This window comes from Hirundo rustica, chromosome 26 (genome assembly GCF_015227805.2).
Source record: "Hirundo rustica isolate bHirRus1 chromosome 26, bHirRus1.pri.v3, whole genome shotgun sequence".
Lineage (NCBI taxonomy): Eukaryota > Metazoa > Chordata > Aves > Passeriformes > Hirundinidae > Hirundo > Hirundo rustica.
Genome location: NC_053475.1, coordinates 4,220,878 through 4,360,627, shown reverse-complemented (window position 1 = coordinate 4,360,627; position 139,750 = coordinate 4,220,878). Strand labels below are relative to the sequence as shown.

The following is a 139,750-nucleotide window of genomic DNA, read 5'->3' as shown; positions in this document are numbered from 1 at the left end:
GGCCTGACACCGCTTCAAGCCATTTTTGGCAGGAGGGTTTGCACCTATTGAGGAGAAAAGCTTCTCCTCCAGGAACAGACACAAAAAATCCAAGTCTGAGCTTGAGACATTCCCCCCCCTTCACTTCCTAAAATATTTAACGTAGTAAGTTGAAACAACTAAAAACTGTGGGGTTTCCAAAACTTGAGATCGAAGGGTAGAACCCCTCCTGTCTGAGCTCCTTTTGCTCCCAGGTGATGGAGCAAACTCAGGCATGACCAACACTGGCTGTGGTAACTCCACTAAGCGACCCTGAGCAACCCAAGAGCGCTGCACAGGTCCCTGCACAGTTCCACAGGGATGTCCTTGCTGCACTTCCAACACCAAACATGCTCCTGGCCACCACATCACCGGCTCTGAAGCCACTGACAAGTCCTGTAGGTGGGCTTTCAAAGCCCCCTCAGGAACTGCACACTCCCAACACTGCCATTTTTGTCTCTCTGCTCTCTCATTCCTTTTGGGAAATTTCTACATCAAGTCCAACAACACCCAGGGAAACTGCCAGTTATTTTAAGCACTTTGGCAAACCTGGTTTGTAGATGTTGTGCCTCTGATCTGTTCCATTTTCAGCAGAACTAGCTCACACTTTCTTCAGAATCTTAATTCCACACATGACACCAAGTGGCCTTTGGGGTTTTTTTAACCTGAGCAATTAGCAGTTCTTAAAGAGGCTTGTGTCTCCCATTAACAGGAAATGAGTCTACAAACCAGGGAAGTTGGTCAGTACAACTCTATTTCTTTACCATAACATGACCATGCAGAAGAACCAACTTCACCAAACAAAAAGAGGAAAGAGGAGGAACTTGCTGCTCCCAAGGCCGTCTGTCCAGGTGCTTCCCCACTCCCCAGCAGAAATCATTCCCAAATGTTTGCCCCACCTGTAACCACTTGGTGTCTGATCATTAAAGCTGTGGCTGCAGTGTCCAAAGCCAGGCTGGACAGGGGCTGGAGCAACCTGGGATAGGGGAATGTTGGCCTATCCCAAGGCAGGGGTAGAACTGGATGGGCTTTGAGGTCCTTTCCAAGCCAAACCATTCTGGGATGCTGTAATCTACAGAATAAAGATGTCCCCAAAAAGAACAATAGAATCCAACGGACAGGCAGGGAATTCAGAACACTGGATTAAAGCACACCAGGGGCCACAGCCCTTGTTCCCTGTGCAGAGAAAAAGCAACAGAAGTTCAGCAGAGCATCAGAGCCACCACAGCTCCCTCAGGAACAACTCTGCAACTGCTGCTTATTCCAGGTCAGGTGTGCAATGGCAGAAGTGACAATATCTGAGCTGGAATATTTATTCTGCAATAGAGACCATCCTTTGTAGCTCCACCCCTAAAGATGGGATTAGTCAATGCAGACAGGGGAACCCTCCTGTTCCCCCACCAAATAAACCCATATTTCTCAGAATCATCTCAGACTGTCTGGGGTCAGAAGGGATGCCAAAGGTCATCCACTTCCACCCCTGCCATGCCCAGGGACACCTCCCACTGTCCCAGGCTGCTCCAAGCCCCCTCCAGCCTGGCCTTGGGCACTGCCAGGGATCCAGGGGCACCCTGTGCCAGGGCCTCAACACCCTCACAGCCAACAATTCCTGCCCAATCTCCCATCCAGCCCTGCCCTCTGGCACTGGGAGCCATTCCCTGTGTCCTGTCCCTCCAGCCCTTGGCCCCAGCCCCTCTGCAGCTCTCCTGGAGCCCCTTCAGGCCCTGCCAGGGGCTCGCAGCTCTCCCTGGAGCCTTCTCCTCTCCAGCTGAGCACCCCCAGCTCTCCCAGCCTGGCCCCAGAGCAGAGGGGCTCCAGCCCTTGCAGCAGCTCTGTGCCTCCTCTGCCCTGGCTCCAGCAGCTCCACGTGCTCCTGCTGTTGTTCCCCAGGGCTGGGGCAGCTCTGCAGCTGGGGTCTCACCTGGGTGGGCAGAGGGGCAGAATCCCCCCTCCCCTGCTGCCCACGCTGGGGGCTCAGCCCAGCACAGGGGGTTTCTGGGGTCAGTGCCCATGGCCGGGGCAGCCTGAGCCTCTCCCCACCAACACCCCCAGTCCCTCTCCCAGGGCTGCTCTATTTTTTACCACTTGTCTGAATCTCAGCACATTAACCAAATTCTATAAAATGGGATCCAAAAGTTAGAGGAAATAATACTTTTAAAGAACAATTATAGCTGCTCTTCTCCTCTTTAGGAGATCAAGCTCTACTTTCTGCAGCTCTCCAAGCACATGCAAATACCATGCAGAAAGCACAGGCTCAGAGCACAGCACACAAGAGGTGCTGCAGCTCCCAGCAGAATCACAAAAAAGCCCTTACTCTGTGTGGGAAGGCTTAAGGGAATATTTCAGCACATCAGGAGCTGAATCACTGCATGTGGGTGGAGCCAGACAGATTGACAAGATCTGGAACTTGAAAGATGACCTCAGCCTGAGATCAATCATCCCACAAAGTCGCTGACTGAGGGAACAGCGTAAGGGGACAGCTGAAGGTGATGAGGCTCAGTGTCACCGTGTGTGCCACAACTGCAGGAGAGCTGAGGTCACCTAAAGCCTGGCCCACTGTGACCCCTCAGTGCCACCAGGCCAAGCTGCCTTCTCTCTGTTACTTTTGGCATCCCCATCACGGCACCTTCAGAGTCCCTCCCTACAGCAGGACATGAAAGAGGCACCTTGGGGGGAGCCATTAGCAAAGGGCTTTTTCATGCATTAGATGAATGAAGAATTGAGCTGTCACGTAATGACTTTGGAGTTGTGGAGAAACCAACTTGATGGGAAGCTAAGAATTAATTGCAGATCAGACAAAACCATGAAAAAATAAAAGCTGGTGCACAATGCTTTCAGGTTTTACAGCCCTTCAGATCACTAAACCCCACAAAATGTGCACAGGAGGCTAATCCAGGACATGGAATTGGATTCATCTTGCAAACAAAAACACATTAGGAACTTTTTAGGATTCAACTTTTTCCAAAAGATCAAGCTTGCGGGTCTATACCCCACCTGGAGCAGCATGTCCAGCCCTGGGGAACAACAGCAGGAGCACGGGGAGCTGCTGGAGCCAGGGCAGAGGAGGCACAGAGCTGCTGCAAGGGCTGGAGCCCCTCTGCTCTGGGGCCAGCCTGGGAGAGCTGGGGGTGCTCAGCTGGAGAGGAGAAGGCTCCAGGGAGAGCTCCGAGCCCCTGGCAGGGCCTGAAGGGGCTCCAGGAGAGCTGCAGAGGGACTGGGGACAAGGGCTGGAGGGACAGGACACAGGGAATGGCTCCCAGTGCCAGAGGGCAGGCCTGGATGGGAGATTGGGCAGGAATTGTTGGCTGTGAGGGTGTTGAGGCCCTGGCACAGGGTGCCCAGAGCAGCTGTGGCTGCCCCTGGATCCCTGGCAGTGCCCAAGTCCAGGCTGGGCAGGGCTTGGAGCAGCCTGGGACAGTGGAAGATGTCCCTGCCATGGCAGGGGTGGCACTGGGAGGACTTTAAGGTCCTTCCCAACCCAAATCTTCCTGGGATTCCATGTATCAGAAAACTTGCCATTTGTAATTGCAGAGGAAAGTAGATTTCATTAGCAAAGCATTTCTGAATTTTGCCCCTGAAGACAAACCAGTTCAGGTGACTCACTGTCCAGTTCTGTGCAGTCTCCAATTACCGCTGCTTGTGACTCTGCAAGGTAAAAAGAATCCATTGAGACTTATTTAATGAATTGACTAAAAGCTTTCCCATTGGAGGTCAATACTATTTCTTACTGGTAGTTAGTGTTATTAGCTAGTTTGCACCAGTTATGGATATTGGTAAGGAATTAGCAATACTCAATGAGATCTAAGCAATGCCCTGACAATTCCAAGCGCATTTTGTGGGGGGTCATTCTGGAGTTCAAAATGCTTTTCTCTCCCCACCCTCCCAAATGTTCTGTCACTGTAAATACCATTTAGCACACACTGTTCTGTGCTGTTCTCTCCTACACTCCAGCTACTCACGGGATCAGCCTAGGGAGGAGGGGGAGAAAGGTTTTCCCTCATTAATTCAAGTTGATCCCTGCTAATCTGAGAACAAATCCAAATTTTTAGCTCACTACAGCCCATAGAGGACATTATTTTCTGTGCTGCAGAATTAGGACACCACCTTCCTGTGGCTGTTTCATTAAAGCAGGAAGGTAAAATAGGCAACACCGGGATCCTCAACCGACCCCAAAGGCTGGAGCAATTCCAGCAGATGCAGAAATTCCTGTTCAGAGTGACAACAGTGAGGAATATGCATTTTTTCTAACAGGGAAGAAGTGGTATTATCCAAGTATTTGCATGGGCATCTGGACTCTTGGAGATTGTTCTTATGCACATAATCCCAAAAAACTAGGATTTCCTGACTGGAGAGTTATTACCAAAAATTTTACTTTTTCTCCATTAAGCATTCTTCTGCTTCCTCCCCCTTTAAACACATTATCCCACACTCTTTCCAAGGACCAGGACGATCAGTCCAGACAGAATGGTCCCTCCTTAAAGCAAGACAAAAGCACATGACTCAGGAGTCCTTCCAGGTGTCCTGCTTCATTCATATCCCACAGAGCTGCACAGAGCAGAGTATTTAGATGGGAGACTGGGCAGGAATTGTTGGCTGTGAGGGTGTTGAGGCCCTGGCACAGGGTGCCCAGAGCAGCTGTGGCTGCCCCTGGATCCCTGGCAGTGCCCAAGGCCAGGCTGGACAGGGCTGAGAGCAGCCTGGGACAGTGGGAGGTGTCCCTGCCATGGCAGGGGTGGCACTGGATGGGCTTTGAGGTCCTTTCCAACCCAGACTCCTGGCCATGACATCAGAGCCGCCCCAGGCAGCGTTTAACAGGCCTGCATTCCCAGAGTCCAGCCATGTCATCCCTCTCTTCTCTTCCTGGTGTGCTCAGTTTACGGGAGAAAGCTCCTCCCTTTCCTTGCTCAACAGCCAGTTCAGCAAGTTCAATTTCAGATGTGAACCCAGCCAACTTTTCCTGGGCAGAACCATCTCCGAGAGCTCTGCTGGCCAAATCCAGAGTGCACCAATATCCATTCCAATTCGTTCTATGGTTTGCACAAAATTGACTCCAACTAGAACTCGGTAAAAGTAACACTCCCCAAACAGCAGGATAATGACATTAGCCTTTAAATCTTTAAGTTTTCTAAAACAAAGTGGAGAGGAAAAAGCTGTAGCCATCAACACCCTATGCAGAAGAGAATATTAATTAATGAAATACAAGCTTTGCCCCAGTTCCACTCAATTGCTTTTAAGTACATTATTTACTAATCATGAGCTTTACCAGTCATATCTCAAACAAGCTGCTTTCTCCACCCTGGGGATAGATTTGATGACAGCAGACACTTTATGCCCATCAGTCACGTCCAGGGCTGAGATAAGACAAACTAATCCAGTTGTTATTGCAGCAACATGAAAAAGACATCATGGTCAGTGAAAAGAAACACTTCATTTCCTTACCTTGGCAAGCAGGTAACGTTATTTCACTTTCTCTGCCTGTGAGAGGAGTCCTGGGTCCCTTTTTGGCACTTTGCACAAGCAACTCCCCCACATCAACGAAAACATAATAAACTTTGTGAACTGAAGGGAAGAGAGCTGAACTGGGAAAAGCAGCAGGGGGGAGGGAACAAGAGAGTTGGCAGCAATTTAAACCTGATATTCAGCGCATCAAAATACGAGTATCAGCATCTCAATCACCTGTGCGATGGCATCTCGATGGTATGTTCAGATTCAAGTAAAAGTAGATAAAACATCACCAGATATTAAAAAGTTTTCACAAACACAGTGTTGGAGTAAGACTGCTCTGGTCACAAGGTGTGCTGGTTTTACAGACCTCTGGCGTGGGATGTGAACTGCTGGAGTTGAGATCCAAAGGCCATATGGGAATAGACTTAAGCTGAGCCAGGAGAGGTTTAGATTGGATATTAGGGATTTCTTTTTTAAACAGAAGGGGTTGTCCAGCCCTGGCACAGGCTGACCAAGGCAGAGGTGGAGTGATCATCCCTGGGACCAAAGCAGTGCGGATGTGGCACCTGGGGACGTGGTTTAGTGGTGAATGCAGTGGTGCTGGGCTGATGGTTGGATTTTATTATCTTAAAGCTCTTTTCCCACCTTGTGACTCTCTATTACCAACCTGCCCAAGAGATGGGGCACCCTGGCAGCCTCTCCCTTGGTGAGGACACAAGAGAGGATTCTGCAGCAACAATGAACTGCTTTCCACGAATTTTCCTCCAGATTCCCCTCTGCCAGGCCCCAGATGTCAAGATCCAAATCTCAGAGTGGAGCCCACAACAGAACTCCCAGAGCATCTCCACTGGGAGAAGTGGAAATGGCAGAGCACAAAACTCCAGGTAAGGGCTTGAGGCAGACGAGAAGAACCTCTCCTTTGTGAGAAACATTTAATTCAACACCATGACTTACAAGAGGACAGATTTACAGAGTAGTAACTGTAACAGACTGTTCAGAAAGGAAAATAATGGCTGCTGCCTGCAGTGCCAGGTAAAGCTCCCCAAAGCAGCACCTGGCAGAGCAGCAGCAAAGTACAATTCAGTCTCCTTGCAGTACTCAAATGAGCAACATCAACCAATTTTGTGTTTTCAAACCTTTAAGAAAAGGGTGAATAAAGGATCAATCACTTTGGCATGGGATATTTTTCAGGGATCACTAAGCTGCACTACTCCCAAAGGCAATTCCGTGGCCCCTGGCTGTCAACGCTAATCTTTCTCACACAATAAAGGCTCTGGGAGCTACTTTCTTCCCCAAGTTTTGGGATACCAACAACTGGTACAATTGCTTGGTGGCACAATATTTAATCCACCACTCTGTAGTGTTCTCTCAGCTGAGACGTCCACGCACGGATTATGCAATGGATACCCTAAGACTAAAATAATTTTGCAACCCAGTCAACACATTCCCCAAGCTATCAACTCTCATCTTCCTCCCCTCTCCTTGTCTCCCTTCCCAGAGAAATCTGTTTTTAGCCACAAGTTGCCCCAATATGCTCAAAGATGTACTGGAAGAGACTGAGGAATCAATCAAGGTACCCATGGTGAAGCTCAATACTTATAAACACATTAAGGCAGGTTTCACATCAGTCCAATTTTTGACACAAAATGCTGGTCACTTCACTGCACATGCAAATAAGAAAGATTCAATACTTAATAAAAAGCTTTAAATTCCTTTTAAAGATATCAATTATAGAAAAATCAACCTTTTTCCTTTCTTTTTTTTTTCTTTTTTTTTTTTAAAGAAGTCAGAACATTACTGCACACAAAAGCAGGTGTGTAGCCACACCTGTTGGAATGGATCCCCTTCCCTCCACACTGAGAAACAGAGGGCAGGTTCTTGGCACCAGAAGAGAAAAAGGATTAAATTTTCCTCATTATCAGTCATAAATGAGTCATCTTTCCATCCCCAGTTGAGAAAGTCCTTCTGACTGGACTTAAACCAAAGTAAAATATACCTCAGGCTGGGTATATCTGCCTCCAAGACTCTGTTCAGAATGTCTGGACACAAAGAGCTCTGTATCCAAACTGTGGTGTGGAATAACCAAAAGCCCCAATTCCCAGAGCTGGCAGCCCAAGTCCTCGAGTGCAGCTTCCCCTTCTCAGCCAAGCTCAGGGGGGAGAGGCACAGGCAGCTCAGCTCTGAGATTACACTTCCAAGACCAATGTGGTCTTGTGAGGAAATGGCAATTCAGTGACTGGGATTCACACACGGAATGAACCATTCACAACATGAAACGACCTCCCTACAGTCAGGTACAAACAGGTAGCCCACAGCAGAGTAGCCAAGGAGTGAAACAGCATCTCCCTCCCTCGGGTTACAGAGAAAATTGGTTCTGTGGGTCATTAAAAGTACTTTGATAGAAAAGCTTAAAAATGTATCACCCAGCACTGACCCACAAAAAGTAATACAAAAAAAAAAAACCTAAAAAACCAAACAAACCCAAAACAAAACCCCAAACAATAGAGCCTAGGATTTTCCCTCCCACCATGTAGTATTCCTTTATCCCCTCCCACTTTTGCATTCCCAATCACCCTACCCCGTTAGAAAAAGGAAGGGGAGTAGAGTTTAGTCGAGTTCCATCTGCGAAAGTCCCCAGCAATGAATGAACCATCAGCTTCCACATTTTCTGAAGTCCATCCAAAGGCTCTGGGGGACAGCTGGACTGGTGGTGCACTCTTGGCTCTGTGAATGGTTGTGCTGACCCTGCTGAATGGGTTTATACTGGGAATTCTTAGATGGAACTCCCTGAAAGAGGAAAACAAACAACAAAAAAAAAGACCTCGTAAGTAAAAAAAGAATTTTTGTATCTTTTCTTGAAAGGAGAAATCCCACTGCCACAACACATCCATGTCTTTATCTCCTGGATTTCAAATGCAGCAGTCAGTTTGTTCTGGCTCCTACCTGATTCCAGACCTCTACAGCAGAAAGGAATTCAAGGTATTCACTGTCCAAATAAAGCTACTGTTGGTGATTCAGGAAAATGGGAAGAAAGAGCCCAGACAAAAGATGGGATGTCCCAAAGGCCAAGCAGATTGCACATTATAATCAATCCTCAAGCTTCACGGATTGCTTAACAAAATCAATCTTCCTCCTACCTGAAATCCCCATCCCCCCCAAAGGAGCTTTTCTGCTATTCATCCTAAAAAGTCCCTTTTTTCCCCCACCACATTCTTGATTCTTGTCCCAGGGGCTCCAGAGGAGGCCACTGAGTTATCTCAGGGCTGGAGAACCTTTGCTATGGAGACAGCCTGAGACAAATGGGGCTGAACCCTGAGCCTCCTTTTCCTTTTCTCCAGGTTGAGCCCCTCCAGCTCCCTCAGCCACTCCTGGTGTGCCAGAGCCTTCTCCAGCCCCGTCCAAAGGGGCCTGGAACACTGCCAGGGATCCAGGGGCAGCCACAGCTGCTCTGGGCACCCTGTGCCAGGGCCTCAACACCCTCACAGCCAACAATTCCTGCCCAATCTCCCATCCAGCCCTGCCCTCTGGCACTGGGAGCCATTCCCTGTGTCCTGTCCCTCCAGCCCTTGTCCCCAGCCCCTCTGCAGCTCTCCTGGAGCCCCTTCAGGCCCTGCCAGGGGCTCGCAGCTCTCCCTGGAGCCTTCTCCTCTCCAGCTGAGCACCCCCAGCTCTCCCAGCCTGGCCCCAGAGCAGAGGGGCTCCAGCCCTTGCAGCAGCTCTGTGCCTCCTCTGCCCTGGCTCCAGCAGCTCCCCGTGCTCCTGCTGTTGTTCCCCAGGGCTGGGGCAGCTCTGCAGCTGGGGTCTCATGCCCACCTCCCCCATTCCAGACCCAAGGCCACCACACCTTTCAAAGCACAGGTTAAAAAGCAAAGATTCATCAATATTTAAGATTCCTCCTGAATACCTTCCTGTTCCCCACGTTTAAGGTGAGGCACAGCATTACCACCTTACCTGGACTATACATTTTCCATCTCCTGGTCATGGTCCTGTTCCTCCTCCTCCTCTTCTTCTTCTCCTTCCTCCTCTGCTCCTTCTTTCTCCGAGGGAGGCTCCCCATCCCTGGCGATCTCCTCCACGTGGGCCAGCATGTCAGCCATCAGAGCTTCCTCCAGCCTCTTCCTCACCTGCTGCACCAGCTCCTCCTGCTTCCTGCCAACACCAGGGACACCCAGCATCAGCCCCCAGGCTGCCCTGGCCAAGGGAAAAGAATCTCCAATCCCTCCAACATGAGACAAGCGTGGACTGGAAAAGCCCTCTAAGAACTCCATTGTGTAACAATAAAAAAAAGCCCCCCGAAAAACCCCACCTGGCATTGTTTTGTAAGTGAAGATGAAAAACACTTGAAAAACTGTCCAGTATTTGTATTATGAGTCCTGCACCTCTTGATTTCTGGCTGAAATTTAGCTAATCTCGCAGCTTTTTTTTTTTTTTTTTTTAGCCTAATGATAATTTTAAACTCCTACTACTAATATCTAACAAGCCAGCCTACCCTGCACAGGCTTTCAAAAATGAGACTGGAGAAAATTAAGTTTCAGGCCATTTCTTCCTGCTTATTTTCCTTTTGAGTCCCAACCCTAAGAAGTCAAAGACACAGCAAAGAAGTGATCAACAATCAGTGGCTCATGGGGCTCCTATTTCAGCTCAGTCACAGGACATCAAAGTTACAAACACTGTTTTTCCTGGTCATTTATGTCTCAATCAAGCCCAGAAAATTCATCCTGCAATTCCAAAAGATTTATCAAGGAGTCAAAGCAAGGACTGCCTTTAAACACTTAATGAATGCAAATTGCATGCTGCAGGCCTTTGGTATATTCAGTTCTCCAGTAAAAGCTTAAAGCTGAGTTTTACCAATCTTGATTTAACAGTATTTCATTACTAAAGCAACCTATAGCAGCATAAACTGCATCCTTGTTCCCTGCCAAACACAGCAGGCACAGCTTGGATTTGGTCAATCCATACATTTTATTTTAATTCATTTACTGACACAGATGAAGGTGAAGAGAATCCAATCCCACTGTTCAAGATTTCTCCAACCCCACCTCTGCTCAGAAGTGCCTCAGTCAAGGATCCCCCAACTCAGACACTTTTGTAATAAAAGGAAACTTGACATGAGAAACAAGCAGGAGCCTGAAACTCCAGAGCAACTGAGCATAGCCAAACTAAAAAACAGTGGGCTTTAAGCACATGGCAGAGTTTAATGTAACTATTTTTGTTTACACTATTGCTAGAGAGCCATTCAAATGAATTCCCAAGCCACAGGGCTCCATCAGACATTCAGAAAGTAAAGAAGGACAGTTTGAGCACAAGGAACCTCGTTCCAGGACAGCAAGTCCATACCTGATATCTTCATCTGTCACCATGAAGGCTTTGCAGAGAGGCTGGGAGGTGTTCAGCCAGACCCCAGGGTTCTTCTCCACGGCTGCAGAGAGCTGGCCAGTGATGGGCATGGTGCTGGTGTGCAGGGCACTGGCGATGGCAGACAGCAGAGTCTCGTCTGTGCAGCCGGGGCCAACCCCTGCAAGGGGGAGGGAAATCCATAACCAGCACTGCCCCAGGCAGGGAGCACGAAATCAGGACAATGGGAATGAAATTTTAATGGCCAAGCAGAGGCTGTCAGTTGGAAAGCTCACACGATACAAATCTCACACCTAAATGCTTCTAACAGCACCCGTGCAGCTCTCCAAGGGTATTTAAACTTAAAGCCATTCCTCATCCTGTTACAACCAAAAACATAATAAAAGCCACCAAACTGCAAAGGGAAGATGTCTCCATTCTGCTTGAACAAGGCTCAGAGAGCTGTGGCTGTTTACCTGGAGAGGAGAAGGCTCCAGGGAGAGCTCCGAGCCCCTGGCAGGGCCTGAAGGGGCTCCAGGAGAGCTGCAGAGGGACTGGGGACAAGGGCTGGAGGGACAGGACACAGGGAATGGCTCCCAGTGCCAGAGGGCAGGGCTGGATGGGAGATTGGGCAGGAATTGTTGGCTGTGAGGGTGTTGAGGCCCTGGCACAGGGTGCCCAGAGCAGCTGTGGCTGCCCCTGGATCCCTGGCAGTGCCCAAGGCCAGGCTGGACAGGGCTGGGAGCAGCCTGGGACAGTGGAAGGTGTCCCTGCCATGGCAGAGTGGCACTGGATGGGCTTTGAGGTCCCTTCCAACCCAAACTCAAACAGCATTCTGGGATGCTCTGCTGTTTCTGGAAAATGAACCCCCCAAAAGGCTGAGAAGCTTTGCTTCAGTGACTCCTCAGAACAAAGGGCACTGGGACCCCCAGGCAAAGCAGAGCTCCTGCAGCAGCAGGAATGGCCACGGCCCTGCCAGGCCCTGGGAACAGGGAGCTCACCCTCATTCACCGCTGCCAGGTGCCAAAATGCCAGCCCTGAGTGAAGGGCACCCTCTGATTACCTTGCAACCCCTTGGGAAGGTCCATTGTCTTCACCAGCTCCTCTGCAATGTCAAAGGCGTTCAGTCCACTCAACTTCTTCTCCCAGAAGAGCTGCAGCCAAAGCAGGTGGTTACTGGTGGTTATTGGCACAACCAGAAATGGAACTGACAACTCCACAGAACCCCTGCTTCCTGCACAGAGAGGGAACAGCAGTGCTGGGGACAGTTTAGTGTGGATTTACCACAGAAGGGATCTGTCACCTCCAGCAGCAGAACAATCCTCATTGCCCATCAGCCCCACAACTCCTTTCTCCCAGTTTGCTGCCATGGAATAAAACTCTTTTCTTCCAGGGGCTGGGACTTTCACTGCTCTGAGCTGCAGCAGCAAGGCCAGGCTTGCTGACTTCCAGCTACAAGCCCAGAGTGTGAGACAGCCTTTTTTACACCCTATTTCTCTCCTACACATCCCACAGACAGAATGGAAGAACTGTATTCAAGGTATTTTTTTCTTCCTGTCCAGCAGTTTGGTCCTTTACCTGATCTTGAGTCACAGACTTTCCCCAGGCTTAAAAACACCTGCATGTCTGGTGCAGTAGAAAGTCAAATACATCACCTTGATACACCTTTAACTTTGCACCTGGGTACAGGAGGGGTCAGGAGGAGCAATGCATAGCTGGAGGATCAACTATCTTGCAAAAACCCCACATTTTTATTGAGATTTTTGAGAAATCAAGAATTCACCTCTGACAGTCCTTGGATATCCCACACCTAATTTCCTGCCTGTCAAAATCCAAGTGCAACTGACCCCACATTACTTTATCCAAAAAGGGGAATGAGGGTAGTCACAGCCCAGACACAGGCTGGATATTCTCTAGCCTTTCAAACAGGTGAGTTTTTCATTTTTTTCTTTTTCTTTTGTTGTTATCCAGAAAAGCTGTGGCTGCCCCAGTCCTGGAATTGTCCAAGGCCAGGTTGAATGGGGCTTGGAGCAGCCTGGGATAGTGCAAGGTGTCCCTACCCATGGTAGGAAGGTGGAATGGGATCATCTTTAAGATCCCTTCCAGCCCCCAAGAATTCTGGGATTCTGTTATTTTTTAAGCCAGTGCATGATGAGCAAAAGTTGAAATATTCTGCAGTCCAGTAAAATACCTTAAAGAGGAACACAAATCCAGCTTAGAACTGGGAGAGGGCATTTTATCTTTAGTGTTCTCTTTCATTGCCTTAACTACAAAAACTGCAGCAATAGCAACAACACTTTGAACACACAGGATCTATTTCCCCAGAAAATCATGGAAAAACCCTGGCAACGTGCTTAAAAAACAGAAACAACCCACCCCAACCACCAAAATCTTCACCCAATTCAGGTAAGTTCTAGCTCACATCTGGAGGTTCTAGCTCGACTAGGTTGATGTAATTCTTAAAAACTGCCTTCAAAATGTATTTTTGAAGTTTTCAGAAAAGGTTTTTAGTGTTCCAAGAGGTATAGCTTATTTTACCAAGGCTCTCCCCTGTCCTGAGCACTCTTTCTCCTAATTTTGGTGCATTCTTTTGCTTGCAAATACACATTATGATAAGAAAAACATTCTGATTTTTGTATTAATAATAACATTTTAAGTGAATTTATGATCTTAGACTGGCAGAGTTTACTCCCACTAATGTACAATCCCTTGCACTGCAACAAACACCACATTGGGTGTGATCTGTGCAGGAACATGGATTTAATGGAACATGGAACTCTTACACAATTGCAACATTTTGACAGTGATTCTAAACCTAAGCATCCTCTGAAATGATTACAATGTCTGAATAATTTTGTAGATAATACTTAATTTCAGTATTAAGGAAATTCAGGTTTGGCTACACCAGACTTGTGATGTAACCAAAGGCTGGAGTTTGTAAATCCCAGCGCACAGAGTCCATAACCAGAGATTGGGAATGGGATTTGCTCTGATTTTCAGAGCTGGGAGCACTGCAATCCACTGCTTCTGAAAGATTTTTCTGAATTCTGAAGGGTCAGAGATCAGGAATTGCCAGGGATTATTTGTTCAGCATCACAACATTAAAGCAGATTATTTTGGGATCCTCCCAGCAGCAAATCCAGGAGTTTCTCATCCTTACCTGCCTGGGCTGGTCCACAGCTTTCTGGGGGTCACTCTTCACCTTGTTGCTGGGGTGGTTTGTGATCTTTGTGACGGGCTGTTTGAAGATAGAGGCTGTCTGTCTCACAGGCAGGGCCGTGTTCAAATCAGGCTTGCCCTGTTTCAAACAAAAAGAAAAGGAAAAACCCACAAAAATAGTTTCAATTTGCCAAAATGCTACTACAGCCATAAAGAAGTGCAGCAGGGAACAGTTCCTGGGCTTGAAATCTTGTCTAATCTCAAGTTATACAAGTTAGGCTGCTAAAAATACATAACTAAATTCAAATCTTGCCTTAGACCTATCAAAGTTTTCCACTCATTCTGTTTAACATAGCAGCCTCCTCCCATGTTAGTTCACACACATCAATTTTACTCCCATTTTTAATGACTTTAGGAGCCAGAGCAAACCACGTGCAATCACTAAAAGAGAGGATTACAACACAATATTTGTAGTAAGTAAAAAAAAAAAAATTGCAAACAGGGATTTAGAGGCTGGTTTCTGAATCCAGAGACCACTCCAAACCATTCCTTCTAAATCCAGTTGTGACCAATAAACAAACCAACACGGCTGGAATCCGAATCCCTTTTTTACCTTTGGTTCTGAACGAAGCTCAGCTCTTAAATGAAGCTCATAGCCAATTTTGCACTACATGACTGCATCTTCTGCTAGGAGAAGCATAGGGAGACTGTTCCTCATCCCCAAAATCTAACACAAAACTCTTGGAATGGCTGCAGGACACGCTTTGTTCTCAGGGATGCAAACACGGTGTCTGCTTCACAGATTTATTCATGAGATGTAGAAAAGATGTATTCAGGACAAATATAATTCTGAACCATCTGGGTGCTAATCCATTCAGAAGCCAGTGACAACATTTGTACATTTATTGAGAGTTTTGGGCAGAATTTTTAGCCTGAGGTGTGTGAGCTGCTGGTCTCTGCCTCAAGGCAAGTCTCAAAATACCACTGCAGCACCCAGGACTGCAAAAAATGTTCCCAGCACTCTCGTGATGATGATCCTTGACTGGCTGATGTATTTAAAAAATGATCATTGTGCCTTTTCCATGTTCAGTGTTTAGGTGCATAACAGCAGCTTTTGGGTGCTGGGAAAGATTTTAGCACCTGATGAAAATCCTTAGGAATGACCTGGGACAATCAATGCAGACAGGGAACCTGTCACTGCCATCCTGACACCTCAACAATCTGAATTACAATCTGAATTTTATTTTGTTCTACAAACAGGCCTTGGGCACTGCCAGGGATCCAGGGGCAGCCACAGCTGCTCTGGGCACCCTGTGCCAGGGCCTCAACACCCTCATGGGGATAAATTTGTTCCCAATCTCCCATCCAGCCCTGCCCTCTGGCACTGGGAGCCATTCCCTGTGTCCTGTCCCTCCAGCCCTTGTCCCCAGTCCCTCTGCAGCTCTCCTGGAGCCCCTTCAGGCCCTGCCAGGGGCTCGCAGCTCTCCCTGGAGCCTTCTCCTCTCCAGCTGAGCACCCCCAGCTCTCCCAGCCTGGCCCCAGAGCAGAGGGGCTCCTCTGCACTCATTCCCACCGGTCAGTGCCTCTCTTGTGTTGGGAACTGAGGAAGGTGACAGTCTCTCCCCTGCTCCCCTCCACAGAAGGCTGAGCAGTGACACAATTCTCCTGCACGGCACCAACCCCCCGGGAGCAGCGTTTGTCCAACCCCCACCAAGAGAGATGCTGTGACGCAGCTCCAAGTTCACACCTCAGTTATAAAACGCTGCATTTTCCCTCTCTCCCAGACGCTGCTGTGGCAGCTCCAGAGCGGGGAGGGGAAGCGCCAGGGCCGCTCAGTCTTACTTTGGCTTGGTTGGAGCAGTCGTAGCGCATCCTCTGCCTGTTCTTGTTCATTTTGTTCATCAGCATCTTCCCCGTGCGGAAGTCAAAGGTGCCCAGGTCCATGGAGCTGCCCAAGTAACGCGCCAGCTGCGGCTTGCTCCGGAACTTCTTCCCACTGGGGCTGGAAAACACACACCACAGAGACATGGAGGGAAACTTAAACCCTCTGGACTTCCACAGTGGCACGTCTGCAACTCAGGAGAGAGAATTTTTATTTCCTTCCTGAAAAACGCACTCTGGACTTTCAAGAATGAAGCTCACGTCCAACTCTAAAATGCGCATTTTTGCTTTCACATTGACTCCGTCTCGTGTGGAACAGACAAATTAAGTTTTAATGTTTTTATATGTCAAGAGGAAGATTCAGAACAGGTAAACAAATGTAGCAGAATGCACACAATAACCATCAAGGGAGATCTGAGCACAGAAGCACTTTTCATTCAGTTGTCTCTTGTAGTAAATGCCCATTTTCAAGTATAATTTCTTCTCCCAGGACTGCTGCATTTGACCAGCACCACAAATGCTCCTTGTCTCCTCTCCCTGCCCCTTGAACAGCACACATTCAGGTTTGCTGAAAAGACAGAAGTCTTTTGTAGCATCCTGAAGACTTCAGGAGAAAACCAGAAGTTAACTACTGACAAGCTGCAAAACAATGAATCAGAAAGTGATGCAAAGAAAAATGTCAAAACCTCAAAGAACTTTCCATTAATGGCAAAAGGGAAGCGAGATTCTTCTGTAACATCTGGGTTTCCACAAAGACTCTACCTGGAGAGCAGGCACAAATTATTCCAAATCTTTACTGATGTTTTCTTTGGGCTTTTTGTTTGTTTGTTTTGGTTTTTTGTTTGTTTGTTTTGTTTTAATAATCCAACATCATGAGCTATTTTTTTATTCATAAAGCCAAAAGAAGCCAGTGTGTTATGGCTGCAGTGTAGGACTGTAAAGGCAATAAGCACCAAGTATTCTTCACCTCACTGAGCATCATAACAGCACCTCTTTATTACCTCAATTACTCTCACTTCTGGATTTCTCCACCCTGCAACTTGCATATTCAATCCTAGTTCCCATCCAGGAGAAGCTCATTCCTTGTGTATCCATCCCACTATCATAGGTTAATGGGCTGGAAGGTTTTTAAGACCAAAAATGCCAGTTATGACCTCACCTCACACTGGTGAGATACTGACAACCTTAGCAGGGTCTTAACAACAACAAAATAAAAAATTAAAAAAAAAGGAAAAGTCTAATTTCACATATTGTCTGCTGCCCTGAAGCTTTATTAGGGGAAAATCAGCAAAATCAGAGAATTCCTGGTATAGGACAGTGACAAAGCAATTATGCTAAGTCAAACTGTGCATGAAAAACAATAGATTAAAAAAAAAAAACAACAAAAACCAAACCCAGAAAGTACCAAAGCATTAAAAGCTCTCCAAAAACTGAGATAAATTTTATATAAATTACACTAAAACTGAAATTAGAAAAAGTCTCACGAAGGAGTTAAGACTGAAAGGTTGTGGCGATCCCACACAGCATCTGCTCTGGAAGCTCCTGGCTCCAACTGCTCCCAAGCTGCTTATCCTGCCTGGATCTTCTCCCTGCCACCACTCCTGCTCACACAGCCCAGTGTTCATGCAAATGAACCAGCTGAGGAAAATAATCCATCTTGGGAGGGCAGGGAGGGGAGGAGGAAACTCTCCCTCGCTGGTTATTCCTCAGCTGGACCAGCTCCCTGTGGAGCTGCGCTTGGGCCAGGACACAGCACAGGACCAAGCAGCCAGGAACAGAGCCCGTGTCCAGCCTCTAATTTGTGAATCACTTTTTCAGACTATAAAGGGAGTTATTTGTCTCAGTCCAGAGAGAGGAATAACCAACTCCAGCAGCTTTAGGGCAGAGCTCTTGCTGCCAGCGAAGCCAGGAGGAGAAACTCCTGCTACATGAAGAACATGGCACTGCTTCCTCTTTCAAGATCTGCTGCTCCAATTTGGGGTTTAGTGTTTTAGCAGGTTTAAAAATAATGCATTAAAGTGCAGAGTAGCTTCCAGAACAGTCAGTACAGTCAAGGACAGGATTTTAAGTGAACAGAGCCCTTCATCTCTGTGTGTTTTCTTCATTTTGCAAGAACTGAAAAGCTGCTCAGAGTCTCAAAAAACCCACCTGAAATGACTGAGAGTCCTGTCTCTTCCTGGGGAAGCTTGGCCCAAAGGAAAAGCACTGAAATGTTCAGAAGAAAAACTTTTATTCTGATTAGGTCTTACAAAAGTCAGGATCATCCCCAGGCTCCCTGGGACAGCAGCAGAGCAGGGAGCAAAGCTATGACCAAAGGTGACAGTGAGCTGAGAAGGGAAGGGGTGGAGTGCCCTGGAGCTCCTGGGGACCCTCTGGCAGGACCATGCAGGACATTGGGACATCAACACACACCTGGGAGGGTCAGAGGTGTGGGGTGGAGCCAGAGGAACCCAAAACTCGAGCGGGATTCCTGCCGCATACCAGCACACACAGAAACTCCCCCACCACCACGGAACTCCGAGCCCCGTTAAAGTGCCCTTTAAACGTCACAAAATACTGAATTTGCATCCTTTCGCTCCCCCTGCACTCCTGGTTTTGCACAAAGATTTTAAAGAGGCCCAGAAATGAGACATTTTGGTACAAAGCTGCAAACCCCAACCTCTGCTCTGTAACATCCCCCCAGGCAGCAACGCTAAGAGCCTGGATTGATCCTGGGCTCCCAAATCAGGCTCTGTCACAGCTGCCTGCGTGTGAAAGGCAAGGGCACGGCCAAGTTGCAAAGGAGTTTACAAGTTGCAAAGGATTTTCCATGCTCGTCCATCACCAGCTCCGGGGCTTTATTCGCTCGGGCCGTCTGGCTCCCTCGAACAAAACAGACCTGGCTGCTGGGACCCACCCCGAGCCACCCCCAGCTCCCATTCCCAGCCTTTTCCGGGCGGATTAAGCCGCGTTCGGAGCAGCCTATTGAAGGGCCAGGCCTGCCAGGTGCCCCTGCTCTCCATGTGCCGCTCACCCTTTGTTTCCTGCTTTACATCCTTAAGGAGAGAGCGGCTGCCCGGGCCCTCTCCCCTCCTCCCCCAGCAGTCTCCTCCCCTCCGCTCCCCATTTAGCCTGCACAGGATCTGCACAACTTGGGAAGCAAGGGACAAAAGACAAATCCCTGAGCAAACCCAGCCACAGCCTGCCTCTGGAAGAAATGGAGGCAGGAATAACCCGGGGAAAATGGGTCACTGAAAGCAGACACTCAGAGCCTCGTTTCCTCGCCGGATGGGGCAAGGGAAGAACACAAAATGATTCGCCCTCTTGCTTTCCATCGTGCTCCCTCCACTCGCTTCTCTCCCCAGCTCTGCTCCAGGCAAATCCCGGCAGCAGGGGCTCCTGGAGGGCTGCAGGACCTCCCGACGGTGCTCCCAGGGAGATGGGGACCCCAGGACACCGCACAACCCACCACCGTCAGCATCTCCCTCACAGCATCCTCACGTTATCCCACACCCAGCCCTGCTTCGGCATCCCACACTCCAGCTGGGTTATGTCGGGATGGGCTGGCACAGCCGTAAAAACCATGCCAGACCAGGTGGGCGACACCTCCAGGTGCCACAGCCCGCCCCACACCCTCACAGATAGACAGCCCCGTCCCACAGCTCCACACGGAGCAGCCTCGGGGACCCGACCTGTCCCAGACCTGGAAGGGATGACATTCCCAAGGGATGATGCTCCCTGCCTTGCAGGGCAACAGGGGGGTCCTCATTCAGCAACTTGGACTCCAACCATACCAAAAATAAACCCCCCAAAAAACCCCAAAACCTCCAAAGCACTTGGAGACACACAAAACCTCCTGAATTTCCAGAAGCATCGCATCCCTAAAGAACAGCCCAAGTGGCAGCTCCCTAACACCGGGACAAACACAAATACAACCAGATGATTTTGCAAGGCTCAACTCAGGCACCACGAATTGTTAAGGATGGGAAAGACCTTGAAGATCATCAGATCCAACCGTCACCCCAGCATCACCATCATGTTCACCACTAAACCATGACCCAGGTGCCACAACCTCATGTTTTTGAACATTTCCAGGGATGAGGATGCCACCACTGGCCTGGGCAGCATGTTCTAATCCTTTACAACCCTTTCCATGAAAAAAATCTCCCTAATACCCAACCTAAGTGTCCCCTGGTGCAGCTTGAGGCCGTTTCCGTCTCACGTGAGACATCATGAGCATCCCTGCAGGCAAGCCAGAGCAACAGAGGAAAAGCAAAGCACAGACTCAGTAAAAGCATTCTGCTCCACAGCTGTTTTTTGGAAAAGATTGTACTGATTAAAATATCCTTGGAGGAGTGTTAAAAACATTCCCTTCCAACTTCTTACATTTGTGCTGCAAAGGTAAGGAATTCTCAACAAAGTAAGTTTCACTCAGGAGTGTGAAGCTTCCCAGCACAGTGATGTTAACAACCTGAGGCAGAGATGAGAAGTGATCCCAAATTTCTGACACTTGGTCATCAAACCTTCAGGAGAAAAACACTCTGAAGGAAAAAACCCCACAATGCAGCACTAAATTCTCCTTCCCCCGTGTGAGAACCCTGAGTTTGAAGGGAGCCAAAACTCTCTGAAAGACACTTTGGCAAAACCCCTGATACAGTTTTCTTCCTGAAATCCTCCATCCCTGCACTTTTCCTGTTCACTCCAAACCCACAAGTCCCAATGCATCAGCCAGAAGCCCTCCAAAAGATGAGGTTCGAGGACTGGCTTTAAAAACACGCCCAGGTACTCGCACCTCGAGGAAGATGCAATTTCCAGCCAGAGACTGGCTCACACACACCTCTCACAGGGGGCTTTCCACAAACCCGTCCTGCATCTGTACATTCCTGGGAACTGGACAGAACAATCCCCCAGATAAACAAGCAGAACTCACACAGGTATTACTGAACTGCCACACCTGTATTTGCCACTCTGAGGTAATGCAAAATGCAACAGAAACCAAAAATTAGCGCAACAAAGCTCTATTCTACCTTTGATCTCTGTCCAAATTGATACAAAGGGAAAACCCATAATAATTTGGGAATAAAAACATGCTACTTATCCTCTCTCCCTTTTTTTTTTTTTTTTTTTTTTTTAAAGTTCAGCTCCGACAGTGCAACTTAACAAACAAGTTCTGGGAAAACCAAGATCTTTGAAGCTTTCAGCTGCTGCTGGTGGTCTCATCCTGCCCTCAGCCTCTGAGTTGCAGCAGCAGAATCGGCTTCACACTCTCGAGGATGGCACTTTCTGGTTCACTCACCCTTTTCTCATAGGCATAATCTGGTTCTAAAAATGAAACCTGACGCTAAAGCTGCGGCTGCCTCATCCCTGGAAGTGTTCAAGGCCAGGTTGGACGGGGCTGGAAGCCACCTGGTCCAGTGGAAGATGTCCCTGCTCCATGCACGGCAGAGGGTGGAATGAGATGGGCTTTAAGCTCCCTCCCAAGGCAAACCACCCTGTGAGGATTCTGTGACAGATGCAGAAGTTGACGGTACGGATTTTCCCGACAAGCAGGGCCAGGTGAGGACACAGGGACAGCTCCTGCTGCGTTCCCAGCTCCCGCTGGACCCGAGTTTCACACCTCAGCCCGCGGGTGCCTCGTGGGTGCGGGGAGGATCCATATGGCCACCTACAGCCATATGAGCCATGCAGGGCTATAAATAGAAACCCTCCAGCTCCCGGGCCATGTGCTCCCCCCACAGCCACACTCCCGGGAAGGCGCATCCCGAGCCCGCCCTGAGGCCACCACCGCGAGCAGCCGACGCTCCCTCCCCAGAATTCCTAAGTACACCCAAAAAGCAGCAGAGCAAGCCCCAAGAAAGGAGAAACGACACCCCAGCTGCTCATCTGAGACTAAAGAACCCCGGGTGCTCGCAGGGTACGAGCCGCTCTGAGGGGACGCGGGGGCTCCTCACGGCGCTCCCCCGTCCCTGAGGGGTGCCGAGCATCCCCGCTCCCCCCGCGGCTGCCCCGGGCCGGGTCTCCGCTCCCTTCCCCTCCACCTGTGGCTGCGGCCCCGGCCCGGCCTCCCGCGGCCCCCCCGCGCCCGGGGCGGCCCCGCCGAGCGCTCCCACCTCTTCCGCTCCATGGCGGCTCCTCCCGGCCCGCTCCCGCCTGGCTCCGGCCGCCTCCCGCCGGCTCTTCCCGGCCGCCGCGCTCTCTTCTCGCCGCCGGCCCTTCCGCGCTCCCGCTGCCCCCGGGAGGCGGCGCCGCGGCCCCGGCTCGTCCCGCTCCCGGTCCCGCTCCCGCTCCGTTCCCGGTCCCGTTCCCGCGGGCGCCGCCGGGCCCTGGCCCCGCTCCCGCCGGCCGGTGCGCGCCGTTCCCTCCGCCCGCCCCTTCCACCCACCGAGCCGCCTCCCACCGCCCGCCGCGCCCGGATCCCTCCGCCCGCATATAGTCCCTCCCCCCGCCGCCCCCACGTGGGACCCCCCCAGCCCAGCCCCGCGAACCCCCGCGAACCCCCGGCCTTACCCCAGCGCCGAGCGCCGCGGGCCCCCACGATGTCCCGGCAGCGCCGCTTTGGGCATCTTCCCCCGCGCCCGCCCCGGCCGCACTGGAGGCCCCGCGACCCCCGGCCCCGCCCCGCGCCCCCGGCCGCGGACCCGCCCGGACCCCCGGGGGAGAAGCGGCCCCTCGCGATGGGGCTGCTCCCGGGGGCGGTTCGCGGGGTTCGCTCCGTGCAACAGCAGCGTACCAAAGGAAAAAAAAACACCAAAAAAAAAAAACCCCAAAAGAAGGGGAAATCTGCACATGAGGAACTGGAGTGAAGACAAAGCAATGAAAGTTTCCCAGGAAAGCGTGTAAACCAACACCTACTGCAGCTGCAGTGAAAAATCCCCTACTGTGGTGCCGCCAGGAGAGGTGTTTGCCTGCCGCTGCCAAGGAACATCCACCTGTGAACCCCAGTTTTGGGAATGAGGTACCACCTCAGCACCTGAGTTCTGGCAGCTCGTCTTCCTCGCCATTCCAGTATCCACATGCTGGGAAACACCACAGGGCAGCCTCTTTCCCGAAGCAAGTCAGAGGAATCAATTTTCCTTTAATGAATGATGTATTAGATTTTTGTTAAGAATCCTGCTTGGAGCAGCAGTCAGAAGGGATCAGTGTCAGACACTACAGCAGCGATATCCATAGGGGTGTGTCCACTCTCTCCAGCCACCGCTCTAGTCTGACATCAAACTCTGTCAGTAGCCAGTGCTTCCTCCAGCCCTCAGCTGGCAGTAACGTAGGATCCTGGAATATCCTGAGCTGGAAGAGATCCCCACGGATCATCCAGTCCAGCCCCTGTCCCTGCACAGACACCCCAACAATCCCACCCTGAGCACCCCTGAGAGCGGTGTCCAAACGCTCCTGCAGCTCTGGCAGCCTCAGGGCTGGGACCATTCCCTGGGGAGCCTGGGCAGTGCCCAGCACCCTCGGGGGGAAGAACCTTTCCCTGAGCTCCATCCCAAGGCCTGGCACAGCTCCAGCCCTTGCTGGGCTCCTGTCCCTGTCCCAGAGCAGAGCTCAGCCCCTGCCCCTCCGCCTCCCCTCGGGAGGAGCTGCAGCCCCCGAGGAGCCTCCCCTCAGTCTCCTCTGCTCCAGCTGAACGAGCCAAGTGCCCTCAGCCCCTCCTCAGACCCTTCCCCAGCTCCGTGTCCCTCCTTTGGATGCTCTCCAACAGCTTTGGATCCTTCTGACCTTGTGGTGCCCAAAGTGCCCCCAGCACTGGAGGTGAGGCTGCCCCAGTCCAGAGCACAGGACAATCCCTCCCTGGGCCTGGTGCCCCCAGGACACGGTGGCCCTTTGGGCCGCCAGGACTCAGCAATGGCTCAGACCCAACTTGCCATGGAGCAGGAGCCCCAGGTCCCTTCCCACAGCGCTGCTCTGCAGCCTCTCATTCCCAGCCTGTCCCTGCATCCAGGGCTGCCCCATCCCAGGGCAGGAACCAGCACTGGCCATCGTTAAACATCACACGGTTGGGTATTACTTAGTACCTTTTTTTCAATTCAGGGCTCACTCATTCGTTTCAAACTCCCTCGTTTGAAAAGCAGCAGGAGACTGAGGGAGGATGTGAGACACGTCATGGATGAGAGGGAAGCCCACACCCCCACGATGGGCTGCAAATTGTCCAGACTGGGACGTAGGAACTGGAAACAATTTCCTAGAGCCAGGTGCGCCTGTAGGTGCTAAGGTTACATTTGCTTTGTTTAAAAAGTTCTAAGATCAGTGAGGGCGGAGGTTGCGTCTTCGATTTGATCAATGCTGAGCTTTGCCCCGAAGGCATCCCAGCTCCACGGGGACTGGTGTGTGGTAGTTTATGTTGCCTCCTCACAGGTAGGAAATGTCTTGCTCGACCCCTGCTGTTATTTCCTGAAATCTTGCACAAAAGAGATGGAAAACTTCTAATTCCCACTATATACCCCAAACCTCACAATCCAGCTCAGTTCATAGTGCTATAACCTAAAGTATTGACATGGAGCTTTGGAGTGCAAAAGAGAAACTGAAGCACGTTGAGACCTTCAGTGGTATTTTTTAAGAATGAACGGGGAGAGCTGGGAGCAAGCGGAACTTTGAGTTTGGATGTGGAAGAGGATCCCTGAAATGTCCTCTGGACCTCGAGCTGAGGTTATCAGGAGGTAGAAAATCAGTTTTCACTGGCAGCTGGCACCGGTTTGTGGAAGGGAAACATTTACTCTCTCTTAGGACTGCGTGAAATGTTTGGGTAGAAACGAACTTGAGCTGAAGGGAAAATATTCCAGTGTTCCTCTGGGAACACTGCCAAGGTGAGGTATTTGCAGGTATAACCACCAGCTGAAAGTGGATTCAGCTGCCAGAGACTGTGTTGCCCCAGGATGAGAGGATAATCCAAAAAATCACCACTGTCAGGCATGGAAGGAGGCAGCAGGATATCCCAACAGAAAAACTTGATTTCACTCTGCAGGTATCCCTGGTTTCCAGCTTCCTACTCGGCATTCCCAGAGCCAATCGAGGAGCTTATTCCAGAGCAGGATTAGCCACGGAATTTCCATCCCAGGAGCTCCAGCAGAGGCTCTTCCAGGAGAAGAGACCCACAAGGGCTGTTCCAGGCTCACAGTGCCGAGGTGGCTGCAGTAAAAACCTCCTGTCCCATCTCCACCTGCACATTCCACCAGGGAAGTGAAGTGCAGGTACCACAACAAGGACAAACACCTGAAGAGGCAGGAATGCAGAGCCTCCCTTTCCTTAGGGGCTGTTTCAAAGTTACATCACCAACCCAGAGCTCGTTTGATGCCCATAAATCCATAGCTACCTCTGTGTCCCCTGCAGCATTGGAAAGGAAAGCTTTTTACCCCACTGTCAGGTCATTGTTTTTTAATTTGTTGCTCTAGCATATGTGGCACTCATAGCTCATTATGAAAATAATTAACTGTTAGAAGAGAGGCAATGCTAGGATATTAAAAATCAGAAAGATAGCCCATGCCACTTGAACAGTAATTATTTGAATTTTAACAGACTTGCCCAAGAATGTGAAGGTATTTTCAAGAGTGTTTCTTGCTCTTGTAGCAAGAGAAATATAGCAATTAAATCAGTTATACACTAATCCTAGGGTTAATTAGCAATACGTCCATCACTAGAAATGCTGCACAAAGAACAAGGAGCCGAACAATCCTCAAACAAATCCAAGCTCTGTACACTCCTTGCCGTGCTGCCTGTGCACACAGCTGAGATTTTAGACATGTTTTTCTCCTTTCAGTGTCCCATCTCACCTGCTGGGCACACCTCTACCACTGGGGCTGTGTAAAAGTGACTGTCACCACTGACTGCCTACAAGGACAGCCTGACAGAATATCCTCTCTCCAACAATATCCACTTCCCAGGCAGAATTTGGCTGGAAATGGATCAATATCAACACCGCTACACACGGCAGAGGGCTGCTGTTGTCAAACCTACACTCAGTATCCCGAGGTTAAGGTGAGGCTTTGGCCTCCTGCGGGTCAGTCAGGAGCACTGCTGGAGCAGGGATGGGACAGCCTGAGGGATCAGCAGCATTATCCCATTATTCCAGAAGCTTCTGTTCCCAGGGAAGCTGCCTCAAGGCTGTCCAGGGGTGTTTGGACAACACTCTCAGGGATGCTCAGGGTGGGATTGTTGGGGTGTCTGTGCAGGGACAGGAGCTGGACTGATGATCCCTGTGAATCCTTTCTCACTCAGGAGATTCCAGGATTATGGAATTGCATCTCACTGGACACAGCAGAGCAGCAAAGGCAGTTTTTGCATGTGAAAATTATATTCTTTGCCCCTAATTAATTAACCATGATGCTGCTGAAGCAACATGGAGAAATTTTACTGTTAATTAAGTAATCCAAGTGTCCTGCATAGTGCCACTGTTTGGGCAGGCTTTCCAACAGTTTTCCATAGAAACATCCCTGAGGGTGACACAGCCCTGACAGTGACACACAGGCAGCACAACTACAACTGGGATTTTCCCCTACAGAGATTCAACCCTTTCATTCCAGCCAAACACTTTAGTAAGATTAAACTGGGCACTAAGCAGAGAGAAAACAGCGACCCTGTTCTCACACAGAGGAAGTTTGTTTGTAAATTCTGGTCTTTGTGAAAAGGGATGAACTCTTCCCCCGAGTCTGAGTCATCTGTGGCTAAGTGGCAGAGACCAGAGCAAAATAATCCTCCTTCTTCCTTTTCCAAACAGCTAAAAACTCTCATCTAAAGCGTTGTGTTTGGGGGTTGTTTCCTCACCGATTTAAGTTCACAAATAGATCTATGAATTGAGGATATAGATTCTTTTTCTGCTCAAACCTCAAATGAAGAACTGAGCAGATCTCTGAACCCCTGGTGTTCATCCTGGTACAAAGACACTCAGAATTTGGGGTCTGCCTTCTTCAAGCCCCTAGATTAAGCCAGAAAAGCTTTAAAAATAGACCATTTAAGGAGTCCATGAACTGATGTTAAAAACCCCAAATCCTTCCTTTAAACAAAATTTCAGGAATCTGTTATCACGAAACTCTGCAATATTGGCTGTGAAAACTGAACTGTATCCATGAGGCGACAGTGATCTGGGAATGATGAGCCTAAAATCAACACACATCCCTAAGAGCAGCTCAAGAACTGTAATCGACATAAATTATCAGTATCCTAGTATCCCAGTATCCTAGAAGCCAGTGGTTGATTCCCAAGGAAAAGAGGCAAACACATGGCACACCTGCCTTAGGACACGTGGGTTGTTCCAGAATTGCAACAAGGATACACAGTCCAACAAACTGAAGACATAACCTGGTGCCCAGAGCAGCTGTGGCTGCCCCTGGATCCCTGGAAGTGTCCAAGGCCAGGATGGACAAGGCTTGGAGCAACCTGGGATAGTGCCAGGTGTCCCAACCCAAACCAGTCTGTGATTCCATGATTCTATAACCCCAAACCAAACCAGGAGTCTGGTCCTAAGAATGGTCTAAGGAGGTAACACACACACGCTCACAAACCCAAAAACCCAACACCCCCTCCCCCCCCCAAAATCATTCACTTGGTTTATTTTGTACACCAGGTTTATAAATTACTCCCATCAAGGCAAGATGTGCTGGGAACGTGCTCAGAGGAAGTGGTGAGTGAAGGCAAATTTGCTCACAGCTGTTCACTGGAGAGAGACAGACAGATCACAGCTTGTTGCAGAATCTGTATTGGGCATTTCAGGGTCACCCCAAGCAGGGGCTCAGCGGACGGATGGCTCCAAACACTCTCCAGCAGTAACAACCCTACGACAAACACAGAGCAGTCGTTAAGCAGAGCTTCCTGCACAGCGCCACAGCAGCTAACTCGTGAGATCCCAGAAGCCTCCAGTATCCAGGCAGGAAGTTTCTGGTACAGGAGCTGATCCAGGTGCGGGTGTGCAGGCCTGGAGTCCCCTTGGAAGGGGACACATCCCCTCAACAACCCCTTTTTCTGCTCCTCTTTCCAGAGGACTGACACACAAAGTTCTTACTTCAAAATGGGAAGGACAGACATTGTTGGCTCGGGAATAGAGCTGTGTTCCTACTACCGACAATTCTTAAGGAAGGAAAGCCCTTAGAAGGTAATTTAATTGCCTCCACATACCTTGAGCTTTTCCACTTGAAAACTTTTTCTCCATCCAGGTTGGACGGGGTTTGGAGCACCCTCGGATGGTGGAAGGTGTCCCTGCCCATGGAAGGGGTGGAACTGGATGGGCTGCAAGGACCCTTCCCACCCAAACCCTTCTGTGATTTTATGGTTCTATGACTTGTCTGTAAACATCCCACTGACACAAAATGCCTCCAGTTCAGCTAACTTCCAAGACAAGTTTCATTCCTCTCTTGCCTACAGAAGGATCTCTGCAATACCAAGTTTTTGTTTAAACTGCAACAACTACTGCTAAAAAAGCTTAAAAAGTACTTTCTGTGCTTCCCAAACTGACTTCCCTACAAAATACTGTGTAGCTGGAACACAAATAGCTCACTTTCATTAATCCACACTTAGATGTAACCATTATTCTGACCAGAAGAAACAAGCGCTGAGGTGGACAGAGTTTCCTCTGGACTCAGAGTTTCCTCATTAGCATTATTTAATGAATTGAAAAATCTCCCTGACTCCCTTCTGTCTGCAGCAAGGAATAAAGAAATCCAAAGCCTGCCTACTAGAAAGAACACGCAGTTAGAGTCCCAACAGAAGGATGTCCAATTGCTGCTCCAGCTTTAGGAATTTAGGAATTGCTGCTCCAGTTTCAGAACATTCATTCAGAACAGCGCTTCTGATATGCATTTAAAGGAAAATAACCAAAACTTTGAGAAAGCAGATCTTCCAAGGAATTTCTGGAATAAAATAACCAGCTCTGAAAACTCAATTTACTTTTAATACCAGTTACAAGGAGCAGAAAGGAGTTCAAATTTGCCTAGTCACAAAACTGGTCATGAGCTTGTATCCCTTCTGCTCAGGAACAGAAGTAAACAAATAGATCAAAAGTTCCAAATTAGCTTGATTTGACCTCTTGAGAACTGCATTATGTTGTGGAAAACCCGCTGCTTGCACTTGAACCACTTGAAAAACATATTCTAATGAATGTTTCATCCTTCTGGTGATCTGTGAAGCTCCATTTAAAAAAAAAAAAAAAAAAAAAAAAAAAAAAAAGAAAAAAAAAAAAGAAAAAAAAAAAGAAAAAAATATGATTGTGCCCCAGGCTAAGAGGAAACATGCCCTGTCACACCAGCAGAGGGATAACTGTCTTCAAGTGTTCCAGGCCAGGTTCTCCTGGACAGGGCTTGGAGCAACCTGGGATAGTGGAAGGTGTCCCTGCCCATGGCAGGGGGTGAGCAGGATGAGCTTTAAGGTCCTTCCAACCCAAACCTGTCTGGGACTCTGTAATTCTATTGATTAAGCCAAAAGATGCACAAACAAAACTCACCATTAGAGGGAAGCTCAGTCTTCAGTTTTGTACTTGCCGCCGATGTAGGGAACATATTGCAAGACCAGCTTCCAGTCTGTGGCCCAGATCACACCGACACCAGCCACACCACCCCATGTCACAAGGGTGGGCATCCTAAAGAAGAGACACACCCAGGTACACAACAAATTACTACTGTGAAAGGCCTGGCAGATGCTCATGGCTGAGGTGCCTGAGAAAGTCACTTCAATCAGGAAAAGAGCTTAGAATTCCAGAATATCCTGAGCTGGAAAGGACTCACAAGGATCATCCAGTCCAGCCCCTGTCCCTGCACAGACATCCCAACAATCCCACCCTGAGCACCCCTGAGAGCGCTGTCCAAACGCTCCTGCAGCTCTGGCAGCCTCGGGGCTGGGACCATTCCCTGGGGAGCCTGGGCAGTGCCCAGCACCCTCGGGGGGAAGAACCTTGCCCTGAGCTCCATCCCAAGGCCTGGCACAGCTCCAGCCCTTGCTGGGCTCCTGTCCCTGTCCCAGAGCAGAGCTCAGCCCCTGCCCCTCCGCCTCCCCTCGGGAGGAGCTGCAGCCCCCGAGGAGCCTCCCCTCAGTCTCCTCTGCTCCAGCTGAACGAGCCAAGTGCCCTCAGCCCCTCCTCAGACCCTTCCCCAGCTCCATGTCCCTCCTTTGGACGCTCTCCAACAGCTTTGGATCCTTCTGATCTTGTGGTGCCAAACTGGACACAGAAATCTAAAACAACCTCACAGACCCGGAACAGCATTAGTCCTCAGAGCTATCAGCCACGAGATATGACAGGGAAAAGGTCGTAGTCTTTTACTCAAAAACACTACTACTCAGCAAAGAGAAGACACAGCGCCATACACTGCTGCAGCCATATCCCGTTGGTTCTGCCCTGCCGAACATTTCGTTTTGCCTCCCACAGCCCTGCAAAGGGCACCCACGGGCCCTGCTATATTTATATATGTGAAGTACAGCCAGCGCCGGGTGGGCCGCAAGCCCTTTCCCCGGCTCCCTCAGCCCCGGCCCGAGCGCTGCTCCGCACCCCAGGACCGTCCCCAGCGACCTCACAGGGGGCAGAGCGCGGAGGGAACGGGGAGGCCTCGGGCACGGCTTCGGGAAGGGGTCGGGATGCCCTTCAGGCTCCCACAGTGCGCGCTGAGTGCGCGGCCGTGCCCGGAGGGCGCGGTGAGAGGAGCGCGGAGCCCCGGGCCGGGCAGACAGACCCGGGCGGGACGAGCAGAGCCCGGGTCGGAGCGGGGAAACCCGGGGTCAGGGCGCGCAGAGCCTGGGTCGGAGCGGACAGACAGCCCCAGGGCAGCTCACCAGGTCCGCAGCAGTTCCGCGTAGCGCGGCCCCAGCAGCTGCCTCAACATGGCGATGGCGCCGCCTCAAAGTGACCCCGAACGCCGGCGCGGCGGCGGCGCCGCTCCGAGCACGCGCGGCTGGAGCGGGGCGGGGCTGCGGGAAAGGGCGCGGGCGCTGAGGGGGCGCGGGTCCTGAGGGGACGCGGGCGCTGAGGAGATCTGGACTGAGGAGATCTGGACTGAGGGGACGCGGGCGCTGAGGGGGCGCGGGCGCTGAGGGGCGCGGGCGCTGAGGGGCACCAGTCCTGATGAGAAATGATGGGACACGAGCCCTGAGAGGACGGGCTTGTGTCTGTACTGGAGGGGGACCGCAAGCCCTGAGGGGACACGAGCCGAGGGCACGGGCTGTCCCCACACCGGAGAGGGGACGCGAGCCCTGAAAAGACACCCTGTCCCCATGTTGGGGAGGGACAGGAGCCCTGACACCAGCCCGGAGGACAAGAGCCCTGAGGGGACACGGGCCGCGGGGACGGGCTGTCCCCACACCGGAGAGGACAGCAGCTGCCTTGGGGGAACAGGCTGCCCCTGCACTGGAGAGGGGACATGAGGCCTGTCTTCGCACCAGAGGGGGAACAGGAACCCTGACATGAGCCCTGACGGGACAGGATGTCCCCGGGCTGGAGAGGGGACACTGAGGGGTGGCAGTGTTCCCGCACTGAGCTGGGACAGCTTCTCAGCCTCCTGTGCTGGAGGAAGTGCCCCCTTCCCAAAGTGGCTTCTCCAGAGCCCATCAGCGCCTCTGCAAACCCTCCTGTCATGGCCACTCCATCTGCCCCAACAGGAGAGGGAGTTTCCAGCCAGGTTTTTCAGGAGAGGATCGTAAAATCACCATCAATTCAATGATGTTCCCCAGGCTCTGCTCGGAGCCTGCTCAGCCTCTTGTGAACTGATACCCCAGAGCAGCTGTGGCTGCCCCATCTCCAGAAGTGTCCAAGGCCAGGCTGGACCAGGCTTGGAGCAACCTGGGATAGTGGAAGGGGTCCCTGCCCATGGGATGAGCTTTAAGGTCCCTTAAAACACAAACCATTCTGTGATTGTCTGACATGATGTTTGCCCACAGGATGTGGTAGTCTCATCCCAGCTGGTCTCCAGCTGATAGTGATTCATCTCCAGGGAGGGAGTGCTGGCCAGAACTTCCAGCTCTGTCTCACTTGGTGGCCCCTGCTCAGGTCTTGGGAAGCTGTATGCTCTCAGCAACTCCTCTGTGCTGCTCCTTGTTCCTGTTCTCACCGGCTCTCCCAGCCCAAGCCTGCTCTGGACACTGGCACTCGCCTGCATTATGCTCCGCCTTTGTGCATTTGTTGAGCATCCATCTTCCAGGCTGCTCCAAGCACACACTTCGCCCTCGTCTAGATCTGAGCTGTAAACCACTGGCACAGGCTGCCCAGGGCAGTGGTGGAGTCACCATCCCTAGAAGCATTCAAAAAATGTGTGGATGTGGCTCTTGAGAACATTTTTAGTGAACATGGCAGTGCTGCTGGGTTAATGGTTGGACTGGGTGACCTTCAAAGTCTTTCCCATCTTGATTCTGTGATTTTATGATGGAGTCTAAGGGAGGACTGTCATTCCATGCCCCCAGAGCAGCTTGGGAAGGGCAGAGCTGCCTCACTGCTCAGGGAAGGCACCCAAAGCTAAGGGAGATTTAACCAACCACTGCTGGAGTCATTTCTCAGATGGTCTGGACAAGCCTTGAGCCGGAGCAGCACAGTGAAAGCACAGGCAGCAAACCTGGGAAGGAAAGCTGCTTCCAGGCAGATGCTTCCAGGCTTTGTCTCTGGAACTGTCCCAGGCCAGGATGGATGGAGCTTGTGGTCCAGTGGAAGTTGTCTCTACTTGTGGCAGGGAGTGGAACGAGATTGGCTTTATGGTCCTTTCTAACCCAAACCAATCTGTAATCCTGTGAAAGTCCTGGGGAACGTTGGGGCCCAAAGGGCAGGAGGATGCAGCCAGGTGGGGGTCAGGCTCTGTTCCCAGGGAACAAGGGACAGGACGAGAGGAAACGGCCCCAAGTTGTGCCAGGAAAAGTTTGGGTTGGATATTAGGAAAAATTTCTTCACCAAGAGGGCTGTCAGGTACTGGAACTGGCTGCCTGGGCAGAAGGGTGAAGTCACCGTCCCTGGAAGTGTTCAGAAAATGAATGTGGGGCTTGGGGTTAGTGGTGAACTGACAGCTGGACTTGATGATCTTAAAGGTCTTTTTCAACCTTAATGATTCTGATTTGATGAATTTCTTCCATCACCTGTCTGTGCTGGGCTCCTGGATGGGCTATGGGCATTTAACTGGATTTCCCACTTGTGGGTGCTCCCCAGGAGCAGAGGTTAGGAAACAACAGTGAAGCAGGGGGCAGGATCCACACTCAGAGCAAGTGTCTGAAAACCTCTCTGGTGTTTTCTTTCATTTTTTGATTTTTAGTACAAGGCAGAGCCTTTATTCCAACTTTTAATTCCTAGGGATACAATATCTGAAGGACACACATGGGGATAAAAAAAGTAATATTGTTATAAAATGTCACATTTATTGCTACATTACTGTTATATACAGGACAGTTCTCAAAATCTACTTTAAAAAAGTTAGGATTATTTAAAAATTCCAAATAATCCAGCCAGCTGTTTTGACACTTGTATAAAATTATTTAAAAAAATGAAAACAATTCATATCTTGAGGCACTCAGAAACACAATTTCATCCCCCAATTGTGATTCATTTCAAAGAGCAATGCATTTCCCACCCCCAAATACTTTATTTTATTTTTTTTTTTTTTTGCTGGGTTAGGCATATATATATATATATTTACTATATATATAGTTCAAAACTATAATGTGTATCTGATTTAAGAACAAGGATTTCAGCCACTTAAGTACATCTGGATTTACAGGTAGGCAGCATAAACATCAAAAGCAAGGACAATTTTTTATTTTAAAGGCCAAAAACCAAAAAACAACCCGAAACTTTCTACAGGGTTAAAAATAAACAACTTCCGCAGGCATCTCCCGTCTGCTCTCCCACCCCCCCATTCCTACAAAAATATAGAGAAAGAACATCCCAGGAATGCTTTGTTTCCCCAGAGAGCTGGAGCCCTCCACACCCAACGGGTCATTCCCACGCGCGGGGTTGGGATCCTCCCTGTCCTGCCTCACCAGTGCCTCTTTCCCCTCTCCCGGCAAGGGAGCGGTGCCTGGTGCGCGGCTCCCCGCGGCTCCTTCCCTCCCGAGTGCCTCCATGTGTCACCCGCCGGGTCCCAGTGATTTGGGAAGACGTGGTCCCGGGAAAGGGGATTCATGGCGTCCCCAGCTCGCTGCCTCCAGGAGCTCCACGGCTCCCCCGGGCACAGCCCAGGGGTGTAGGGCACGGGGATGCTCTTTGGCAAAAGGCCTTGGTGCCAGCACCCCCCCTTGGGAAGCAGAAACCCCTCTGCAGCCACGCTGAGCTGAGGCGTCCCGGGCTGAGTGCTACAGCCTCGCCCTCCACCACGGAGGGGCTTGGCTGGGCCAGGTGGGAGTGGAGAGCCCTGAGGAGCAGGAGGGGTACAAAACCAGGGGAACAGAGATACCAGTGTGGAGAGCCACGACAGGACTGCCCTTGGCCCTCAGCTGGGCTGCAGATGGACACACAAGGTTTGGCAGAAGGTCGCGTGGAGCCTGCACCACCCTCCTAAGGAGAGCTCACCTCCCCGTGGGAGTCCTGCAGGCCAAGGCACAGCAGTGCTGGCTCCCCAAAAGGGCTGAATTGTCCTGGAAATCAAAGTACAGAGCACCAGGGCCTCTGACACCTGCCCCAAGGGCAGGGAGAGGCAGCTGTGCTGTGGGACATCGGCAGCACCCAGCTCCCAGCTCTCCTGCCGGCACCCCAGCCGATGGGCAGCTGCTGGCAGGGGCTGCCCCTCTGCACAGGGAAACAGCTTTGAGATGCTGGCTGGAGAGACTGGGGAGCATGGGAGGAAGGGAAACACCCGTTCAGGCTTGGGACAGCTGAAGGAGGAGCAGCCCCAGCCAAGCCCGATGCTCAGGTGCTAGAACAGGGCAGTCTGGGAAGCAACACGGTGTAACAGAGCTTCTCCTTTCAGGGGGCTGGGGGGATGAAGGATGCTGGCAGTGCCCCACCAGCTTTGAGCAGAAGGCACAGGAGGGTGAAGGGTGCGTGGACCAGGACCAGGCTTTGCCCCCTCCAATTCAGTGCTCAGTATGAGTGGGGTGTTCCTACAATCTCATCTGTCCTCTCCCAGCTCCAGGGCACAGGTCTCAAAATGCTTTTAGAGCTGCCAGGAATGAAGCCGGACCCTGAGGGCAGCAGGGAGCAGAAACTCAGGAGCAATCAGGGACAAGAGCAGAGAGAACTGGGCTGGGATCTGCAGAGCCCCGAGAGGGGGAAGAGGGATAAGATTTGCATAGGATTTTTAACAGGGCAAAGACTTTGTGCAAGCTCGGGGTACAGAAAACAGGCCTTGCTGCTGCTGGTGTCGGGCAGGAATGGGGGAGCCCAGGGGCCAGGGCTGGCTCTGGGTTAGCCAGCACTGCAGGCAGGGGCTGAAGGTTTGTTCTGGCCCAGCTCCATCCCCAGCTTTGCTTCACCTCCCAAAGCCAGGGATGGAACTAGAGCTGGCCCAGGCTCCCCACTACAGCACAGCAGGGCCTGCAAGAGGAACTCGGGTTCTACTGGTCCCAAAGTTGGCAGCAAAGCTCAAGGGGTGCAGGGGATTGGGGGTTCCAAAGCCTCCTGTTTCTCAAGCCCCCGCAACTGGAACCACCCAGCAAGGGCCCAAAGGCTCTGCTGGCTTCAGTGGGGACACAAAGGACCTTGGAGAGCACTCTGGAATTACAGCCTCCCGAGGAAAGCACAGCTCGATTCCATCCTTCCTGCCAACACACCTCTGTGGGATAGCTGTGAAAGCAGGGGAGCAGAGAGCCCCGAGAGATGCTGGCTGGGGCTGTGAGTAGATCTGATGGGGGTCACGGGCATGGGTCACTGCCAAACACTCGAATTCTGCTCCCTGGGCTGTGAGCAGGAGCAGCCAGACTGCCACCACTGCCTGAGCACCAACACACAAGTGGCTGCAGCTGCTTTGCTCTGGGGAAGAAGCAGGTGAAAAGAGATAAAACAAAAATCCGCAATTACACTGTTCACAGACCGGATTCCAGACACTCTCCAGTACTCTGGCACACACAGCTTGTGTGCAGGGAGGCAGGGGGCTGGCTGAGCGGGGCAAGGGGAGCCCCCTGGGCTGGGGACACAAGAAATGTCCCATGGCAGTGTCCCAGTTCTGCAGCTTGGGGAAAGAGGAACTAGAAGCTGCCCAGAAGGGAAGGCAGCCCCCCTGTCTGACGAAGGAAGCTTTGGGGGGGCTCAGTGACCCCAAAGAGGAGGGCACATGTCCCCAGGGGCAGCCACGCAAGCAAAGGCTGAGAGAGGAAGGAGAAAATGGAATAAATGGCACCGTACAGCACGTCACCCACCCGTGACACCTCTCCTGGCAACACCCCTGCTGTGGGGACACGCAGACAGGCAGAGGAGCAGGTCAGGGATCTGTAAGATCCCAAGTGGGATGGAGCAGAGCTGTGGGCTGGGGAGGGTGCAAACCTGGCCTTCACTGACCACAGCACTTAAAGACAAGAGTTTCATCGCTACAGGGTGACATTTCAGGGCTGGGCTGGTGGTATTTTGGGGACAGCACCTGGCAGTGGCTGTTTTTAGAAAAGCCACTTCCCCTGGCAGGTTGGAGGCACCATGTTCACAATAAGCCAAACACACTGGCAAGACAAGGGAATTATTCCTTGTTGCACTTCTCAATTGTTCCCTCAGCACTTGGAAAGCAGAGATGTCACTGAGGCCAAACTGGGCTGGGACACAAAGCTGTCACCCTGTGCCATCGAGGCAACTCCAGAGACAGCGCTGCCACCCCCTACATTGTGCTTTTGAGATGATCTCTCCAAACCTTGGCTCTGAGGGCTTATGCTCAAGGATCTTCACCCAAGCCTTGCCATGGAAGGAAGTTGGTTGGATTTGCTGTCGAAGTAACATCTTAAACCACCTAAATGCAGCTGAAAAGCCCCATTTCTGTTGCAAGGCCTGGGGATTCAGGGATGGTGAGAAAGGCTCTGGCTCATCAGGATTCCTCCCTGGTCTGCAGGACTTGGAGGGGATGAAGAAGTTCAGCAAACTGGTGAACAACTCATAAATCTTCTCAGATTTCCAATTTTGTTGAATTTATGTTTTTTCTTGACTAGTCCCTTTAAGTCCGGTTGTCCGTGACTGCCACCTCCAACTCTTGGGGCAAAATCAAAGGGTTTGTGAACTTTTAAATATTTTTGCAGAGTTTCAAGCTTTCCAGGGCTGGGACACTGCTCCATCCCTCCTGGCCCTGGGACAGGGCCCAAAGCCCTGAGCAGCCCCAGCACTGTCTCACCAAGGAGCAGGAACTCTCATGGGTGAAACAAAAAGCAGCAGCTGAGCCCTCCAACTTGCACTCCAGAGCATGAATGGGAGTCAAGGCTGTCACCCGTGGAGGAAAACCTCATCCAGCTCCTTGCCCACTGCTTCAGCAGCCAGAAGAACCCAAGGGAGGGAAGTGTCGGAACCTGATGAGCTGATTAGGCTAAAATGTGTCTGTTGACACAGGCAAGAAGAATCTGGGTTACTGGAACCACTGAGCTTTCCTGGCCTTCCCAGGGACAGAGCTGGGGCTGCTGAGGTCTCACCATGCAGAAGGAACAATGGGAGCAGCAAGCTGGGGAGAGCCAGGAGCATCCAAAAGCTTCAGAGTGATGGTTGGATGTCGGGGAGCCCCAGGGCAGGGGCAGCAGGGACAGTCCCACCCTGCCCTGGCACTTGGAGTGGCTCAGCTTGGAGCTGCCACAGGGCTGAGGCCACAGTGCCCAGGTGTGGGTGGGAAATAAGCACTGCCCTGGGCACTTCCAGCAGGGTTTGCTGCAGCACAAAGCACAGCCGTGAGCACGGAGGAGCACCAGGTTATGCCAAAGCCTGGGGTTGCTGGGAAGTGCCACAGGACCTAATCCTGTTTGCCAGTTCCTCCCTTTCCCTGTGCCAAAGCAACACAGCTTCCCCAGGAGCCCAGGCTGGAGCAGCCCAGGGGAGATGGAGCCTGCAGGGGCTGGGGGAGTTCCCCACATCCCCCCAGACCAGCACCCATGTCCCGTGCACCATCCTGCCTGACTGGGCTCTGCAGAGCTGGGAAGAACCAGGCACAAAATGTTTCAGAAGGGGAAGGAGAGGGAAAAAACAAGAGTGAATTCCTGGTGGATGTTTTTCCGTGGCCATTTCCAGACCGGCTGCTGCAGCTCAGCACTGCCCAGCACCTCTTTGTTTGCTCCACAGCTCCCAGAGGGGCTGCCAGGGATCCTCCTCCTGCTGAGCACACCAGAGTGGTCTGGAGTGACTGGGAACCCCTTGGAGTGAAGGGATGGCTGGCCCAGCCTGGCTGCTGGAGCGCTCCTGCTGCCCTCCTTCCCAGTGCCCGGAGAGGAGCCCACGTGCGGGTGACGGTGCCCACTCACATCCCACGGCACAGCGCTGAGCTCAGTTTGCCTCCAAGGACGCCCAGGAGATGTGACAGCAGGTGACAGCGGCGTGCGAAGCCACCCCTCTCCCCGAGCCAGCATTTTGCGTTTCCGATGCAAAATTTCTCCGCTGCAAGAAGGGATCCTGCTGCTGGTCGTGGCTTTGCCATGAGCGAGCCAGGTCGCTGCTCCTTTCCTGCCTCCAGCATCCTCAGGTCTGCAGCTGCCCAGCTTCCTGGCCCTGCATCCCACCGCTGCCGCCGTGCCCCGGCTGCCTCCGCCTCTTCCCAGCGCTCCAGCTTTGTTCAGTTGGTCTTTGTTCAGTGCTGCTCCTGGAGCCGCCTCCGGCAGCTCCGGCATGTGGGAAGAGGCGCTTCCCTCGTGCATCCCTTGCTGCTCTGCTCACCTGGAAGCACCTCAGTCCCTTGGATTTCCTCCACCCTGCTCTCTCCCAGCGCTCCCGATGCTCGGGATCAGCCGTGGGCCTCCGGGAACAAAGCAAAGCTCGCCGAGCAGCGCGGCCACCGCCGGGGGGAGCGGGAGCACCGCTGCCACTCGCTTCGCTGCTCAGCTTCCTTCTCCCACATCAGAAGTGGCCGAAGCAAGGAGATGGTGAAGTCAGCACATGAGTTTGTTTTTTGTCATGGAAGGTACAAGCCAGGCGAGGAAGAACATTCCCTCACTGTGGCTACATTCGCTTTTAGTGGCTTTCTGAGCCGAATCTGAGAATTCCTCTCTTTATATCCAGTCTCTCTTAATACAATTTTAATATTCTGGTTGATCCTAAAGATGCAACGTTAACTATAGAAACAGCAGCAGAAAAGCGGAGGGTACAAGACATGTTTTTATACAAAAAAAAAAATTTTTTTCGTTGCTTACAAAACATATGCAAAAGAAGCTAAAAAAACCAAAAGGCATCGCTATTTGTTCTACATAAAAAAATCTCATAACTAATGTTCTTTTTTTTTAAAAAAAGAAATATCAAGCTTAGGCACAATTTTGCTGCTGGCTGCTTGTGAACAAGCCAAGAGAACACGCCACCCCCTCCTAACTGAGTGATATGTATTGACTGTTCTGCACTTTATACTTAAGGCAATTTTTGTTTCCATTTTGTTTCTGACAAAGTGTTTTTTCCACCCCTTACGTCACGCCAGGATCCGTCTGCGTGTGTCAGTATGAGCAGTACTACAGTTTATGGTTCAACAGGGTTGCAGGTCACACTGAGGGTTTTCTTCCTACAGATCTCCGTATCCAGAGGAACAAAAAGATCTACAAATAAAATTTAAAAAAAAAAAAAAAAAAAAAAAGTCTGAAGTGATAGAAACCCAAATGAGAATAAAACTGTGCTCCTTGCACAAGGGGCCCCAGGGCTCCTGCTGCACTTGTCCCCGCAGGGCTGGGCAGGGCTGGGCAGGGCTGGAGCTGAGCTTTGCCTTTGTTTGGCTCAGGCCATCCCCAGGCAGCCCTGGGGCAGGGACACCGAGGAACTGTGTCCTCTCCACGCACTCCATGGCAGCAGCTCCTGATCTACCACTCCTGGAGCTGCTCAATCCCCCCACCACCTCTGCACCGCTCAGATGCTCCAAGGTTCCCTTAAAATTGGGAACAGCCCATGGGAGCCTGTTCCTGCCCCAGCCTCACCAGGGGTTTTTCACCTTCCCTGACTCTCTTGGCATTTCTGGGACCTGCCCATTCCCTTTCATAGAGCCACAAGGAAAAGGAATTGCTCTTTCCAACTGGGTCAGGACTGGGAGGTGCAGAGCAGAGCTGAGCCCACCCAGAGAGCTCCAACCCCCCCATCCCAGCCATGGGCCCTCTCCTGTGGGCCAGGGGCTTTGGGTGTCCACGGGGCACACAGAGAATCATGGAATGGGTTGGGCTGGAAGAGACTTAAAGTTCATCTTATTCCACCTCCTGTCATGCCCAGGGACACCTTCCCATTGTCCCAGGCTGCTCCAAGCCCCTCCCAGGCCTGGCCTTGGGCACTGCCAGGGACTCAGGGGCAGCCACAGCTGCTCTGGGCACCCTGTGCCAGGCCTTGCACACGTGCAAGTCATCGATTTCAGGGGAATGAAGCAGGGACACGGCTGGTGCTGACCAGCCAGAGCAGAGCGTGGGCACAGGGCTGGACCCACACCGGGATGTGGGATCAAAGGAGGGGAGCGGTACCTTTACATGTGTCCGACAGGGTTGTGACCGTCTCCTAGACCAGGATGTGAAGCTGACAGTGTCATCTGGGGGTCTCCTACCACTCCGGACACTTTCTCCTCTTCCCGACGCTTCAAGCAGGCCGCTTTTGGGTTCAGATTGCGCTCTGTGCCCAAAACAGCAAGGGAGGGGAGCAACCTCAGTCTGGGCAACAGTGTCACCCCTGGCAGCAGCATCCCAGAGGGACAGCGGGGACAGTGCCAGGCAGGCACTGTGAGGAGAGGAGCTCCGTGCAGCGCTCGCTGCTGCCCGCAGTCCCTGCAGGAACCTGCCGGGCCTCACTTAAACATGGGATCATGGAGTGCTTTGGGTTGGAAGGAACGTTAAAGCCCATCTTGTTCCAACCCCCTGCCACGGGCAGCAACACCTCCCACTGTCCCAGGCTGCTCCAAGCCCCGTCCAACCTGGCCTTGGGCACTGCCAGGGATCCAGGGGCAGCCACAGCTGCTCTGGGCACCCTGTGCCAGGGCATCTCAATGTGCTTGTTACAGGAACCCCCAAGTGTCTCAGCCAGCACTCAGAGTTGAGGACTGAATTTTCCAAAGCTGCTTAATGGGATCCAGGTGCCAAATTATATTTAAGCATGAGCGGAGAGAGAGATGAGCCTCAATCCACCCCGAGCTGGGGAGTGCTCAGCACCCAGAGGTGCTGCTGGCGCTGCAAACACACACCTCACACCGAAAGCACGAGTCAGGACAGAGAAGCACGAGCATGCAGAGACAGGGGGAGAGACAGGCCCCAAAATGCACCTGCCGGTGGTACCATACCTCGTACTTGCTGCTCCAGGCCCAGAATGACCTGCACCGCTTGCTGTAGGATGATCAGTTTGGTCTGTGCTTTGTCCGTTTTTAAGTGCATCTGGCACATGCGTCCCAGTTCTTTAAAGGCCTCGTTAATGTCCCGCACACGCACCCTTTCCCTGGCGTTATTGGCCATTCTCCTCTCCCGGTCCCTCAGATCTTTGTCCTCCAGTGACAAGGCCTCGTCTGTACTGCTGGGTTCATAGCACCACAGGGGTTAGTCAGGGGGTGCCACCGAGGGGGGCTCTACGTTGCCGTGCTGGAAGTGCTGCGGGTGTCCACTGCAAATGGCCCAATCGGCCTCGCTTTGCCAAGCCAATTCCTGCGGGTGCTTTCCAGAGCAGCCCAGGCTGTGTCACCTCTGCGAGCCCAGGGAAGGTGCTGCCAGCACAGGGCCAGGTGCCCGGGGGGCTGGAGGGGCCACTGGGGGCAAGGGTGGGCAGTGATGCAGCATCACCCACCGACATCTTCTACCCGCTGCAAAATTTTGCCCTCCTGTTTGTTTTCAACCAAAAACTCAAAGACTGGGGGAGGGTCTCTGCCAAAAACCATCAGGTTTGTCTCCCAAGGAAAGATTTTGGCAGGAAGCAAATCCTTCTTTGTAAGATTTCCTTCCCAAATTCCACCTGCAGCTCCCAGTGCTGGTGTTTGGAGCCGTGGTGCTGCAGCAGCAGCCTGGCACCCTCTGAGGGGCCAGGGCAGCACTGGGAGCAGGAGCCAGGGTGGCTCTGAGGATCAGACCCAGCTGCAGACACTGAATCCCGATCCTTTTCCACACAGCCTGCCAGAAGGGGTGATTTTCTTTGTCACACACAGCCAGAAGCTCTGGGAGAGGCCCCACTGCTGACAGCACCCCAGGGATGCCTGACACAGGGATGGGGGAAGCAAAGTCGTGCTGGCAGCACCTTGAGCCGTGGGTTGCCCATCCCCTGGAAAGCCCCAATTTCAGCCCAGACGACCTTCTCCCCCAGAGCAAAACGTGTGCAGGAAGACCTAGCTGAGGAGGGTCCTTGGGTGAGCCCTGACACTGGGACAGCCTGGGAGCCACATGGGGAGGAGCCTTTAGCGAAGAGGGGCCGCAGGGTCAGAGCCTCCAGCCAGTGCACGGCCGTGGGAAGGGGGAGCAGGGGCTCTGCCTGTGTGGGACAGAGGGCTGCCCACTGTCCCTGTGTGTCCCCTCCTCGCTGCCCCAGCTGGCACTGCCACCTTCTCCCCACGCAGCCAGGACAGGTGGGGGACGGGGCCATGCTGGCACCTGTGTCCCCCACGCAGGATCCCAAATCCTTCCTGCAGCACAGGCTGCTGGCTGCAGGTCCTTGCTGGTGGCCAGTCCTGGCTGGTGACTCCCCTGGCAGGGACAAGGCTTGGATGTCACACCTGGGGGCAGGACAGAGCCGTGTCCCCACCACCAGCACGTGCCACTGGCAGCTTGCACCGTGTGAGGATTTGGCTGCTTTGTGCCCCTGGGGGTCACCAACCAGCCTAAAACTCCCCATCCTCCTCCTCTCCCTTCCTGCAGCTGCCGTGGCAGTGGGAGGATCCTGGCAGCCCCCCTGGGCACACAGGGACCTGATGGCCCCGTGCCCACGGCAGTGCTGCCAGAGGGGGTGTGACAGAGGGATTCTCTCCTGGAATGCAGCACAAACCCACAGAGGGGACGCTGCCTGTCTGCACTAACTGCTGAGGGAGGCTGCAGGGCTCAGCCACCTCCCTGGCTGCCTCCAGGAAGGGTTTAAAAAGGGACAAGCGTGGGAGACCAAAGTGAACATGGTGCCAACTCTGCCTAAGCCCTGCCCCACCCTCGGTCCTGCCTGGGATCCTTGAGCAGCAAGTACAAGGTAGAGTGGGACCACCGAGAGGTCACGGCTGGGGCATGTCTGTAGGAGATTGGAAAGAACAGAACCAAAAAATAAAAACTTGAAATTAAAAAAAAAAAATCAAAAGGAAGGGGAAATTAAAAAAGAAGACAGGAAAAAATATACATGTTATGAAAGGCAAAAAATTACAAACTGAAGAGAGGCACAAAGGACTCCAACATCAAGGCACAGCAAGGCCAGCAGAGAGGAGCACAGCCAGGCACAGCCCCCGACGCGTGTTACGACAGCTCTGCAGAGAGAAAGGGGTTATCCTGCCCGAGGAAGGGGTTATCCTGCCCGAGAAAGGGGTTATCCTGCCCGAGAAAGGAGTTATCCTGCCTGGCACCCCGCACTGCGGGCAGAGCAGGAGCGGAGCATGCACTGCGGGATGCGGGACGAAGCAGCCACCCCTCGCTGCCCTCCCTGCGATGGGTGCGCACACGCTGCGTGGAAGGGAGCGAGGGTGCCCTGAGGGTGTCCCATGAGGGGCAGAGCCTGCGGGCACCCGCTGGCAGCTCCAGGCTCAGAATGCACGGCGCTCCCGGGCTGTGTCGGACACCAGCCGGTGCAGGCAGCGAGCGCTGCCCAGCCCGGGCATCCTGCTGCCCTCACACAGCTCCCCTGGCCCCGAGGCTTTGCCAGGCGTCACACCGCAGGGACAGGAGCACAGAGCCCCATCAGGCACAGAGCAGACAGGAACGGGCTCTGTGCTCACAGCAGCTCTTGGAGACGGCAGAGCTGGACCCCTCCGGGAGATTTTCTAGTGGGGTTTCTGTCACTTTGCTGGCCAAGCACTGAGCGCTCCTGGCTGCGGGGAAGCAGGGCGGCACAGGCGTCCCCACAGGGACCGGCATGCAGCACACGCAGTGGCAGCGGGGGGCAAAGGAGAGAACAGCAGGGATGGATGCAAAAAAGGCAAAAAAATAAAAATAAAAAAGGACACTGACAGCCTTGGGTTGGTCCCCAAGGCCACAGGGGAGAGAGACAGTGCGAGGCACCACAGCACGTCACAGGAGACAGACAGACAGACAGCCCCGTGCCGATCAGATACGTAAAATATCACCACTCCGGGACCCTCACTGACCTCTAACTTGTTGCTCCAGGTTCAGTATGACTGATACGGCCTGGTGTAGGATTAGCAGTTTGGTCTGCGGTTTTTCGCTGTTTAGGTGCAGTTGGCACATGCGTCCGAGCTCTTTAAAGGCCTCGTTGATGTCACGAACCCGCAGGCGCTCACGGGCATTATTGGCGACCCTCCTTTCTCTCTCTCTCTCGGCTTTTTGCTCTGGGGGAAGAAGATCGTCCTCCTCATCCTCATCTTGACTAATGGTTTAAAATAAGAACGAGACAGGGACATTCCTCGTGTGCACTCTCAGCACTGGTCAACTCACAGACAAGAAACACACGGTGACGCACCAGGATGCCGAGCCCCCCGTGTGCCCCGCCGGGACCTGCTGGCTGCACAGGGACACACAGGGGCTTCAGGGAGAAGCAGTTAAGGCTCTTCTTCTGCCTCTTTTTTGTTTTGTTTTGTTTTTAAACAAAGAAAGAAACCACAATGTGATTAAGGCCTGAGCTTGTTGCTGGAAGAGTGCAGGGTGGCCCAGACAAAGCGAAGGCCAGCACTGGAATCCCCAGCTGGAATTTGGGGAGGTGCAGCCCTCTGCCTCGAGGGCAGGAGTAGGGCTGGTGCTGCCTCTCCAGGCACCATCACCCTGGTGAGGTCTCCAAGCTGGTGGAAAGGCAGCAGAGCAGCCAACAAGCTGGAGGACTCTACCTGAGCCACTGCCACTCCTCTGGCTGGATGTGACAGAGGATACAGGAGCCCAAAGCAGAGAGCAGAGACGCCCCAAGGCAGGGCAGGGGTTGAACCGTGTCTGACTGGGGCTGAGCACTTGCTCCTTCCCGGCACGGCCCCAGTGCCCACACAGGCAGGTGGGGGATAAGGTGCAATCCCTCTGCTTTAGGAGCATGAGGACACCCTGAGGCCACAGGAGCCAGCAGGAGGGTGGCAGGGACCCTTCCCCCTGGGGCAGGAGCCCAGGCTGTGTGACACCACACCAGGCTCCGGGTGGGCAGGGGCTGGGGGGTCTGTGCTGCAGGATGGCCACAGGCCAAACCGGGCCAAGCCCAGCGCCTGGCGGGTCCTGGCAGCCAGACCCCAGCCCGAACACCCCTGGCCTGGGAACAGAGAAAGTGAAGGGAGAGACCTGTTCAAAGAGCACCTTGTTCTGTTCCGGGAGGGTTTCAGCTCCTTCTTCTCCTCTTCTGAGTTATCTGCCACTGACGTGTTCTCTTCATCCTCCTTCTCTTCCCTCTTTATTTCGCTCGTTCCTGAGGAGACGCTGCTCCGCCCCAGCCCCCCGGACAAGCCTGCAGAGAGAGCAGAGCCACATGCAGAGCTCGAGGGGCCTGACCCACACAGGAGGCTGGGGTCCTGCTCCTGCAGCGGCATCCCAAACTCATCCTGCATTGCTGCTCCACACTCAGGGAAGATGGGAGGTGCTGACTCTGCCCTGCTGACGCTTCCCGTTCGTTCTCCCTCTTACTTCCCAGACCCTCCAGTTTGGGAACCCAACTTACACAGCAGAACGCTGTGAACTGTGCACCCACACCTAGCAGGATGGGAAAATACAGGTCAAATCATGGGATATTGGGCAGGAATTGTTGGCTGTGAGGGTGGGGAGGCCGTGGCACAGGGTGCCCAGAGAAGCTGTGGCTGCCCCTGGTTCCCTGGAAGTATCCAAGGCCAGGCTGGACAGGGCTTGGAGCAGCCTGGATAGTGGAAGGTGTCTCTGCCATGGGAGGGGGTGGTAGTGAATGAACTTTGAGGTCCCTTCCAAGCCAGACCATTCTGGGACTCTGTGAAACCTCTGGAAAAGGCTCCAAGTAGAAACCGCCCTGTGAATGCTGCAAGGAAGCACCAGCCTTGCAGAGACATCCATCTCCTCCCAGGCTGCTGCTGCACAGGCCTGGACCCCGGCCCCACAGTGACCCCCCACACTCCCCAGCAGGTGAGCCCTGGCACAGGGGAGCCCTGGCACAGGGGAGCCCTGGCACAGGGGAGCCCATCCTGCACCCCTGCAGAGCTGCCTTACCACTGTATGTGTCCTGCTGCCTGCTGAGGTCCGGGAGTGAGCTGGGCTGGGATGGAAGTGTGACGTGGTTGTGGAGCAAGCTGGAGTTGCTGGACAGCCCATCTTCGGGGTGGCCTCCTCCCACCTGCAGCACAAGGAGCAGAGAGAGCTGCAGGGGGGATGTGTCACGGCCAGTGGGCAGTGGGGACACTCACCTGGGCGGTCACCCAAGGACAGCCCCGGGGCTCCATGGACCGGGCTGGGGCACAGCCCTGTGCTCCCCTCACACTCCACCTGAACCCCGGAATGCTCCAGCACCAGCTGGGGCCGTGCTGGGGACACTGCAGCTCCCTGCTGTGAGCAGGAGCTGGACCCAGCCCAGAGCCCCTGTCACTGCTGTCCCCTGCCCTGAGGAAAGCCCCTCTGTGCCTGGTGCGAGGCCAGCACAGCAGGGAGGACACGTCCTGTGTCCACTGAGCACCGCTGTTTATGTCACCTCCCCAGTGCCACCGGAGCAAGGGACATCCCAGAAACATGAACTTGGCTCCAAACGGGCTGGAGGCAAAGAGTGAGGGCCCCTTGTGAGCCCAGGGCCCCGAGGCTGTGCCACACAGGCTGGGACAGGACAGAGCCAGCCCCGCTGGCTCCCCATGGCAGCAGCCTGCAGAGGACACGTCTCATCCCCAGAAGCCAGGGAGCCTGGAAGGGGATCACTGCTGGTTCTCTGGAGACTGTGTCACTGTTTGCTGCAGCAGGCAAGCAGCTCTGCCAAAAATGTGCTGCTGTGGTCACCAGCCTCTAGACAAAGGGGGGACCCAGGTGACCCTGCATGGGATCCCAGCATCCACGTGCCCAGGGCACCCTGGATCCATCACAGTCCCTGGAGCTGGACCCAGCCCTCACACAGCAGCACTCCCCACGTGCACAGAGGGACATGGTGCCTGCCCAAACCATTCAGAGCAGGGAGTTCCTGGTGACACCTGGCACTCCTGTACCCACTGGATCCCTCTTCTCCTCCCTGCATATCCCAGGGATGCCCTGAAGTTGTTTTGAGGGATTTCCAATCATGCTGCAGGGAAAGAAGAGCAGCTCTCTCACCACCTCTGCCTGCCACGAGAAGGGGCACAAGGGAAGGGCACAAAGAGCTCGTGCCAAGGGAGGACTCAATGTCCCCAGAGCAGCTGTGGCTGCCCCTGGATGCCTGGAAGTGTCCAAGGCCAGGCTGGACTGGCTTGGAGCACCCTGGGATAGTGGCAGGTGTCCCTGCCTGTGGCAGGAGGTGGAACAAGATGAACTTTGAGGTCCCTCCAACCCAAACCACGCTGGGATTCTGTGACTCAACTCCCCCTTGCAGGAACATGGGCAGTGACTTCTGTGCATGTCACCCCTTCAACACTGCCAACACCTGACCCAAGCCGGACCACACTGAGCTATTCTTACACCAAAGGCAACGTCCCCCTGCGTGCCAGGGCACACCACACACCACACGTGTCTCCAGCACGTCCCTGCCAGCTGCCACAACGCTCCCACACTCACCAGACTCGGGTGCCTGCTCCCCAGGGCCATGACCGAGGCGGGGAAGGCCTGGCCCAGGCTGCCCACGGCGGCACTGTGTGGTGGTGCTGAGCCCAGCAGCCCGTGCATGTCCCCGTGGTTGCTGGGCATGGCAGAGGTCTGGCCCACGGCGTGGTTCCTCAGCACATGGATGGCTTCATCCAACCTGTCTTCCATTTTGTTTTGCTGGAAGGGCAGGACAGAGACAGGTCTGTGTTAAGTGCCCCATCCCTGCAAGTGTCTGAGGTTGGATGGGGCTTGGAGCACCCTGGTGTAGCAGAAGGTATCTCTGCCCATGGCAGGGGGTGGAACTTAGGAGCTTTAAGATCCCTTCCAACCCAAACTTTCCCATGATTCCAATCCAATTCCACGACTGCAATCCCATAAAGCCAGCAGCCCCCTGCTGCTCTGCACTACAGAATGGCAGGTGGCAATCCTGGACTCAGGTGCTGCAGGGCAGGGATGAGGAGAAATAACCCCCCATCCAGAGGCATTCCCCGCAGGCACGACGGGTCACAGGAGTGCAACTGCTCAGGGCAGGGAGGCAGAAACCTGCCAGGAATCCCTTGGCCTGGGCCAGGGGGAGGCTGCCAGGGGACACCAGGTCAGGGATGCAGCACTCGGCTCTGCTCAGCTGCTGCCACCCAAATATCCATCCCTGACCAACCAGCCGATTCCAGGCGTCACCCAAAAACCCTCCACCACCAAGCCCTGAGGGATGAGAGAGAAAAGGAGAAGCTGGAATTTTCGGTGCCACTCACCAAAGTGTGGAGGCTCCCTTCGTAGCTGGGAGATAAGGCACCCGCTCCGCCCGCCCGCGGCCACTGCGACGAGCCTGGGGACAAACGCAGAGCTGGGGACCGGCCCTGGACCGGCTGCCACTAGATGGGGCTGGAAGCTGGGACACGGCACCGGCCACGCACAGCACGGCACGGCACAGCACGGCTCGGCACGGCTCGGCTTGGCACGGCTCGGCACGGCTCGGCACGGCTCGGCACGGCTCGGCACGGCTCGGCTTGGCACGGCTCGGCACGGCTCAGCTCGGCACGGCTCGGCACGGCTCGGCACGGCACAGCCCGGCACGGCTCGGCACGGCACGGCTCGGCTCGGCACAGCACGGCTCGGCACGGCTCGGCACGGCTCAGCACGGCTCGGCACAGCACGGCTCGGCACGGCTCGGCACGGCCCGGCACAGCACAGCTCGGCACGGCACGGCTCGGCACAGCACGGCTTGGCACAGCATGGCTCGGCACGGCTCGGCACGGCTCGGCACAGCTCAGCACGGCTCGGCTCGGCACGGCTCGGCACAGCACGGCTCGGCACAGCACGGCTCGGCACAGCTCGGCACGGCTTGGCACAGCACGGCTCGGCACAGCATGGCTCGGCACGGCACAGCTCGGCTCGGCACAGCACGGCTCGGCACAGCTCGGCACGGCTCGGCACAGCACGGCTCGGCACGGCTCGCCAAGGCTCGGCACGGCACAGCTCGGCACGGCTCGGGCCACACCAGCACCATCCGGCACTGCACCAGACACTGCGGCACCACACAGCACTGCATGGGTCACTGCTGCACTGCATGGGCCACCAGGGCACTGCATGGGCCACCGCAGCACTGCATGGGCCACCAGGGCACTGCATGGGTCACTGCAGCACTGCATGGGCCACTGCAGCACTGCACAGGACACTGCGGCACCACACGGCACTGCCTGGGCCACCATGGCACTGCTTGGGCCACCACAGAGCTGTGTGGCACCGCGTGGGCACTGCGGCACTGTGTGGCACTACGAGCTCTGCTCTGGCTCAGCCCTTCAGACCTCGGGAGGTGCCCAAACGTCCCTGGCCTCAGTGACTCGCTGTGACCTCGGGGCCAGGTTACGCTGCACCCCAGGCACAGGGGGCCCGGGCACCAGCTCTGCTGGGCACACCGGCACCCCTGTCCTGCCCGAGGGGACCAGCAAGGGGCTTCCAGCAGGTGCTGAACATGGGTTTCAACCACTTGGCTGCTTCCCAGCTCCCACTGTGCTTCTCCCACGGGAGGCAAATCCAGCCACAGCCTCTCTGAGATGGGATGCTCAGGGTCAGGGTCAGGAGGGGCAGGAGAAGGTCCTGGGGTTGCCGCCAGCCCTGGGCTGAGGGTTTGGGGCTGACCTGGGAGCTCCCCACAGCAAACCCGACCCCCTCACCCTTTACATCGTCACTCACCTGCGAGGCCCTGCGGGGACCCGACCGGGGTGGAGGGGTTGGAGGAGAAGTTATTGCTAGAGTGGTCGGGGGAGTAAATCTGCAGGGACACAAGGGGGACGGTCAGCAGTGCCACCCCGAGCTAGCTGCCCCCTCCCCGTGGCACCCACCACCTGCTGGCACCTCCCTTCCCAAATCCACAGCCAGCACAAAGCCCGAGCCCAGTTCCTCCCAGTTCCCCCATTAACCCCGGGGTCTCTCTGTGCCCACTGTCACCACCCCTGAGTGCAGCCTCTGCTCTTCCCGTCCCCTCTCAGGAGGAAGCAGGAGCTGTCAGGAATTGCTGCAGGGTGCACTGTCAGCACCCCTCTGCCACCGTGAGGCAACTCTCTGGTCACCCAGTGAGACCAGTGCCCTCCAGTTTGAACCAGCACACACAGAGCAAGAACTACTGGGACCTGCAAGTCCTGCACGAGGTCTGTGTAGGGTGGTCTTGGCAAAGCAGAACCAGTCTGGGAGGGCACAGAGCAGGAAATGGGGCTGCAGGACCACCATAACCTGCAGTGCCTCCGTTTCCCTCAGTTTCCCCATCCACCAAAAGGTGCCAGGACTGAGATGACAGCACATGGAGAGGGGAAAACCCTCCCTCAGAGGCTGCTGTGGATTTGGGGTGCGTTCTCCAATGTGTCCATGTTCCCTGCTGGGTAGAGGGTCCCTGCAGCAGCAGGACCAGGAGCGGGTCAGGACTACCCCAAACTCTTACCGAGGCCAGAGCCTTCCCAAGCGCGTCTCCGGAGCTGCCGGCTGTGGTTCCTCTGTTACCTGCCAAGAGAGGACACAGATGCCACTGCCAAGGCCCCAGAAGCACACAGTACCCTACAAGAGCTTTTTTGGGGTCACCTGCTCTGGGGTGGAAATTTTCTGCTTTTAGTGCTTTGCTTGAAAATCAAATGTTTGCCCAGCTCGGAGCAGCTCGGACGTGGGGCATCTTCCCCTGAAAGCCATCAAGGGGCTGCAGGGACATCTTGCCAAGCTCTGGGCTGGAGGTGCAGTGCCACCAGCAGCAATCAGACATCTCTGCTGCAGCACAGCCAATGCCATGGGCATCTCAACCCCAACAACCACCAACGCACTGCATGATCCCGGAGGCCTCTTCCAACCTTAATGGTTCATTCTATGAATTCCAAACTTGCTTCTCCATAGAAAACCAAGGTTTTTTTCTACAAATCTGTGTCAGGATCCTCATTTCCCAGGGAGCACGAGCTCATTTCAGTAACAGGTTTTGTAACAGGTTCAGCAGGGTCAGTAATTAAAGCACTTGGCGGTTAACGTGGCATCCAAACCCAGCACCAATATTCCCATTCTGGATCTCGGGGAGCAACTTCACACAGGTGCAAATCCATCCCACAACCCATCTAAGCCACAGCACCTCCAGGAGATCATGCCAGAGCTCCTGGGCTCCTCCCAGACCCACCCCACGAGGTGTAAACCCTCAGACCAGCACCCAAGAGCCTCGGGGTGCCTCTTCCCCAGGCAGGGACTCCGGACACAGGTGACGCACGAGGTACCAAAGGTGTCTGGGTGCGTTGGATGTGTCAGGCGTGCCTTGGTTCTCCAGGTGAGCCTGTGCCTGGCCACGCAGTGAGGAGGTCACGCTGGTGACCGGCCATACCCATCATGTTGTCCGTGCCGCTGATCGGGGGGGTGTGACTGGACACTCCGTACGCCGTGGAGGCCGAGGAGAAGCCGGACACGGAGGGGAGGCCACCGTTCACCTCTCCTGAATGCAGCTGGTAGTTCTGGTGGGGAGGGAGAGAGGGGTGAGAGGGAGCCTGGAAAAGCTGTGGGGTTCGGCAGCTGGGGCAGGACCCGGGTGGTCTGAGCCCACAGCCAGGGGAGAAGGTGACAGGGAGGTGACACAGCCACGGGGACACGTTACCATGCGTTCGTGCTGATGTAAACTGTTGAAGCCACTGGACTGTGGGAGTGGGGACGAGGAGCTGCCCAGCATGGCTCCGTAACTCGACTGGCTCATGGCACCCGGGGAACTCCACAGGTCTGGAGAGTTATGGAGTCCATCTGCAGGGAGGCAGGGACAGTGGCAGGCCCCGGCCCCGTGGTGGGGACAGGTCAGCCCTGGCTGAGGGGCTGGGACTGTCCCCACCCACCCTGCCTCTGCTGAGCATCACCCACTGAGAAAATCAGGACAAACTCTCTGGGACAGGGACAGGAGCCCAGCAAGGGCTGGAGCTGTGCCAGGCCTTGGGATGGAGCTCAGGGAAAGGTTCTTCCCCCCGAGGGTGCTGGGCACTGCCCAGGCTCCCCAGGGAATGGTCCCAGCCCCGAGGCTGCCAGAGCTGCAGGAGCGTTTGGACAGCGCTCTCAGGGGTGCTCAGGGTGGGATTGTTGGGGTGTCTGTGCAGGGACAGGGGCTGGATTCATGATCCTGTGGGTCCCTTCCAGCTCAGGATATTCGATGATTTTGGGGCTGCATTATGTCTCATGCACTCCTGCCCTGAGCTCTCTCCAGATGTGCAATCCCTCCCATGGGCCATAACGGGCAAAGCTGCCCCTGCTCTGCCTGGCTTGTGGATCACAGGGCTGGGAATAACTCACCTGTCATATAAAAGGCTCCAGGATATACAGTGCTGGGAGGTTTCGAGGGAGTATATCCAGCTGGATCCCTGCTGTAGTCATCACCTGAGTTGGATGGATACACCTGTGGGGCAGCAAAGGGGTTGAAGAGAAGGGCTTGGTCAGTCCACAGCCCCACATCCTCACCTTGGCTGCCCCCAACGCTGCACAGCTCAAACTTCAAACCTCAAACTTCAGCAGTGTTTGACCACCTCTCCCATGGCAACACAGCAGCAAGTGCTTCACTCAGCTGACCTTTGAAGGGCTGGAGGGACAGGACACAGGGAATGGCTCCCAGTGCCAGAGGGCAGGGCTGGATGGGAGATTGGGCAGGAATTGTTGGCTGTGAGGGTGTTGAGGCCCTGGCACAGGGTGCCCAGAGCAGCTGTGGCTGCCCCTGGATCCCTGGCAGTGCCCAAGGCCAGGCTGGACAGGGCTTGGAGCAGCCTGGGACAGTGGGAGGTGTCACTGCCATGGCAGGGGTGGAGCTGGATAAGCTTTAAGGTCTCTTCCAACCCAAACCATCTGACGGGTCCAGGAGCTTTGCTTTGATTCATCCTGCAGCAGATCTGGGGGAAAACTGAAGCAGCTCATCAAAAGTCCTCAAAGGACACAGCCCTACGTGGAGCAGGGCAGGGGACAGGGCACAGATGACAGAGCAGAGGGCACAGGGGACAGGGCACAGGGATCCTCTCTGTTCCTGCCACCCTCCTTGGTCCCCAGAACCTGCCCAGCTCCAGCAGAAGTTTCGACTCTGCTCCAGTTCCGTTTTCCATGGTTATAACTTTTTCTGGGTAACCACAAAAGCCACCACTGCTGCAGTGACCCCACACTGGGGGGATGGGCTGGGTGGTGGCAGCGGGCACCCGTGTGGCCTCGGACCCCCCTGTGCCAACCCTGCCCTGTGCCAGGCTCCTGAGCACAGCCCCCACTCAAAGCCCACAGGGAAACCAGGCTGAGGGGAAACTGAGGCACAGGGGGCTGAGCAGCCCCTCACAGCCATTGTCACAGGGGAGGGGACAACTCTCAGCAGCCCTCACACAGCTTTTGGGTCAGATTTCTGCAGCACTGCTCAGCTGTGTGATTTAACAGCACATTAAGCAGAAGAAAAAGCTTTTCCTTCCCTTCTAAATTAACCAAACCCATCCTAGAAAGCCCTGACTGAAAATCAGCTTCTGCCAGGACAAAACCAGACTTTTCTTTTTTTGAAGCAGAAATTCAACACGCAAAGAAACAGAAATGGCATTCAAAGAAACTGAAATAGCATTCAGATGATGTGAGAACTTTTGTCACAGCTTATTTTCATCCCCTTTGATTCATTCTGAAACCGATAATCTTTTTTTTTTTAAATCCAGCCGAAAGCAGAGGTGGGGCAGGGGCCGGGCTCTGCCTGGCACACACAGTTCTCTTTGGGAAGGAAACTTGCCTGAGTTTCTTTTTCCCCACAGCCAGCTGCTCCCTTCCAGCCCTCGTGCTCACCAGCAAAAAAGGGACAAAATTGATGGTGGGGAATAAAAGACACAATCAGAGAATCCTTAAGGTTGGAAGAGACCTTTAAGATCAAGGCCAACCATAAAAGCAGCCCCACCATGGTCACCACTAACCCAGGTCCTCAAGTGCCACATCCACATGATTTTTGAACAATTCCAAGATGGTGACTCCACCACGGCCCTGGACAGGCTGTGCCAGGCTTCTTTTCCTTTCTAAAAACAACCCCAAAGCCCCCCAGAAATCCAACAAGGGTCAATGGAGCTGGGGAAGGGGCTGGAGCCCCAGGAGGGGCTGAGGGAGCTGGAAAGGGGCTCAGCCTGGAGAAAAGGAGGCTCAGGGGGCCCTTGTGGCTCTGCACAGCTCCTGACAGGAGGGGACAGCCAGGGGGGTCGGGCTCTGCTCCCAGGAAACAGGGACAGGAGGAGAGGGAACGGCCTCAGCCTGGGCCAGGGGAGGTTTAGGTTGGATACTGGGAACATTTCTTCACTGAAAGTCTGGTCAGGCATTGGAAGAGACTGCACAGGGCAGTGCTGGAGTCACCATCCCTGGAAGTGTTCAAACAACGTGTGAATGTGGCACTTGGGGACATGGGTCAGCAGTGGCCTTGGCAGTGCTGGGGAACAGTTGGACTCTGTGACCTTTAGAGGGCTTTTCCAACCTTAATGACTCTGTGATTCTACTGAGAACTCGTAAAATAAAGACAAAAAAAAAAAAAGAGAGAGGGGGAAGGGCAAATCCTGACAGGCACTGGCAGCTGCCCTTTGTCCCTTGCTCAAAAAAGAGAATTCCAGGCGCTGGTCCCCAGGATGCTGCCGGGTGCTGTGGGGAGAGGGGCCGCGCGTGGGCTGGGGGGGATGGGGGAGGCAGTGCAGATCGGGAACCCAGCAAATTGACTTTTCCTATAATTTGATTAAATAGCGGGAGCCGGGACAGGGAATGGAGCGCAGCACGTCTGAGAGCCCCGCGCCATCTGGCAGGGGCTGGCTCGGGGCCAGGCGCCCGGCAGCTGCACCAACAGCCAAGCCAGGAACCCACGGAGAAAACAACGGGGATAAAATGGCAGGGACGGAGCGACCAGGGCTGCGGAGCAGGCTGGAGGCAGAGCAGGGGGATGTTCACCTCGCTGCGTGTCCACCCCGCCCCACCACCCCCGAACATCTCCTGCTGGATCCTGGGAGGCCAAGCCTCACCACAATCCTGGCCCTGACCCCTGCTAATTTTTCTTTTTGCTGCCCAGCACAGAGGAGGCTGTGAAAAGCCAATTCCATCCTTCTGTGCATGGGCTGAGCGCGGAGCGCGGAGTGGGGAGCCAGGAGTGGGGAGCCAGGAGGGGGGAGCTGGGAGCAGGGAGCCCTAGGAACAGGGAGCCAGGAGTGGGGAGCCAGGAGCGGGGAGCAGGGAGCGGGGAGCGGGGAGCCCTAGGAACAGGGAGCCAGGAGCAGGGAGCCAGGAGCGGGGAGCAGGAAGCGGGGAGCAGGGAGCGGGGAGCTGGGAGTGGGGAGTGGGGAGCCAGGAGCTAGGAGGGGGGAGCCCTAGGAACAGGGAGCCCTAAGCACAGGGAGCCAGGAGCGGGGAGTGGGGAGCCGGGAGCAGAGAGCCGGGAGAAGGGAGCCAGGAGTGGGGAGCTGGGAGCGGGGGAGCAGGGAGCTGGGAGTGGGGAGCTGGGAGCGGGGAGCTGGGAGCGGGGAGCTGGGAGCAGAGAGCCAGGAGCAGGGAGCCGGGAGCCGGGAGCTGGGAGTGGGGATCAGGGAGCTGGAAGTGGAGAGCCAGGAGTGGGGAGCCGGGAGCAGAGAGCCGGGAGCAGAGAGCCGTGTGCGGGCACGGCAGCGGGGCCGGGGCAGCCGGGCTCTGCAGGCAGCTGTAAATCAGGGCCAGGCCCCGTTCCCCAGCCCGTGGCCCCAGCCCTCACGCCGGCGGCCTCGGGGACCTCCAGGTGAGGTCATTTCCTCCGGTTAAAATCTGCCAGCGCGGCGAGAGCCGCTCGAAAAGCCCCAGCGCTGGGATTCGCAGCGCTTTGTGGTCTTGGGTTGTTTTTCCCTCCCTGTTTTTCTTGCTTAAATGCAGGAGCTGGGGTGGGACTTTGGGCAGACTGAGGCTAAACAGAGCGGTGACCAGACTGGGAATGCACAGCCTGAAACAGCTCCCAGGCACTGAACTCAGTGTGGCAACAAAATCCTGCAGGAACCAACTTGCACAAAATCCCTCCCCGGGTTCCTCTGGCACCGCAGCCGATGTGGGGCCGCATCCAGCCCTGGATCCTGTGCCCAGACACAGCAGCCCGTGGCCAGGAGCTCCAGAGCTGCAGGGAGGCTCCAAGGGGCTCCATGCCCTGAGGGCAGCCCCAAGCCAGCACCTACTGCGCAGAATCCCAGAATGGTTTGGGTTCAAAGGGACCTCAAAGCCCTTCCAGCTCCAACCCCTGCCATGGCAGGGACACCTTCCACTGTCCCAGGCTGCTCCAAGCCCTGCCCAACCTGGCCTGGGACGCTGCCAGGGATCCAGGGGCAGCCACAGCTGCTCTGGGCACCCTGTGCCAGGGCCTCCCCACCCTCACAGCCAACAATTCCTTCACAATATCCTAGGTAACCCTGCCCCTTGACTCCTGGAGCCCCTCCAGGCCCTGCCAGGGGCTCGGAGCTCTCCCTGGAGCCTTCTCCTCTCCAGCTGAGCACCCCCAGCTCTCCCAGCCTGGCCGCAGAGCAGAGGGGCTCCAGCCCTTGCAGCAGCTTTTATCTCCTCGGGATAAAAGCACTGAGCCCAAAGGTCCCGGGCTCCCAGCACTGGCACCTCTGTGCCCGTCCCTGCCTGGCACCACTGCTCACACCCCCTGCGCCCCTCACGCTGCCGGTGCCTCTCGGTGCCTTTGGCATCACTCCCCGTTCACCCACCCACCCTCAACTCCTGCCGCCGCTGACCTCGGCGAGTTTTCAAAGCAGCTCGGGAATTACAGATTAAAGCACTTCATTTTAATAAGATGCTGATTAACCTATTTATTTTGCACGGGGTCCAGCGATAACGCGGGGCGGGCTCCTGCATGGGCGAGTCAGACAAGAAAGCGCCTTTGATGCGCTGCCTTTGAGGCCACTCCTGCTCCACACTTCTCCTGCCGCCTAGGCACGGATCTGGCTCCCCAGGTGTGGAAGTTCAAAAATAAACCAGGAAGCCGGAGCTCCCAGCACAGGGAGGGTGAGGGAAAGAGGCAGAACCAGCCCGTGCTCTGAAAATTGGAGCTTTGGCATCAATGGGCAGCTGAGGCAACATCCAGAGAGGGACATTTAGGTTGGATGTTGGGGAAAAATTCTTCCTTATGAGGGTGGGGAGGCCCTGGCACAGGGTGCCCAGAGCAGCTGTGGCTGCCCCTGGATCCCCAGAGGGGGCTTGGAGCAGCCTGGGACAGTGGAAGGTGTCCTGCCATGGCAGAGGTGGCACTGGATGAACTTTAATGTCCTTTCCAACCCAAACCGTTCCATGATCCTGTGAAAGACTGGAGTGCAGGTGTCACTCAGTCACAGGGAGGGGCTGAGCTGTGGAAAATGCCAAGCAGCTCCTCCTGTGGGAATCAGGGCCCTCCAGGACGGAGGACAAGCCAAGCCCCGGCACTTTGAAATCCGAGGCCAATAAAGGCCATTTGTCCGGGGCAATGTTTTCCCCACATGTCGACCAGGGCCTAAAGCTCCAAATTTCACACAGAAACTCACGGCAGCGACACGGATTGTGGCTCAAACAGGTTCTCCCTGTAAAAACACAGACCCTTGGAGCTGTTTCCTGCCTCACATGGATCCACACGGACCCTCCAAAACCCCCAGGTCTGTGAGCCCAGCCTGGCAAGGCCTTGGTGCCCTCATCCTCCCAAACCAGCACCGCGGGTCCGATCCCAAAGGCAGAGCCTGCGGTGGAGCTTACAGCTCTGCTCCCAGGGGATGCACAGCACGGATTTCCCCCGTGGATGGGGGTGTTCCCCGGGGAAGCTTTGGCAGAGGGTGAGGGCACAGCTCCAGCACAGCCCCGGCCCGGGGACAGAGCCCTAAGGGACAGAGCCGTCCCCCTCCAAGCACGCAAACATTCCAGCCAGGAATGCAGCCCGGCCGCCAGACAGCTCCCGTGTTCCTGCAGGAGCCCCGCAGCCCGCTCCAATTAGCCTTCCTGGAGATCCCATTACTTGCAGCCACAAAGACATTGTTCAGCTTATTCCCCTGGAACAGCCGCGGGAGCAGGGAGAGCGTATTCCTGCGGGCTGCTCGGCTTTCCTATAAAGCAGCGCACACCTGGAGCGGGCTCAGCTGCCCGCCCCCAGCGTCGCCTTTCAGTCCCCGCACAGCGGCAAACGCGGCTCCGTCCTTCCCCGCGGAGCTCTCCCGCACGGGAAATCCCTTCCCTTCTCTTCCCTTCCCTTCCCTTCCCTTCCCTTCCCTTCCCTTCCCTTCCCTTCCCTTCCCTTCCCTTCCCTTCCCTTCCCTTCCCTTCCCTTCCCTTCCCTTCCCTTCCCTTCCCTTCCCTTCCCTTCCCTTCCCTTCCCTTCCCTTCCCTTCCCTTCCCTTCCCTTCCCTTCCCCACCCCACGGCCGCGATGTTTGGGGCTGCAGGCTCCGGCGCAGGAGCGGGGGGTGGCCGGGCGTGGGGAAATGGGAAATGCTGCCGCTTACCGAGGAGGGGAGTCCAGGAGGCACCTTCCGAACCTTTTTGGGCTGTCCATCTGGGTCAGAGAAAAGAGCATCTCAGGTTTCAGGGGGTTAGAGGGAGGGGAAACGAGCTGCAGCAAAATGCTCCGGGGTTGGAAACTGAGGGTGCAGACAGGGCTGAGATCCCAAATGTCCCGTGGCCAAGGAAGCATCAACGGTGGAAATGTCCAGGGATGAACCTCTCCAAATCCTACCTGCACCCTTTGGGGCAGGTTTCACACCAACACAGAGATCCCAGGACAGCAAGGGCTTGTTGGGAGAGACTGAGTCCATAAATATAATAACACTTAATGTTATAACCCCTCATAGGTGTTTGTTTGTTTGTTTGGAAACACTTTTAACTTGACGTGAATTTTTGTAGAGAGCATGCAGAAAGGGAACACAGGCAGGGCTGGGCTGTATTTTCATTTGCTTCCTACACAGGGACAGACTTGGGGAAGCTGCAGTGCTGCAGGAGGCAGGGATGTGCTTCCCAGGGACAGACCCCAGCCCGTCCCCCCAGATCCAGCCCTGCAGGGACACAGTGACCTGGGGAAAGGCGACAGTTCAGGGACGTGGTGGGGAAACATCCAGAAGTGGCTCAAGGGGAAGCACTGGCTAAATGTTTTTTAAAAATCTATTTTTCATAATTATTATTTTATAACTACATTTATCATAATTATTTTTAATTATTTTTTCATAATTTTAAATTATTTTTCATAATTAAGGAAAGCCCTGGCTGGGGGGTGCAGGGTGCTAACACAGGAACCTGCCAAGCCAAGGACTCTGCTGGGATGTGCCTCCAGAGCAGAAATTCATCCCACACAATGTTAGAGAATCATTTTCCAGGCTGAAGTGGCAGCACCAGAGTAGGTGCCTTTTTCTGAAAAGCACTGAAAAACGCACCCATCGCTGGGTCACTTCTGGTTTCACTTGTTGGGGAAAGCCCGAAATAGCAGCAGGAAAGTGGCTCTGAAGGGTGCAGGGGGAACTGTGACGAGAAACACAAGTTCTGGGGAACTGGAGCTTGTCTTCCCTCTGAAGTTAAACTCGCACCTGACCCCAGCCTTTGGTAAAAGCTTATTCCCAGGCTGATCCATGGGCAAGCCCTGCTTGCCAACAGTGGAGCGGGCAGCGAGAGCTCCTGGAGCAAACACTGCCCAGGCAACGTGTCCCCGGACCTCCCGCTGCCAGCCCTGCCAGCAGCCACAGCCACAGCCTCCACGGCAGCCCCAAGTGTGCCAGGAAGGACAAGGGATGTGCTGCGTGGCTGGAGGTGTTTTTACAAGAACCTCAAGCCATTTGCTGCTTTCAGCTAATCCGGCATTTTCCGGAAAGAGGGAAATCGTACCTGACTCTGAGCTCCCCTTTTTTGAGGTTAGATATCTCTCTCTATATATAGAAGAGATATTCATAGGCATTACCTCCCCAAAAAAGAGCAAACGCTAAATTCATGCCAGGGGCACGCATGGCAGCATCAGTCCCTCATTCCCAACGTCAGTGTCCTCGTTCCCACAGGCAGATCCGACGAGGGCACCTGCCCAGGTGGCGTGGTGGCACCGGGGCACGCGCAGTCACTCACCTATGCTGCTCTCAGCACCTCTCCTGCGAGGATTGTTGGGGTAAGAAAAATACTGAGACGCCCCTTTGGCCCCGGTGGGGGAAAGCGTGCTCGGGCTGGCGATTCCCATCTCGCTGGGCAGGAAACCGGGCTGCAAACAAGGAGAGAGAAAAGCCCTTCCATGGAGTCACACTGGAAAACGACTCGCTGGGAGAGAACAGAGCTGCTTTGAGCCACCTTCACACCAATTCAGCTGAGGGGAAAAATAAACATGAGCCAAGGGGCCAGGAGGGAAAGCAAATCCATAAATATGGGGGTGGAGGTGGGGGAATAGGTGTGGAGGAACAAAAGGGGCTTTCAGCTTGTGCTTTCCTGCTGGACCCCAGCAAGGAACCTCTGCAAACCAGGGATGCAAACCAGGAGGCGCCACGGTGGGGGACGTTGAGGTCCTACAGTCACCTTGCAGGTGCCATGGCAGGACCATCGTGGTCCCATGCTCACCTTGATGTCCAGGAGGACAGGATGAGCCCCATGTCACCAGCCCACGCTGTGCCCAGTGCCCTGGAATGGCGCTGCCACCGCTCAGGGTGCTTTTCTCCCGAGTTTTATCGGGGAAAAGCCAAATCCCTCTTTCTAAAGCCGGGAGACTCCTCCCTCGTGTTTATCCCGGCTGACCTTGGGAAGCAGTGAGGAGCCGGGGGAGCCCAGGGTGCTCCCTCCTGGGACAGAGCCTCTCCTCCAGCACTGCCCCTCTCACCTCGGGAGGAAGTTCAGTGTGTTTACACGGAATTGCACGGGGCTGCCAAAGGGCCCTCGAGTCCCAAAAGCTCAGCTTTGACCCATCTTCCGAGGGCAACACATGGAAATAAAGGAGGATTTCAGGCTTTTGAGAAACTGGAAAGAAAAACCTTTGCTTTCAAACTCCAGAAAGGGGTCAGGGAGGGAAAGAGGAGCTCGTGTGTTCACAGCTGGTGACATTCCTGCAATCTGTTCCACTGCTCAGGTTTCCTCTGCTCTGGACCCGCTCTGTGCGCGGCCAAGGAAAGCACCCGAAGGGATCCCGGGAGCTGCTGCTCTGTTCCTCCTGCAGGCAGGAGGCACACTGGGATTTTGAGGCAATTTCCCAGAGAAAGGGGTTTTCTTCCCATTTCCTCTCCCTGGGGATGCCCCAGGAGATGGTCCAGGGTTAAGCAAGCGGGAAGTGCCCTGCCAGCTCTGCCCCAGAGCAGGGCACTTTTGGGGAAGAACACGATCCCCATCCAGGCCATCTCCACCAGACAATTTTTCATCTTTTCAAAAACAAACAACAACAAAAAAAGATCAACCCCCCCTCACTCCCCCAAACTGGAGCCAGAAGCAACAACTGCTCAGGGGGCCACAGAGGCTCCACTGGCCTCCCCCCACCCCCACAAGGGGGTTTTGTCTCCTCTCCACATCAAGTGGGATTTGCCACCCGATCCCGAGCCCTGCGCCCGCCTCTCCCAGGGCCTCTCCCGGCCATTTGCCCCCCCATTTCTGTTACCTTATATTCCCCCTCCTCCACGAAAACCCAGCAAAACCATCGCATCCAAAAGCAACACTTGGCACCGGGCCCGGTTTTCTTTGAGCAGCTTCAGCGGTAAATGAAATCCACTCTGGCACAGCCAGCACAGCTGCTCCAGCAAAGGAAACATCCTCACTTCAGAGAGGAGGAAATTATGACAAATTTGTGTAAAATTAAAACATGTAATATGTGTGTGTGTACATGGATAAAATAAAAGCTGTCCGGCCAAAAGCTCCTCCCTTGGCTCCAGTGCTGGGACTGTTTCCCCAGGGCCACGCCGGGCACCGAGGGGGCACTTGGAGCCGCACATCAAAGGGAGGTGCTCGCTCCTTCCCGAAAAACTATTTCTGGATGCTGGTGGCAGCAGGGAAGGTTATCACAGGGCTGCTCCTCTGCGTTCCGGGCTTGGATTGATGCCTGTGGAATTCCCCACAGGAAGCAAAGTTGTTTCCCCAAGCAGGTCCTGCCATGGGGTTCACGTGGGGTGACCCAGCGGGGCCAAGCTGCGTCTGAAAGGAGCGGCTCTGGTGTGCCAGGTGTCCTCCAGGGTTGTGGGGATCATGGAGTCCCAGAAGGATTGGGGTTGGGAGGGACCTTAATGCTCAATCTGTCCCACTCCCTGCCATGGTGGGGACACCTCCCACTGCCCCAGGCTGCTCCAAGCCCTGTCCAGCCTGGCCTTGGGCACTGCCAGGGATCCAGGGGCAGCCACAGCTGCTCTGGGCACCCTGTGCCAGGGCCTCAACACCCTCACAGCCAACAATTCCTGCCCAATCTCCCATCCAGCCCTGCCCTCTGGCACTGGGAGCCATTCCCTGTGTCCTGGCACTCCAGCCCTTGTCCCCAGTCCCTCTGCAGCTCTCCTGGAGCCCCTTCAGGCCCTGCCAGGGGCTCGGAGCTCTCCCTGGAGCCTTCTCCTCTCCAGCTGAGCACCCCCAGCTCTCCCAGCCTGGCCCCAGAGCAGAGGGGCTCCAGCCCTTGCAGCAGCTCTGTGCCTCCTCTGCCCTGGCTCCAGCAGCTCCCCATGCTCCTGCTGCTGCACCCCAGGGCTGCACAGAGAGCTCCTGCTGCAGGTGCTGCATCAACAGCCCCACCATAAAACCAAAGCTCCACCCGACAGTCACTCAAATGATGCTGCAGCAGCACAGAAACCACCTCAGAGACCCTCCCTCCCCAGCACTGGGACACAGGACACTGGCCAGGGGACTGGGAGATGCTGCTGAAGGGGGAGAGGGAAAGCCCAGGACAGGCAGTGGAGGGGGAAGGAGCCTCCTGGAGCGCTCCCTGCCCACGGCCAGCCTGGCACAGGGAGAGGCTTTGCTTGAATCTGACTCCCTGCAGCTCCCCAGCAAGGCAGCGTGGCTGTGTCACAACTGATCAGAAACAAAGCAGGAGTAACGATAACAAAACGAGTGAGGCTGAAGAAGACTGGGAAAGAAGCGAGAGGCTACTACAACCAACATTTTCTAACCTCTGACAATTCTTCTGAGCCAGCAGCACACACCAGTATGAACCCCCACCACTCCACAGAGGTTTTGGAGCAGGGCAGAGGCTTCCCAGGACCCCGTGCACGGAGATGAGATGTAAATCCAGGCTGGATTTCATTACCAGACTCTCACTCTCGGGAGCCAGGAAATGAAGCAGAAAATCTCACTGCATTTTATCATTACCTGGTTTAGTCCTGGCATCCCTGTGTCTCTTCCAAACGTGGAGTATGAGGCTCTTTCACTGCTCTTCCCTGCAGAAGGAGAGAAAAGACAAGGTTTGGGGTAAGAGGGAAGTGGAGGGGGTTTTTTTTTGCCTCCAGACACATGGATCCTGCCAAAGGACAAATCCTGCTCCCGTGAGGCAGCTCGCCCGCCCCCCATGAAGGGACAGCCTGAAAAGTCCACGGAGAGCAGGTCCAGAAACACCAAAAGCCTGGAGCTGCAGCGGCACAGGGAAATGCTGGTGGCCATGGAAACTGGCAGTGTCAGCCCCGAGCCAAAAACTCCCTGCAGGCTCCGGAGACGCGGCCAGCTGGGCTTGGCAGAGACGGGGCTGGAGCAGAACGAGGCCAGGACAAGTGACCAGACTCCGGGTGTGCTTCCCAGACAACAGGAAATGCAATCCCAGCACCCGAGAGCTGAGCTCCTGCTCCACACAGGGCACTGGGCACCTTCTTCCCCTCTCCTGGGGAAGGTTCAGCTTCCCCAAACCTGCTGCTCCTCACAGCCAGCACCGCTGCCAGCTGGGGTCTGTGTGGGAACAGCCCCGTGCCAGCAGTGCCCGCCTGCCCCCGTGAACTTTATACAATCCCAGATGGATTTGGGTTGGAAAGGACCTCAAAGCCCATCCAGTGCCACCCCTGCCATGGCAGGGACACCTTCCACTGCCCAGCCTGGCCTTGGGCACTGCCAGGGATCCAGGGGCAGCCACAGCTGCTCTGGGCACCCTGTGCCAGATGGGAGAAGAGAGAAGCTGCTCACTGTGCAACATTACCATGGAGGTCTTAAACTCAACCCAAAATCTTTAGAGTGGATTCCCCCAGTGAAACCCCCAAGCCCCAGGCCCCATTCCTGGTGGGAAGGTCCTGGCAGCCCCATTCCTGGTGGGAAGGTCCTGGCAGCCTCCCGCTCCCTCTGTCCAGTGACAGCCAGAGGCTCCGGGTGCTGCTGCCATTTCCTTTCAGAGGCTTAAACGTTAAGTAAACAAAGGTCAGAATGTCAGAGGATGGATCTCCTAAATGACCTAATTTCTAAAAGAGCTTAAGAGCTCGATCTGCCGCAGCACCAGCACAAAGAACTCAGCAGGTTGTGGCTTCAGGCAGGTCCTGATTACTCCTAAAGCAGAGGAAAAGCAGGGTAATGCCAAGGGGGTTGGCTGGACAGCAGCAGCCAGGTCTCCCATCTGGTAACACACTGCTGCTTCCATGTGTGACTGGAGTGGAGAATCACAGAAGGGTTTGGGTTGGAAGGGACCCTAAAGCTCAGCCAGTTCCACCCCTGCCATGGGCAGGGACACGTCCCACTGTCCCAGGGTGCTCCACAGCCCATCCAGCAGCCTCTGCTCACCAGAGAACTTGGGCTGAACCTGGGGAATCCTGGATGTGCATGGGAAGGTGAAGGGACATTGGCAATCACCAACTGTGTGTTGCTTAGCAAGAGCAGATGCTGGTTCCTGCCCTGCGATGGGGCAGCCCTGGATGCAGGGACAGGCTGGGAATGAGAGGCTGCAGAGCAGCGCTGGGGGAAGGGACCCGGGGCTCCTGCTCCATGGCAAGTTGGATCTGAGCCACTGCTGAGTCCTGGCAGCCCAAAGGGCCACCGTGTCCTGGGGGCACCAGGCCCAGGGAGGGATTGTCCTGCTCTGCACTGGGGCAGCCTCACCTCCAGTGCTGGGGGCACTTTGGGCACCACAAGGTCAGAAGGATCCAAAGCTGTTGGAGAGCGTCCAAAGGAGGGACACGGAGCTGGGGAAGGGTCTGAGGAGGGGCTGAGGGCACTTGGCTCGTTCAGCTGGAGCAGAGGAGACTGAGGGGAGGCTCCTCGGGGGCTGCAGCTCCTCCCGAGGGGAGGCGGAGGGGCAGGGGCTGAGCTCTGCTCTGGGACAGGGACAGGAGCCCAGCAAGGGCTGGAGCTGTGCCAGGCCTTGGGATGGAGCTCAAGGAAAGGTTCTTCCCCCTGAGGGTGCTGGGCACTGCCCAGGCTCCCCAGGGAATGGTCCCAGCCCCGAGGCTGCCAGAGCTCCAGGGTGGGATTGTTGGGGTGTCTGTGCAGGGACAGGGGCTGGACTGGGTGATCCGTGGGGATCTCTTCCAGCCCAGGATATTCCAGGATTCTATGAACCCAGTGCCAGATCTGCACTGCTCCAAACCCACAACCTTCTCTGGATGTCTCTCATTCCTCACTCAGCATCTGCTGCACCCTTGGGTCTGCAGGTGCCCCATGGGATGGGGGATTTTTGGGAGAGCCCTGGGCAGCCCCAGCTCCTGCACCCTCCATCATCACATAACAAGGGAAAAAAAGCAGTAAAAAACTCAGCAGAAGAAATTTTACATTTAACTGTCTATGAAAATAAGGCAGAAGAAAGAATGGGAGACTTTTCTGGATTGGAATGTACCTAAATTCAAAAGGTGCACAATCTGAGCAAGGAAGGGCTAAACTTGCCAGCAGAAGGAGCTGTTTCTGTGGGCAGGGAGATGGCACAGGTGGCAAACCCAGACCCAGCCTGTCACCCCTTGGCAGCCACAGCCCAGGGCACCAGCCAGGAAAGGTGGGAAAGCCCCAGGGAGGAGGCCTGGATCAGGATGGGGACAAATCCCAGTAACGGGAAAAGCCCACCAGGAATCTCCCCAAACCCCATCTTGCCCCCAACAGAATTACTGAAATCCTGCAGATGGGCGTGAGGGGATCTGGTGGGAGGAGGAGGAGGGGAAGATACTGGGAATAAATCCCTTGAAGAGGAAAGGGGTTTCCTTTGGAAGGGAGGTGAAGCACAGTGGAGGAACCTCGAGTCAGTGCACCCCGACACTGGCTGAGAGCATTCAGCATTTCCAGATCTTTCTGGCATCCCCCTCCTGCCTTTCGCCCTGCCAGCTCCATCTCCTGCCCCTCATCTGCCTGTGCTGCCTCCAGCCCTGCCTAAGGAGTTTCCCAGCCTCTCTCCTCTCCCAGCATGTTCTCTCTTGCAGGACCTGGCAGCGTGGGGCTCTGGGATGCCTCCCCCAGCCCTGCCTCCACCCAGGGCTTTTCCAGAGGAACCCCCCACGCCGCTTGTGCGACTCCTCCCCAAGGCACATCTGCTCCCTGGAGCTTGGAGATGAGGCGGAAAAATAAAAACTGCTCTTCCCAGAGGTTCCCACCCGCTCTGGCAGTGTCAGGCATCGGCTTTGGCACCCTGAATCACGGCAGCATTTCACCTCCGCCAGAGCAAAGTGCTTTTAAATAAACTCATGGGTTTGCCATTTCTCTGTCACAGACCACAGAATCATGGAACAGCCCGAGCTGGAGGGGATCCACAGGGATCATTGAAGTCCAACTCCCGGCCCTGCACTCGACAGCCCAAGAAAAAAAAAATATTTAAATGCTGCCTACAAGTTTTTCCAGCACCCGCTGGCAGAACCAGTGCCCCCACATCACCCCAGCCCCAGCACAGGCACCACCCACCGCGCACCTCCCCCAGCCCCACACTGCTAATTCCATTAGAATTCCATTAGAATTCCGGCCTGGGGGAAAAGGGGAGGCAAAACACAGCCAGGGATTAAAAACGGGGAGGAAAAAAAGAAGTTAAAAAACCAGGAGCAGCGACAGCCCCCTGATTAAACCCATTGTCCAGGAAGACCCCAGTCTACAGGCGCTGACAATACCCACCCGATTAGGAACACTGCTCTGAAAGGCAGCTAATTACTAGAAATAATTACTAGAAAGAAATCTGTTATGGCTTATCAGTTTCCTCGCTGTTTAACCATCCCGCTCCCTGCCCGTCCCTGCTGAAGATGAATGGTAAATTGTGAAATTGGTGACTTCAAACACACAGAAAAGCCCTTCTCACCCTCCTCACCCTCTTCATCCTGTGGGATGAGCCAGGCTGTCACTGTGCTGTGTCCTGGCACCACCTTGGGACAGCCAGGGATGCTCCTGTCACCGCTCCCCACCTCAGGCTGGGAAGCTCAGAACTCCCCAGGAGGTTCCCTGTCCTCCAGGAGCAGCACCAAAGGCTCAAAGCTGGAAAACTTGGAGGAGGAAGCAATGGAGGGCTCAGACATCGGTTCTGTGCCTGCTCACCCGCTTCAAAACCCCCACCCGGCGGCCTGGGATGTTCCTCATTCAGAGCACTGATGGTGTTTCCATTCAGAATCGCAGAATCCTGGAATATCCTGAGCTGGAAGAGATCCCCAAGGATCACCCAGTCCAGCCCCTGTCCCTGCACAGACACCCCAACAATCCCACCCTGAGCACCCCTGAGAGCGCTGTCCAAACGCTCCTGCAGCTCTGGCAGCCTCGGGGCTGGGACCATTCCCTGGGGAGCCTGGGCAGTGCCCAGCACCCTCGGGGGGAAGAACCTTGCCCTGAGCTCCATCCCAAGGCCTGGCACAGCTCCAGCCCTTGCTGGGCTCCTGTCCCTGTCCCAGAGCAGAGCTCAGCCCCTGCCCCTCCGCCTCCCCTCGGGAGGAGCTGCAGCCCCCGAGGAGCCTCCCCTCAGTCTCCTCTGCTCCAGCTGAAGGAGCCAAGTGCCCTCAGCCCCTCCTCAGACCCCTCCCCAGCTCCGTGTCCCTCCTTTGGACACTTTATAATTTATTTTCTTATTATTTTGACAAATGCAGGTTATTCCATCCAGCGCCAACACAGCCCAGAGCTCCCTGCTCAGGCCATCCTGCAGAGTTCTGATTTTCCCCATCACCTGTGGAGCTGAAGCTGTGGCAGAGGGAAGTGACTGAAGATTCCCCTCACGCTGTGCCTTCAATGAGAGCAGGAGGAGCACCCGTGGGAGCCCTGGCTGGGGGGAGCATCTCCCACAGGTGCTGTGTCAGTGCAGCCCCTCTCGGCTCTGTGCTGAAGGTGCCTCCCATAGCCAAGCTCCCGTCCTGACCCACGTTCATCCAAAGAACATCTGGGAGCTCAAACTCCACAGCTGAACAGAGATCAGTGCTTTTCCTTTCAAACTGCTTTTGGATCAGGTGTGGAGCACCCTGTGATCCACAAGGTCACCACCCGAGACTGGGCTGGACTGGGGCGAGGGGCAGTGACTGTCCCTCCGGCTGCTGCTCCTGCTCTGGGGCCACTGCAGGGAACAGGGATCAAATCAGAGCTTTGCACTCCCCCAGCTCCACCCCAGGGGCTGAGCAGCCCCTTCCTCACCGCCCCTGGGAGGGGACTTGGGCTGGGGGACCCTTGGGCTGGGGTGGCACCAAAGGGCCCAAGCGGGACAGGAACAAGGGGCAGGGATTCACCCTGCAGGGATTTCAGGGATGTGCTGGCAGCGTCCTGCTCCCCTCAAACGCACACCTGCTCTCCTCCTCTCCTGGGCCACGCAGATCCCTCCAGCCCTGCCTTTCCCACGGAGTTTGCTGCTCGTGGAGTTTGTGACACCGGCTCCCGGCACAGAGACGCTGGGCAGAAATCTGGATGCACACATTCCAGTGCTCCCTCACCCAAAGGGTCACTCCACCCTGCAGCCTCCCAATCTGTCCCCCTGCTCCCTGCTCCTGTCAGATCAGTCTGAGTGGAGACACGGCTGCACCTGGGATCCCCTGGGGACCTCCAGGGCCCCAAACGCCGCCAGCCTGCAGGGACAAGGGAAGGCTCCACCCTGGAAGGGATGAGATTGATCACTGCTTCAGAGCTCAGACTGGCAGGAGCTCCTCAGCCCACCGGACTGGTCAGAGCACAGCCTCCTTTTCCATGGAGAAAATTGAGGCAAACAATCACCATTTGCTCCATTTCTCCAGCACGTGCTGCCTGCTGCAGTGTCCCTTTGCTGCGCTCCCTGTCCCCAAAGGCCATCCTCAGAGGACAGGGGGCTGCAGCCTGGCCCTGGGACATGCAAGGACTCCTGGAACACAAAATCCAAAGGATGGGGGTCCCAGGAGGAGCCATCACCCCCTGACTGCTCAGAGCCCCAGGGCTGATTTTGGGGGGCCCTTTCAGCTCAGTGTCCCCCTTTACTGGCCCAACCCACCGCTGCCAACACAGAGCATCCATGCTGCCCCCAAAATGGTTCTTCCTGCAGTTCCTGATCCTCCTTGAAGAAATAGGGGTTGAGTGGGAAAGAGAGAAAAATTCTGATCTTGGAGAAGGGCTTAGATGTTTCACACGCCTTTCATCCATCAACTACCACAACATGTTCATCCTCATCTGCTCCCTCCACCTGCTCAGACCTCAGAATTCCCTGGTTCCACTCAAACACCCCATCAGCATGAACCTCCCGCCCTGAGGGGCACCTTGCTGGCAGCCAGGGCCTGGCAGACAAGGGGACACATTTCCAGAACTCCCCTTTCCCTCCCATTTTTCCTCTGATTTTACAGAAGCATTGTTTTATTTTCCTGCCTTTCCTCTCCCTCATCCCTTTGCATTTGGCCACTCTAAAGGTTTTCAGAAGCAGCTTGGAAAAAAGGAAGAGAAAATCCCACCCCTGCTCTTCCCCATGTCCTTCCTTCCCAGCACATGAGCAAAGAGGCTGTGAGGGTGGGTGGGCCCTGGCACAGCTGTGGCTGCCCCTGGATCCCTGGCAGTGCCCAAGGCCAGGCTGGACAGGGCTTGGAGCAGCCTGGGACAGTGGGAGGTGTCCCTGCCATGGCAGGGGTGGCACTGGATGGGATGTAAATTCCTTTCCCACCCGAAGCATCCCATGATCCGTTGATTCTACAATGAAAACTGATTTACATACTTTGGAACCTGCTCCCAGAACCGATGCTTTCTGCTTTAACCACATTCAATTTTAGGAACAAAAAAGACTTGGAAATATGAGGAACCCTTTTCCCCCTGCCTGTTCCCTGTTTCAGTGGTGGAGCTCCTGGTGCTTCCCCTGCCCCCCCTGAGCCTGGGGCCAGAGCGTGGCCACGGGGCCAGCGCTCACCCTCAGCTCCAGAGCCACCGGCAATCGCCCACAGAGGCTCCGGCCCCGTGCCGGGGACCGGTCGGGCTCCAGGGAGCCGCAGTGGCTGCCAAGGACCCGGAGCCCCGGCTTTGAGAGGGAGCCAAAGGCGTCATCCCCGCACACATCAAAGGGGAAACCTGCGTGTTCCTCCCCGGGCAGCTCCTTCTCAGCTGGAAACTCTCAAGGCTGCCTTGGCCCCGGGTGTGGGATGGGCTGGGATGGGTCCCCCCACGCACAGCCCCCCCAGCACGGCTCCCCTGCCCTCCTCAGAAACTCCTCTGTGCTCCACTTGCATCCTCCTGGGGCAGAGAGGGACGATCCTCCCTTGCAGAGGGGCAGGGGAGCTGCTCGCAAAGGCACAGGATCCCCAGGGACACCCAAACATCGTCCCCAACAGCACAAGGGGTGACAGGGGGGAGCAGAGCTCACGGTGAGCCCCAAGCCCTGACCCAGGCCAGGAGGGACCAAGGTGTGGCTGCTCCTGTCCCCGCACAGCCCTGCTCTGCTCTTCCCCTTTGCCGCCACACCCACAAGGGGGATTTTATGTTGGGGGGAATTTTCTGTTTCAAACACGATTCCCTTTTCTTACCCCTCCCTCCCAACCTGAGCAAGCCCTGCCCCGGCCCTGCTCCTTCCACACGTGCTGGAGCGTTTTAACCGGCCCTGCGTGGGCAAAGACGGGGAGGACTAACCCCAATTCCTGACCTAATGCCATTAGAGCTCTCTAAGCCCTCCAGGAGGGATATTTTCTGCTCTTAATCTCTCCTCCCACCCCCGAGCTGGGAGAGGTGACTGGGTGAGCGGTCACACGCATCTGGTCACGCAGGATCACCGGCCCCAGCACTCGCCAGCCCCTGGCAGCTCCTCAGGCTGCCTGCCTGGAGCTGGGGATGGAGCAGACAAGGCTGGAGCCTGACAGGATATGGGAAGAGGCCCCTCCAAACCCCACTGCAGCAAAGGGAGCAGCCCCAGCTGCCACCAGCCCCTTGCAGGCCACAGTCACACAGTGGGTCTGGGTGGAAGTGACCATGGTGGGATCATCCGGTGCCACCTCCCCACTCAAGCAGAGTCATCCCAAATCCTCAGTAAATCCTGGACAATGAGCACCTCTCCCATCCCTAATTCCCAGCTCCCAGGAGCACACTCAGCCCATCCTGGCAGGCATCGACCCCTGCTACTGCCTCGGGGCGCTACCATAAAGCAGGGAAACACAACCACACACAGGAAACAGCTGGCACAGCTGGCACAGCTGGCACCAAGCAACCCCCTGGGTACCACCTCCCTGGACCACAGCTTGGAGAACACCTGGAGCAGGTCCAGCACTGTCCCAGCACTCCCCCCACCAGGGACCAGCCAGTGCCACGTGTCCCGTGCCCTGGGGACCTGCAGGCGGCTGCAGGCACTCACCCACGAGTCCAGCTCCCAGGAACGGCGGCGAGGAGATGCTGTTGTGGGATGGCAGGTCCCGGTGCTCACCGTAGTGGGGCCCTTCTCCATAGCTCTGCTGGGACAACAGGGGACAGTCACACCCCAGCTGGGGATGCTGAGCCCAATCCCAAAACACGAGGCTGCCAGGGCCCAGCCTGCCCCAGGAAGGGGCAAAGCCAAAGGCTCTTTGTGAAAAGGGCGTGGAATGGATTTTATCCTCGTGCCAGGGGAGAGCTGGGCAGTGCAGAGGCCGTGGTGTTGGGAGGGGACATGGCAGGAGGGGACATGGAACCATGCTCTCCCCCCTGGCAGCTCTTGGGCAGGTTGGCAGCTCCTCCCTGGACCAGGGCGGTGAAGGGGCAAGGAAAAGGCTGGATAAGTATAAATGTATATTTTTAGATATATTTATACAAACCTATGAATTCTAAATATACAAATGAGAGTTGACACCACAGCCCCAGCTCTGCCTCTGACCGGAGGGGATGGAGAGGTGCCATTGCAAAAATGAACCCCACAAACCCATGAAAACAAAAATGACACCATTTCCATGAAGTTTGTGGCGTTTCTCTCTTCCCATACTCAGGCCCCAGTCATGAGGTGTTGTAACCCCAGCTCCTTCCCTGCAAAACCTTTCCCAGCTCTCCATCCCCCCGTGGCCAGACAACGTGGTGGATCGCAGGGATTCTCTCCCCAGGTTCCCCAAGTGTTGTGGGCTGGGTGCTCAGGAAGCTCTGCCATCAGATGAGATCCCCCAGCCTGCTCAGATCCCTCGAGCCACCCATGTGTGCCTCCTTCGAGGACCTGTCCCAGCCCCTGGGCCCCTCTCCCCACACCAGCACCGGGAGCAGGGATGGAGATGCCTGAGCAGCCACGGGAGCCCATCCCAGTGCAGGTCTGGGAGAGGTTTTTGGAGGAGAAACCTCAAGGGGACCTCAAGGCAGCAAAGCCTGAGGAGATGGGGATGGGGGAAACCCTAGAGCTCACAGAACCCACGTCCAAAACGGGGCAAGAGAAGCTGCTGCAGGGTGAGACCCAGCGCTCTGCAAGGCCTGGGAAAGACCCCGTTTGTTTTGGTTGGAGTTTGGTGTTTGTGCTTTGTCCTTACCCTTCCTTGGTCAAACGTGGAGCTGTTTTGATCTGCCGTTCCCCAGGAACCTGATCCCGATCTTTCATCCAAGCCTACCGAAAAACAGGAAGAACAAAGGTTACTCTTTGCTTTATCAGCAAAGCCTCAAAGGTGTTCTCGTAAAATTAACTCTTCCTTCTACAAACAAAACAATATTTTCATTAATAAACCACTTCCACTTGGCGTGACCGAGCCTCCCCTCTGCCTCCTCACCTTCCCACTCCCGCTGGGAATTATTCCACAAACTTCAAAGCAAATCCCACCACAGCCTGGAAATGGTTCAAAACATGGGACAGTGGGAAGAGGATAAACAAGTATTTTAACTCCTTTATTCCAGAGAGCACCCACGAGCCTCCTTCCCCAGAGAGCCACGGTGAAAGGGACTGAACTGTAAATCAAAAACACACGGAACCCATTTGGATGCTCCAGCAGAACTTGAGTTTTGCCCATGGTGCTGGCAAGATCATGGGCCAAACTCTGTTCAACCTTGCAGAGTGGAAGAGTGCCCAGAGGAGAAATCCTCAGGTGGGAATTGCTGGGGTCCAAGGGTACAGAGTGTCCAGGGGTGTTCTTTCAGCCCCCCCAGGCTCCCCTGGGGCAGTGGGGCCATCAGAGCACGTCCTCGGCCTTCTCAGGTGCAGCCTTCCCAAGAATATCCTGGGCAAAGAGGGATCCAACCCAAACCAGCAGCGAGCAGGAGGAAGGTTTTGCAACGTTTCTGCACAGGCTGCGGTGGGAAATCGGTTCCTTTCATCCCCTGCCAAGCCCACGCAGGCGGCACCTCCTGAGCTGCACGAGGCACCCAGGGGAGTCAGACACTCAGGGAATGCCTGGGGCTGGAAGGGGCCTTAATGCTCATCCCACCCCTGCCATGGCAGGGACACCTCCCACTGCCCCAGGCTGCTCCAAGCCCTGTCCAGCCTGGCCTTGGGCACTGCCAGGGATCCAGGGGCAGCCACAGCTGCTCTGGGCACCCTGTGCCAGGGCCTCAACACCCTCACAGCCAACAATTCCTGCCCAATCTCCCACCCAGCCCTGCCCTCTGGCACTGGGAGCCATTCCCTGTGTCCTGTCCCTCCAGCCCTTGTCCCCAGTCCCTCTCCAGCTCTGGCAATATCCACCATGACACAAAAAACCTTGGGATATTGCATCAGCACAGCTCCCACAGTTCCAGCTGATACCACAACCACACAGGAGGAACCTTCCCTGGAAAACAGCCTCGACCTGACTCAGCTGCAGGATCTCTGTGCTGCTCCATCTCCTGCTGCAGTGGGGCAGCAGGGGCTGGGGAACAGCAGTCGGTGCTCAAAGGGGGAAAATCCAGGGATTTGAGAGGGGCCGGGCAGGGTGGGCGCATCCATCACCTCTGGAGGTGCTGCACAAACACTGTGAACTCTGCTGGGTTGGACAGGGAGAAATCCCAGACCTGCAGCAGCCTGAGAGCGAGGGTGGCACCACCAGGGGCACTTCCCACGCCACGGCCACCCCCTGTCCCCAGCAGGGATCGGGGTCCCACCGGCCCTGGGGTGACACCGGAGTGCCCCAGTGGCAGCGCCGCGGCCCCAGGGCTGTGCTGGTTCCTCCAGCGGGGGTGGCACTCCCGGGTGCCCCAGGATGTCCTTTTGGGAGCGGGGGGTCAGGGCTCAGTCCCATTTCGCTTGGCAAAGCTGATTATTATGGGAAACATGCCTCGGATTTGTCTCGTCCGCTCCCCTCGCTGTTCATTTAACCAGAAACTTCTTTCAAATTACATCCTTCTATTTCTGTGCCTTTGTGTTGATCATTTCCCCAGAGAATTGGTGTTTAATTGCTGTCTAATTTGCATAATTATGCATATTAATCTCCACACCTAATGAATATTCATAATTCTCATTTAGATTTTGTTTTCTAATCAAAAATTTCCAATGTGATTACTGTGCAGAGCAGGGATAAGCCTCTAATAATACCTTGGATACTAGGGAGAATTACTGCCAATTCTCCCACCTCCTACTTCCTAGAATAAACTTTTGCTTTGCTAATGTGTTTTTCCAAAGCAATTCATCTGCAATCCCTGCAAACCCCGGCGAGGCAGGAGGCAGAAACGCTCCTTTGAGTCATTTTGCTGTCACAGGTGGTTTTAAAGCTCCCCAAGGGTGGGGGAGAAGACACGAGCAGGATCAGCAGCCTTGGACATCCTTGGAAAAGTGTTCCCTTCGGGCTGGAAGGACAAGGACTGCATGAGGAACACCAGGAGCCTCAGAGGCAGAGGGGGAGCCAAGGTGTGGGGGTCCAGACCCTCAAACCCAGCCCTGCCCCACGCAGGATGGACTTTGGGGGTCCTGGGTCACCCTGGGTCACCCTGACCTCTCGCAGAACCCTTGGTCCTGCCACCATCCCACCGACAGAGCAGCACTCCCAGGCCAGAATATGCCTGCAGAGAGGATGCTCAGGGCTTTGGAGGGTGCCTGGAAGTCTAGAGAAATTTTCCTCAGGTTGTTCCTCCCCTGAATGTCCCTTCAGATAGCCAAGAACCTTCAGATGTTCTCCTGAGTTAAGCCAAAACAGCCTGGGCACAATCCTGTGCCCTGTGTTCTGGGATGCCGCTGCCCGAGCAGGGAGATGGCAGCAGATGTGCCACCGTGGTCCTTCCAACCTCACCCATCCCGGGGTTCTGTGCCAAAATTCCTGAAAAATGAAACGAAATCCTTGCCTGGTGCCCCCAGCGAAGGATGGAAAGGGGACAGCGAGTGGCACAGGGGGCAAAGGCTGGGAGTGAGGGTGGCACATCCCCTGGACAAGGACAAACCCTGGCACGAGCTGCTGCACCCTGTGATGCCATGGGCCCAAACCCCTGAGTGCTCCAACAGCAGCTGCAGAGGGTGAGGCACTCACCTGGGCATGAACAGGTCCCTGACCCCTCCTTGGCCCCTGTGTGACACCAAATGGGCTCACAGCAAACCAGCCCTTTTTTGGGGGGAAGAAATTCCTCCCTATGAGGGTGTTGAGGCCCTGGCACAGGGTGCCCAGAGCAGCTGTGGCTGCCCCTGGATCCCTGGCAGTGCCCAAGGCCAGGCTGGGCAGGGCTGGGAGCAGCCTGGGACAGTGGGAGGTGTCCCTGCCATGGCAGGGGTGGCACTGGGTGAGCTTTGAGCTCCCTCCTAACCCAAAGCAGGTGGGATTCTGGGATCCCATAACCCCTGGGGAAACCCAAAAGGCCTCTTGCACCCTCCAGGTAGTTCCTGTGGCTGCCAAGGTGAAGTGAGGTTCCACTCTCCCACCAAAGCACCATGCTTCTGGAAGCATCTCTCAAGGCGCCCATGCCAGCTCTGTCTGATGTCTCCTCAAAAATAAAGTCTTGCACCTTCCCCAAGCTGCAGCCACCAGCTTGAAAAGTGCCAGCAAAAAACCTCCCTATTTTCAGTGCCTGCAGGTGTTTCAGGAATTCAGGGATTTCTGGGATGAAGCCAGGAAAAAGCAGACTACCCCCTTTCAATGTCTGGCATCTGTCCTACATTCCCTGCCAGCCCACTCTTCCCTCCCTTCTTATTCCTAAAGATCCACAATTTTGCAGCAAATGCCCTCGGCCAGCCCTGCAAAATCCCAATGTTTGGCCATGGCAGGAGTGTCTGGAGAAGCTCCCATCAGCGGGAATTTGCTGCACTCCCAGCACAAAGCCCCCAGTGTCACCCCAAACACGGTGACAGGTCCCAGCTCTGTGAGCAGCCAGGCTGGACACGAGGAGGGAGAGGAAGGGGAACAAGAGAGGGCAGCTGGGGCGGGAAGGACACAGCACTGCAGCTCATCCAAGGGCACCCCAGCAGCTGTAGAGGTGACCCAGGTGCCCAGGGAAGGGACAGAGGCACCTTGGGGCACCTGGGAGTGTTTCCTGCCTCTGGGCATCGCCCAGGAGCTGCCCCAGGTGAGATGGAGATCCCATGAGAATCTTCTGGAGCCCAACTGCCCCATACCTGGAGACTGATCTGCTGCCTTAAAGCAACCCCAGTGCTGGCAAAAAAACCCATAAATCCACATCACCAAAGAGAGATCATGTGCAAAGGGCCATGGTGATGCTGCAAGGGCTGGAGCCCCTCTGCTCTGGGAGAGCTGGGGGTGCTCAGCTGGAGAGGAGAAGGCTCCAGGGAGAGCTCCGAGCCCCTGGCAGGGCCTGAAGGGGCTCCAGGAGAGCTGCAGAGGGACTGGGGACAAGGGCTGGAGGGACAGGACACAGGGAATGGCTCCCAGTGCCAGAGGGCAGGGCTGGATGGGAGATTGGGCAGGAATTGTTGGCTGTGAGGGTGTTGAGGCCCTGGCACAGGGTGCCCAGAGCAGCTGTGGCTGCCCCTGGATCCCTGGCAGTGCCCAAGGCCAGGCTGGACAGGGCTGGGAGCAGCCTGGGGCAGTGGGAGGTGTCCCTGCCATGGCAGGGGTGGCACTGGATGGCTTTAATGTCTCTTCCAACCCAAACCTTTCTGGGATTTTGTGATTCTGTGACTGAAAACTCCCATGGCCCTGAGCTGAGTTCTGTCTGCACGAGGGAGCTCCATCCTGGCAGGGCTTGGCTGTGCCACCCTTCCAGTGCTCTCCCACCCTGAGCTGTGTGAGTTTTGGAGATGCCCACGTGCCTGTGCCGCTGGCAGGAGCTAACTTGATTTTAAAATAACCCCATTTCCCAACTACCCAAGTTAAGGCACACTTTCCAATTGAGAAACGACAAAAATAGGAGCTACCTCCTCTCACCATTAATACAGTTATTAAACTGCGTACAGATTAATTGTGCATTTTAATAACCCTGAGCATGAATATTCATAACACATTTCTTGCTCGTGTTCTAATTAAAACATACTAATAGAATAAGATGTAGCTGTCAGACTGTCTTTTTTTTTTTTTTTTTTTTTTTCCTCACGGTTTTCCTGCCGCAGCCAAGAAGAGCTGATAGACAAGAGCTTCAGCGGGGATAAAAATGATTTAAGCACATTTAGGCTCAGAAAAATCATCCTCAGTGCAGCAGTGAATCCCAGTGAAGGCTATGGACAAGTGTCCAGTGACACAGAGCAACGAGAGCTGTGCCCAGCCAGGAGGAACACACAGCTGCAACAAGAAAACACAGGAGAGTCACAGGAAAGGGGAACGGTTCTACCTGAAGGAAGGCAAATTTACTTCAGATATTGGGAGAAAATTCTCCCCTATGAGGGTGGGGAGGCCCTGGAATGGATTTCCCAGAGCAGCTGTGGCTGCCCCTGGATCCCTGGCAGTGCCCAAGGCCAGGTTGGACAGGGTTTGGAGCAGCCTGGGACAGTGGAGGGTGTCCCTGCCATGGCAGGGGTGGCACTGGATGGCATTTGATGTCCCTGCACCCCAAACTATTCCAGGATTCTATGTAAAGGCATCAAAAGGGGGAGGGTTTTGTGATGCATCCCACATCCCACATCCCTCCCGCTCAGTTCCCAGCTGCCAGAAACGCTGCACCAGGAGAGGCTGCCCTGGGTTCAGCGACCAGAGCCCCCAAACCTAGCCAGGCACTGATCCCTGGGCCCTGAGCTCCCAATGGCCCAGTCTGAGCTCAGCTCTTGGATATGGTGTGGGAGGGAATGTGGCTCTGGAGTCAGCTCTGACCTCCTGGACACGGCCAAGGACCCCAAAACCTACGGCCTCTGTGTGAGTGGGACAGGGTCAGGAGCTGGACTCCATGGTCCTTGAGGCTCCCTCCAAACTCAGCATATTCCAGGATTCTGTGAAAGGTCTTTCAAAACAAGCTCAGTCCCTAACAATTGCTTTGCTCAAAGCTAAGCTCAGGGGGTGTGCAGCCATCTCTCCGGATCCAGAGGACATGCCGGGATGGAGAACAGGATGTTTTGCTCCTGAACCCTCTCAGATGCCACTTGTAAAGCACACAGAGTTTTTGCTCTTAACTCCTGTCATGTGGGATACCCTGAGCAGAACATGCACTGCTGGAAAGCGTCAGCACCGTGGTTCAAATCACGGAATGGTTTGGGTGGGAAGGGACCTCAAAGCCCATCCAGTGCCACCCCTGCCATGGCAGGGACACCTCCCACTGCCCCAGGCTGCTCCCAGCCCTGTCCAGCCTGGCCTTGGGCACTGCCAGGGATCCAGGGGCAGCCACAGCTGCTCTGGGCACCCTGTGCCAGGGCCTCAACACCCTCACAGGGAAGAACTTCTGGGATTTCTTCCTAAGACTCGAAATGTCCTAAAGGCACCTTGTTTTCACTTGTCAGGAGGAGGAGGCAGTGAGGGACCCTCGCAGCAGCCCCAGGGGTGACACTGGGGGACACTGCCGGGGTGTCTGTGCTGCTGGAGCTGTGTCAGAGCCAGGCTGAGCCTCTCCCTCCCCCCAGCCCCCACAGTCTGCCCTCCCTAATCTGATTCCAGCAAAACGACTGGGCCAGGCTGCCTATTGATTTATTTATTTATTTGTTTGTTTTTAATTCTATTAAAAATATTTAGGCCAAATCCCTCCTGTGGCTGGAGGAGGTTGGGAAGCAGCTGTAAGTGCCACGAAGGTGCATCTTCCATCCTCAAGAGAGACCACACAGTGCCCACGGTGGGGATTTGAGGGCCAGGAGGGAAATTCCAGCTCTGCAGCCACAGCAGCGCCCGAGGGCTGGAGCAGGACAAGGATGTGGTGGCAGCTGGGAGCAAAAACCCCACAGCCAGCAGCTTCTCAAGCTCATGGACTACTTAGACCCGTGGAATGGTTTGGTTTGGAGGGAACCTTAAGGATCATTTTGCTCCAGACCACTGCCATGGTTATTTAACCCAGAGAAGCCCTGCTCCTCACCTGCCTCACTCAGAGGTGGGACAACACAAGCCACCGCAGGCACGGCCAGCACAGACAGGGGCAGCACAGGCAGGGGCAGCACAGACAGGGGCAGCACAGACAGGGGCAGCACAGGCAGGGGCAGGGGCAGCACAGACAGGGGCAGCACAGGCAGGGCCAGCACAGGCAGGGCCAGCACAGGCAGGACCAGCACAGGCAGGGGCAGCACAGACAGGGGCAGGGGCAGCACAGACAGGGCCAGCACAGGCAGGGGCAGCACAGGCAGGGGCAGCACAGACAGGGGCAGCACAGGCTGGGGCAGCACAGACAGGGCCAGCACAGGCAGGGGCAGCACAGGCAGGGGCAGCACAGGCAGGGCCAGCACAGGCTGGGGCAGGGGCAGCACAGACAGGGGCAGCACAGACAGGGCCAGCACAGGCTGGGGCAGGGGCAGCACAGGCAGGGCCAGCACAGGCAGGGCCAGCACAGGCAGGGGCAGCACAGGCAGGGGCAGCACAGACAGGGCCAGCACAGGCAGGGGCAGCACAGACAGGGGCAGCACAGGCAGGGCCAGCACAGGCAGGGGCAGCACAGGCAGGGGCAGCACAGACAGGGGCAGCACAGGCAGGGGCAGCACAGACAGGGGCAGCACAGGCAGGGGCAGCACAGACAGGGGCAGCACAGACAGGGGCAGCACAGGCTGGGGCAGCACAGGCAGGGGCAGCACAGGCAGGGGCAGGGGCAGCACAGGCAGGGGCAGCACAGGCTGGGGCAGGGACAGCACAGGCTGGGACAGCACAGGCAGGGGCAGGGGCAGCACAGGCAGGGGCAGCACAGCCTGGGCCACCGGTGCCACCGTAATTTGACTGGAGGCAGAGGTGACAGAAGGCTGCTTGATAAACACTTCCAAATTAAGCGGCTTTGTGCGCTAATCGCTCTGGCGATCAGCCCCACAGCAAAATCTCTGCTAAAAGGGATTGGAAATCAATAAAATTAGTTGGCTAGTAATTAGCTTTAGTCCCAGGAAAACCAGCAAAGTTGTTTTTCCTGAAGAGAGCTGGCTCCATTCGGTGAGGAACAACGCAGCCGAGCACCCCCCAGGAAAGGCTCTGAGGTGCTGGCACAGCCCCTGCGAGGGAAAAGGGGGTGCTGGAAGCAGCTCCCAGAATTCCTGTTTATTTACCAGCCCCATCCAGCCCCAAATAGGAAAAAACAGCTGTGAGTGGAAGGCAGCCGGGAGCTGTTTACAGGACGTCGATTGTGGAGAGGACCATACAATTTGTTCACTTCCTTTTCCCGGTGCACGACAAAACAATTAAAATAAAAATAAGAGGGGGGGGGGGGATGGATAAAAAAACCCACCCTGAACACCTGGAGGGCAGCACGAGGTCCCTGGCAATGCCACCCTGGAGGGCTCTGGGGCAGGGTAGGGGATGTTTTATCCCCTTCACTTCCTTGAAATTTCAGGTTGGACCAAATCTGACTGATTGAGACAGCGAGGCTCAGCTGTTCTGCTGCACTGGAAGTGTCCAGGGCCAGGCTGGACAGGGCTTGCAGCAAGCTGGGACAGTGGAAGGTGTCCCTGCCATGGCAGGGGTGGAATGTGCTGCCACTTCCTGACCTGTCCAGGGGCATCAAATGGGCCAAGGTGGCATTTCCCTCTGCTCTGGGACAGGAGCCCAGCAAGGGCTGGAGCTGTGCCAGGCCTTGGGATGGAGCTCAGGGAAAGGTTCTTCCCCCCGAGGGTGCTGGGCACTGCCCAGGCTCCCCAGGGAATGGTCCCAGCCCCGAGGCTGCCAGAGCTGCAGGAGCGTTTGGACAGCGCTCTCAGGGGTGCTCAGGGTGGGATTGTTGGGGTGTCTGTGCAGGGACAGGGGCTGGAATGATGATCCCTGAGGGATCCAGCCCAGGATATTCCAGGATTCTATGAACAGATGCTCTGGACCAGGAGAGCGCAGTGACACCATCCCCCAGGTGGGGACACACAACAGCACCACATTAAACTCACAGATCCCTGCAGGATTTCTGGGGCAGAGCCTGACCCTTTATCTTTGTGATGATGAACGAAGCCAGAACCCGAAGCCACGACAGCCCCATCCACCCCACACACAGCCCCACCCAGGGAAGCACCTGCTGCCGCCACCCCCTCCCCAAATGTGCACTCAGGGATAATTTTTGACTTCAAAAAGCTGATAAAGCTGATGCCACCACTTTGGTGATTGTTAATTCCTCTGCTCAGCATCTGCTCGGCATCTCCTGCACTGCATTCCAGTTCAGCAGTTTCTGCACACACACAGATGGGGTTTAGGAAATCTTTGGGGCTGGGGAAAAATACAGGAGGACCATGAAAGGAGTGGGGAAAAATGATCCATCAGCTTTCCATGAGGGATAACTATGGGGAGAAATCGAACTTACACCAGAACCAAACAAAGCCTGGAAGAGGAGAAAAGAGTCAAAGAAGTACTTTAACAATTCCTGGTCTTTTGGAAGATGCTCTGATATCACTGGAACTGCTCTCAGAGGACAGGGCAGGCTCCAAGGCAGCCCCCGGGCTGCTTTGGGGGGTGCTGGTGTGGCAACCCAGAAAAAGAATCCTGTAGTGTCCTGAGCTGGAAGGGATCCCCAAGGATCACTGAGTCCAACTCCTGTTCCTGCTCAGGACACCCCAACAATTCCACCATGTGCATAATCAGCAGTAACAATATGCAACAATAAATGTACAAACCAGTGCCCAGCACAGGGGTGAGAAAGTTCTGGAAAAACCAAAAAAACCCAACCAGCAAATCCAGCCATCCCTCACTTAGACACAAGTCATATCAGCAGATGTAAAGGAAGGTCCCCACCGCATTTTAGGGAGAAATTTTATGGTAATCAAAAAAAAAAAAAAAAAAAAAAAAAAGCTTGCCTTTATGTTAAGTCATCATTAAGGAAATTAATAACTTGGGCCAGCACAAGTCTCATCAAGGCCTTGCAAAACGACTGCACGGGGTGCCCGTGGTGGCACTGGGGCACAGCCACCATCCCCTGGGACCAGAACATGGCCAAGGACCTGAGCCAGGGTGCCAAGGTTCACACCAGGGGTGAATTGTTGGGCTGTGCTCCTCCTGGAGAATGGGTCAGACAGGACTGGGTTTATTAAACTAAAGAAATGGGGATGGATGGATGATGGATGGATGGATGGATGGATGGGAGCAGCCCTGGGAGAGGGACTGGGGGTGTTGGTGGGGAGAGGCTCAGGCTGCCCCGGCCATGGGCACTGACCCCAGAAACCCCCCTGTGCTGGGCTGAGCCCCCAGCGTGGGCAGCAGGGGAGGGGGGATTCTGCCCCTCTGCCCACCCAGGTGAGACCCCAGCTGCAGAGCTGCCCCAGCCCTGGGGAACAACAGCAGGAGCACGGGGAGCTGCTGGAGCCAGGGCAGAGGAGGCACAGAGCTGCTGCAAGGGCTGGAGCCCCTCTGCTCTGGGGCCAGCCTGGGAGAGCTGGGGGTGCTCAGCTGGAGAGGAGAAGGCTCCAGGGAGAGCTCCGAGCCCCTGGCAGGGCCTGAAGGGGCTCCAGGAGAGCTGCAGAGGGACTGGGGACAAGGGCTGGAGGGACAGGACACAGGGAATGGCTCCCACTGCCAGAGGGCAGGGCTGGATGGGAGATTGGGCAGGAATTGTTGGCTGTGAGGGTGTTGAGGCCCTGGCACAGGGTGCCCAGAGCAGCTGTGGCTGCCCCTGGATCCCTGGCAGTGCCCAAGGCCAGGTTGGACCAGGCTTGGAGCAGCCTGGGACAGTAGAAGGCGTCCCTGGGCATGGCAGGGTGGCACTGGATGGGCTTTGAGGTCCCTTCCAACCCCAATCTCTCCCTGATTCTATAATGACACTGTGCTGTGTGACACCTTCCTGCAAAGGGGGTAGCACAGGTTCAGGCCTGGGCCACCTCCTTGTTGTTCTGCCAGGTTGGGTTTATCCCAAGCTGCTTCCAGAGCTTTGGGACATCCCCCTGTGCTGTCCCAGCTGCCATGGTCCCTGTCACCCCCTGTCACAGTGCAGTGGCACTGCAGGGCTGGCCAGCCTGGCTGTGGGGTCCCCACTGTCACCTCACGCTGGGTGTCTGTTTCCATCTGCATGGAGCGAGCAGAGCTGCCCCTCCAAAACACGACTGATGAGGGACAGCGAAGAAAAGCAACTGCTCTGACACCTGTTGTGGGTCTGACTCAGCCCAGTGTTGTTCTTGGTCCGTTTCCCTGCACTTTTGTCCCTCGGACCCTCCTTGACATCCTGCTTCTTGCAGGGCCGTCGGGCTTGGATGGAGGCTGGGATGAGGGACATGGGTAGCTTTGTCCTGGAGAGGCTGGGGACAAGGGACACGGTGGGTTCGTCCCACAGGCTGATGACCTTTAGAAAGCCCTGACTGTGTTATCCTCCATCCCCTTCTCCTGCCGCTCCTTTGTGCTCGTGTTTGGTCACTGCTGGCCTTTGTTTTTACAGCTGGGGGAAGTGTTTTGAGCTTTAAAGTTTATTTTCTTCCCTCTGGTTGTCGTCACAGGTTTGTTTTCTTTCTCCGTGTGGCATCTTGCTGGCTCTCCCAGGGGCAGGGAGAGGGACTGGCTGCTGCTCTCAGGGCGGTCCTGCTGGAGGGAGCAGGATCTTCCCTGCATTTGGGAGGCCCAAAAGTCTCTCTGCCTCCACTTCCCTCTCTGGATTTTTATCACAGAATCCCAGAACGGCTTGGGCTGGAAGCGACCTCAAAGCCCATCCAGTGCCACCCCTGCCATGGCAGGGACACCTCCCACTGTCCCAGGCTGCTCCCAGCCCTGTCCAGCCTGGCCTTGGGCACTGCCAGGGATCCAGGGGCAGCCACAGCTGCTCTGGGCACCCTGTGCCAGGGCCTCAACACCCTCACAGCCAACAATTCCTGCCCAATCTCCCATCCAGCCCTGCCCTCTGGCACTGGGAGCCATTCCCTGTGTCCTGTCCCTCCAGCCCTTGTCCCCACTCCCTCTGCAGCTCTCCTGGAGCCCCTTCAGGCCCTGCCAGGGGCTCGCAGCTCTCCCTGGAGCCTTCTCCTCTCCAGCTGAGCACCCCCAGCTCTCCCAGGCTGGCCCCAGAGCAGAGGGGCTCCAGCCCTTGCAGCAGCTCTGTGCCTCCTCTGCCCTGGCTCCAGCAGCTCCCCGTGCTCCTGCTGTTGTTCCCCAGGGCTGGGGCAGCTCTGCAGCTGGGGTCTCACCTGGGTGGGCAGAGGGGCAGAATCCCCCCTCCCCTGCTGCCCACGCTGGGGGCTCAGCCCAGCACAGGGGGGTTTCTGGGGTCAGTGCCCATGGCCGGGGCAGCCTGAGCCTCTCCCCACCAACACCCCCAGTCCCTCTCCCAGAGCTGCTCCCATCCATTCTCCCATAAATGCACAGACAGCCCCATGGAGAACCTTCCCTGTTTCTGCCTCACACACATTTGCTACCCCAAAACAATTGAACTTCAGTAGATACGGGGTTATTCCCAAAGCCAGGGGTTATACTCCATTAAACAGAAAGCTTCGGGGAGAAGACAGAGTGTAAATCCACATCCTGTTTTTTCCAGGTCATTTATCGTACCACAGAGCCGCACACTCACACTCACAGGCACTCCACACACACGGATCGCTGTCCAGAGGGACACAACTCATTCTGCTGAGTGAACAAGGGAACTGAGCAGCCTGAAGCCAGCGAGGACTGAAACACACTGGCTCCCCTGGGACTCTCAGTGACCTCTCATGTTCCTCGGGCCACGGGGTGTTTTGCACACCCCCACAGATGCACGGAGGAGCTGCAACACCCCCACTTACTCCACTTAGCAGCACCCACCTCTATTTCCGCTCTGATTTGCATCTTTCCAAGTATTGTTTAATTTGCAATGTAAAATCAAATTACAGCCGCAGAGATGCAACCAGAGCGCCGGGGAACAGAAATCTTCTCCCACTTGGTTTCCATTACTCACGAAGAAGACAAACGGGGACAGAAGCTTGTTTACTTACAAGTGACCAAAAAAGCCCCCAGAAGTTTGCCAGCGAGGCAGCTGAGATCAAACAGGCAGGCGGTGCCAGCTGTGTGTACGTGAGCCCTCCCAGCCCTGCACTGCTGCAGCCCTACAGGTAGGGAGGCCAGGGGCTGTTTAAAAATTAGACAAATTAAGGATGGCTTCCAAATAATGTGGAAATTAGGCGGGGAAGTGGCCGAGCACACGTACACCCCACCAGGGTGGCCTTGGCAGTTTGTTTGTAGCCTCCTTTCAGCAGGGATGGTGGGGAAGGACTTTTGTACGAACTAACGCACAAACCCCTGCGAGCCTCCCTGGGACAAACAGACCCCAAAGGGGTGAGGGAGACAGCCAGGGGTGCTCGTGCCAAGGCCAGGGGTGCTCGTGCCAAGGCCAGGGGCTGTGATCCTGCAGATGCCCCAAGCGCTCAGGATGCGGCCGCGGGGCCCGAGAGCCAGCGCTGGCCCAGACGATGATTCAGCCCACAGGAAGGATCATCTCAGAAGAATTGTTGGACACAATGAGGAAAACTTTCCCAAACAAAGCGTTCTCAGCACCACCTGCCTCCCTCCCTCAGCCCTGCTCCTGCTCGCGAGTAACCTCCAGGCTCTGGTCACCACAACAAAAGCTGGTGGTTTTGTTTTCCCCTTTCCCAAGGTGAGCGTTCCTGGGGCGCAGCGGGCTCAGGATTCCATCCTGCCCTCCGAGACCAACACAGAAGCTGCCAACAAAGCCCCCGGCCATGTCCAGTTACAGCCAGCAACCTCAGGGCTGCAAACTTCAGGAGCTGGATATATCCAAAATATACAAGCTAGGCTTCCTAAGGAATCCTTAAAGCAAATCCACGGGTCAGAGCACACAAGGTGCAGATTTTTGGGGATAACTGCATGTAAAGCCAAGGACTTCACCATCCCAGACAGCAGCTCTTACAGAGTTTGGTCCATCTGACACCACACAGTGAGGTATTTACCTGAAGAACAATTTAAAGACAGATGTGACCTATTTAGAGCTCTGCCAAATATTTCTCTAATTGAATAGATCATCGATTATTTAAATTGCATTACAAAGGGCTGAATTCAGCCCACTTGCTCCTACAAAGCACCATTTCCATGAACCACAACTCTTTTCCCTGCTCTTTAAACATAAACACTTCATCATGTTCGCTTCTCCCTTGCCCTGAAAGGATCCACAGCTTTGTATCACCACAGCCCATGCCCTAAATTCCCCTTGTAGCCCTAAAGCCAGGACAAGTCACAGGAAGAGTTCACCTGAAGACAAATCCCAGCCCATCAGCTTTAAGGCTACCAAGGTTGATGGTGTGAGTGGGGCAGGGCCAGCAGCCCTCACGGCCTTGGCAGCAGCCACTGATGCATGGCACTGTGGGTTTAGGCTGCCAGTCAGCCCTCGGGACCTTGTTTGCCACGCACTGCTCAGGGGTCACCAAAAAGTTGCTCCAGCCCCTCGTGCCCTTGTCCCTGAATGCAGCTCCCAACACGCATCTCCAGCAGTGCCGAAACACTGGTGGAGGGAGGGATTAAGGCACCGAGCTGGTGGGGAGGAAGGTTCATGAATGTCAATGTGGCACCTGGTTTGGGACACAGAGAAGGGCCTGGGGCAGCTCCTGGGAAAGAACAGGACAGAGCCAAGGGTGGCCTGGATCCAGTCTGTGCCGATGGGTCGTGGTGCCACCCTCAGCAAGTGCTGCTGGGCTCCTCCTGCTCTGTAAGGGGCAGGGAGTGCGAGGCTGAAGGAGCAAAGGGAGCCCACCCTCACCATCCCTTCAGGCTGCGTCCCCCCACCTCACCCACACCGTCCCTGGGCAAACAGTGGCACGGGTGAGGTGCCAGTAGATGGCACTCAATGAGTGGCACGGCTCCTCCTCTTTCCCAGGACTCACCAGCACCTTTCCCTTCTCCCGCCTGCACATTTCAAACCATTTCCCGGCTGCAACTTTGGCATCGTTCAACAGTGGCTGGCAGGAGCTGGTGCTCCTTGTTCTCACCCTTTGTGCTGGGCAACAAAAAAAGCCCTGAGAAACCCCACTGCCAGCCCCTCGGAGACCCTAGAGATGTCAGGAAAGTGGATTTTATCAGTTTTAGTGACATCTCTCACGTTAGCTGGGCACACACGGACCATTGTTTGGGTTGTGGATGTGTGACCCCGGGAAGGTGGGAGGCAGTTTCCCATCCCTGCTCCACAGCCAGTGTGGCAAATCCACACCAGCATCAGCCTGACCTCACAGCCCATCCCAGCCCTGCCAGGGCTCACACCCCAGGGCTCTCTGCTGCTCAGAACAAGCTGGAGACAAAAAGAGACCCGTTAGATTGTCTTGTCTGTCTTCTCTACATGAGGCTTCGATTCCTGGTGCTTTTGTCAAGCCAAGCGCTAACACTCCTTATCAGGAATGCTAATACAACTGTCTAGGAAAATTGACCATTAACAAGCTCCTATGATATTTTGCTCAAAGATTGCTTTCTTTTAACTCTGAGAAGCTCAAAGAAATGTTTTCACACATGAACAGAAAGAGCCACAGCAGTTAAAAACCTGGAGCTGCAGTGTGCTGGGATGGTAAAAGCTGAGCCCACCACTGTGGATGAGAAGCTGCTGCCTCAAAGGAAGGTGGCTGCATTTTCAAATGCAAGTCTGAAATAATAATAATAAAAAAATTAAAAATTATATGTATAAGAATTAGAATGGAAAAAAAAAAAAAAATAATAATAAAAAAGAAAGCAGCACCATTCCCAGCCTAGGGCTGCAAGGAAAACGAGGATCAAAGTCATCCCCGAATCCCTGGACTGCCTCCAGCACGTGAGCTCTGCTGGCAGCTCCCAGCTCTGCTCCAGGGACACCCAGGGCCATGCTGGGCCTGACAAAGCTCCCTCCACATCCTCACTGCCCCAGGTCCACGAGTGCCTCAGGGCACGGCAGCACTGGCTGCTGTGGGAGGAAGGAGCCTTTCTCACCCTGCATTTCTCTTGAGTGAGTTCTGAGCTTGCTGGACTTTCCAAGGGCTGTTGAACATGTAAGGCAGCAGGAAACCCAAAGAAAATCGGTTCCCCATTTGGAGCACAATGTGCCCCAGAAGCCCCCGAGATGGGGCAGGCCAGGATGGACGGGAAGAGGAAGATCTCAGCTGGCAGCTGGTTTGCAAAACCACAGCCCCACACCTTCGCCTCTCAGAGCCGCAGTGCTGGTGCCACCATGGCACAGGGAGCAGGCACAGGCTGCAGGGGATAAACTGCCCTGGCTGCTCCCTCATTTCCCACCAGAACCAAGGGGAAACAAGCCGTTATCAATCTCTCTGGCACCCAGGATCCAGCACACTCTGGGGCTGTTCATCCAGCTCCTGCTCACACTGCTGTGGTCAGGGTGAGCAGCACACCCCAACCTCTGCTCAACTCAGGCACAGGGCTTTAACTCTCTCAGGGAGTCCCACAGCTGTTTGGGTTGGAAGGGACCTCAAAGCTCATCTTATTGCACCCCTTGCCATGGGCAGGGACACCTTCCACTACCCCAGGGTGTTCATGGGAACTGCTCCTGGGCTTGCACAACTCTGTGCACCCTAAAATTCCCCCTGATCCTGCAGCATCCCAAAGCCTCAGCTGCTCCCTGGCATCCCAGAGAGAGCCCAGTCTGCACCCAGGATGCTGCCTCACCTACACACAAGCCCATGGTTATTTAAAACTCAGAGGTGCAGGTTTCCCTGTACCCCATCTCAGTTCAAAGCAGGCACCACGTGCAGCGATTCAGGTGAAATCAGTCCCTCTTAAGTAACAACACACGCACAAGTCACTCCAATCAAAGCCAGAGCCCCTCCAGGGAGCTGTGCCTTGTTTGATTCATACCTAAACCCACCTGAAATAAAAACCACCCCATCCTTGCAGGGCAAGGAAAATCCACACCCAGGCGACGTCACCACGGCAATTAACAATACAGCAATTAGCTGTGCCAGCGATGGGCTCCCGGTGTGAGGACCACAGGTGACCCTACACAGGACACCCTCAGCTGGCACCTCAGCTGGAACCCTCAGCTGGCACTTTGTGCTGTGTCTCCAGCCTCCAGACTCCTCTCCTCCTGCAGCCCTGCCCTGGTCACAGCTGTTACAGGTTATGGGGCCCTGGGCACACACAGTGGGGAGGCAGCGGACAAAGCTGAGTTTTGTCAAACCCCAAACACACAAACCCCAAAAAGGTTTTGGTATCCTCGAGCAGCTTTAAGGCTCTCAGTTCCTGCCCAACAGCACTGAAAAGTACTCAGAACGTGAGGAAGAAGTTCCCCGCACAATTCCAGCCTGACCCTCCACAGTCCAGCGGCCACCCAACTCCTCGAGAGTACAACTCCCAGCGGACCCACTACAAAGCACCCCTTCACACTCCATCCTCCCCCCCTTACCAAAAACCCCTGCCAGCTGTGCGGCACGTACCCCTGGACAGCTTGTTGTGTGCTGCCATGTCCCCGGAGCCGCCGGCAGCGAGGAGCCCAGGGCTCTGCTCTGCGCCGAGCGCTCCAGCCCCGGGAGGGAGGAGCAGCTCCCGGTGCCTCTGTCCTGTCCTGCCCACCACTGCCTGCCTTTGTCTGGGGACTGCCCAGAGTTCACTGCAGGGACAGGCAGAGGCAGTGAAAGGAAAGTTAATGAAGTTTATGGGGTGGATCAGGTTTACCAGGGAGTTTATGAAGCGCTGCCTGGAGAGCAAAGAGCAAATGGACAGCATCTCTTCCAGATCAGGATTGTTCCTAGGGACAATAGGAAAAAATCACCCAAGTGCTTCAGTCATGCTCTGATCTACAGATGAGGGTGCTGGGGCCCTGGCACAGGGTGCCCAGAGCAGCTGTGGCTGCCCCTGGATCCCTGGCAGTGCCCAAGGCCAGGCTGGACAGGGCTGGGAGCAGCCTGGGACAGTGGGAGGTGTCGCTGCCATGGCAGAGTGGCACTGGATGATCTCTAAGGTCTCTTCCAGCCCAAAGCACTCTGTGATTCCATGATGTTATCTTTTTGTTATCTCCTTGCCACGAGCCCTTTAAAGGCCAGGTCAGCACCAGGGCTGCAGCTGGAGCAGTTTTTGCCCTCTCCCAAAAGCCACCTCCACCCAATCCTGCACAGCTCTGCCGTGCTGATCCAGGGGACTCCTTTGGCACAGCCCTGGGCACTGGTTATTGTTTGGCTTTCCTTTATCTGCAGATCTCAAAGCATTTTGTAAATGTTAAACCTCAAAGCCTCTCCAGGGAACAAAAGTCTTTCAGCTATTGTACAGATGGAGAGACTTGCCCAAAAATGAGGGCAGAGCTAGGGAGGCAGCAGAGCCCACAGCTGAGCCAGCTCAGCTTTTTATTGGCACAAAATACAGTGACACAGATTATCCCTGGAAGACCTGTGTGGACAAACACATTTCCTGGGAGAAGCACTTGCTCTCCAGGCGGGAAAGCCTGGCATGCTGGAGCACCCAAAAATTTATTTACAACTGGTGCTCTAAACCACAAAGTCTCACCCATCTTTCAGTTTTCTTCTTTGGATAAAAAAACCACCAAAAACCCAAAAAAAAAAAAAAAAAAACCCAACCCAAACCAACCAAACCCATCTCACCCCCAGTTCTACAGTTTCAACTTTTTAGAAAATTATTTAAAGAAAACAGAACAAAAAAACCACAATGATTTTAAAAATACAAAGCAAGCTGGGGGAGAAGGGCTCTTCTCTATTTCTGAGCTGACCCAGGAGGGCTGGGCAGGGCAGGGAGCTGGGGGAGAGGCTCCTGCCTGGCTCTCAGGTCCTGCTGGCCATGGGGGCCGTGGGGAGCTCCCCAAATTTTCACTCAGCTTCATTTCCTGTGCACTTCAATTTAAAGGCACCTGAGGGCCAGCAGGAGTTGGGCACTCAGTGCCACCCTGCGTGGCTTTGCCCGGTGCTCCAGGGAAACGCTGCAGTGAGCCAGATGGGATGGAATTGTACCAGCACTTCACTCAGGACATCACTCAGTGCCTGCAGGCTCCAGCTAAGGGAGAAGCCACAAATAACTGAGTGTCTGGGATGGGAAGGAGCCAGCACAAGGGTGCCCTGGCAGCTGGAAAACCTCACAGGAATGAAGGCAAGCAGCAGCAGCAGCAGGCATCCTCTGGGATGCACAAACCTGCTCTGCTCGGGCTGGAAAGGTGTCGGGAGCAGCAAGTGAAGTGCTGGGCCCAAAGAAACTCCAGTGTTGACTAAAACAAGCAGCCAAAGAGAAGCTCAGAAGTTTGCTGTGAACTCCTGATTCCAGGCATCATCTCCCTGAGAAGCCTCAATTCCCAGACCCTTCTCAGAGCATCATCTGTCCCCCAAGCCCAGGATCTCAGGTAACAGCCACTCCTCCAGGTTCTGACCCACACCTGGTGTTCTGCACCACAGAGAAGCTGGACGAGCAAAACTGGCCACGAACAAGGGATGGAGGGACAGGACAAGGGGGATGGCTCCCAGTGCCAGAGGGCAGGGCTGGATGGGAGACTGGGCAGGAATTGTTGCTGTGAGGGTGTTGAGGCCCTGGCACAGGGGGCCCAGAGCAGCTGTGGCTGCGCCTGGATCCCTGGCAGTGCCCAAGGCCAGGCTGGACAGGGCTTGGAGCAGCCTGGGACAGTGGGAGGTGTCCCTGCCATGGCAGAGGGTGGAACAGGATGAGCTTTGAGGTCCCTTTCAGCCCAAACCAGTCTGGAATTCTGTGAAGAGCATGTAAAAACCCCACAGGACAGAATTCAGGACTCATTTTCCACTCTGAGCTGCTCATATCCAAGTGGTGTTTCCAGCATGACAGAATTCCACTTGGATCAACCTCACGCTTCCCCGTGGAGCCAGGAGTTCCTGGAAAGTCAGTGCAGGGACAGCAACACCTCAGTGCCACGAGCCCTGGGAAGGGGGAGCACCAGAACTGCCAGCCTCTCCCATGGCTTCCCTGCAGCTTGGGAAGGGGCCAGAGCCAGAGGGGACGTGAGGCAGCTCCTGGTGACCATGGGGAGAGGCCAGGCAGAGGCCTCCAGGCACCTCGGCCAGAAACAGCAGCTTAACATTCAACAAGCCCCAGGTTTTGAGTTCTGACCTAATGGAAACCGAGAGGACCTGAGCAGGGTCTCTGCTGCCCACAAGGCAGCCCAGGCTCCTTCCCCTTCAGCTGGTTCACCCCTGGTCACTTCTGCAGCTGCTCCAACCTCAGAGGCTGCTCGTGACATCACGGCCAGGCAGCAGATAAAGGAGGAAACACAGCTGGGACGGGCACCACGGAGCCTCCACGCTTGGCCAAAAGGGAATTGGGCTCAACCAAACCCAAATCAGGAGTCTCAGGCGTGAAGGTCAAGCAAGAAGGTGCAAAGTGGAGCTGTTTGGGTGAGGAGAGCTGTGGATGGCAGCCTCGGGGCGCTGGGGGATGCTCCCCAAGGAAGCTCAACATGCAGGTCCCCCCCAATGGTTCAGATGGGCTCTGCTGGCCAAACCCCACCCTGCCTTTTCTCTCCATCCTGCACCTTCACTCCCCACTGATTTCCATGGAAGTGCTTAATTAATTCATTCATTAAAGTGGTGATGGCTGCTGGGCTCCGTGATACCAACAAGGGGTGGGCAAAGAGAGGGGGGACAAGAACCAGGAGAGCTCCAGGGTTTGGGGCAAACACTGCCCAGATGGGACCAGTGCCACCAGGAGAGCAGCCACACGCCTGAGGACAGGGCCTCAGGACACACTGCTTCCACGCCAGCAGTGCCACGTCCCCAAGGCTGGCTGTGCCAGGATGGAGATGGCTTTTGCTGTGCACATCCCTGGGCTCAGGTGATACCCTTGGATTGTCCCAAGTGACCCTTCAGGGAGGCAGAGACAACGAGGCTGACCCAGAGCTCGATGGCACAACCCCAGAGCACACTAACCCTGCTCCTGGGATGCACCTCCCATCCCAAAGCTGCAGTTGAGTCCTCCCTTTAATGGCACAGCCAGAGCCAGCACTGCTGAGGCCAGAGAGCCCCTCACGCCACGGGAAGGTGCCCAGCCCTCCCAGGGCACAGCCCCCAGCCTTTCCTGGGAGAGATTTTAGAGTTAAAGCAACACCGGTAGTGGGATTGTCAGCAGCACAAATGCACAATCAGGAGGGGAAGATGTAGGGGGAAAGCATCCAACTGGCAAATATAATACTTGGAAGGAAAAGCAGATTTTTAAAAAAATAAAAAATGAGGGGGTGGCAAAAAAAAAAAAAAAAAATCTCAGGAAGTCATCTAGTCATTCCTGCTCTTTGCAGAAACAATAGACTCGGGATGCTGGCTAAGTTATAAATAATCCCGCTGGCTACACAACACAAATCCAAGACAGGAGCAGGGTAACTATCAGCTCCATGGAAAGTGAGTCATTACCTTCTCACAGCATTCCCAAAAAGGGAAAACACCACGGCCCCACTCCTGCTCTGCTCCACTGGCCAGGACCCCACCCAGGGGACAGGAGCAGCTCGGTGACACAACGGCTCTGAGACATGGACACCCTGAGCCGCAGCGACCAGAGGGGAGGATGATCCCAAAGCAGAGCAGGACACACATCCTGACACTCACAGAACCACAGAATCCTGAAATACCCTGAGCTGGAAGGGACCCACAAGGATCACTGAATCCAGCCCCTGTCCCTGCACAGACACCCCAACAATCCCACCCTGAGCACCCCTGAGAGCGCTGTCCAAACGCTCCTGCAGCTCTGGCAGCCTCGGGGCTGGGACCATTCCCTGGGGAGCCTGGGCAGTGCCCAGCACCCTCGGGGGGAAGAACCTTTCCCTGAGCTCCATCCCAAGGCCTGGCACAGCTCCAGCCCTCGCTGGGCTCCTGTCCCTGTCCCAGAGCAGAGCTCAGCCCCTGCCCCTCCGCCTCCCCTCGGGAGGAGCTGCAGCCCCCGAGGAGCCTCCCCTCAGTCTCCTCTGCTCCAGCTGAACGAGCCAAGTGCCCCCAGCCCCTCCTCAGACCCTTCCCCAGCTCCGTGTCCCTCCTTTGGACGCTCTCCAACAGCTTTGGATCCTTCTGATACTGCAGACACTGCGGGATCAGTGGCAAGAAAGCTCAAATTGGGGAAAATAGTGGGAAGCCACCAACTCCACAACATCCTTCTCTTTTTAGAAAGGAAGTTGCCATTGTGAGATGTCTTGGCTGAGCTGTTTTCCAGATCCCTCCTCTGAACCTGAGAGCAAGCACAGAGATGAGCAACGTGCCTCAAGATACTGGTGAAACTGCCCCAGGGAGGGAGAGTGTGCCAGGGCCTCTGCCCCAAGCACAGCCCTGAGGGAGGGACACGGCCCCTCTGGCCTGGCAGCTCTCAGGGCAAAGGGAGGATGCATCTTTTTGGGCACCCAGAACATCTTTGTCACTTCTCTGTGTGTGTGGCCCACCAGGACACAGAGCACAAAGTGCAGCACCCAGCACCGGGGTGTCCCTGCGTGGCCACAGCCCACAGGAGCCCTCTGTCAGGAGCAGAATATGGAATCATGGAATCGTCTGGGTGGAAAGGAACCCCAAAAACCCACCTCATTGCACCCCCTGCCATGGCAGGGACACCTTCCACTGTCCCAGGCTGCTCCAAGCCCTGTCCAACCTGGCCTTGGGCACTGCCAGGGATGGAGAGCCCCCAGCCTCTCTGAGTAACTGATAAAGGGAAAGAACTTCCCAACTGGAGACTTGGAAGTGACATAACTTCTGTCTTTAAAAAAAAAAAAAAAAAAAAAAAAAAAAAAAAAAAAAAAAAAAAAAGCTTCCTGACTTGTTATTCCATTACCCAAATCTGGAAATGTAATCATATTAGTTCAGCTGCATTAACACAACAAAAAACCCCAACAAAATCCGTCTTAAAGATTGAATTGATCTCCAAGGAGTGAAGAGAAAGGAGAACAAAAGTCAGAAACCCGGAGCAAGCAGCTCCCCCTGTGAGCACCACGGCCAGCCCGGCACCCAAGCCACTTCTCCGGCGACAGATTCACGGAGGATGTGAAATAATCAGGATGTGAAGTGATTTTTAAGAGCTTTTTTTGCCAGGTAGGTGAGGTAAAAGGTCACGAGAGCCATGTGAGCACACCCAGCTCAGCAGCATAATGCTGAGTTTGTCACAGAGCTTAACTCAGCTTAAACAGACCTCAGCCAAGGGGAAAAATCCAACCTTGAGCCAAGTGGGAAGTCCAGGCAGCTCCGAGGGACTGTGGGGATGTGCAGTGTTGGCTCAGCAATCCCATGGCTCCCAAAACCTTCGGCAGCCCAAGCAGCAGCAGAGCCCCTGCTCCTGCTCTCTGGTACCTGGGGGCACTGCCCAAACCATGGCCCAGCGTGGGAAGGGGCTTGGAGCAGCCACTGCTCCAAATGAAGGGAAAAACCAAAAAACCCCAATCCCCAGCCTGGGAGCTGCAGCCAGGGGCCCTTCAGGGTACACTGAGAACAGTGTGAGGGGATCCTGGACAAACCCACCTGATGGGCTGGGAAATGCAGTGAATCCAACCTGGTTTGGGCTGGAAGGGACCTCAAAGCTCATCCAAAGCCCATCCAGTGCCACCCCCTGCCATGGCAGGGACACCTCCCACTGTCCCAGGCTGCTCCCAGCCCTGTCCAACCTGGCCTTGGGCACTGCCAGGGATCCAGGGGCAGCCACAGCTGCTCTGGGCGCCCTGTGCCAGGGCCTCAACACCCTCACAGCCAACAATTCCTGCCCAATCTCCCATCCAGCCCTGCCCTCTGGCACTGGGAGCCATTCCCTGTGTCCTGTCCCTCCAGCCCTTGGCCCCAGTCCCTCTGCAGCTCTCCTGGAGCCCCTTCAGGCCCTGCCAGGGGCTCGCAGCTCTCCCTGGAGCCTTCTCCTCTCCAGCTGAGCACCCCCAGCTCTCCCAGCCTGGCCCCAGAGCAGAGGGGCTCCAGCCCTTGCAGCAGCTCTGTGCCTCCTCTGCCCTGGCTCCAGCAGCTCCCTGTGCTCCTGCTGTTGTTCCCCAGGGCTGGGGCAGCTCTGCAGCTGGGGTCTCACCTGGGTGGGCAGAGGGGCAGAATCCCCCCTCCCCTGCTGCCCACGCTGGGGGCTCAGCCCAGCACACAGCCAGGAGCGGAGCTGCCACCAAAACCAAGTCGTTAAGAGTAAATCTAATCCCTGTCCCTTGAGGGGCTGGAGCTCCAGCACCTCACAGACCTTGGAAATCCCACCCAGCCAGACAAATCCAGCTTGGGAGGAAAGGTGTGAACACTCTGAACCACGGGACGAGAAATGAAGCAACCCTGCTTTAATTTTTTTTTCTTCAAAAAGGAAAAAAAAGAACCAAGCAACCAACCAACCAACCAACCAACCATATGTGATGGGGAGGCACATCCACCTTCCCACAGCTTTTTGGGCCATTCATCATTTGGATAAAATCCAGTTTCACATTGAAATTCAGCTGGACTTTCAAATGCAAATCCGAGGAGAAGAGCAACATATGGTAGAGGTTAGTGCATATTTTTCCTAATTAGATGGCAAACTGCTGCTTTGTATAACAATGTTAACGGGGCAGGAGGAGCCTTTGCAAGGGAGACCACAGCACTGCAGAATAAAATGTCCCAGAAAGCAGAAGGGGCCCAGGCCACCCCCGCTCCCAGGGAAGGTCACGCACTCACCGCCACCAGGAAGGGTTTTGTCACTTGTCTAAAGTGAGACTTGTCCCTCCAGCTCGGGAAGGACGAGGCAGAAAGGTAAGAGAGGGGATTGGCAACGCCAATGACCCCAAGGCTTGTCCTGAAAGACTTTGACTTCTTCCAGGCCGGGTTGTCCCCTGGGGCACATCTGGATGCCACACACACACCTGGGAGGGCTTTTGGAGGGGAAAAACGTTACCAGTGCCTCACCCCAGGGGATGAAGGCAGGATGAGCAGAAAATGCTTCAGAACTCCCTAAGGAGGGGAGGAAGAGCTCTGCTTTGAGCAGTGCCCAGCAGCCACCACCAAACCTGCCCCAGGAGAGGCAGGTGCCACCAGCAGAGGTGACCCCGGAGCTTGCTGGCCACATGCAGTGCCCTCAGACAGGACACAGGGAGCATCACCCACTTTCCTGGAAGGTTATTCCCAGCTAGGATAAGTCAAGGTTTATAGATGACTGTCCCTTGACCTGCATGGTCTGAAAAAAGCCACCTCCTCATGTCCCTGCGTGCTGGAGGCCGCCCTCCCTCCCAGCCTTGGCCCCAGAGGCTCTCATACGAAAGCTCATTTATTTATTTTCAGTCCCTGTCTAACCAGGCAAACTCCCCTGCTAGAAAAAGCTTATGCCACATTAACTTCACCTCCTTCTTACTCCTGACGCAATCCCCAGCTAAATTTAGAGGAAGACATTGCCTGAGGTCACTTTGGAGGTGGGGATGTGCTTCCCAGGGTTCACAGGCAGATGGACAGTGTTTTTTAGATTTTTCTCCCTGCTGGCTTTGGAGCTGGGCTACCTGACGAGTTAATTGAAAAATTCAGGATTAAAAAATGAGGGCAGATGTCCTGGACTGCTTCTTTCCCTTCTTTACTGGGGGAGAGAGGCACTGGAGGCAACTTCCCTCCAGAAACATTAATCAGGGCAGGGAGAAGAACTTCCAAACAGCCACTGCAGAAACTCTCAAAAGCTGAACCAAGAAATCTCCTCTCACGGCTCAGATTTTCCCTTTCTGATGTTTGTTCAGATGTATTTCCACCCTGCAAGGCAGGGACAGACAGACCAGGATCTCTGCAACCAACGGGCAAAACTCCCACCTTCCATCCTCTCCCAAACCTGAGGCAAATCCCTGTTTGGGTGGCAAAGACAGAACGGCCACGGCGGCTGCTCCTGGGGAGGACACACCTGGGGACCCTGCCACCAGGCTGAATCCTGCCCAGGAGTGGGATCCTCTGGCAGAAAAACCCCAGATAGTGACAAACCTGTGGGCACAATGACATTTTGGGTACTGCTTGGCTGTGATGGGGGTGTTGGCCTGGTCCCCACACCCTGGGGAGCACTGTGGGGGTTCTGTCCCCTGTCTGTCCCCCCAGATGGGCTCTCTGCTGTCACAGCTGTGTTTTGGGGCCACGAGAGCACTGTGCCTGGCTTGCCTCAGGTGATCCCCGCTCCTCAGCCGTGCTCCCAGGCCCCTGAACAATTACACATTCAGCACCACAATGTATTTCAAACAGTATTTCATGCCTCATTTGGCAACAAAATTAATTAAACTCTAAGTCACCACTGAAGGAGTGCGGGACCTCTTCCCTCTGTGGGTGTATAACTCAATTTGTTTAAGCTAATGTGCTAATCAAAGCCTGCCAGGTATTTGGGGACCTCCTGGCAGAGGGGGCTCAGGAGTGTGCACAGGATGGGCTCTGCTTGGAGGGGACCAGGCACCGACTGTCCAAGCACAGGGCCTGGCACCAGCCTCTGAAAAAGCTTGGATTTGCTAAAATGCAATCCCTCCTCCACCAGCACCAGGCACCTGCACTCAGGTCAACATATGATCCCAGGGTTTTGTGGGTCAGGAGCTGCCCACTAGCTGGGAATCACAGAATCCTGGAATATCCTGAGCTGAAGGGGACCCACAAGGATCACTGAATCCAGCCCCTGTCCCTGCACAGACACCCCAACAATCCCACCCTGAGCACCCCTGAGAGCGCTGTCCAAACGCTCCTGCAGCTCTGGCAGCCTCGGGGCTGGGACCATTCCCTGGGGAGCCTGGGCAGTGCCCAGCACCCTCGGGGGGAAGAACCTTTCCCTGAGCTCCATCCCAAGGCCTGGCACAGCTCCAGCCCTTGCTGGGCTCCTGTCCCTGTCCCAGAGCAGAGCTCAGCCCCTGCCCCTCCGCCTCCCCCCAAGAGAAGGGGCACCAAGAGGATCACTGCCATCCTGGCTTCCCAAGCTGATCAGGTTGAGGACACTGCATGGATCCAGCTGGGTTTGGGGATGTGCCAGGAAAACCCCAGCACCCTGTCCTGACACTGCCCAGGTCCCTTGTCCTGACCACACAGGGACTGGAGGGTGATTCAGAGCCCCCAGTCTCAGCTGTTTGGGGGTGGTGGGAGAAGGCAGGGTGTCCCAGCCCACAGAGATGGGATTCCAGCAGGCAGACAGAACCGTAGAATGATTAGAGTTGGAAGGGACCTCAAAGCTCATTCCCATCCCCTGCCATGGCAGCAACACCTCCCACTGTCCCAGGCTGCTCCAAACCTGGCCCAGCCTGGCCTTGGGCACTGCCAGGGATCCAGGGGCAGCCACAGCTGCTCTGGGCACCCTGTGCCAGGGCCTCAACACCCTCACAGCCAACAATTCCTGCCCAATCTCCCATCCAGCGCTGCCCTCTGGCACTGGGAGCCATTCCCTGTGTCCTGTCCCTCCAGCCCTTGTCCCCAGTCCCTCTGCAGCTCTCCTGGAGCCCCTTCAGGCCCTGCCAGGGGCTCGCAGCTCTCCCTGGAGCCTTCTCCTCTCCAGCTGGGCACCCCCAGCTCTCCCAGGCTGGCCCCAGAGCAGAGGGGCTCCAGCCCTTGCAGCAGCTCTGTGACCTCCTCTGGACATGTTCTTGATGTGGATAAACTTTTTGGCATCTCTGAGACAGCTGTGTTATCCTGACATCCACCACTGGCTCCCCCTCAGCTCCTCCCTTCCCATGATGGAATTGGCCCTGGGTGAATCCCTCCATCCTGTACGTGGAGCAGGGAGCAGAGGCTGGGCAGAAGTGCAGAGGATCCTCTCCAGGGCACCCAGACAACAGCCAGGAACCAGGTATTTATACTGTCCTTCAGCTGTGTGCTTTGGGGAATGTAGTGCCAGGTGAGAGATGAGGCCCCCAGATTAACAAAATAGCACTTTGCATTTAATCCACCCCCATAAGACATCCATTTATTGTCTCTAATTAAAAATAATACTGGTAATAATTGCAGTTAGAGTGTCACTGCCCACATTAACAATGGAGATGCACCAGGCCGAGGAGTTGGTCCCACGTGGGACACGTGCTGCAGCAGGGCACCCCACAGGGCATGAGGAATTGCAAATTAGCAGCAGCGAGGTCCAGCAGCAACACTTGCCAGACCTGCTGGGCCCCTTCCAAAGCCATCTCTCCCCTCTGGAAAGGGCACAACCAGCGTGCAGGCCTCGAGCTGGAAGGCTGAGCCAACACGTGCTGCTTGGGCAGCCCTGGGTTGGGGCAGGATTGGAGGAACTCAGGCAGAGCTGCACCAAAGCCCAGAGTCCTGCCTGCCCTCCAGAGATCACCTAAGAGCTCAAAATGGAGATGAGAGCCCTGGGGAACAGGGCAGTCACAGAGGGAATTCACAGAATCCCAGAATGGTTTGGATTAGAAGAGATCTTACAGCTCATCCAGTGTCACTCTGCCATGGCAGGGACACCTCCCACCGTCCCAGGCTGCTCCAAGCCCTGTCCAGCCTGGCCTTGGGCACTGCCAGGGATCCAGGGGCAGCCACAGCTGCTCTGGGCACCCTGTGCCAGGGCCTCAACACCCTCACAGCCAACAATTCCTGCCCAATATCTAATCTGAACTTACTCTCTTTACTTACTAATCGCTGCCCACCAGCTCCTCTCGTTAAAGACAAGGCAGTGCTGGAGCTTGTACCAGTTCTTTTCAAAGGTGCACACCAAGCCCAGCTTCCCCTCAGCCCCTCAGATTTTTACACCAACACTGATCCCATCAGAGCCCCTCGAGCAGTCACAGCCTCACTGGTACGGAGCTGCCTCATCCAGGGGAGGAAAGAGCTCTGCTGGGAAGAGAGCCCTGCACTGCTTCAGCAATTCTGGCAAAGTTAAATCTGTGCCTAAACAAGGTCTGTGGCAAACTGGCAGTTTCTAAACAAAAGCTACCACTTATCTCAGTACAGCTTTGGCTCTGGCACCCCCAACATTCTCTGTACTCTTTCCCAGTTAAAGATCTTAAATCCAGTCAGGAGAATTCTTCTCTGGGTGGGAGAGAAAAAAACCCCAAAAACCAAAAGAACCCCACCAAAACCTTCCCTAGAAGACATGCACCCTTAACCCTACAAGTTAAACACACACTGAGACAGGGGCTGGGTTATATTTGCCTGTCCCCAGCTGCCAGAGCATCCCCATAGCACTGTCACCATGTGCCTGCTCTTCCCAGACTCACTCCTCGTGTGTCCATTAGGAACCAGCTGTGCCTCTGGCAGGACGGGACACCCTGCTCCCAGTAGTGAGATAAAATCCAAGGGGAAATAATTAATTGCAAGAAAGAGAGAGCCCTTCGTATTTCAAGCCAGGTTGGACAAGGCTTGGAGAAACCTGGGAGAGTGGAAGGTGTGCCTGCCCACAGCAGGAGATGGAATGAGATGGGTCCAAATAATTCTGGGATTCTGTTTCAACCTCCCTGCAAAGGCACAGGAGAAACATCTGCACAGGTGGGGAAGCCCTGAGAGCAGGAACATGCACCCAGGACAGGAGGATCAGAGATGGGGTGTGACCCTGGATTAAGGCACACAGGTGTGAAGACCTTCCCCTGCCATTTGTTGCCCCAAACATGTTATTTCCTGCACTCCCTGCCCCCAGCTTTTGGGGCCTCCAACTCTTTTCTTCTCTTGCTTTCCATGTCCTGGTAAATGGGATGCGCCCCACGGGAGAAAGAGGGAGCAGAATGGGGAGAGGGAGGAGAACAGAAGCTTCCCAAGGGCAAAAAACACAGCCAAAGCAGAAAGGCTGACTTGCAGAGAGGAGATGAACCTCACTGAGAGTGTCCAGGCTCTGTTCCCAGCAGGGTGGGGACTGCAGCACACAGGTGTGTCCCTGCCACACCTGGAGCATCCTCCTGCATCCTGAGGGCTCAGCCAGTAGCAGGAATGGAAAAGCTCCAGTGCTGTGGAGAGCAGGGGGTGCAGGGACTGTGCTTGGAGGCAGTGAGACTGCACGGCTTTGCTGGACCTGGCCATGGCAAGGCCTTTCCATGGAATCCCAGAATGGCTTTTGGGTTGGGAGAGACCTTAAAGCTCATCTCCTTCCAAACACCTGCAGTGGGCAGGGACACCTCCCACTGTGCCAGGCTGCTCCAAGACCCAATGTCCAGCCTGGCCTTGGGCACTGCCAGGGATCCAGGGGCAGCCACAGCTGCTCTGGGCACCCTGTGCCAGGGCCTCAACACCCTCACAGCCAACAATTCCTGCCCAATCTCCCATCCAGCCCTGCCCTCTGGCACTGGGAGCCATTCCCTGTGTCCTGTCCCTCCAGCCCTTGTCCCCAGTCCCTCTGCAGCTCTCCTGGAGCCCCTTCAGGCCCTGCCAGGGGCTCGGAGCTCTCCCTGGAGCCTTCTCCTCTCCAGCTGAGCACCCCCAGCTCTCCTTTGATTTCTTTTGATAATGGTTAAACAGTAACATTGACTTTGAAAGAAACGGTCACACCAAGAGCCTGGCAAGTGAATTTTTCTGCTTTGCCTTTTTCTGTTGTGGTGGCTTTGTGTTTGGTGTGTTTGGTGACAGTTTGCACGGGCACACCACAAAAACACACAGCCCAGATCCCAAACTTGAGCGGGAAGTGCCAGTTCTAAATATCAAGTCCCATATTGCACACCTCATGTCTCCCTTTCATCATCCATCAAAATAGCAAGCGGAGCCCAGCACTCCCACTACAGCATAAGCAAAACATGTGGGAACTCGAGGCAGTTAGTAGGAAAACGTGATACAGCCTTGCTAATAAAAGCTCCTGCTTTCCTCACTATGGAAAACAGTTGCAAATGGGTTTCTGCAGCCTGGGACTCGACTGCTGACAGCACGGTGACAGAAACGCTGCGCTCGGCTCTTCCCAGCCCTGCCTGCCGCGGTGTCCCTGCAAAGCCCCCAGCTCCAGGAGCAGAGGGGAGCGCAGCGTCATCCTGCTGCACCGGACCCTGCCCACCCCGCTCGGAGCTTCCCAACGCGGGGCTGCCCGCGCACTCGAAATAATTAAACCTTCAAACAGCTCCCCCATAGCACCAATTAAAGAGACAACCCCAGCTTTCAGAGAATTTATGACTCTCGGTGCTGTTGCCACAGGTATCCAAGTTTGTGCGTTGTTTAAAGCGAGTTTCAAAGGGGTTCCGGGCTCGCCTCCCTCCAGGGAGAATCCATCTGCTTTGTTCACCAGACTATAACTTAAAATTTGTTACATGCACCAGCTTGTAACCCTTTGAAAAACTCCCTGCTTCACCAGCTTCAAATGGACTTGATGAACTTCCCCCGATCAAAGCAATTCCCTCACAGGGAGCCTCAGCTCACCAGCAAGGAAGCACCCAACGAATTTTGGGGGTGGGAATCACAGCATGGGCGAGGAGGGGACCCTCCCTCAAATCCACCCGAGAGCCCAAGCAAAGAGCCCAACCCATTCTGGCACAAAGCATGAAAGAAAAGGCACTTAATGCTGAATTTGCTTTTTTAAAAAGGGAGGAAAAGGAAAAAAAGAAAAAATAGCAAAGGTTTTTTCTTGTTGAGAGCAGAATAATTTGTCAGCAGGAGACCCCATGGCTCCCGTCCCATCAGGACCCAGTCCTGGCACCCCACAGCGTTTGGGATGGGAAGGGAGATGGTTGCACACCCTCCACATTAGCCACAGGTGGAAGTGCTGCTCGTGTGCTGCTCCAGGAGGTGTTTTACCTCACACAACCACGTGCCTTGGGTTTACTCCCCTGCTCTGCAAAGCTCCAACCCCTGTGCTGCAGCCGGCACGCACCAACCCTGCCGAAAACCCTGCAGCCACGAGGCCACAGCACAACTCTGCTGCCTCCAGCCACTCCCACTGCCTCGATGTCAATTAAAATGGCCATTTCCATGTGAAATTCAGCCCCAGCGGTTTCCTGCTCGAGGCAGGGCTCGATGAAGCCCTGGGAGGGAGCTTGCTGCAGCTCAGATTAGTCATTTATGAACTATGATACGACGGGGGACACGCTCTGAGACGTTTTGCTACTGCAAATAACAAACACCTTTTGGGAAGGGACGGTGAATCCCTTTGAGGAGCCGGACAGCAGGCACAGGCTGAGCACCCTGGCTAAAATAAAACCCCGGCAGCAAACAGCCCATGCTGGAAAACACTGGTTGCAGCTCCCAGCCCCAGGAAGACCAGCTTCCCGTGGTGACCTATATGTGCTATAAATGCTGCAGCCACGGGCTGGGTGACGTCAGCTCCATCCTTGTGGCAATTGTTGGGTCTCTCCTTGCCAAGAAAAGGCAAAGCGGAGGTGCTGAATTGTCCATGCGGCGGGGGAGCGAAACCAGTTCCTCCCCGGAGCATTTGAGGACAGAAATGAGAGAAACAGTGGCAGGGCTTAAAATAAAATCAGGAGGCAAATAGGAAAGCAAAAGGATCTCAGAGCTGGAGGGTCTGCAGGAACACTTTGAATTTTTCTGGCCCCGGGGAGAAAAAGGGCTTCCCTTGGTAATGGGGCCACCAGCAGCTTGGCCAGGGCAGTTATTAGAAACATGGAATTGTTAAGGTTGGAAAAGATCTTTAGGATGTTCAAATCCAACTGTCAGCCCAGCACCATGTTCACCACTAAAGCACATCCTCAGGTGCCACATCAGCACCTGCTCTGAACACTTCCAGAGATGATGATCCCATCACTGCCCCGGGCAGACTGTGCCAATGGTTAGCAACACATCCGGTAAAGAAATTCTGAATTTGAAAAGGATTTGAATTTGGGACAATTTTATCCCTGGGATTCCCTGTTTGAAATGCTTCTGCTCCTTTATTTACCAGTTGGACTTTGGAAGCAAGAATCTCATTTTGGCCAGGCCTGATCAGTCAGTGTTTTGCTCCCTTCCCTCCTTCATTCCTCACCTCCCAGAGGAGGAAAGAGCCTGGAGATAACAGCTCCTCTGGAACGGAAAAAGAATAAAAGCTGCACACTGCCCCAGCACTTCCACAAGGAGATGGGAAGAGGGAGATCATGAATTCCCATGTCCAACCCAATTACATGCTCCCATCCTGGGTGGACAGAAGGATAAAACACCAATATTTCTGGCACATGAGACAACATCAGCTTGTTATCTTGAGGTTACCACAATAAGCGCAAATAAAGAGATCCTGGCACTGTGGTGCACAGCACTGAGCTAAGACTCAGACAAATCAGTGTTTGCTTCTCCTGTGCAGGCAGAGGGGAAATGCTGCACTGCTGCTCCAGGCCCCTGCCTGAGGAGTGCTTGGAGCACACGTGGCACATTGAAGAAGCCCAGGCCTTCCTGCACAGCAAGATTTGATCTCATCCAGGTCCAGGTTATGGCTGTGAGGTGCTCTGCTCCCCCTGCAAGTCCAGATCCCCAAATCCAATGGCCATCTGCTCTCCACCCTCTGACCACATCAAGGTTAATGATGACTCCAAATCAAATTTTGAGCTTGATGTCCAAGGCCAGGTTGGATGGGGCTTGGAGCACCCTGGTCTAGTGGAAGGTGTCGCTGCCCACAGCAAGGGGTGGAGAAAGATGAGCTCTAAGGTCCCTTCCAAACCAAAGACTTCCATGGTTCTCCAATTCTAACTAGCACCTGATTGCATCAGTGAATAAAGCTAAACCAACAATCTGTGAGAACAACCTCTTGCCATTTCCCAGGGCCTTGTTAGGACACCTGGGATCCTTCTAACAGGCAGAGCACAGCCTTCTGCACGGCACAGCTCGCTGACGTCTCACTGCAGTTATTCACCCCACCAGCAAAAAGCCAAAGATGCAGGAGCAGGGAGAAGTCCCAAAGCTGACACAGATGAAATTTGTCCCCTGATCTCCAGGTGAGGCCAAGGATGGCTGATCAAGGGATAACTCTGCTGCTGGAGCAAAGCTCTTGCCCTACACCCAGCCCTGAGCTGCATTCCCAAGCCAGGATGCCCGAGGCAGGATGAGGGAGCCTCTGCTGCGTCCAAGGCTGGGACAGCAGGGATTGTGCAACGTCCCTCAGTGCAGTTGTATAACATCAGTGCTCTGTTTTTATGAACTGCTCCCAGTCAGGCCCAGAGAGCAGCAGCCCAGAGGAAGGGTGGTGTCAACATTACCTTTCATTCACCCGAAAGAAAAGAAGGGGTGGGGGGAGAATCAAAGATTTGGTGTCGTTTGGGCTGGAGGGGGTCTGGCTGTGCCGCAGGGGCCTGCTCCAGCCTCTGCTCCTGGCCAGCACCACAGACCTGGCAGCCAAGGCAGGCTCTGAGCAGGAAATGGATTAATGGGAGCTCCTGCACTGCTCTTCTCCCCGCAGCGTGGAGCACGTCTTTTGTGGATTATTTTAACAGCACAAGGTGCACAAGGAACACTCGCTGGAGAGATCAGCTTCCATCTGGGTTAACCCGAGAGTTTTCTCCCCTCCAATTTCCTCCAGCGCCCACTCAGCAGCTTCCCTCCCTGCAAAAGTGTTTGCTCAAAACCGCCTTGACACGCAGCTAAACAGCTCAGTCTGAGAGCATCACATTTGCCCGGTCCAGGAGGGCAGGGCAGGGCAGAGCCCCCATCCCGCTGCTGCAGGTTCCCCAGTGCCCCACTTGGGCATCAAAGCTGCCCTCCAGAAATCCCAGCCCAGTCTCTGGGATGCCTCCCAGTGTCACAGCACAGCCAGGAGTTTCCCTGCACAGCTGGAGCCAGACCAGGGCAGGGAATGTTGAGTTTTAACCGTCTACAAAGTGTTCAGCAAGAAGGGCAAACGAGCTGGACTTCCCTCATGCCAGGGGCTGTGTGAGCCCTGCACAGAGCAGCTTCCCAAGGCATTAAAACCCTGGCCCAGCACTGACCAGGAATCCGCCCCCCTGAGCCTCAAACCAGCACATTTTCAGCCTCCAACTGCAGCTACTTCTCCAGCCCACTCCTCCCCACTGCCCTGCTCCCAAAGCCCTTGGATGTCAGCATCCCTGCTCCCCTCTTGGCACCCTGGAGGGCTTTGCAAGATCCCTTTGGGAATGCTGAGATCTCACCCAACAGCAGGGAGCTGCTGGAGGGGCTGCATGCAGCAGACCCCCAAAGTGCACCAGGAATGAGCCATCACCACCCCGTCTTCAGAGGGGAACAGCAAAAGTCTTCCAGGGCAGTGCAGAGACATGTAAGCAGCTTAGAGACCGGCCCTGCCTGATCCCAGGCTCCTGGAGCAGTGGGACAACAACCTCCAGCTCAGGCAGCAGCGTCCTAATGGGAGACAGCTCAGCGAGAGCAGCTCTGTCCACCCAGAGACACATGGAGCAACAAGGAAACCATCCAGAGAAACAGCAGCAGAGCACCACCAGAAAAATACATCACCAAACTACAGAACCCCCTCCCCTACAGCCTCTCTGGAACCAAACACAAATTTATTGTAAGAAACATTATGGTATAAGGGGAAAAAAAAGCAAGAAGACAGTACCTGATCCTCCAAACTGAGTGCTCGCAAGGGTCGTGGGTCTGTTTTTTCCATTAGCCACTGGCAAGGGAAACATCTAGAAAAACAAGGAGATGGGAGAGAAGGGAAGAGAAAAGAGATTTCAGTATGTTGGTTTTACTGTGCCGCTGCAAAGGAGTCACACTGGGGGAGGGACAGGGGAAGGCAGCCCATCATTGATGCAAAAACCTTTCCTGGTGTCCCTGCTCCATCGCTCAGGAGGGAGGCACAGCCCTGCTCCCACACACACATCCCCACGTGCACAACCCCTGGCTCTGCAGGGGCACCTGGAAACCAGCCAAGGAGCATCCCCACTGTGGTCCAAAGCAACAGTTTCACCCCAAAATTGCTCACCCTGGCTACAGGTGAGCCCCGGGGAAAGGCCGACTCCATTCGTAAAAAGCCAGCAGGATAATGAGAGATAAAGCTGTTTTATCCCACAGGAGCCCTGGTCCCACCCCACACCTCCAGCCACGTGCAGTGCCTGGGCAGGACGAGGGCTGCCTGTGGGTCTGGCTCACAGATGAACCCCCAGCCCCATGGAGCAGCTCCCACCCTGCTGCTTTGGGGGCTCCAGGAGCACCAGGACCCGACACAGCCCCGGGGCCTTGCTCCAAGGGCAAGTTCAGTTACTCATGATTTAAAACATTAATATATTTCACAGAATTGGTGGCTCTGGGGACTTGTTTGCTCTATCACTGCAGCTTCATTATCACAACTGAGCCTCTCCTGTCAGGAGCTTCCTCAAAAATACTGCACACCTCGTCACCTAACCTGTATAAATATTTTTAATAAAAGTTGGGAGAGTTTCAGAGGCTGATATTTAATAATTTACATGCACCTGCGTGCAGCAGTAATTCTCCTCCACACAAACGGAGCTCCAGCCAATAAAACAACTGGTGGGAAAACGCTTAGTGAATTAACATTTTAATATCCTTTTTCTACTCAGGATACTTTCACCACCAAGTCATTTGAATTTTTATTATTTTTAGCTTTGTAATGTCTGAGTAACTCAAAAAGTTTAATGCTTTGAAGATTAAACAATGTAGTGGCACAAGAGCCTACAGAAAGGCAGCGTTTCATGCCCTGACATAGCTGATGTCTGGCTGTGGTCAGAAACATTCCTTTGTACAGAACTGTCTGCCCAGCTTTGTTTTCACAAATGCTGGGAAGGAGGAAAAAACCCAACAAAAACCAGTTAAATGTGGTAGAGATGCAAAGAGAGCAGTTAAGGAACCAACTGCCATTCATAAAGAGCACAAATTTGGGATCGTATTATATGCATGCGCAGGGTGTAGATGCTTTATACACGGATTTAAATGAAGGTGTAAACGGTGTTTAGCGTTCACCCTGGCTGCCTGCACACACCTGCCCTCACCTGCCTGCCCACAGCCCCCTGGCCCCCTCAGATGTGCCCCGAGGCTGCTGCTCACCCCAGGGGCTCCCGAGGTGTTTGGGGTGGCCCAGCAGCCCCACCGTCGGATGAGCTTTGTTTCCTCAGGAAGCTGGGCTAGAAAATAAAAACAAACCCCAAAGGCTGCAGCTCACCTTCCTCTGCAGCGCTGCAGGGCTTCCCTGCGCCCTCCTCCCCCTCGCAGGGCAGGAGGGTTCTGCAAACATCCCCAAAAGTGCTGAAAATGGAACTTCCGTGGCTGATCCCACCCCGCCTGTGCTCACTCCCTCTTCTCGAGGTAGGGAAGAAGATTAAGATCAAACTCCCTTTTTGCCGAGTGGCAAGTCTGCATATGGGAGCAAGGGGGAAGGGATGCACCATGAACCGGCCAGCAAAAAGCACACTCACATTAAAAAAAAAAACCCAAAAAACCCCAAAACAAACAAACCTGGCACTGCTGGCTCTTTTCATGAGCATTTCTGCTCAGCACTTGCTGAGGCTGAAAAACCCAAGGTTTGAGCAGCAAACACGAGTGGAGAAAAGGAAGAGCCTTGATCTATTGTGCAGCCAGCACCTTCTGCTTCTGCAGAACAGGAGGAGGGTCCCCCCAGGACAGCGATGTCCAGCACCCCCAAAACGCCCCCACAGCCCCCCTCAGCCCAGAACTCCTCCCCTCCTCCAACTGCATGGAGACAGATTTTGAGGCTGATGCAACACCTTCCTGCTCTGCCTCCCCAGGGGATTTAGGAGTCATGGACCCCTTCCTGCAGGACGGCAAGTGGAGATGCCAAAGCACAGAATCCTGGAATATCCTGAGCTGGAAGGGACCCACAAGGATCATCAGCCCAGCCCCTGTCCCTGCACAGACACCCCAACAATCCCACCCTGAGCACCCCTGAGAGCGCTGTCCAAACGCTCCTGCAGCTCTGGCAGCCTCGGGGCTGGGACCATTCCCTGGGGAGCCTGGGCAGTGCCCAGCACCCTCGGGGGGAAGAACCTTTCCCTGAGCTCCATCCCAAGGCCTGACACAACCTCATGCTCTCAAAGAGAGGTGATGGGGAGCAGGGAACCCTGGGTTACCCCTCCACACTTATAACTTGCCAACCCCAAGAAGCATTTGGGGCTTTTTTTCTTGCTCCCAGCCTCTTTTTCCACTGTGGTGTGGGCTGAAGCTGCCCCGAGGAGCCCGGCACAAGTCATACGTGAAGTGCCTTCGCTGGCGTGTGTCGCTCAGAGGCAAAGTTCATCCACCCACTGCAAATTTCCTTTCTGCTTTTAAATGCTGCTTTAAAAATAAACTGGGGGGAGGGAGGAGATGAACCAGAGCTGGCACCTACCAGGGGACCCAGGCATTGAGGAGGGACCCAGGCGAGCTCTCAAGAATTGTAATTGGGTCATTACTTGGCCTTTGTTAGATTTGAATAATGTAGATTTAAACGGTTATGTAAAATCCCCTATCTTAAGTCGCTGTATTTGGTTTTTAAAGTCCTATCCCCAGCCTCCCTGAGAGCTGACAACAACTTCTGTGTTCCCTCCTAGCTCAATTTCCACCCCTCCCGAAGAATTTATTCTCCCTCTGTTTCTCCCTGTGTAAAAGAGGCAAGTCCAGAGCAGGGGAAGATCCAAATGCCTGCACCCTCCCCGGAGGTTATAGCCAAGAGACCCCACACCTCATACAACAAACTCTGAAGGAAGAAAGGGAATTTGCCAGAAACGAGAAACATCAAGCAGGATTTCATTTATTGTGCACATCTAGGAGTGCATCTCTTTTAAAATGAAATCAGTGCTCACTCTCTCTCCTCTCCCACCTGATGAACTCCAGGCTGAACCAACCCCAGGCCTGAACTCCAAACCTGAAATCTGTTTTGCAGGATGGAAAGTATCCAGCAGTTAATTTGGGGGAGAAGAGAGAATTTGACTCAAAATAGATTGCCAGCAGGACATTTTATACATGTCCACTTAAGACAGACCTTCCCTGCTACAGCCCCAAATGCCCACTGTGCGTAAAGTCAAACTTTAACCTCCCACAACTGCTTCGCTCTGAACAAAACTCAGAGTTTTATCATGGAAATGCAGGCGCTGGGCCTTGGCTGGAGCAGGGCACGGCTTCAGCATCCTCCAGCCGAGCAGCAGGAGTTGCTCCAGCCCCGGTCGCTGCCAACAGTTTGGCTCCCACCCCCGGATGCGGGGTTGGAGCTGCGAGAGCCGCGGCGCAGCGGGAGCAGCCGCGGGCGCAGCGATGAGCGGCAGGTCCTGTGTGACTGCTCAAGCCCCTGCCCACCCTGTGCTGAGCCAGAAACCCCCTCTGCCAGGCAGCTCCCCACAGCATATGGTTAATACTCTGCTAATAATCACGGCTGTTAACAGCACCTCGCTCCTGCCAGAGCCCCCGGCTGGCACTGGCACTCGGCCGCTCCCAGCTCGGCTGGCGCTCGGTGGCACCGACGCACCCGGGGCTGCTCCGCTCCCCCGTCCCCTGCCTGGGGTGTCCCTGTCCTCTGGAGCAGCCCAGCCCAGCCAGGACACCTGGGTGGCACCTTCACACCGCACAGCAGCGCTAGCGCAGCTGAGACACTGCCGGGGATAACCAGCAACCACGAAAAGTCCTGGAATCCTGGAATCCCCTGAGCTGGAAGGGACCCACAGGATCATCAGTCCTGTCCCTGCACAGACACCCCAACAATCCCACCCTGAGCACCCCTGAGAGCGGTGTCCAAACGCTCCTGCAGCTCTGGCAGCCTCGGGGCTGGGACCATTCCCTGGGGAGCCTGGGCAGTGCCCAGCACCCTCGGAGGGGGAGAACCTTTTCCTCATATCCAAGTCCTTGTGGCTGAGCATCTCATGACAGCACAGGCCAGGAGCAGCTCCCCCCATACACAGCCTGTCCCTGTCAGGCCGAGCTGCAAAGCCTGGCAGCCACCAAAGCCCAGCCTAATCAATAGGCTGAGCTGCCCACTCGGGTCTACAGGCAGGATGCTTTCTCGAAAGCTCCTCTCCAGATTTGCCAGCCCATCTGGGCCTGCTGCCAGGGAGCGGTGGTGAAGGCAGGCTTACAAATTACCTGCACTTTGGGGCAATTAGAAAAGGCAATTTATCTGGGGGTAGAGGTAAATGTGCCGCCATGCACATCCCAAAGCATCACTGGGCCTTTCCTTTGACTCCCGCTCACTTACATTTTCCTTCCATTTTTGCCCTTTTTGGCAATTTGCAGTTGCACAAAGCTTTTGGTGAGTGCTTTGGAGTTCATTATCTACCCAATGGATTTATTTATTAAAGAGGGTATGAGTCTCTTCTTTCAGGACTGCAAGCGCAGTTTGCAGCATCTCACACAACCCTGTCATTTACTGACCCCAGGAACTCATGGTAGGCCATGCCACCCCCTTAGGGCCTTAAAATTTCCTCCCTGCACAGTAAAACACAGGGCAGGGCTGGACCACAGACTGCTGGGGCTGAACACATTTTCCCCAGAAAAAAGGAATCAGAATTCTGATCTGAAGCAAATGCTTCCAGCTGCTCTGAATATCTCTACTTTTCCCTCCCCTCTACTGTCCTGGAGAGGATTATTGAACCAATGCTCCACTCCTGTTTATTCAAAGAAAAATATAAATACACTTGAAAGAGCGAGCTTTGTGGTCAAAAATCCTGCATCCCAAGGACACAGGGAGAGCAAACCATGGAGCGCCTCTTCAACAGACCCATCTACTCTCTAGGAAGCTTTTCCATTTCAGTTCCTCATCCTTGAGGAGAGATGCTAATATTCCCTTTATGCAAAGCGTGGAGTAGGGTGTGCAGAGATGAGGGTTTGTGAAACAGAGCTGGCTGTGCTCCAGGCTGCGCCGGAGCCCATCGGCCAACGGATCCTGCAGGGAACGTCTTCGAGTCATTTGCTGGAAAATGACATTTGCAGGCCCTGATGCTGTGAGCAGCTACCCCCAGCACCTCTACACCAGCCTTGGAGGAGCACAGGATGAGTTCTGGTCCTTCCCAGAATTATGCCAGTGGAAGAGCGTTGAATCCAAACCCAAATTTAACCTTTTTGGCGTGGATTCACCTCCAAGGACGGAAATATTTGTGTACAGAGGGCCCAGGTCAAGACTCCTCCCGGGAATACAGCTCTAGGCATGCAAATGAGGATGGCTGGCTAAATTGGAAGACGGTCTTGGGGGTTTTTTAAAGTTCTAAATGGTGAATGGGATTTGATTTTTTTTCCAAGGAGGAGAAAAAGCGAAGCAGGAGCTGCTGCAGCCCCCGTCAGTGAGCAGATTTCGGTCACTGACCGAAAGTGCAGTTGATGGAAAGCCCCAGGGCTCCTGCCAACCTGCAGGACCTCTGAGAGGGACAAAGAACCATAGGAAGCCCTGAACAGATTCCTGGTTTTACAGGGATACCATCACTGTAGTCCCTGTACCCACTTTAAGACATTCTACCAGAAAAGCCCATTACCAGCAATTTAACAGACCCAGCCTCCCAGTAGAAGCATGAAACTGGGAGAACTGGGCCCCTCCTGCAGGAAAATTGCTCTTGGGGGGCTGAGAGACTCCCCCCACTACCCCCCCTCCAGCACAAAGCCCTGTCAGTACAGGTACAACCCCCAGCTGTAGAAAAAGGTTTATTTCCCAGGGCTGAACCTCAGCACGCAGATGCAGAAAAGCAGATGAGCCTCAGCACATCCACAGGTGTCACAGCAGGTGACCCAAGCTCTGCCACCACTTTTTGTCCCCTTCTCCTCCACGGGGCAGGAACATCAGCCCAGCAGGGCTGTGGGCTGGGTGACCCAGGCTGGGGTGACTCTCATGGCCATTCCCCCTCCTGGAGCTGTTGTTTCTATCTCTGCAGCACGTTTGCTTATCTCGACAGCAAGACACACGCTCCGACTGCCATGAGGGTGCAGCACACAACAGAGCAACCCAACAGACAGTTATTTGCCTTTGAACACCGGCTCTGCCCTCGCCGAGTCACCTGCCAAGGAGAGGCAGCACCACTGGCAGTGCCACAGCGGGATGTGCCAGGGACTAACCCTGCTCTGCTGTGACTAAAGGGACTTCTCCTCCCTCCGAGCTGTGCACACCCTTCAGGAGGAACTCTTAGGTCCTGTTTCTTTGAAAATAAACAGCTCCTAAATGCAGCTCGAGGTTTCCAGGATACAGAAGAGCAGAGCATGGGGAGCACAAGTGTCCAGCTCCTGCAAAAGTAACGCGCTGGAGAGCTTGGACACGTTTCAAACTGTGACAAAATAACCTGCGGGAGCAAAAGTTTAATAGTCTGGATCTAGGGAGAGGAAAAAAGCTTGATTAATCAGCTACTGAAGTTACATCTCTGTATGGCTGCAGAAACAGTCACCCAGTGAGCATTTAAACAGAGAACACACAACTCTGTTAATTCCCCCAAAATTTCCCATCCAGAAAAGAAACCTCTCTGCCTTCCCTGCGAGGGAACAACACACGTTTGAGGGGAAGAGGGGGAGAGGAGGGGCAGAGGCTTTGCTTTAACTTGAAAATAAACAAGTTGCAGCACATGTGCACGCACACAAACACGGCACATCTGAAAGCCATCATGTCCAATTTACAGGCTCACATTTCCTCCCCTGTGCAGCTCGCAGCCCCGGGGCTGCGCAGCCCCCCGGCCGCGCTCGCTCACCATACTGAAGTCCAGCAGGTCACTGAGCTCTTTGTCTGTCCCAACTGCAGCCATTCTCTGCTGCTGCTGATTCATATTCCCACAGACTCAACAGTGGCAGTCCTGCAGAAAGCGAGGGGGAGGGGAGAGAGATATTTTAATGACTACAGCAAACTACCCACCCCATTGATGAATATTTTAAAAAGACATGAGCGGAGGGGGCGAGAAAAGAAAAACCCCGGGCGCGTCTGCAGCGTCCAGCTCCGGGGCCAGAGCACAGTCGGAGTCCTCACACAGCACCCAGCGGCAGGAACAAGCGTTCTATTGACCAGACACACTTGTATGTTAGTTTTTCGCTGCCAATTCCACTAGTTCAGGCCAATTCTGTTCCTGGCGTGTGGCGAATGAAAAGGGGGGGGGGGGGGGAAGAGAAAAAAAAAAAGAAAAATAGGGGAAAAAAAAAAAAAAGTCAACTCATTTATCAAAGGGTTCAGGCAAGTTATCACTCAGGCGCTTGTCTGGCTCGGCTCGCCCCCTCGCCTTCCCCCACACTTGCTCCCCGCAGGAGGCTCTCTTGTCCTTGCCGAGTTTTGTTTAAAAAAAAAAAAAAAAGTGAAAAAAAAAAAAAAAGTCTGATGTTACAGCTCTTTCCTTCGGGTCGCCGAGCACCTGCAGCTGCTTTTTCAGGGGCTGTGTTTGGGGATGCCCAGCCAGGCCGTGCTCAGTGAGAACTGAACCTCTCCACTCCCAAAAGGGACTGGAAACAAAAAAAAAAATGTTGTTTTCCGAGTGTTTTTTGCAAAAATAAAGCCCTCCAGGCAATCTTGCAAGATAGGTAAATATTATTCTTCCTAATTTTGCAGATTATTTTATTTCAGAAGGGAGATTGGTCTTTTTTGCCAGCTTGCTATGATAGAAAAATATTTCTTTGGGAGGGAGGAAGAGAGGCCAGGGATGAGATAAAAGATTCCCTTTTTTTTTTTTCGGCCTTTTTTTTAGGAACTCATTCATGGTTACAAAGGGCAGCTGGCCAATAAATTTAACTCATTAATCGTAAGCTTAGGAAAAAAGAAGTAAAAAGCAAAACAAAACAAAACGAAAACTCCACACGATCCAAAGTGTTTGTAGGCTCACCGTTACATTTCAATGAAGTTTTATTAAAAAAAGGCTGAAATCAGCCCAGCGCGTAAAAAGCCTTCACCACTACAAAAAAAAAAAAAAAAAAAAAAAAAAAAAAAAAAAAAAAAAAAAAAAAAAAGCCCGGGAATTTTCTTTCTTTTTTAATTTTCATTTTTCTTGAAAAGCCTTTTTCAAAGTGTCATCAGTGCATCTGGTCAGTGTTTTTAAAGCCACTTTCCCAACCTTCTGCCCCGGTGCCTCAAGTGGGGCTGGGGGCACGAGACCCCGGAGAAGCCGCGGAAGGAGGGAGGGAGGAGGGTACATCTCCTCCCAGCCCCCCAAACCCCGCACCCCCGAGGCACCCGGGAACAACGTGAACAAAACCCCTGGCCGCCCCAAAGCCAGGCTGGGGGCGTCTATTTTTATTTATTCCACGCACACTTTCTGACCCCAAAGCTGCCCGCGGGGCCGGGGCGCCGGGCCGGGACCCCCTCCCAGATGTCCCCGGGGTCCCTCCCCACCGGGACAAAGGCTCGGCTGCCCCGGGACGGGGGGGAAGTTGTTCGCTGCTCCCCACCCGCGACCCCCGCGCCGTAGGGAGGGGGTCCCGGCGTGCAGCCCCCGCCCAGAGCGGGCAGCGCAGGAGAGCGAAGCGGGCCCCAGGAGCCCCTTCCCCGCCGGGGGGGGAGAAGCCGAAGCAGCCGCCCCCGCGCTGGCTCCTACAGCCCCCGAGCCGGGAAGGGGCTCCGGGACCCCCGGGGGCGCTGCGGCGGGCCGGGGCAGACTGGCGGGCTGTGCCGGGCTGAAGTTCGCGAAAGGACCGAGCAGCGTGCCCCCCTCCCCGGCGGGGACCCGCGCACCCCCCGAGCCCGCCCCGCCGCTGCCGCCCCCCTTCCCCCGGCCCCGGCAAACTTTGCCGAGGGGACAATAGCGCCGAGCCCGTCCCGTCCCGCTCCGCGCCCGCACCGCCAGCGCTCCGAGCCCCGCCACACCGGCACCCACAGCTCCGGCACCGCACGCCCGCGGCTCCGGGACCCCGCTCCGCGCAGCCCCAGGGCGGCGCGGCCGGGTTGGCTTGGTTATTATTTTATTATTTCTACATTATTTTTTTTTTTTTTACCTGTTCCAGGCCCGGCGCGCCCGGGGCAGGGGAAGCGCATGAAGGGTGTCGGGGGTCGCGGCGGGGGCGGGGGCGGCCGCGGCGCCCAGGCCCGGGGGCGGCGGCGGCGCCTATTGTTCTCCGCCGCCGGCGGATACAATGTAGCGAAGCGGCGCGATCGCCCCGCACCGGGCGGCGCGTGCGCCCCGGCCCGCCCCGCGGCCCCGCCCCGCGCCGGGCCGGGCCCTAACGCTGCTGCTGCGGGCGCGGGGGCCGCCGCCGCTCCGCCTCCCGCCGCTGTCCCGCCCGCTCGCCCCGCGGCCCCTGCATAGTTCCCCCCGCGCCGGCGGCGGCGGGCGGCGGCGTCTCCCCCCGCAGCCCCCCACCCACCCCCCCGCGCCCGCCTCCGCCGCCTCCCCCCCACGCCCTCACGACTCGCGGCCCGCACGCCCCGCCCCCGCCGTATCCCTCCGCCGCCCGTCCAAGCAGCGGAGGGCCGGGGAGCGGGGGCGATGCTGCCCCGCGGTACCGGCGGGCGCGAGGCCGCGGCGGGGGCAGCGGGGCAGCGGGACGGGGCCGCGGCGGCGCGGCGGGGGCTCCGCCTTGGCGGGGACTATATTTCCTAGCGGAGGGGGACTGGCGGCAGGGAAACTGCGATTCTGACGACACGGGAGCTCCGCGAGATGGACTGATAAGGCAGAGGTGCTCTGACCAATGGAAAGGCTCGGATGCCGTGATTGACAGGCGATGCGGCCAACCAGGGCGCGGGGGCGGGGAGGGGGGGGCGGCCTCAGGGTGCCGTCGCCGCCCGCAGCTCCCCCCGCGCGGCCGGCGGGGCCCCGGCGGGGCAGGGCCGGCGGGGCCGGGGTCCCTGAGGGTCCCGCCGCGGGAGCCCCCGCCCGGCAGCTGCTGCCTCCGAGCCGTCGCCCCCCGGACCCTCGCCGAGGGGCCGGAAGGGCCCGGCGGGATCTGCGTGGCGGCCGTGGCCCGGCCGCTCGGGGGTCGCTGAGGCTGGCGGTGCCCTCAGCACAGCCCTGGGGGCTGGAGGGGCCGAGGCGGCGGGACTGGGGTGGAGAATCGGTGTGTGACATCCTGGGGTCGCCTCGGAGTGGGCTGGATTGGGAGAGGCCTCAAATTTCGTCTGGTTCCACCCCCTGCTGTGGCCCGGGATACTTTCTACTATTCCCAGGTCACTCCAAGCCCTGTCCAGCCTGGCCTTGGGCACTGCCAGGGATCCAGGGGCAGCCACAGCTGCTCTGGGCACCCTGTGCCAGGGCCTCAACACCCTCCCAGCCAACAATTCCTGCCCAATCTCCCATCCAGCCCTGCCCTCTGGCACTGGGAGCCATTCCCTGTGTCCTGTCCCTCCAGCCCTTGTCCCCAGTCCCTCTGCAGCTCTCCTGGAGCCCCTTCAGGCCCTGCCAGGGGCTCGGAGCTCTCCCTGGAGCCTTCTCCTCTCCAGGTGAGCACCCCCAGCTCTCCCAGGCTGGCCCCAGAGCCCAGGGGCTCCAGCCCTTGCAGCAGCTCTGTGCCTCCTCTGCCCTGGCTCCAGCAGCTCCCCGTGCTCCTGCTGCTGTTCCCCAGGGCTGGGGCAGCTCTGCAGCTGGGGTCTCACCTGGGTGGGCAGAGGGGCAGAATCCCCCCTCCCCTGCTGCCCACGCTGGGGGCTCAGCCCAGCACAGGGGGGTTTCTGGGGTCAGTGCCCATGGCCGGGGCAGCCTGAGCCTCTCCCCACCAACACCCCCAGTCCCTCTCCCAGGGCTGCTCCTGATCTATACTTTATCTACTCTGTGCTTTTGCTTGGGATTGCCCTGACCCATGTGCAAAACCTTGCACTTGAACTTCATGATTTTGGCACCATCCCGCCTCTCCAGCCTATCTAGGTCCCTGTGGTTCCCCATCCCTTCTCTCCCGTGTGTGACCCCACCACACAGCTCTGTGTCACCAAGTGCCTTGGATCCCACTCTCCATGTCACCGGCAGAACTCCACACCTCCACACCTGTTTCCCTGCCTGCTTGGCCGTTGCAGCCGGTGCTGGCACTTGGAAGCAGCTGGCAGGTGCTTGGGATCAAAGGTGCCAATGGGACCGTGGAATGTGTGTCTGCCTGGCTCTCTGGGGTGAGGGAGTTTGTATCATTCCCTGGGGCCCTGGGAGCTGCTTCCCCACCTCTTCTCCAGTGGGTTTTTTGAGGAGCTGGGATTGGGAGTGGAGAGATGGTGCTTTGCCCCGTTACACGTGGTTCAGGAGGTGCAGGAGCAGAGGCACAAACACATGGTTGCAGCAGGTGTGGGCAGGGGTTCACCTCATCTCCCTACATCCACCCTGGATCCCAACACAGGGATTTGAGGGGAGCTGGGCTGCTCTCCCTGGCAAAAGCTGCTGCTCCTGCCCTGCCTAGGCAACTCCAAGCTCATCGGTCAGTAGAGCTGGTTTGGCTTTCCCTGTGCCTGACCCGTCTGCAGCCAGATCTGGGGCCAGCTGTCACCTGCAGATTTGGGCCATTTGGCTTTTATTTTCTTTTTTTTTAAAGTGGAAAGGATTGCCCACATTTAAATGGGGTCACTGACCAAAGTCATCTCCTTTCACCAGGGATAGATCATCCCAAGGGTGAGGATGGCCCCTGCCCCAATTCAGCAAGGATCGAGATGCTGTTCCAAGGCACATGGAATCATAAAATCATAGAACAGTTTGGGTGGGAAGAGGGACCTTAAACTTCGTCTTGTTCCATCCTCATACCCCCTGTAGGGATACCTTCCACTGTCCCAGGCTGCTCCAAGCCCTGTCCAGCCTGGCCTTGGGCACTGCCAGGGATCCCGGGGCAGCCACAGCTGCTCTGGGCACCCTGTGCCAGGGCCTCAACACCCTCACAGCCAACAATTCCTGCCCCATCTCCCATCCAGCCCTGCCCTCTGGCACTGGGAGCCATTCCCTGTGTCCTGTCCCTCCAGCCCTTGTCCCCAGTCCCTCTACAGCTCTGGGCAAAGGAAGGCGAGCGTTGCCTCGTCGCTGCTGCTCTGTAAAAAGGAGCCATTCACCGCCTTCACGCATTTTCCCTGTGCCCAGTGGCCCCTGGGACTGGTGTCACCCCCCGGCACCCCGAGCCCAGCCGCTCCCCCCACTGCGAGGCCTCCTGCCAACGTCAACCCTCTCCTGCTGCTCCTCCTCTGCCTTCCGCTCCCGGGGATGACAGGGACAAGATGAAACATTTCCCTAACACAATTATATTCTAATTTTGCATGTGTGGCCATAATTTCCCTGTCAACAATTGTAATTAAAACTTCAAGCTTTGCTCTCCTGCTGCTGGTGGCTTGGCAAAGTCAAGCGACGGAGGGATGGGATGGGATGGGATGGGATGGGATGGGATGGGATGGGATGGGATGGGATGGGATGGGATGGGATGGGATGGGATGAGCCTCCGTGGGCAGGACAGTCTGGGATGAAAGCAGTGAGGAGATTTTCCTGCTCCGAGCTCTTTTGGTCACTTGGTCTATGTTGAATATAGAATTTGTGTTTCACAGACTGCTGGGGGTTGGAGGGGACCTCTGGAGATCATCCAGTTCAACTCCCTGCCAAGGCGGGATCATCCAGAGCAGGTGACACAGGAACACATCCAGGTGGGTTTTGGAGTCTCCCTCTCGTGAGCAGACTCCACAGCCTCTTTGTGCAGCCTGTTCCAGGGTTCTGCCACCCTCATGGAAAGTTCTTTCTCATGTTGAGGTGGGACTTCTGGTGGTTTAGTTTATGGCCACTGCTCCTCGTCCTGTCGCTGGGCACCAGAACAGATTCTGGCATCATTGGAGATACATGTATGGATCCATGGAGATCCACTCTCAGCCCTCTCTGCACTAACCAAGCCCAGCTCCCGTGGTGTCTCCTCATCAGAGAGATGCTCCAGACCCCAAATCGTCTCTGGGGTCTCCGCTGGACCCTCTGCAGTAGCCCCTTGTCCCAGAACTGGACACAGCACCCCAGATGTGCCTCTGTAGGGCCCAGCAGAGGGGCGGGATCACTCCCTGCCCTGCTGCCCACGCTCTTCCCCATGCCCCCCAGGGTCCCCTCATCCCCCTGGCCCCAGGACACTCTGCTGGCTCAGGGACAGTTTGTCACCCACCAGGACCCCCAGTGCAGAGCTGCTCTCCAGTGGGTCACCCCCAGCCTGTGCTGGCACTTGGGGTTGTTCCTCCCCGGGTGCAGGACCCTACACTTGCCCTTGTTGAACCTCCTTAGGTTTATCCCCACCCAGCTCTGTAGCCTGTAATTAATTAGCCTATAATTAAGAATGCCTCCTTCCTGGTGGGTGGCAACATCATGGCAAAAAGTGTGTCCCCAGGCCTGCTCGTGGGGAACCAGGAAGGCTTAAAGCTCCTCTGACATCGTGGGGTTTTTTCTTGAAGCTGAGAAGTTCCCCCTTCCAGTTCACAGCATGACCCCTCCAGTTTCCCATTTCAGGCTATTTTGGTAGGGCAGGAGGAAGCAGAGGGGGTGAGGGGATGCACAGAGGGGCTCCACGGGGATGCTGTGCAGACACGTCCACCCAGAGGTGACACCAGAGGGGCTCTGGTGACATTCCCCACCTGGAGAAGTGCTGGAGGCTCAGGGGCAACCTCAACATCCCCTGGGCACCTCGTGAGGTGGGGTAGAGGCATGAAAAGCAGCATGGGCAACACAGAACGGCAGAATCCTGGGACCTTCTGAGCGGGAAGGGACCCACAAGGATCATCAGAGTCCAGCTGCTGGCCCTGCACAGGGCAGCCCCAAGAACCATCAATATTCTCCCAAGAACCCCAAGAACATCTTGAGTTCTCACTGTTTCCATCCCCTGGACCTTTGGGGTGGGGGTGGCAGTTTTCACCATCTTCACAATTGGTTGTGCTGATGACGCCCAGCTGATAAATAAAATAATGCTGAGGTTGTGTCCAAGTGCTGGGGGCTGTGGCTGAAATGTGGCTGAAATGTCCCAGTTTCACAGGGACTCTTGCAATGATCAGAGCTGGCGATGCCGGGGAGAAAAATAGTGGAGGCTCCAAAGGCAGCAGTGTGCAAAGGAGAGCAGGGACAGCTTCCCCCACAGGCAGGACATCCTCCACGATGTCATCCTGAGCTCTGCTGCACAAAGAAGCTGTGGCTGCCCCTGCATCCCTGGAAGTGTTTTAGACCAGGCTGGAAGGGGCTTGGAGCACCCTGGGATAGTGGAAGGTGTCCCTGCCCACATCAAGGGGTGCAGCTGGATGGGCTTTGAGGTTCCTCCCAACCCAAACCATCCCATGGTGCTGTGATCTCCCCTGGAAGAGGAGCAGTTCCTCTGGCTGGGCGTTCATCTCTGGCCCCGGTCTCTGTGCCTCAGTTTCCCCTCTGTGTGAAGACATCAGGGCCCGCTCTGCTCGTGTGGGGCCCTTGGAGCCACTGTAGGTGCTGCTGGGTGTGAGCCCACCACACCTGGGCAGGGGAATCCTGGACGAGTCCCATGGCAGAACCTGCCTGACCCGGGGGCTGAATGAGGTGTCCTGAGCCAAAAACCAGCTGAGATCACTGAGATCACTGCGGAGTTGCGGCGTCCTCATTTGTGTCTTCAGAGCTGCTGGTGCAGAAGGAAAGGCTGAGACCTAAAGTTGGATGGATGGATGGATGGATGATGGATGGAGGGATGGATGGATGGATGGATGGATGGATGATGGATGGATGGAGGGATGGATGGATGGATGGATGATGGATGGAGGGATGGATGATGGATGGATGGATGGATGGATGATGGATGGAGGGATGGATGATGGATGGATGGATGATGGATGGATGGATGATGGATGGATGGATGGATGGATGGATGATGGATGGATGGATGGATGATGGATGGATGGATGATGGATGGATGGAGGGATGGATGGATGGATGGATGGATGGATGATGGATGGATGGATGGATGATGGATGGATGGATGGATGGATGATGGATGGAGGGATGGATGATGGATGGATGGATGGATGGATGGATGGATGATGGATGATGGATGGATGGATGGAGGGATGGATGGATGGATGGATGATGGATGGATGGATGGATGGATGGATGGATGGATGGATGGATGATGGATGATGGATGGATGGATGGAGGGATGGATGGATGATGGATGGAGGGATGGATGGATGGAGGGATGGATGGATGGATGGATGGATGATGGAGGGATGATGGATGGATGGATGGATGGATGATGGATGGATGATGGATGGATGGAGGGATGGATGGATGATGGATGGATGGATGGATGATGGATGGATGGATGATGGATGGATGGATGGAAGGATGGATGGATGGATGGATGGATGATGGATGGATGGATGATGGATGGATGGATGGAAGGATGGATGGATGATGGATGGAGGGGATGGATGGATGATGGATGATGGATGGTTGGATGGATGGATGGATGGATGGATGGATGATGGATGGAGGGATGGATGGGTGATGGATGGATGGAGGGATGGATGGATGATGGATGGAGGGATGGATGGTTGGATGGATGGATGGATGGATGGATGGATGGATGGATTGTTCAAAGGCAGCTTTGGGGCAGGGGCTCTCCCTCTGACCCCCTACCTTGGCCTGTCAATGTCCCCAGGGCGCATTCCAGTGGTTCTTGAGGGTCTGGGGAAGGCTCGATGCAGTCCTTGGCCAGGAGAGCTTGGGAATGCTGGGCTAATCCAGCCTCTGTGGAAATGGGTGGGGAAGTCTCTGTCCCCAGTGGGAGTTGTGGGACACCAACCACTGCCCTCAGAGCTTCCCACCCCCTCTTATAAAACTGGAAATTAATAAAATACAATTCAGTGCCAGGCAACAAAATAGACTTCAGAAAAAAATTATATATAAACTGGAGAAAAGCCCCCATTTCCCTGGAATTTCCTCTGAGCTGGCCTGGGTTTCCACCCTGTGATGCCGTGGGCATGGTTCTGCCCCTCCAGGGACGCTTTTTCCTTCTCTTGGTGACTGGGGATGCTGTGACAGCCACCCACAGCAGGGTCCGAGGAGATGGATGGGCCAGGACTGCCCAGAGAGGCTGAGCCCCCCTGCCCTAAGCACCGGGACAGCCTCAGGGGGTCCCCTCGGCGTGGGGACAGCGAGGGGCACAAGCAGAGAGCGTGTCCCACCCAGAGCTGAGGTCTGGGGGCCCCATCCTGCCCCAGGCTCGCTCTCATGCTCAGGAGGTGAAGCAGAGAGGGATGTGCGGGCGCTGCCCGCTGCAGGTGCCCATCCTGGGAGCTGGGCTGTGTCGCTGGCGAGGGGCCGCGGGGAGCTCGGGGCTCCTCTCTGGATCCCGAGGACTTTAAGGAGCAGGTTTGAGTTCATATTTGCATTTAGTCACAGTGTGAGTCAGACATTCCAGCCCCGGCTGCCGAAATGCCTCAGCTCTGACTTCTGATTTCCCACTGCAACCTTGGGTTGGTTTTTGATTTTCTTTTTGTTTTGGTGTTGGGGTTTTTTTGTGTGTTGTTGGGGTTTTTGTTGTTGTTGGGGTTTTTTTCCTCCCCTTTTCTCTTTCCATTTCCCTTTCTCTTCTTTTTCTTCCCTTTCTCTGTCCTTTCTGGCCAGCCCCGTTCCAAAGGCAGGTCACTGGCACCGGGCACAGGTGGATGGGGAGAGGGATGGGCAGGGGCAGTGGGAAGCCAAGGGAGAGTTAAACGCTGCCAGGTGGAGGGGGTTGAGCCCGGGAGCCCCACGTCCCTCCAGCAGTAGTGGGGGGACACGGGGGTGGCACTGAAGTCACCAGCAGCTTTTGGCTCCTCTACCCATCACCAAGAGATCCCAGGGCAGGGAAAACCGCGGGGGAGGAGTGGGAGGAAATGGGACAAACCGCCAGGACAGGCCCACCAGACCCTCCCCTCTGCTTCGGGGTACGTGTCGTGCTTGTGCGAGTTTGTTTGTCCTCAGCAAAACGCCAGTTCTTGATTTGCAAAGTTTTTAATTAAAACTGACCCGGAGCTCAGCAGGCTCGGAGCAGGAGCTGCCTCCCCCCTTGCTGTCCCCTGCACCCGGAGCCGGGTCCCACGGGGACATCTGGGTGTCCAGCCCAGACCTGGGGGCTGCGGGACCCCCGCACCGGGGGCTGGGGGCAGGAGCTGTGCCGAGCGCTTGGCCAGAAAGGCGATTTTGTTTTTGGTTTCCTGCATGATGCATTCCACATGGCGTTGCATCACGCACAGCTGTTACATCACTTTAGCCAGGAAATTTAAAACAAGTGGCCTGGGCTGGAAATGGTGGTTTAATTATTATTTATGGATAACAACAACAACAGCGAGAGAGAAGAAAGGCCTCAAAACTTTCAAAACTTTTCTTTCTTTTTTTTTTTTTTTTTCTTTTTTTTTCCCCACCCCCCTCTTTTTAAAGCCCGCCCATCTCTCACATTACAGCGGCTTTGTCCCCACTCCCTCCCAGCCCCTGCGGTGGGGAGCAGCCCCCGGGGTAGGCTCCCAGCCGTGGAGACTGTTGGGCTCGGCTTGGCTGCTTCGGCCACACTGTCCCCTCCCCTCCGAGGGTGTCCCCTCCCCTCCGAGGGTGTCCCCTCCTTCCTGGCCACCCCCGCGGAGCTGGGACACCCTCTGCCTCCGCGGGGACACTTCCCGCACCGGAGGGTGAGAGCCGGGGGTGCCACAGCAGCTCCCCGGGAGCATCCCTGGCTTCGCCTGCCGTCCTTCCCTTCGGGTGCCATTTGTCACCAGCAGCGCCCGCCGCCGTTCCGACCCTGGCGGCTGTGACAGTCACTGTTCCCCACGGGACACTCTGGAGACAGGTCCCAGTTCATGCCTGCCTGCTGGGGCTGCCCCACAGGGCACCTGAGGGACACTGGTGACAGGGATGGATCCCTTTCTCCGACCTATTTCGCTCCTTTTCTTCCAGCTGTGGGGACAGAAGCGATGCTGAGAGCGTTGTCCTCCTCGTTGTCCTCCCTGCCAGGAGCCATCAGGGATCCTCTTCTTCCCCTCTTCCTTTGGACACGGCCCAGAGCAGGGACAGCGGTGGCTCTGCCCCCGCACCGCCACCACCCCGGGGTCCCTGTCACCGGCGTTCCTGGCAGGACACCCCCTCCATCAGCTCCTGCCTGAGTGACTGCCGGCTGCACACGGCCGTGTGTGCCCAGGGCCCGGGGGCACGGCCCCGCCGTGAGCTGCCCGGCCCCGGGGCACAGCCCGGCCCCGGGGCACAGCCCCGCCGTGAGCTGCCCGGCCCCGGGGCACAGCCCCGCCGTGAGCTGCCCGGCCCCGGGGGCACAGCCCGGCTGTGAGCTGCCCGGCCCCGGGGGCACAGCCCGGCTGTGAGCTGCCCGGCCCCAGGGCACAGCCCCGCCGTGAGCTGCCCGGCCCCGGGGGCACAGCCCGGCTGTGAGCTGCCCGGCCCCGGGGGCACAGCCCCACCGTGAGCTGCCCGGCCCCGGGGCACGGCCCAGCCGTGAGCTGCCCGGCCCCGGGGCACAGCCCCGCCGTGAGCTGCCCGGCCCCGGGGGCACAGCCCGGCTGTGAGCTGCCCGGCCCCGGGGCACAGCCCCGCCGTGAACTGCCCGGCCCCGGGGGCACAGCCCCACCGTGAGCTGCCCGGCCCCGGGGGCACAGCCCGGCTGTGCACTGCCCGGCCCTGGGGGCACAGCCCGGCTGTGAACTGCCCGGCCCCGGGGGCACAGCCCGGCTGTGAACTGCCCGGCCCCGGGGCACAGCCCGGCTGTGAACTGCCCGGCCCGGGGGGCAGAGCCCGGCTGTGAGCTGCCCGGTTGCTCCTCCAGAACCTGCCCCGGGCGTTTGCGCAGCCCCCAGCCCCATTTGCAGCTGGGGAAACCGAGGCACGGGAAAGGACAGCGGGGTGGCCACGGCCACCTGCCAGGCAGGGTCACGTCCCTCCTGTGGGATGGAGGGGACCCAGTGGTGCTGGGGAGGCCCTGGGGGACAGGCCCGGTGTCCTCACTTGGGATCCGCAGGAGGGACTCAGCCCGGGCACAGCTGGGATGGAAACTCCTCAGGCCCGTGTCGGAGCCTCGGGGCAGCTCGGTGGGAAGTTCACGGGGGAATTCTGAGTGCAGAGCCCGTGTTCTGTGCGGGGTGGTGGAAAACGCAAAAGCGCTCCATGGACACGCTGCCGCGGCGCTTCGGCGGGGCCAGAACCCCTGGGGCACCTCCCGGGTCATCTCCTGGAGACACCTCCTGGAGACACCTCCTGGAGACATCTCCTGGGGCACCCCCCTGGTCACCTCCCGGGGGACACCTCCCGGGTCACTTCCTGGAGACACCTCCCAGGGCCACCTCCTGGGTCACCTCCTGGTGCACCTCCCTGGTCACCTCCCGGGACACCTCCCGGGGGACACCTCCCGGGCCACCTCCCGGGGGACACCTCCCGGGGGACACCTCCCGGGGCATATCCCGGGGCCACATCCCGGGCCACATCCCGGGGCACATCCCGGGGCCACATCCCGGGTCACCTCCTGGAGACACCTCGAGGGACACTTCCTGAAACCACATCCCATGGCCACCTCCCGGGGACACCTCCCGGGCCACCTCCTGAAGCCACCTCCTGGGGACACCTCCTGGAGACGCCTCCTGGGTCACCTCCTGGGGACACCTCGCAGGGACACCTCCCGGGCCACCTCCTGAAGCCACCTCCCGGGGCCACCTCCTGGAGCTACCTCCTGGAGCCACCTCCCAGGCGCTGCTCCCTCTCCTCACACCACCATAACCATCCCCAATCCCTTTATCTGCAGGCTGCTGCTGGCGCCCCTGGGGAACGCCCCCCAGCCCTGAGGACTCTCAGGGGGCTCAGAGTGGCCCCCAAATTGTCACGCTCACACGGTGTGGTTGGACAGAAATCCCAGCCGGGGTGGCCCAGCTGGGCACCCTCTGCTCTGTTTTCCCGGAGCCGTGGGATATCATCCCGCACGGGCACGGCAGAGCCCGGGGATCCTTCGGGAGCTGCTCGGGGGGTTCCATCCTGCCCGGGGGGCTTGGAAAACGGCTTTAAAATCGACAAAAACGTGAGCTGGGGTGATGAGGGCGCCCTGGGAATGGTGTGGAGGAGGAGGAAACGCGGCATCCCCGGCCCCAGGTGGGGTCCCCCAGCGCGGCTGCAGCCCAAGATAGAATCCGCCCACGGGCAGGAAACCCTCAGTGCGCGTTCACGGGGCGGGGGAATCTCCTCTGAATGGAAAGAAAAGGCGCCCTCGCCCCCAGAAACCATCTCAGCCCCACCCCCGAGGCCGGGGGATCTCCAGGGCTGCCCCCGGGAGCCCGGTGGGACCGTGTTCCCCCAGCAGGGTGTGGGGGGAAGGTTGGCTGAGGGAGCTCGTGGGGGGAGAAACTCAAAAAGGGGTGGGAGAAACTCAGAAAGGGGTGGGAGAAACCTGCTGAGGGAGCCCTGTCTGGGCAGAGAAACAGGCAGGAGGCTCTGGAAAAGGGAATGGGGACAGGGGGAAGGCGAGGAGGGAAGGAGGGAGGAGGAAGGTGAGAGATGGAGCAAAGGAGAGCTGTCACAGGAGTCAGACAGGGAGCAGGGGACAGGGACGGGAGCCTTGCCCACAGAGGCTGGCCACGGTGCCAGATGGGGCACCCAGCACCTTCACGGGGGACAACAGCGGGGCAGCTGTCAAACCTGAGGGTAAATATTGCCCATGGACAAGGAAGGGGCAGCACCCGGGGCTGCCAGTCCCAAAAGAGGGGTGGGTGCCCCGCAGCGAGGAAGGAACAGAAGGAGGTGGAAAGCTTTTCCCTGCCTGAGCTGGAGTTTTGGATGTCACTGGGATGTGAATGTGCCATCCTCGGGGCACTTTTCCTGGTTCTTCAAGCTAGCAGCTCAGGGAATCCATCCTTCCAGTGGGAGAGGATCAGGAAGTTTCAGTCTGCAAATGTGCCCTGAAGCGGAGCTGATCCAAGCACTGGGACACCGGGACCACAGTGGCCTTTGTGCCTTTGCCTCGGGGGACAGGAGAGGACACCATGGTGCCTCTCTGGGACCCAAGGAGGGATTTCCCCTCCCTCACCAGATTTCTTCCCTTAGTGGGTTTTGTGATCTCATTTGAAGTTTCAGCTTCATTTGAGGAGTCATAGAAACCACGCAGTGAGGTGAGCCCCTGCTCCAGGCTCTGTCCCCACTCCACGGGAGAGGCTCACCACATCCCAGTGACAGCTCTGCTGCAGCAGGAGCAGGCTCAGCCAGGAAAGAGGAGCCTAAATTTTCATCTCAGCCCCATTTTACATCCTCTTTTCTCATGGTCTCAGCCCAGGGGTGGTGTGGGCACTGCCTGCCCCATCTGCCCTCCCACTGCTGGATCCAGCCCTGCTGGCGCTGGGGACATCCACCCTGGCCCTGTCCTGTTCCACACTGCACCATGTCCTTGTCCCACCGCCTGTGACTCAGGCAGGGATGGAATTCTGGAATATCCTGAGTGAGAAGGAACCCACAGGGATCATTGTGTCCAAATCCAGGCCCTGCACAGACCCCCCAACAATCCCACCCTGAGCACCCCTGAGAGCGGTGTCCAAACGCTCCTGCAGCTCTGGCAGCCTCGGGGCTGGGACCATTCCCTGGGGAGCCTGGGCAGTGCCCAGCATCCTCGGGGGGAAGAACTTTGGCGCTGAAAACTCCCCCTGAGTGACCCAAATTTCTGGCTCATCTCCCCAGCAAGAGGCTCAGGGCTGGGTGTGCTTCTCCTGGGGACACAACCCCACGTCACCTTATCCTAGATGGTGCTGGTGGCTGCAGCCACAGGACAGCCCCAAACCCAGCCCTCTCTCCTGGGAACAGGGGTGCTGGGGATGTTCCAGCCCTTGCCCGTCCTCAGCACAGCTGCAGATGCGTCTCTTGTGTCCTCCCACCACGGCACCGCTGCTCTCTCACTTCCCCAGGCTGCGATGTTGCGTGGGGGGAACCAACCTCACCAGTCCTGGTACAACTGGAGGCCGGCAGCCCCGGGAGCTCCCGTCACTGCGGCGGGGAGAAAGGAGCAGCAGGAACTGGCGGCAGGGCTGAGCTGGGGGGCTGCCGTGGCCGAGGGGAGCAGAGCAGCCCCCCCGAGCTGTGCCCTGTCCCCAGAGGCCGGGCAGGGGCACGGGGCAGCAGCCTGGCTGTAGGTGCCCGTTCCACGGCTGGAGATGTCGGTTCCCCTCCTGGGCATTTTGCAGGGCGCTGCCCCTCCCCTACACTCAGGGTCTTGTGGAAGAGGGGGGCACAGAGGGGACATGGGATGGGATCCAAAGGTGCGTTAAGGGGCACTGAAGGAGGAGGAGGCTGAAGAGATGCTCAGCCCCGGGCACGCGGAAGGACACAGCAGCACAACCCCTCTGCCACGGGTTTGTCAGTGGGGGGCTCAGGAGGGGACGTGGGCACCCCAGGGCTGGGCTTTGGGCTGTGCCCGAGGGACAGGGGACGTTTAGGATTCCGTGTCCCTGTCCCAGGGCTGGGGACACCCGATGGCCCCCATGGCACCGTGACCCTCAGCCCGTGCCCCCGCAGCCCCCCGCAGCCCCCCGCCCTGGCAGGGGGAGCCCCGAGCCGCGGGGCGGTGGGCTGGGGGAGGGTGCAGGAAGCAGATTAACGGCAGCCACTCGTGAAATGTAGGGCAGCCCCATCTGTCAGGCGGCTCCCGTTCGAAGCCGGCTGCGATGCCTCCCCCACCTCCTGCAGCCCCTCCCCACCCTGCTCCCTGCAAACCCACATCCGGGGGGGCTGTGGGAGCATCCTCCGCGGGAGAGAGGAGGCCTCGGGCTCTCAGAGGGGCTTTTACCTTTATTAAACCCTGGATGTGCCTCTCGTTCCCGCAGGCAGCCCCTGGCCTGGGCACCCGGCGTGCCTCCAACCCAGAGTTTTGACACCCAGGAGTTTTCTCCTCTTCTGAGATCTCCCAAAAGCTCCAGCTCAAGGAGTCGGGGGGGGGGGGTTTCATGACAGTTTTATTTAAAATTAGAAGCTTGAGGAAGAAATATTTAAATGTGGATTTGGGAGAGGAAGGGGCACAAAGGTGACTTTGGCTGCTCAGGCCATGGCTGAGACCCAGAACTGCCATTCCTGGACTGGCTTTTGGAGCTGCTTCCAAAACTCTCCACGACTGGCAGCACTGGAGAATGCCCAGGAGCTGCTGGGGACGGATCTGCCAGCCCTGCCAGCCCCAGGAGGTGCCAGGGGTGCCGCTGGCTGGAGCACAGAGGAGCCGGGACAGGCTGGGAGCTGCACTGACAGCCCAGCCCCTCAGCTGCCCCAGGGAAAGCCCTCAACCCCTCCCTGAAACTGTGAAATACAAAAATCCTGCCTGCCCCAGAAGCTGCCCCTCTCCCACAGAGCATCTTGCTCAGATTTTGAGCAAAACCAGGCAAAAAGAAGCTCGGAACCCCCTGGCCCTGCCGTCAGCTCTGCTCAGCATTTGGCACTGTAGGAAAAGGTGCCAGTTTATCACACCAGGAGATGAGTGAAGGGACAAAAATCTACCTAAAATGAAAACAGACACCTGGATGTTGCCCAGAGGTACAGAGTGCACAGAGAAATGGAAATACTGGAGAGACTGGACAGGTCTTGGAGCAATCTGGGATAGTGGAAGGTGTCCCTGCCCCTGGCAGGGGGTGGGATCAGATGGCTTTAAGGTCCCTTCCAGCCCAAACCAGTCTGGGGTTCTGTGTGTGTAACCTGGGGACCTGCTGGGGTTTGCAGTGACCTCAGTTTACCTTGGCAACCTCAGACACCTCATCTTATCTCTGCATCGAGCTGTGCTGCAGCGAGACAAGTGCCAAGTGCTTTGGCTTCCCCTGCTCCTGCCTGCCAGGGCACCCCCAGCAGCGGTGGGACACCCTCAGCACCTGTGGGACACCCTCAGCACCCGTGGGACACCCACAGCACCCATGGGACACCCTCAGCACCCGTGGGACACCCACAGCACCCATGGGACACCCTCAGCACCCGTGGGACACCCTCAGCACCCATGGGACACCCACAGCACCCCTGCCAGGACACCCACACTACACCCACGGGACACCCACCTCACTCAGGCACAGCCCCATGAGCTCGTCATGGGAATGGGAGACACGTGGGGGGAGAATCTGCTCCATCCAGGGGAGCAGGGACTGCTGCCAACACTCGAATTCCCCCTCCAGCCCCTGTTCCCCTCCATCCCCAGCATCCCAGGAAGCAGAGGCTGAGCTGCCTGGCACCATCCTTGTCTCTGTTTCCCCCGTTTCTCTGGTTTTCGGCTGTGCTGTAGCTCTGCAGGTGCCAGGGTGGGCTGTGGGACTGAGCCTGGTGTTTATCCCTAATCCTGCCCCCTCACACTTCCAGAATAAAGCCCCGATGCAAAAGGCTTCAGCTGCTCCCAGCTCTCCTCGGCAGGACATCTCCGGGATTCACACCTTGCTGATCTCCTTGCCTGGTGGTTGATAAACCCAAACGCTGGCACGGTTTCCCCCAGAACGGCGTCAGGAGACAGGGATGGGGTGCTCAGGGAAGGAATCTGTGAGCGCTTCAGCCCACGATGGGACCCCCAGGCCGTGCCGGCAGCGGGGGGGGGCATCGCTGGATAATTGCCGTTTTCCTGGGCGCAGCTGGAGCCGGGCAGGGGGACCTGCACCCCCAGCCCTGCCTCTGCGGTTCCAGGGCCCCCCGGGGCAGGGTGACAGCGAGATGCAGAAGGCAGGATGTCACCTCAAACCTCAAGAGGAGCTGCTGCCGAGGGGGAGGGCGGCCGGGATGCCGGAGGGGGTTTCGAGGCACCCAGTGTAAACACGGGCGCTCCTCTCCCAGCCGGCTCCTTCCACAGCCCCACGTGGCGCTGAACCTCTCCTGTGTCCCCAGGGGGACAGGGAATGGCCAGCGGGGTGGGGACACCACCCTTTGCAGGGCTGGGGGGGGGTCTGAGCCCTCAGGGGTCTCTCTGGAGTGGTGGCACGAGGGTGTTCCCCTCTCTCGGGTCCGCACAGGGCCCGACGCCTCCAATCCACCGGGAGATGGATTTGGCAGCTTTGGGGACAATGAGTGGGGACCCTGCAGCCCCCGAGCTCCTGGGGGAGGGGAGGTGAATGTGGCAGCTCTGCCCTCAGCCCTTGCTGTCTCTGGCCTCCTCAAGAGCTCCTTTCATACCAATTTGTTGCTCATCACCCCCACAAATTCCTTTTGCTCATCCATAATCCGCAAATCCCTCCCCAGCCCACCTGGGGCACAGCAACCCTGGAAGCTGGGCCGGGACCCTCAACCACATCAGGGTCTGGTGACCCTCCGGGTGTGGGGCTGGGACACAGCGAGGAGGGGGCCGTCAGTCACCCCTAAATTCCTAAAACACCCCCCGAGCCCTGCCGGCACCCACGGACCCTAATGGGCTCAGGAGGATGCTGGGGAGGGGACACCGGGGGTGGCAGTGCCCGCTGTGGTCCCGCAGCTCCTCGGTGGAGGTGTCACCCACCTGCCCAGGGATGGAGCAGCCTGGCTTTGAGCCTCCCTCGGGGTTTCCCTCGCTCGACATCGAGAGGGAGAGCACCGGGAGGAGGCAGCGAGGTCCTGCCCGCCCCCCGTGCCCCTCCCGTGGGGAGCTGAGGGTTTGCGGCTCCGCAGGTGTGCGCTGGGGCTGGCGGGGGGGGGGAGAAGGGCGGCTGGGGGGCACGGGGACCTGGGATTTGTGTCTGCTGGCTCGGCCACCCCCGGCTGTGCCCGGTGAGGATTGTCCTGCTGGCGGCAGCTCCGCCCGCCCCGTGTCCCCTGGCAGCCGCGACGCCCGCGTTGTGCAGGGCCGGGAGCGAGCCAAGGGGGTGCCCGGGATGGGGATGAGCTCAGCTCCGGCTCCCTGATGCTCAGAGAGCCAGCGAGGCTCAGCCTCCGGCCGCAGCTGCCTGGCCACCACAGCGCGGGGCAGGGGGAGCATGGCCGGGGGTCCCGAGCCTGCGAGCAACAACTTGGAGGCTTTGAAAGCAAAAATAATAAAAGAGCCCCGCACCTCCAGGAGCGGCTGCTGCCGTTCGCCTGTCTCCTTTCCTGCTTTTATTCCCTTTTTTTCTTTAATCATCTTCTCTCGCCTCGACCGCCTCGACGCTAAGATGGAGCCGCTTTTCTCCCATCCAGCCCAGCTCCCCGCGCCTCCCCCAGCCCGCACCTCACCTCGGGGGTGACAACGACAGCTGCGAGGGTGGCGGGTGTCCCTTCCCCCTCTCCCACACCCCTTCCCGAGCCCCTCCCGTCCCCAGCCCCCCGCCGGTGCCGAGCCCCCCGAGCCGGGCGGCCCCGCAGCCTTCTGCCTTGACATTTGAAAAATGCCAGGCTGAGCCGGAGCCGGCAGCTGCAGGGTGGCACGCCGCCAACTATTTCGTTTTGGGTGGGTTTCGGTTTGTTTTCCGTGGCGGACGCCGCTGGCGGGAATGAAAGGGGAAGGCTGAGCCCCGGCCCTCGCCCGCCAGGTTTGGGGGCTGCCCAGGGGCACCCACGGGTGGACGCTGACCCCACGGACGGACACCGACCGCACGGCCAAGGACCGGCGGCTCTCGGGCTGCGGCATCGCCTGCGCGGCTCGGCGGGCTGGCTGACAGCTCCCCAAATCCGGGGGTACCCCCACCTTGGAGTCCCCACCTTCCTGGTGTCCCTGTGCCCCGCAGTGCCAGCCCCGGCCGGGTCCCGGCCCCCCGCGCTCACGGGGCGGGAGGAGAGGAACGGGCCGGGTGATGATCCAGAGCTCCCGGGAGCGCAGCGGGAGGATCCCGGTGCGTTCAGAGCCCGGTCCCTGCGGAGCCGGGTCACTGCCCAGCCCAGGGCGTCACTGGGGGAGCCACACCGCACTGGGACCCCGCAGGAAAGAGCCACCCCCGCCTTGGCTGCCCCCGGTCCCTCTGCGGGCCCCAGGGCCCTGGCACATGTCTCGCTGGGGGTTTGCGGAGGGAAGGGAAGGGAAGGAAGGAGTTGTTTTTCCCCTGCCCTGTCACAGGTACCCAAGTGTGTGGCTGCTGCTGTGCCTCGGCGACGGGCAGGGACACGAGGGATGGCACAAGGGATGGAGACCTCCTCAGCGCCCCGTGCCCTCCTCGGCTGCGGCCGGGGACAGCAGCCGGCAGCAAGGACACCTCTCGGATACTCATATTTTTTATTCATGTAAGCACCATAAATCTGCCTTGGCTGCTCTTTCCCTGACAATAGAATTCATTATGATGGAAATATCCTCCGGAGGACTGCAGCTTAATTACCTCCTCATTTGCATTTTTGCATATTAATGACTGCAGAGCTGCTAATTTTGCTGCATTATTTTAAAGGCAAAGCAGCCCCGCTCCTCCGTTGTCTCTCCTGCCATTTTCTGCTCCCTCACTTTGTCCCCGCTGGGGCCGGAGGCGGCTCAGCCCCGGGTGCCCCCGGGCGTGTGCCCGGCGCGATGGCCCCGCTCTGTCCCAGTGCCACCCTCGGGAGTTCCAGCCCTTCCTCACGGTGCCTCCGTCACCCCTTTGGGCCACCCAGCCCCGGGGGGAGTGGGTGGGGGGTCCCTCGGGTGGGATGCCCGTGCACGGTGTCCCCGGGACGTCCGTGGCTCCTTGGCGAGCGTTGGGGGCCGCGTGGCCTCCTGCGTCCTCCGCGCTGCCGCCCATTGTTCTGGTGGCGGTTTTTGGGCAGCGGTGTCACCGCCTGTTACTTCCACTCCGTGGCTCCAACCGCAGCGCTCCGGGCACCAGCTTGGGGGGGGGTTTGCCTCGCCCCCTGCTCCCGCGGGATGTGGAGAGGTCACCTCCCGAAATATCTGCTGGGAACAGCACGGCTCCAGGGGATGGGGGCACGCTGAGACCTCTCCACGGGGCGCCGTGTCCCTGCTCCTCTCTGTCACTGGCCTGGGCCGGTGTTTAGGGGCCCGTGGTGGCTGCCGGGTCCAGCTGAAGCCCAGCAGGTCCCCAGATGTGCCCTGACCCCTGGCGGGGTTGGTCCCCGCTCCCTTCCCGTGTCGCACCCACGCAGAGGGGCAGAAGCAGAACCGAGAGTTTCCCGTCCCCGGCCCGAGGTGCGGCCGGGGCCGTCGGGTGACAGCGGTGCCACCGAGCCAGGGCCCCCAGAGCGACTCAGCCGGGCCGCTGCCACCAAGAGGGGTGCGGAGAGGGGCTGGGGGCGCGACAGGAGCCCGGCCCTGTCCCTGCGGAATGCTGAGCACGGGCCCAGCGCCAGGAGGTGAGGTGGGCACGGACGGGGCTGGGGACAGCGACAGCGACGGGGCCAGGCAGAGGGACAAAGACAGGGCAGGGGCTGGACGTAGGGACAGGGCCGAGGACAGGAACGGGGCTGGAGACGGGACTGGGACAGGGGAAGCGACTGAGCTGGACTCAGGGATGGGGCTGGGAACAGGCGTGGAGATGGGGCTGGGGACAGGGACAGGGCTGGGGACGGGAATGGGACGGGGCTGGGGACCGGAACAGAGATCGAGTAGGGGCTGAAGACAGGGACGTGGACAGGACAGGGTGCAGGGACAGGACAGAATCGGGTCTGGTGACAGGGACAGGGCTGGGGACAAAGCAATGCACAAGAACAGAGCTGGGCACAGGGACAGGGACGGTTACAGAACGGGAACGGGGACAGACACAGGGACACAGGGACACACAGACACAGGAACCAGGATACAGGGACAGGGACAGGGACAGACACAGGGACAGACACAGGGACAGACACGGACTGGATAGGGACAGACACAGGGACAGACACGGACTGGACAGGGACAGACACAGGGACAGACACAGGGACACAGGGACACACAGACACAGGAACTAGGATACAGGGACAGGGACAGGGACAGACACAGGGACAGACACAGGGACAGACACGGACTGAACAGGGACAGACACAGGGACAGAAACGGACAGACACAAGGAGAGGCACACGGACAAATACACGGATATATAGACAGGACACGTGGACAGACAAATGGACAGACACAGGGACGGACACACAGGCAGAACACACGGGCAGGACACACGGACAGGCAAATGGACAGGACACACGGACAGACACACGGACAAGACACCGGCAGATACACGGGCAGAGACATGGACAGATACACAGACAGGACACACGAACAGACAAACGGACAGATACACAGACAGGACACGGGCAGACACATGGGCAGGACACACGGACAGGCACACGGACAGGCACACGGACAGATACACGGACAGGACACACGGACAGACACACGGACAGGACACGGGCAGATACACGGGCAGACACACGGACAGATACATGGACAGACACACGGACAGATAGACGGACAGACACGACACACGGACAGATACACGGACAGACACACGGACAGATACATGGGCAGACACACGGACAGACACACGGACAGACACACGGACAGACACACGGACAGACACACGGACAGATACATGGGCAGACACACGGACAGGACACACGGACAGATACACGGACAGACACACGGGCAGATACACGGGCAGACACACGGACAGGCACACGGGCAGATACATGGGCAGACACACGGACAGGACACATGGACAGATACACGGACAGACACACGGACAGACACACGGACAGACACACGGACAGATACACGGGCAGACACACGGACAGACACACGGACAGACACACGGACAGACACACGGACAGATACACGGACAGACACACGGACAGAACACACGGGCAGACACACGGACAGATACACGGGCAGATACACGGGCAGACACACGGACAGGCACACGGGCAGACACACGGACAGGACACACGGACAGATACACGGACAGACACACGGACAGATACATGGGCAGACACACTGACAGATACACGGACAAACACACGGACAGACACACGGACAGACACACGGACAGACACACGGACAGACACACGGACAGATACACGGGCAGACACACGGACAGACACACGGACAGACACACGGACAGACACACGGACAGATACACGGACAGACACACGGACAGAACACACGGGCAGACACACGGACAGATACACGGGCAGACACACGGACAGACACACGGACAGACACACGGACAGATACACGGACAGACACACGGACAGACACACGGACAGACACACGGACAGATACACGGACAGATACATGGATAGAACACACGGGCAGGACACGGTGGGGGCTGAGAGGGCTCGTGGCGTCACCTGGCGGCCGCTGGGGGCACTGCAGGGCCGGGGGTCGGGGGGACGCGGGGGGCGCGGAGGGACCGGGGGGACACCGAGAACCCCGGCGGTGGCCGCGGGTCCCGCACGGGGGGTCCCCCGAGGCCGGGTTGGGTGGCATTAACCCCAGAGCCTCTGGCAGCTCTCCCCACCCCTTTACCCCGGGGATCTGTGCCCGACGTGTTCCCCCGGGGGACCGCAGTGACCCTCGGCGGGATCCCGGGGAGGGGGCGGAGGCGGCTCCGGGACCCCCAGGAGAGGGGACAGCGCGGGGACAGCGCAGCCGGGAGGGGCAGGACCTGCCCGCTAGGGGGCAGCGGAGCCCAGGAATTGGGGTCCCCGGGCAGGACCCGCGTTACCCTGCGCCCCTCACACTGCACCCTTCACCTTGTACCCCTGCACCCTGCTCCCCTCACCCTGAGCCCCTCACCCTGAGCCCCTCACCCTGCACTCCTCACCCTGCACTCCTCACAGTGCTCCCCTCACACTGCACCCTTCACCTTGTACCCCTGCACCCTGCTCCCCTCACCCTGCTCCCCTCACCCTGCACTCCTCACAGTGCACTCCTCACCTTTTACTCCTCACCTTTTACTCCTCACCCTGTACCCTTCACCCTGCTCCCCTCACCCTGCTCCCCTCACACTGCTCCCCTCACCTTGTACCCCTCACCCTGCTCCCCTCACCCTGCTCCCCTCACCCTGCTCCCCTCACCCTGCACCCTTCACCCTGCTCCCCTCACCCTGCTCCCCTCACCCTGCTCCCCTCACCTTGTACCCCTCACCCTGCTCCCCTGCACCCTTCCATTGCCCACAGCCCTGCCCCCCACACTTCCCCCCTCCATCCTGCCCTTCCCCGCTGCCCCCCACCCCTCCTCATCCTGCCCCCCACAATCCCTCACACTGTACCCCTCCATCCTGCCCTGCTGCCTCCACCTTTCATCCTGCACTCCCCACCCAAACCTCATCCCTCGACCTCTCGCTGATTCCCCCCTCTCCACACCCCTGCCTGCTCTTCCATCTCCCCAGCCTTTCTTCCCACTCCCCAGCGGCTCCCTTCACTCCTGGGTTCCTGCTGGGCCACCCAGGTGTCTCTCTGTGCCTCAGTTTCCCCACAGCCCCCACCCTCACAGCTGATCTGGCACCCCCTGGCACCCCGTGCCCCGCTCCCCTTGGAAGGCGCCTGTCCCTTGGGTCCCACCTGGGCTGGGAATTTAACCCTCACCCTCCCCAAACCAGCAGCATCCCACTAACGCGGAAGCCTTGACACTCTGACCTGCCCCAGCAGCCCCCCGCATCCCAGAGCCCCCCATCCATCCCCGGGGACCGCCGGTGTCACCGTGGCAACCAGTGCTGGTCAGCAGCCAGTGACCTGGGTGCCCTGGAGGGAGCCCTGGGCCTGGCCGGGGTCAGCGGGGTCAATCAATCTCATTGCTATGCACAGGGCCCTTCGTTACCTCCATAACGAGGGCCAGGCCTGGCAGGCCCGGGAAAGGGGGGGAAAAGGGACAAAACAGGGGCAAAATGAGAGAAAAGCAACTCAGAGGGTTTTTCCCAAAGCCTGTGCCAGTGTCCCCCGAGATG

At 56.3% G+C, this 139,750-nt stretch overlaps 3 protein-coding genes across 12 annotated transcripts; all 3 read right to left on the bottom strand.

Moving 5' to 3' along the window:
- Positions 1-6,378: 6,378 nt before the first annotated feature.
- MBD3 (methyl-CpG binding domain protein 3) lies at positions 6,379-22,379 on the bottom strand. 3 transcript variants are annotated; one of them, XM_040086945.2, is made up of 8 exons: positions 22,324-22,379; positions 17,986-18,042; positions 15,799-15,958; positions 13,958-14,095; positions 11,861-11,951; positions 10,801-10,978; positions 9,415-9,612; positions 6,379-8,250 (listed from the first exon to the last, which is right to left on the bottom strand). In XM_040086945.2, the coding sequence occupies exons 1-7, from the start codon at positions 22,377-22,379 to the stop codon at positions 9,420-9,422; spliced, it is 873 nt and encodes a 290-aa protein (XP_039942879.1). In that variant the 3' UTR covers positions 6,379-8,250; positions 9,415-9,419. The 3 variants fall into 3 exon arrangements, with proteins under 3 accessions (XP_039942879.1, XP_039942880.1, XP_039942881.1); XM_040086946.2 differs by lacking the exon at positions 22,324-22,379 and adding an exon at positions 21,927-22,028; XM_040086947.2 differs by lacking the exons at positions 17,986-18,042; positions 22,324-22,379 and adding an exon at positions 21,927-22,028.
- Positions 22,380-27,333: 4,954 nt separating this feature from the next.
- On the bottom strand, positions 27,334-30,678 carry LOC120763535 (cytochrome b-c1 complex subunit 10). The gene is made up of 3 exons (XM_040086961.1): positions 30,559-30,678; positions 29,240-29,374; positions 27,334-27,578 (listed from the first exon to the last, which is right to left on the bottom strand). The coding sequence occupies exons 1-2, from the start codon at positions 30,606-30,608 to the stop codon at positions 29,254-29,256; spliced, it is 171 nt and encodes a 56-aa protein (XP_039942895.1). The 5' UTR covers positions 30,609-30,678; the 3' UTR covers positions 27,334-27,578; positions 29,240-29,253.
- Positions 30,679-33,094: 2,416 nt separating this feature from the next.
- TCF3 (transcription factor 3) lies at positions 33,095-117,173 on the bottom strand. 8 transcript variants are annotated; one of them, XM_040086905.2, is made up of 20 exons: positions 117,079-117,173; positions 114,861-114,962; positions 107,816-107,888; positions 72,782-72,855; positions 71,656-71,752; positions 63,342-63,409; positions 60,150-60,279; positions 58,553-58,602; positions 52,402-52,504; positions 51,725-51,864; positions 51,458-51,584; positions 50,549-50,607; positions 49,807-49,885; positions 48,366-48,439; positions 47,587-47,790; positions 46,072-46,195; positions 45,184-45,346; positions 44,058-44,296; positions 40,279-40,423; positions 33,095-39,378 (listed from the first exon to the last, which is right to left on the bottom strand). In XM_040086905.2, exons 2-19 carry the CDS (start codon positions 114,933-114,935, stop codon positions 40,281-40,283), a joined length of 2,022 nt encoding a protein of 673 aa, XP_039942839.1. In that variant the 5' UTR covers positions 114,936-114,962; positions 117,079-117,173; the 3' UTR covers positions 33,095-39,378; positions 40,279-40,280. The 8 variants fall into 8 exon arrangements, with proteins under 8 accessions (XP_039942839.1, XP_039942842.1, XP_039942844.1 ...); XM_040086908.2 differs by lacking the exon at positions 44,058-44,296 and adding an exon at positions 41,085-41,311; XM_040086910.2 differs by lacking the exon at positions 44,058-44,296 and adding an exon at positions 41,085-41,308.
- Between the last annotated feature and the right edge of the window lie 22,577 nt (positions 117,174-139,750).

Bases quoted from the DNA above. Each gene is read 5' to 3' on its own strand.
- MBD3 (XM_040086945.2), bottom strand. From the start codon at position 22,379: ATGCCCAAAGCGGCGCTGCCGGGACATCGTGGGGGCCCGCGGCGCTCG. The intron at 18,043-22,323 runs GTAAGGCCGGGG...TGAACATTTCAG, and splicing joins CCGCGGCGCTCGGCGCTGGG to TGCTTTTCCTTTGGGCCAAG. The intron at 14,096-15,798 runs GTAAGACTGAGC...TGTTTGAAACAG, and splicing joins ACTGCTCCAACCAAGCCAAA to GGCAAGCCTGATTTGAACAC.
- LOC120763535 (XM_040086961.1), bottom strand. From the start codon at position 30,608: ATGTTGAGGCAGCTGCTGGGGCCGCGCTACGCGGAACTGCTGCGGACC. The intron at 29,375-30,558 runs GTGAGCTGCCCT...TCTCTTCTTTAG, and splicing joins GCGGAACTGCTGCGGACCTG to GATGCCCACCCTTGTGACAT.
- TCF3 (XM_040086905.2), bottom strand. From the start codon at position 114,935: ATGAATCAGCAGCAGCAGAGAATGGCTGCAGTTGGGACAGACAAAGAG. The intron at 60,280-63,341 runs GTAATGATAAAA...CCTTGTTTGCAG, and splicing joins GGATGCCAGGACTAAACCAG to CCCGGTTTCCTGCCCAGCGA. The intron at 48,440-49,806 runs GTGAGTGACGAT...GTTTGTCCCCAG, and splicing joins GTCCCCGCAGGGCCTCGCAG to GCTCGTCGCAGTGGCCGCGG.